The 111,165-nt window shown below is 40.6% G+C and overlaps 1 protein-coding gene and 1 pseudogene across 1 annotated transcript; both read right to left on the bottom strand.

Annotated features, from left to right (window-relative positions):
- LOC141264889 (scinderin-like) overlaps positions 1-11,606 on the bottom strand; it is a 113,089-nt pseudogene extending 101,483 nt beyond the window's left edge.
- Positions 11,607-16,445: 4,839 nt separating this feature from the next.
- On the bottom strand, positions 16,446-90,948 carry LOC141264888 (scinderin-like). Its single transcript, XM_073677282.1, has 16 exons — positions 90,676-90,948; positions 89,142-89,296; positions 87,020-87,181; positions 75,289-75,438; positions 65,743-65,835; positions 53,614-53,740; positions 53,432-53,520; positions 51,802-52,017; positions 25,382-25,503; positions 22,588-22,678; positions 21,293-21,463; positions 21,002-21,179; positions 20,251-20,372; positions 19,401-19,478; positions 18,099-18,159; positions 16,446-16,978 (listed from the first exon to the last, which is right to left on the bottom strand). Exons 1-16 carry the CDS (start codon positions 90,866-90,868, stop codon positions 16,845-16,847), a joined length of 2,142 nt encoding a protein of 713 aa, XP_073533383.1. The 5' UTR covers positions 90,869-90,948; the 3' UTR covers positions 16,446-16,844.
- Between the last annotated feature and the right edge of the window lie 20,217 nt (positions 90,949-111,165).

Here is a 111,165-nt window from a genome sequence, read left to right as displayed (position 1 = left end):
ATTTAGTCCTTTTACTCACAGCTCCAACATCAATGATGAAACAGTCTCCGTTGTTCAAACTTGACCAGCTGAAGGGAACTTCTGAAGCCCTGATGACCCTCCTTCCTTTTATGTGTAGAAGTCGTTGTGCAGTGAGGTCATTGGTAACAACATGTGTAAAACCAGAAGACAATCCACCAGCCTGAGGGAGAAATATGGGATCATGTGTTACACAGAAACTCATTGTGGTACATAGGGGCAGTATTATAGTAGTTATATTCTTGTATGTAGGGGCAGTATTATAGTAGTTATATTCTTGTACATAGGGGGCAGTATTATAGCAGTTATATTCTTGTACATAGGGGGCAGTATTATAGTAGTTATATTCTTGTACATAGATACAGTATTATAGTAGTTATATTCTTGTATGTAGGGGCAGTATTATAGTAGTTATATTCTTGTAAATAGGGGGCAGTATTATAGTAGATATATTCTTGTACATAGGGGGCAGTATTATAGTAGTTATATTCTTGTACATAGGAGCAGTATTATATTGTTTATATTCTTGTACATAGGAGCAGTATTATAGCAGTTATATTCTTGTACATAGGGACAGTATTATATTAGTTATATTCTTGTACATAGATACAGTATTATAGTAGTTATATTCTTGTACATAGAGGCAGTATTATAGTAGTTATATTCTTGTACATAGGGGGAGTATAATAGTAGTTATATTCTTGTACATAGGAGGCAGTATTATAGTAGTTATATTCCTGTACAAAGGGGCAGTATTATAGTAGTTATATTCCTGTACATAGGAGCAGTATTATAGTAGTTATATTCTTGTACATAGGGGACAGTATTATAGTAGTTATATTCTTGTACATAGGAGCAGTATTATAGTAGTTATATTCCTGTACATAGGGGCAGTATTATAGTAGTTATATTCTTGTACATAGGTGGCAGTATTATAGTAGTTATATTCTTGTACATAGGGGGAGTATAATAGTAGTTATACTCTTGTACATAGGAGGCAGTATTATAGTAGTTATATTCTTGTACATAGGGAGCAGTATTATAGTAGTTATATTCTTGTACATAGGGGGCAGTATTATAGTAGTTATATTCTTGTACATAGGGGGCAGTATTATAGTAGTTATATTCTTGTACATAGGGGGCAGTATTATAGTAGTTATATTCCTGTACATAGGGGCAGTATTATAGTAGTTATATTCTTGTACATAGGGGGCAGTATTATAGTAGTTATATTCTTGTACATAGGGAGCAGTATTATAGTAGTTATATTCTTGTACATAGGGGGCAGTATTATAGTAGTTATATTCTTGTACATAGGGGGCAGTATTATAGTAGTTATATTCTTGTACATAGGGGGAGTATAATAGTAGTTATACTCTTGTACATAGGGGCAGTATTATAGTAGTTATATTCTTGTACATAGGTGGCAGTATTATAGTAGTTATATTCTTGTACATAGGGGGAGTATAATAGTAGTTATACTCTTGTACATAGGAGGCAGTATTATAGTAGTTATATTCTTGTACATAGGGGGCAGTATTATAGTAGTTATATTCTTGTACATAGGGAGCAGTATTATAGTAGTTATATTCTTGTACATAGGGGGCAGTATTATAGTAGTTATATTCTTGTACATAGGGAGCAGTATTATAGTAGTTATATTCTTGTACATAGGGGCAGTATTATAGTAGTTATATTCTTGTACATAGGTGGCAGTATTATAGTAGTTATATTCTTGTACATAGGGGGAGTATAATAGTAGTTATACTCTTGTACATAGGAGGCAGTATTATAGTAGTTATATTCTTGTACATAGGGGGCAGTATTATAGTAGTTATATTCTTGTACATAGGGAGCAGTATTATAGTAGTTATATTCTTGTACATAGGGGGCAGTATTATAGTAGTTATATTCTTGTACATAGGGGGCAGTATTATAGTAGTTATATTCTTGTACATAGGGGGCAGTATTATAGTAGTTATATTCCTGTACATAGGGGCAGTATTATAGTAGTTATATTCTTGTACATAGGGGGCAGTATTATAGTAGTTATATTCTTGTACATAGGGAGCAGTATTATAGTAGTTATATTCTTGTACATAGGGGGCAGTATTATAGTAGTTATATTCTTGTACATAGGGGGCAGTATTATAGTAGTTATATTCTTGTACATAGGGGGCAGTATTATAGTAGTTATATTCTTGTACATAGGGAGCAGTATTATAGTAGTTATATTCTTGAACATAGGAGAAATATTATAGTAGTTATATTCCTGTACATAGGGGCAGTATTATAGTAGTTATATTCTTGTACATAGGGGCAGTATTATAGTAGTTATATTCTTGTACATAGGGGCAGTATTATAGTAGTTATATTCTCGTACATAGGAGGCAGTATTATAGTAGTTATATTCCTGTACATAGGGGCAGTATTATAGTAGTTATATTCTTGTACATAGGGGGCAGTATTATAGTAGTTATATTCTTGTACATAGGGGGAGTATAATAGTAGTTATATTCTTGTACATAGGAGGCAGTATTATAGTAGTTATATTCCTGTACATAGGGGCAGTATTATAGTAGTTATATTCCTGTACATAGGAGCAGTATTATAGTAGTTATATTCTTGTACATAGGGGACAGTATTATAGTAGTTATATTCTTGTACATAGGGGGCAGTATTATAGTAGTTATATTCTTGTAAATAGGAGCAGCATTATAGTAGTTATATTCTTGTACATAGGGGCAGTATTATAGTAGATATATTCTTGTACATAGGGGCAATATTATAGTAGTTATATTCTTGTACATAGGAGGCAGTATTATAGTAGTTATATTCCTGTACATAGGGGCAGTATTATCTATATATATAATCGTCTTATCCCGTCTGTCTGTGTGTCTGTGTGTCCAGGAAATCCCGCGTCGCTCATTGGTCCGGCAGCAGCCAATCAGCGCCGGGGGATTTCTAAAAAAAGAAGGCGGCCGTTAGCGGCTCATCTGCGGGACGGAGCTGAGCGGCAATGTAGCCGGGAGATGACCGGCGCGAGGCGCTCATCTCCCAGCCGGTAGCAGCGGAAGGACCGCCGGCGCCGCTGACCTCCATGCGGAAGGGAGGACCGGGGAGCGGCGCTGCGGGTCGGGATACTTCTGCTGCGAGTGCCCGCTATGTCCCGGGTTCTCACAGCGGAAGTATCCGCACAGGCAGCGCCTCTCCCCGGTCCTCACCAAGACGATTCGATGATTGGTCGCGGTCTTCGGACCTGACCAATCACTGATCTTAGCGCAAAACTTAAACACTATTGTGCTGATTGGTCGCCGACGCTGCCCGCGACCAATCACCGATTTGGGCGCCAAATTTAAATATCGGCCGCGACCAATCACCACAGCAGTGGTTAAATGTGGAGCCAAGATCGGTGATTGGTCGCGGCCGATATTTAAATTTGGCGCCCAAATCGGTGACTGGTCGCGGCCGATATTTAAATTTGGCGCCCAAATCGGTGATTGGTCGCGGCCGATATTTAAATTTGGTGCCCAAATCGGTGATTGGTCGCGGTCAGCGTCCGCGACCAATCAGCACAATAGTGTTTAACTTTGGCGCCAAGATCAGTCATTGGTCGCGGGCCAAAACAGCGACCAATCACCGATTTGTGCGGCAATTTTAAATAGCGTCCGCGACCAATTGGATGTCAGCGCCGCTGCCTGTCCAGATACTTCCGCTGCAAGAACCAGGGACATGAGCGGGCGCTCGCAGCAGAAGTATCCCGACCCGCAGCGCCGCTCCCCGGTCCTCCCTTCACACCCTAGCCGCTGATGTCCCCACAGTATCCGCATGGTGTTACAAAGGTCCGGAAATTTGTGTTAAAAATCGCTGATTGGTCGCTGGCGCTGCCCGCGACCAATCACCTATTCGGGCGCCAAATTTAAATATCGGCCGCGACCAATCAGCACAGCGGTGTTTAAATGTGGAGCCAAGATCGGTGATTGTTCGCGGCCGATATTTAAATTTGGCGCCCAAATCGGTGTTGGGCGCGGGCAGCGTCCGCGACCAATCAGCACAGTAGTGTTTAACTTTGGCCGCAAGATCAGTGATCGGTCGCGGGCCAAGTCCGCGACCAATCAACGATTTGTGCGGCACATTTAAATAGCGGCCGCGACCAATTGGACCCGCAGCGCCGCTCCCCGGTCCTCCCTTCACGCCCTAGCCGCATGGATGTCAGCGGCGCTGCCTGTGCGGATACTTCCGCTCCGAGAACCCGGGACATGAGCGGGCGCTCGGAGCAGAAGTATCCGGACCCGCAGCGCCGCTCCCCGGTCCTCCCTTCACACCCTAGCCGCTGATGTCCCCACAGTATCTGCATGGTGTTACAAAGGTCCGGACGTTTGTGTTAAAAAACGCTGATTGGTCGCTGGCGCTGCCCGCGACCAATCACCGATTTCAGCGCCAAATTTAAATATCGGCCGCGACCAATCACCGATCTTGGCTCCACATTTAAACACCGCTGTACTGATTGGTCGCGGACGCTATTTAAATGTGCCGCCCAAATCGGTGATTGGTCACGCACAGCGTCGGCGACCAATCAGCACAGCGGTGTTTAACTTTAGCGCCAGATCACTGATTGGTCGCGTGCGGAGAGCGCGACCAATCAGCGAATCGTATTGGTGCGCGGGGAGCGGAATCGTATTAGTGAGGACCGGGGAGCGCCGCTGCCTGTGCGGCCACTTCCACTCCGAGAAGCCGGGAGATGAGCGACTGCTCGCAGCAGAAGTATCCGAACTCGCAGCGCCGCTCCCCGGTCCTCCCTTCACACCCTAGCCTCTGATGTCCCCACAGTATCCGCATGGTGTTACAAAGGTCCGGACATTTGTGTTAAAAATGGCTGATTGGTCGCTGGCGCTGCCCGCGACCAATCACCGATTTGGGCGCCAAATTCAAATATCGGCCGCGACCAATCAGCACAGCGGTGTTTAAATGTGGAGCCAAGATCGGTGATTGGTCGCGGCCGATATTTAAATTTGGCGCCCAAATCGGTGATTGGTCGAGGGCAGCGCCAGCGACCAGTCAGCGATTTTTCACACAAATGTCCGGACCTTTGTAACACCATGCGGATACTGTGGGGACATCAGCGGCTAGGGTGTGAAGGGAGGACCGGGGAGCGGCGCTGCGGGTCGGGATACTTCTGCTGCGAGCAGTCGCTCATCTCCCGGCTTCTCGGAGTGGAAGTATCCGCACAGGCAGCGGCACTCCCCGTTCCTCACTAATACGATTCCGCTCCCCGCTCCTCACCAATACGATTCGCTGATTGGTCGCGCTCTCCGCACGAGACCAATCAGTGATCTTGGCGCTAAAGTTAAACACCGCTCTGCTGATTGGTTGCGGCCGCTGCCCGCGACCAATCACCGATTTGGGCGCCACATTTAAATAGCGGCCGCGACCAATCACCGATCTTGCCGCGACATTTAAACACTGCTGTGCTAATTGGTCGCGGCCGTCAGCTGCCAACAATCAGCGAGATTGGCGGCAAATTTAAACAACGCTCTGCTGATTGGTCGCCGGCCGCGACTAATCAGCGATTTTGGTGCCAAATTTAAACATGCTCTCCATTCCTCACTAACACGGTTCGCTGATTGGTCACGGCCGCCGCCCGTGACCAATCAGCGATTTTGGCGCCAAATTTAAACACCGCTCAGCTGATTGGTCGCGGCCGCCATCCGCGACCAATCAGCCAGATTGGCGCCAAATTTAAACAACGCTCTGCTGATTGGTCGAGGCCAGCGACCGCGACCAATTAGCAGAGCGATGCAGAGCGGGGTTTAAATTTGGCCCCAAAGTCGCTGATTAGTCGCGGCTGACGGCCGCGACCAATCAGCAGAGCGTTGTTTAAATTTTGCGCCAAAATCGCTGATTGGTCGCGGCCGGCGGCCTCGACCAATCAGCAGTATTGGCGCCAAATTTAAACACCGCTCTGCTGGTTGGTCGTGACTAATTAGCGATTTTGGTGCCAAATTTAAACACGCTCTCCAGTCCTCACTAACACGGTTAGCTGATTGGTCGCGGCCGCCGCCCGCGACCAATCACCAATATTGGCGCCAAATTTAAACACCGCTTTGCTGATTGGTCGCGGTTGCCGAACGCGACCAATCAGCGATTTTGGCGCAAAATTTAAACAACGTTCTGCTGATTGCGCCCCGTCGGCCGCATACCTATTCTAGAATACCCGATGCATTAGAATCGGGCCACCATCTAGTAGTAGTTATATTCCTGTACATAGGAACAGTATTATAGTAGTTATATTACTGTACATAGGGGCAGTATTATAGTAGCTATATTCTTGTACATAGGGGCAGTATTATAGTAGTTATATTACTGTACATAGGGGCAGTATTATAGTAGTTATATTACTGTACATAGGAGCAGTATTATAGTAGTTATATTCCTGTACATAGGAGCAGTATTACAGTAGTTATATTCTTGTACATAGGGGACAGTATTATAGTAGTTATATTCTTGTACATAGGGGCAGTATTATAGTAGTTATATTCTTGTACATAGGGAGCAGTATTATAGTAGTTATATTCTTGTATGTAGGGGCAGTATTATAGTAGTTATATTCTTGTACATAGGGGGAGTGTTATAGTAGTTATATTCTTGTACATAGGGGCCGTATTATAGTAGTTATATTCTTGTACATAGGGGGCAGTATTATAGTAGTTATATTCTTGTACATAGGGGAGTATTATAGTAGTAATATTCTTGTACATAGGGGCAGTATTATAGTAGTTATATTCTTGCACATAGGGGGCAGTATTATAGTAGTTATATTCTTGTACGTAGGGGCAGTATTATAGTAGCTATATTCTTGTCTATAGAGGCAGTATTATAGTAGTTATATTCTTGTACATAGGGGGCAGTATTATAGTAGTTACATTTTTGTATATAGAGGCAGTATTATAGTAGTTATATTCTTGTACATAGAGGCAGTATTATAGTAGTTATATTCTTGTACATAGGGGCAGTATTATAGTAGTTATATTCTTGTACATAGGAGCAGTATTATAGTAGTTATATTCTTGTATGTAGGGGCAGTATTATAGTAGTTATATTCTTGTACATAGGGGGCAGTATTATAGTAGTTATATTCTTGTACATAGGGGAGTATTATAGTAGTTATATTCTTGTACATAGGGGCAGTATTATAGTAGTTATATTCTTGCACATAGGGGGCAGTATTATAGTAGTTATATTCTTGTACATAGGAGCAGTATTATAGTAGTTATATTCTTGTACATAGGGGCAGTATTATAGTAGTTATATTCTTGTACATAGGGGCAGTATTATAGTAGTTATATTCTTGTACGTAGGGGCAGTACTATAGTAGTTATATTCTTGTATATAGAGGCAGTATTATACTAGTTATATTCTTGTACATGGGATCAGTATTATAGTAGTTACATTCTTGTACATAGGGGGCAGAATTATAGTAGTTATATTCTTGTACGTAGGGGCAGTATTATAGTAGCTATATTCTTGTCTATAGAGGCAGTATTATAGTAGTTATATTCTTGTACATAGGGGGCAGTATTATAGTAGTTACATTTTTGTATATAGAGGCAGTATTATAGTAGTTATATTCTTGTACATAGAGGCAGTATTATAGTAGTTATATTCTTGTACATAGGGGCAGTATTATAGTAGTTATATTCTTGTACATAGGAGCAGTATTATAGTAGTTATATTCTTGTATGTAGGGGCAGTATTATAGTAGTTATATTCTTGTACATAGGGGGCAGTATTATAGTAGTTATATTCTTGTACATAGGGGAGTATTATAGTAGTTATATTCTTGTACATAGGGGCAGTATTATAGTAGTTATATTCTTGCACATAGGGGGCAGTATTATAGTAGTTATATTCTTGTACATAGGAGCAGTATTATAGTAGTTATATTCTTGTACATAGGGGCAGTATTATAGTAGTTATATTCTTGTACATAGGGGCAGTATTATAGTAGTTATATTCTTGTACGTAGGGGCAGTACTATAGTAGTTATATTCTTGTATATAGAGGCAGTATTATACTAGTTATATTCTTGTACATGGGATCAGTATTATAGTAGTTACATTCTTGTACATAGGGGGCAGAATTATAGTAGTTATATTCTTGTACATAGGAGCAGTATTATAGTAGTTATATTCTTGTACATAGGGGCAGTATTATAGCAGTTATATTCTTGTACATAGGGGCAGTATTATAGTAGTTATACTCTTGTACATAGGGGCAGTATTATAGTAGTTATATTCTTGTACGTAGGGGCAGTACTATAGTAGTTATATTCTTGTATATAGAGGCAGTATTATACTAGTTATATTCTTGTACATGGGATCAGTATTATAGTAGTTACATTCTTGCACATAGGAGGCAGTATTATACTAGTTATATTCTTGTACATAGGAGCAGTATTATCGTAGTTATATTCTTGTACATAGGAGCAGTATTATAGTAGTTATATTCTTGTACATAGGGGGCAGTATTATAGTAGTTATATTCTTGTACTTAGGGGCAGTATTATAGTAGTTATATTCTTGTACATAGAGGCAGTATTATACTAGTTATATTCTTGTACATAGGAGCAGTATTATAGTAGTTATATTCTTGTACATAGGGGCAGTATTATAGTAGTTATATTCTTGTACATAGTAGCAGTATTATAGTAGTTATATTCTTGTACATAGGGGGCAGTATTATAGTAGTTATATTCTTGTACATAGGGGCAGTATTATAGTAGTTATATTCTTGTACATAGGGGAGTATTATAGTAGTTATATTCTTGTACATAGGGGCAGTATTATAGTAGTTATATTCTTGCACATAGGGGGCAGTATTATAGTAGTTATATTCTTGTACATAGGAGCAGTATTATAGTAGTTATATTCTTGTACATAGGGGCAGTATTATAGTAGTTATATTCTTGTACATAGGGGCAGTATTATAGTAGTTATATTCTTGTATGTAGGGGCAGTACTATAGTAGTTATATTCTTGTATATAGAGGCAGTATTATACTAGTTATATTCTTGTACATGGGATCAGTATTATAGTAGTTACATTCTTGCACATAGGAGGCAGTATTATACTAGTTATATTCTTGTACATAGAAGCAGTATTATCGTAGTTATATTCTTGTACATAGGAGCAGTATTATAGTAGTTATATTCTTGTACATAGGGGGCAGTATTATAGTAGTTATATTCTTGTACTTAGGGGCAGTATTATAGTAGTTATATTCTTGTACATAGAGGCAGTATTATACTAGTTATATTCTTGTACATAGGAGCAGTATTATAGTAGTTATATTCTTGTACATAGGGGCAGTATTATAGTAGCTATATTCTTGTACATAGTAGCAGTATTATAGTAGTTATATTCTTGTACATAGGGGCAGTATTATAGTAGTTATATTCTTGTACATAGTAGCAGTATTATAGTAGTTATATTCTTGTACATAGGGGGCAGTATTATAGTAGTTATATTCTTGTACATAGTAGCAGTATTATAGTAGTTATATTCTTGTACATAGGGGGCAGTATTATAGTAGTTATATTCTTGTACATAGGAGCAGTATTATAGTAGTTATATTCTTGTACATAGGAGGCGGTATTATAGTAGTTATATTCTTGTATATAGGAGCAGTATTATAGTAGTTATATTCTTGTACATAGGGGGCAGTATTATAGCTGTTATATTGTTGTACATAGGGGGCAGTATTATAGTAGTTATATTCTTGTACATAGGAGCAGTATTATAGTAGTTATATTCTTGTACATAGGAGGCAGTATTATAGTAGTTATATTCTTGTATATAGGAGCAGTATTATAGTAGTTATATTCTTGTATATAGGGGGCAGTATTATAGTAGTCATATTCTTGTACATAGGAGCAGTATTATAGTAGTTATATTCTTGTACATAGGAGGCAGTATTATAGTAGTTATATTCTTGTACATAGGAGGCAGTATTATAGTAGTTATATTCTTGTATATAGGAGCAGTATTATAGTAGTTATATTCTTGTACATAGGAGCAGTATTATAGTAGTTATATTCTTGTACATAGGAGGCAGTATTATAGTAGTTATATTCTTGTATATAGGAGCAGTATTATAGGAGTTATATTCTTGTACATAGGGGGCAGTATTATAGCTGTTATATTGTTGTACATAGGGGGCAGTATTACAGTAGCTAAATTCTTGTACTTAGGAGCAGTATTAAAGTTTTTTTTTTAATGTCATGTCCATAGGAGGAAGTATCATATAGCAGTTTATATATACTGTATACTTATCATTTTTACATGTTTTAATTCTGTAATTACATTTGAGGTAGGGTAAGTGCATTTGATAATTATAATATTCTACAATGAATCCACTTTTCAGGTCTAATACTCCTAAAACAAAGGTTTGTTTTACCTGATATTTAATGCCAGCTTTAAAATAACCCACGAAGGCGTTGCTCTCACAGTTATGGAGCTCCCGGTACTGCACAGCTTTTCCACCCAGGTGGTCGTCCATCTGTACAGTGAATATGGCTGCGGCTGTGCTCTCATCCTGGCTGCATTCACTTCCTATGGGGGTTATAATGTGCTATTACATAGATGCATCATATGGACATTACATAAGTATTAGGTTTTTTTTTTTTCTTTTACAAAACTTTTCAGGAAATCTTACAAACTTCTATCCCGTTATCGTACAGTGATCAATATGCAAATAACATGTTCTGCTGTCGGCAATATGTGGACTTTGTGTGCCTCGCTTATTTCCTTGCCATGTTCTTACTGTAGCACTCAATACCTTCCCCACTTAGTATGAGCGATACTATTATTCAGGAGCAGTATTCAGTTATGTGCCATGGAGCTGCCTACAAACTAATCTACACTTCATATCAGTCCTTTTCTGAGCCCTCTTGACACTTCAAACATTTTTCAATGTCATTTATAAGGAGCCTCATTAGAACATATTGCAAGTTTTAACGCCTCCTTCCATCAGTTTTCCAGGGTGGAGATAAGTGGCAGCAGATATACATGTTGGCTGCTTATCTCCACAGCTAAATGTGCAACAATGTCCAGTTGGGCCATGATTAATGTCCATATTATATGAAGGCGGAGGAACAAGTCAATGGTCATTGTAGTAACTGTTGTGTCATGAGACCATTTTTGGATTTCCTACTCTGAGCGTCTCCTCTGTTCAAACCTCAACTAATTTAATGTGTTCTCGTATTTGTTACGTATATAGTAAACTCAATGCAAGTTCTCATCAAATGTAAGACCCATTAACACTTACCGAGCCAGTAGTGCAGACTATAAATCATATACCGCGGCATCTCCACCGTGTTGAGCAGCAGATAGGCATCTCCTACATAGAAGTTCCCATACTGTTCCTTGGGGACCTCCGCCAGCTTCAACTTCTCAATCCTCCAGATCTGAAGCCCACTTTTCTTACCAGCCTTCTCAAACTCCTTGTGTTTCACATCCATGACTGGTCGATCGCTGGGATCTGCGGTGTCCTGAATCCGGCTTTACTACAGAAGCAACAATATCAGGATGCAGAGTGCACAGATAATAAACTGGATTATATAGGGAGGAGATTGCACTCCAGGCCAATCGGAGCATAATAATGCCATAAAACGAGAGGCGCACGTTCACACTTACTAGAAAAATAACCACTAAGAAATAATCTAATATCCAGCAAGCACTGCAATAGAACAGGCATAAAACAGTGGAATTAAAGGGAATGTCCACCCCTGAATCTAAATAAGTCACATTTTCTGTGCTGATGGATTTCATAATACATTCCTTAGCTTTGGGACTGTTGATTTCTCAGTCCACTTTTAATTATAGGACTATAGTGACCTTGTTTCCCTAGCCTTAGTCCTTTTCCTGTGGGCATATTTATTATAGACTTTTTCTATTATCCTATATCATTTCCTCCAGTATCTATTATGGCATTGGGCTTGTCCCACCACAGCTTACCTAGTAGCCCCCACACAACTGTTACTTTACTCTGTGTAACTTTATATCATGCACCTTGTGATCCACTTCTGCACACACGCCCTTCCCTATGTGGTTCGGAGTGTTTTTAACTAATTGTACATCCAAATGTGAAATGTATACTTTTTTACTTCTGTTTTTATGAAGTGTGGGCACCCGTTTCTCCAGTGCCACAGTCTTACCAATTGTCTGTTAATAAAGGTTTTTTTACTTCCATGACCCTCACTTCTTCTGACTCTTTATGACCATATGTTCAGTGTTTTCATTTTGGTTTCCCCTGCACACGACAGCATATACTGAAAAGTCACCTAAATCGACAGGTACGCTGTAGACTCCGTACACAGTGGACTCCTGAGCTCCCTCTAGTGGCAGCTCATTGTCTTATATTTGTTCAGACTTATTTCTCACTCATCTCTTGATTACTCTCTTCTTCCAATCTTTTTATTTTCATCTATTTGCTCTGTCTCTCTTCTTCTTCATCTCTTCATCTTCTTTTACTTACTCTTCTCTTCACTCTTTCTGATTCCTGTATTCTTGGTCTCTGCCTTCCTTTATTTCTTCTTTTACAGTAAAATTTTCTCTTTCTTTTCTGCTTCTCCTTCACATAATCTTTCTATTTTCTCTGTCTCCTTTCTCTCATATCTACATCTTTTATTCTTGTAATTATTTATTTTTCATTTGATACTTTCTTCTCTTACTCCTTTTTTCTTCTCTTTCTGTCTATTTTTTTACACTCTTATATTCTACATTCAGATACATTTCCATAAATCTGTATATAAATATCTTGGTTAGAACAGTGGATATTGACTAGATTGTTGGCACCTCCCTGGGGCCCATGACCCAACAGCCCTCACCACAGCTATGCCACAGTGTCTTTCTCTTTTAACTCTTTGCTTCTTTTATCAATTCATCTTCTTAGAATTCTCTTCTTTCTTGGTACAAAGGTTAGTGGATTGCCATGTATCTGGGTTTAGAAAGTCTGATTAATTGCTATCACAAGAGGAATCTGCCTTTAACTAGCGCCCACTGCAGGGGGAAATGTATTATGGCATGCAGGGAATAAATCCTATGTCACACTATCTATCATCTATCTATCTATCTATCTATCTATCTATCTATCTATCTATCATCTATCTATCTATATCTATCTATCTTTCTGTCATATATCTATTATCTATCTATTATCTATCATCTATCTATTATCTATCTATCATCTATCTATTTATCTATTATCTATCTATCATCTATCTATCATCTATCTATCATCTATCTATTATCTAGCTATTATCTATATCTAGCTATTATCTCTATTTATATCTATCTATTATCTATCTATCAATCTATCAATCATCTATCAATCATCTATGTATCTATCTATCTATCTACCTCTATCTATCCATTATCTATCTATCTATCTATCTATATATTTATCTATTATCTATCTATCTATTATCTATCATCTATCTATGATCTATCATCTATCTATTATCTATCTATCATATATCTATTTATCTATCTATTATCTATCTATCATCTATCTATTATCTATCTATTATCTATCTATCATCTATCTATTATCTAGCTATTATCTATCTATTATCTATCTATTATCTATCTATTATCTAGCTATTATCTCTATCTATATCTATCTATTATCGATTATCTATCTATGTATTATCTATCTATCAATCAATCTATCAATCATCTATCTATCTATCTATCTATCTATATCTATCCATTATCTATCTATCTATTATCTATCTATTATCTATCATCTATCTATCTATCTATCTATCTATCTATCTATGTATCTATCTATCTATCTATCTATTATCTATCATCTATCTATCTATTAGCATTTCTAAAGTCAGAGATTTTCCTGCTGGGTGCCCCAGATTTCCAACGACAGCCACTTTGAACTGCATTGGTACAAACATGACTATCTACCACTATACGGTCACTGTATGGGGGTAATATTGGTCACTAATTCAGTTTATCTCCTGGTGCACTCCAAAACATGAAATATAGTGCCATTATTGATCGATGTACAGAAACATTTCACCTTAATGTGTCCAAGCTGAATCGTTTCTGCACATTCACTGTTAAAGAAAATGTTAAATATTTATCAAATAAATATGTGACCTTCACTTTTTGCTTTAAAAATATTTTTATTTGCATTTTTATTTCTCATGTTCTTTGACTTTGTCTTGACAACTCCGCTCATTTGCATTACACAGGATGGAGAGGCGAAGGACGTCTCCTTGAACTCTACAATAAAGGGAAGTTCCAACTCCTATAATGCACATAGCAAGATTTGCCTTCACTGTAATCTCCTGTATACACCAGATATATAGTATTTTTGATTCTGGTAATTATTAGCATGGATGTTTAAGAATGAATGAATGAATTATTACAGGTGGTTATTCCTTTATTACTCTGTGACTGTCATTTATATCACAGAGCTGTGAGATATACAGATCACACGTACACAACCTGTTGGTAAAAGCAAGGACGTATCTATAGGGGATGCAGAGGTTGTTGTCAAACAGGCCCCGTCACACTTAGCGACGCTACGATACGACCTGTCAGGGATCTTTGCTACGTTGCTATGTGGTCGCTGGTGAGCTGTCAAACAGGCAGGCTCACCAACGATCAGGGGAGCAGCGACATCGTGGAAAGAATCTTTCCACGATGTCCTGCTCCTGGTTACCAGCCTGCTGAAGCAGGAGCAGGCTGGTAACCATGATAAACAGCGGGTTACTAGGGGCACACGCGCACCTAGTAACCTGCTGTTTATCATGGTTACCACTCTGCTACGGTGAGCGGTAACCTCCCGCTCACCGTAGCAGGCTCGTAACCATGATAAACAGCGGGTTACTAGGGGCACACGCGCACTTAGTAACCCGCTGTTTATCATGGTTACCACTCTGCTACGGTGAGCGGTAACCTCCAGCTCACCCTAGCAGGCTCGTAACCATGATAAACAGCGGGTTACTAGGTGCGCATGTGCCCCTAGTAACCCGCTGTTTATCATGGTTACCAGCCTGATCGCTGCTCCCGCTGGTCACACACAGTGATGTGTGCTGACCAGCGGGAGGGCAACGACCAAAAATTGGTCCAGGACATTCTGCAGCGATCAGCGAGCTCACAGCAGGGGCCTGATCGCTGCAAAGTGTCACACATAGCGACATCGCTGGTGAGGTCGCTGTTGCGTCACCAAAACCTTGACTCAGCAGCGATCTCGCTATGTGAGACGGGGGCTTTACTCTCGAGCCTGATAGGACCCAAGGTCTCTACTCCCCATAGGAAGACACCAGTGTTGTAAGCGGCACATGGAGGCTGGGGACTGTTTGGAATTGGCATGTTACGTCAGTTTGGATAAATTAGTGGTAGATGTAGCAAATCAGTAGTGCAATAGATGAAATTTTATGTTTTATAAGGGGAAAGGGACGGCTTTCTCGCCACAGTATGATCTTTTTATTCCTGCAGCCTTTCCATAAATGAGGAGAGGATATGAGGGGGATGCAGCTGCGTGGAGATATGCAATTCATGCTGTGAGAGGGAAAAGAGGGGGATCATGTTACAATCACTGTGTACCCCCCTGATTACTGATCACAATCACTGTCTAAATGCTAAAGAAGAGGAGATATCTGATTGGCTCAGAAGACATAGCTTTGACATCAAACCAGGAAGGTCCCGTCCACCATAACATCAGAAAGTCTATTCCTAATGTCTCAATGTGGATCCAATCATATTGACAAACGTTACATTCTCCAATGAACCACAGTTTTAGGGGGCTTTAGGGAACCATGAGTCCATTGTCATCCCCCTTCATTGAAGAAGACTTAGAAAGATTCAAAAATGTAAACCCTTCCCCGTCCCATAGTCCTCCCCAAATTATTGACTAAAGCAATTTATAGGCAGGAAACCGACTTCATTACAATAAAGTCCAAAACTGATATAATACTTGTTTGCCTCTGCAAAGCACCACGTTAAGAGTTGTAGTCCCCAGATGGGAGTTGTAGTTTCCCATTAACTGGACAGTCCTAGGTTGTTGCATATTTTGATGTTTTTCATTCTACAGATATCCAGTTGGAGTGAGCACCATGATAGACCCAACTTAGTGTCATAGGAAGGTATCATGTTGGGTTGTATAATTAATAGGGTTTTATTGCAGCCAAAAGAATTTATTACCCATCTACTGGTTAGGATATAAATGTTTTATTGGTATTGGTTTATTTGCAGTGGTGATGGTGGGGTATGATCCCTAGGAATACCACAATTGCTAGAAAGAAATACACTAGTCCCCCAAACCAACTGTAAAGAAGAGTGTGGATGATGTGGTGGTCCAGCATGTGCCCTTCCTCTCCATTCAAAGTCTATGATGGAAACAGCTTGAACAAAGTAAATCTTTATAAATGAGCCCTAAGTTTAATGACAGATCCTTATCTTACTCTCATTTTCAAGTTAAACAGCAAAGATCATGGATGGCATTTAGAAAGATACAGGTAACCACTGATCATTATGATTGGTGAAGATCCTAGCCGTCGGACCCCCACCAAACTAATAATTATCACCAATAGGTGATAAGTGCTTTTGTCTGGATGCTTCTTTTAAATGATTACAATAAACCTGTTGCTTAGCAACTGCTTAGAATGTTACAATTCAAACATTCCATCATCAGGAGGAATGAGCCGGAGGCACCAGGGATGATCCCAACCTTCATCTAGTATAGCACAAGATCTTGATGGATGAGGTATATGATTTGTTTAAACTGTCCAGGTAAATTGTCCCTTACTGTTGCCATTTTTTGGAATCCCAAGCCAAAAACCAGCCGGTGAAGGTAGGCGGCTCGTGTCCTTGCTTGACCACGGTGATGGGGATGTTTTTGTCTCTTCCTGATGGATCACTCTCCAGATATCGTTTGGCTATAACCAAAATATGTCAGTCAGATGAATCAAGAAAAAAGTTCAAAGTGATGCAATAAACAAGTGGTGAACAGACCGGGAGTTGAGTTGTAAACTGACCATTAAAGGAGTTCTCCACTTTGGACAGCCCCTAATTCTCCCTAAAAATAATCTGTTCACAAAAAAATGTATTCTCTATTTGAACTCTGAGAGCAATCAGCAGTTTTCTGGGAGGAAATCTGGTAGTAAGTGTTCAAATTCCCTGCAGTGCCTCCACAGGAGGAAATGGGTATTACACAATGTCCATTCAAGTCAATGGTATGTCTGTTCAATGCAGGGTAGTGCGAAAGGCAATCTTATACTCTAACCATTCACCAATCTGGCCAAGAGATGAAGATCCTGAACAAAGGGTCCCCTATATTGACTCCAAATTCCAAAATATTGTATTAGAAAAGTACTAGCTAATCTGGAGAAACCCTTTAATTAAGTTTGCAGTGGTTGAGAGTAACCGTCAACTTTTTCTGGTTGTGTCCTACATAAAAATCTGTATCCTCATACGGAACATATTGGCAAGACAATGTTGGATTTCAAAATCAAAGGTGGAGCAATGTGAGTTGCCCCCCCTATGTACCGGGCAATCTGTGATCTCCAACCTGTGCTTCTCCTAGCATGCCCTAACTGACGTTGGCTTCATGTTGGAGATGATCAGCTTTAGGCAAATGGTTGAGTTCCTAAAATGTAGCTCCACCAGGAGAGTATATACCTAGGCACCCCACTAAAGAGAGGTTGTCGAGCCTGAGACCCTGGATAGACGTGGTCTCAATGACTTTTATCAAACATGTTCCCAATGTTTGCCCAGTGACTTCAATAAATAATATCAATCCATAGAGAAAATCTATAGACTGCAGCTTCTCCCAGGGATGAGAAGGAGATTAGTTCTTGGTGGGGGTAGCTGCCTTACTAGTGGTCTATCAAGATTAGACCAACCCATTAACCTTTAGCTATGTTTATGGGATCAAACCAGGAAATAAACAGAGTAGATCTTCATCCAAGGTTAAAGCCTCTGATAAGTATGGCTACTGAACGGTGGAGTCAGAGAAGACAACTGCTGGCCAAAGGAACAGACCAGATATGGACTCACCTGCCACCTGTGATTCCTTCTTCTCTACTTCATTGGAATCTATTCCAATCCACAAAAATATCTATAAAACATTACAAAAATAATGAGTATAAGCTAATCAGGACTGGTGGACCTTTTCTAATGAGCAACTACAGACAGGTCAGAAGACTGAGAGAACAGGGAAGCGGTCCATGGACTCAATCACCAGAAGATCCTCAAGATGGTCCTGCATCTTAATAGATAATGAAGCCCATGAGGTTTAGGGAAGGACATCTCTATCTGAAAGAGCCAATGAAACTGATCTTTTAGTGGGTTCCTTACTTTTTTTGATTTAGGAGATAAGGGAGCCACAAAAAATCATGTCATCTTTATTGATGGTGTGAAATACGGATTAAGACGTTACTATAATGGAAGTAACTACTGCATCTAAGAGCAGGATGCAACTATAAGGGGCGAAGAGTCTGCAGCTGCCCCCCGGGCCCTGGTGACTGAGGGGCCCAAAGGAACTAGCAGTATAAATGATGTATATGTTGTAGGTGGGGGTTTCTGTTACACATTGGAAGCGTCATTTCTGCATGGGTCCCATTGAACTAAGGAAACACAGAACCCTTCAGAGTTGTTATACCCCATCGGCAACATTGGAAATCAGCATTAGTATTGTGATCATTTCCATAGAAATTTTTGAGACAGAGGAATACACAGGATTCATCAGGTCCTTTATCAAAACTCAGAAGGGGTTACATCACGCAACATTGAACTCAATGGCCCCGATTTCATTAAAGATAAGTGCACTGGAGTAGGAAGCGCAAAATTAATTAAAAAATCTGCTCCAGTTAGGGGACTGGAGGACTTTTGTGGAGTGATGAATACTGAACAACGTCCCCTCTCGGTTAAGTTTCACCCACTTTGTAAAGAGTAGGTGGAGCTGGTGTAAAAACGCCAAAAGATGCAAAAGTTTGTATGTTACTTTTCAAGTAGTTTTCTGGAGAAAACTGATGAATTATGGCCAAAGTGGTTTATATGATTCTGTATGGCATGAGCCCCCTCTAGTGGCGGCTGCAGGTAGCTGTGTGTCTCATAGTGGAAGGAGTTCAGCGCTGCGCCTCTTAGTGGCCTTGTTAGACACTGTTCTACAAATTCATCAGGCATCTGATAATCCAGAGATTCTGACACCCTCGCTCTTATTTACAGCACTAAACATGATGCCTCCTTGAATATCTCAGTCTTTACAAGTAAGGCTCTTATCACATTGTGTTCAATAATCCAGAATATCCAATAATCCGGTAGCCATTCCCATTTCAGACAGATGATCGGTGCGGTTACCTGCTCCCAGGTGTCCAGCATCATGACATCATCCTCGGCCAGGTCTTCTTGCGTGAACTCCCCGGGAACTTCTTCAACCTACCAGGCACCATGGAGGAGAATGATAATCACAGGGTTATTATAGACATTGCCAGAAAGAAGCCAGATGCATCCACTCCCCTTACACAATCCCATTCCTGAAATACTCTGTACAGCAAGTATAGTACATTGTATGCTAATAATATTAGTTGCCATAGTTTTTGGTCATCTATACATCCTCGGCTGGTTAGTTTACATTGAGGCAAAAATTTGCACTAAAATTTGGGAGCAATTTTGGCTCATGGTGCCACATTTTAAGGCACGCCGCTTGACTCTAAGTCACACCCCTCCTCTTTATTTCATGTCCCCTTTTCATTGGTAAGTTTTCCCATTACTGTTAAAACAATGTGCCAACTATCTATAAAATGTAACGCACCTACAATAGTGAATCTGCCCCTTTTGAGTTTCAATTCCTCAACATTTTCCAGTCTCTGCTACTAGTCAGTGAATGTACGCGGCAGCGAACCCTCCCTATAGGACCCTCCCTATAGGACCCTCCCTATAGGACCCTCCCTATAGACCGGTCCTGAACACAGCTGCTACATTTGTATCCAGTCTATAGAATCCTGTGTGATGTGTCCGTCAGGGCTCCAGATTGTCACAATGTATCCGAGTGCAGCCCAGTCATTCACATGTGATACATGGATGATCCGGGTCCTGGAACTGGGTAACAGAGAGGGGTCTTACATGTAGGACCGCTTTCTATCACATCCTATTAAAAGTTAGGAAAACTTTTTATTTATATGAAACCTATGAAGAGTCGGGTTATTACCAGAAACCTCCCGGTTCTATTGGAGCATCCGTACAGTTTTGGTGGGTGATCTTCCAATTGGGTTTCAAGGAGAGGTGACGTCTGATATTCCTTCTTACCGCCCAGAGTTGTCCAGAAAATATCTGATAAAAGGACGATGTTTAAAAGATTATAATCTGTGCAGTCAGATCATAGAGATCCAAAATGATCATGAGTTCATATCAGAACTGAACTTTTATTTATTTCCTAAATTGTCCCGGACATCTCACAGACTCCAAACCAGCAGGCAAGTCTCCTGTAATGCTGCTGACAACCACCACTAGGGGGCGTGTGCTGCATCAGTGGGAGATGCTGGAGTATATGTGCTGGGAGCTCCCCCTAGTGGTGGCAGCAGGCAGCCAGAACTGTTTTTATGTAAGGTTATGACTATGTGAGAATATGTAGGGGGTCTGGAGCTTTGCATCAGTAAGATATCTTAAATCATATCTGCGGGAGCCAATGTATATTGATATCTGAAGAAGGCATTGCATCGGGCATTTGTGACAAGAAATACCCGAATTGCTGGCATTTGTGTCAGACAATGTATAAGAGCTTCTAGTATGGTGGCATCTGTGGCTAGTATTATATGGAAGCATATATGATCAGCAGTGTATGGTGGCAAGCAATATTTGGGGGGCGTCTGTGATAGTATGGGGAGGAAGGCAATGTATGTTGGCATTTGTGGCAAGGACATAATGACCTTAGATTGAGGATCTGCTGATTGATCTCGTACCTGGCTCTTTGCCTTCTTCCACTTTCGTTCCTTTCCACTTCATAGTTGCCACCAGATATTCCGCGCCTTTGATTTCCTCCACATTTGCTCCTTTTCCAATCCACATAATGGCGGTGTTATTTTGGAATTTCAGAACAAAAGCATCATTGGCGTTGAGCGAGCGCGCATCAGCATCAACCTGGACATAAACAAGGGATCACTTATTCCGGAGTCTGATCTGTGGAATCCCCAGTATAGGAGAATTCATGTACTTTTCTGCTGAGATGTTCCCGCATGTAATGTCTTCTGTACCTCATTTATCCTCGTGATTGATCCGATGTTCTTTCTGACTTGGAAGAGCCGGACGGCGCGCGGAGGAGCTTGGCCGCCCTTCCTGGATGTGCCGTCCTTGAAGACAATTAGCGGCTTGTCTTTGAATATGGCCAGAAGATGTGGAGGCTCCTTCCCCTGAGAGATGCGAGTCTAGAAAAACAAAAAAAAGTTATGACCCTTGGAAGAAGGGGAGGAAAAAACAAAGACGCAAAAATGAAAATTGTCCAGTTGGACCAAAAAAGAGAACGGATGTAAACCTATGACAATACATTTGCATCCGCCTTCCATAGACTGCAATGTTATATATATATATAAAAAAAAAAAGATCAGTTTTTCATCAAACTTTTTGAAAGGATGAAAAGGCGCAGCAGAGTTTTTTGTATCCTGTAAAAAAATGGATCAAAACTGAAGTGTACGCTAATTGATGCAGTTGAGGTTTTTCCTGTTACATGTTATGTAAATACAAATGTAACAACTGAAATACTTTTTTTTATAGAACAAACGGATAAGTCAAATATGAAAAAGGAGCAATCGGCTCACCTGTCCCGGGTGCACGGCAAAATGCTCCAGTAACAGCAACAGTCCAAACGATAGCCGGCACTCCTCACATCTTCTAAAAAGATTTGCTTTATTGCTCCAGCAGTATAAAAGGCACAAAAAATGGTTGAACACAAGAGAACTAAAATTAAAAAGGCAGAAATGAGATCTCCACTGAGCTCCCAGGCAACATGTTTCAGACCTACAACTGATACTTGACAAAGGACCATGCAGGTCTGAAACATGTTGCCTGCGAGCGCAGCGGAGATTTCATTTTTGTGCTGTCGTGTTCAATCATTTTTTGTATCTTTTATACCACCGGACCAATAAAGCAATTCTTTTAAGAAGATGTGAATGCCGGCTATCGTTTGGACTGTGGATAAGCCAAATGTGCGGGGTGATGCCGACCTTAGACATTTATCACATCCTGTAGATTCAACCCCTGTAATAAGTTTGTGCAAAAATGCTGCTGACTCCAGAGCTAAAAGTGACCAAAAGTGAATCTAAAGGACGTCTGTGTGCATCGATATTAGGGGGAAACAATGTAATAAAGTACTGAAAACGAGCAGAAAACTAAGAGAGGATTATTAATTATTCATCCTGATGTTATTATAAGTCGGAGATAAAGCAAACGGATGATACAAGAGCAAAAACAGAAAGAAGTTGTAACGAAGCCGGAGACGTAATAGATGAAAGGCTGCGGTGATATAACCCCCCGGTATCAGTACTGTACTGACGTGAGTGGCTCCGGCCTTGATGGAGCGATCCAGCTGCACTGTGAGGAAGGCGGACGACGTGATCTCGTCCTTTGTGGAATGATTCCCCTGCCTGAAAGGATCAAACATATCAGATCTATAATAACAGAGAAAATCCAGTAATCCGGATGTAACCAAATAAATGCCGGATTACAGGGAAAATAACTTGGTGTTTAGCGGACGCCCCCCCCCCCTTCCTGCCTAAGAGACAGAACTTTCTTTACTTCTTCCATCTCCATCGCCGAACGAGGGCTTGCATTTTGCAGAACAAGGTGAAGTTATGAATGACAATGATCTTTTTACCATTCAATGTGCTGGAAAACAGGGAAAAAATTCCCAAATGCGATGAAATTGTTAAAAACCCACAATTCTGCAATTGTTTTATCTTTTTTATGGTATTTATTATGCAGTAAAAACGACTAGGCAGTATGATTGTCCAAGTCAGCACAATTATGGCAATACCAAACTTGTGTAGTGGTTGTTTTTTTTTTTTGTTTGTTTGTTTGTTTTTAAATAGTGAAAAAAAAAAGTGAAAATTTTGAAAAAAATAAAAATAAAAAATATCCCTTTCTGTTCCCAATTTCTGAGCCCCGTAACTGTTTTTATTTTTCTGTCCACAGATCTGTTTTGAGGGCTTGTTTTTTTTTTGTTTTGCCTGGTGGGATGATGATGATTTTACTAATACCATTTTGGGATACATTCGATGTTTTGATCGCTTTTTATTATGGTGTGCAAAAAAAAAAAAAAATCCGTTCTATATTTCTTCTCTCTTCAGGGCATGTACCGTTTTCATACTTTTCACAGATATGCTCTTTTACAGATTCGGTGATACCAAACATGTTTATTTTATTATTATTTTTATTTAATAATTTTTAATAGGAGAAAAGGGGGTGGAGGTGAATTGAATTTTTTATATTTCTTAAATTATTTTTCATATTATTTGAAGTTGTTTTTTTTACATTTTTTTTTTTTACTCCTTTTAGAGGACTTCAACTATAGGGTCTATATATTGCAATACAACTGCATTGCATTATATAGATATTCTCCTATGATGCCCAGCCACTGCATAGAACGGGGTATATCCAAGATCCTATCCCAATATGTAGTAGATGAAATAATAATAATATTAGCAAATACCTCCAATTAGAAATGTAGTATATTTCTTCTGATTAGCTATGTCCTTACCCTATGTGCAGGGCTTAGGTATTCATGGTTATGACCACTCATATAGTGACAGTTAGTTAGTTACCTGTTAGTGGTCGTAACCATGGACACCTAAGCTACTGCAATGCCCTGCACATGAGTTAAGTGACATGGCTAATCAGAAGAACTATACTACATTTCTAATTGGAGCTATTTGCTAATATTATTATTATTACACCTACTACATATTGGGATAGGATCTTGGAGATGGGAATACCTCTTTAAGTTCCCACAATGAGCATTTGGTGCATTTTTTTGATGCTGCATATTTTTTGTGCTCAAAAAAACCCTGAGCGTTTTAAAGTTTCATGCAAAGTGGATGGAATTTATAGAAATTTCATGCCTACATGTTTTTTTTTTTTTTTTACACCGCGTAAATTGACCTGCGGTGCTTTTTTTTTTAAAAAATCAGCAACATGTTAATTCTTCTTGCAGTAAATATGCGTTTTATTTTCCCCATAGATCCGAATGAGATGAGGAAAATCTACAAGTAAAAAATGCACATGCAGAAGAAGCGCATTGAAAATGCTTGTAAAAAAAAAACCACACTCAAAAACACTTGGAAAAACGGCAAGTAAATAATTTAGCTAATTATTGCAGAATTGCTGCAGAAAATCTGTAGCATCAAAAACGCCCCAAATACTCATCTTTGGTACTTAGCTTAAGGGTACGTTCACACGTTGCGTTTTTGCAGGAGAAATTGCTGCGTACAGTACTGTGTGCGTTTTTGCAGCATTTTTCTATTTATTTGAATGTGTGAAAACCGTTTGCAAAAAAAGCTGAAAGAATGAACTTGCTGCAGATTTGAAAAAAAATCACATGGAAAAAAAAAACCCGCAACGTGAGAATGAGATTTTGGAACTCTCGTTTAGTTTAGAAAAGGAAATCTCACTAAATGAACTCTGTTAGTTTTACTGGGGAAAAAAAAAAACCCTCAAAACTTGCAAATAATGATGGAATTTCTAATACTATTTACGTACCCCACCCCCTTTGAAATAATTAAAGGGGTTCTATCAAATGATACATTGTTAAAGGAGTTGTCATTTTTCAAAAAATCCTGGTCCTTGGGCACAGGTTGTTAAAAAAAAAGAAAAAAGATAAATAAACATGTGCCTTACTCACCCTCTCCAGGTCCAGAACCGAGTCTCTACCACTGCTCCTGGTGTGTGGTATTGTCTGCAGTGCTGACATCACAACAGCAGTCAGTGATGTCAACAGCTCTGCACCTATAGAGAGAACACCCAGCGTAGAGCCTCTGCACTGAGTGATTGGCTGCAGCTCTGTCGGTGAGAAATCAGCGCTGCAGCTAATACCAAATACGGGGAGCAGTGGCAAATAATCACCAGTGGACAGTGGGTGAGTAAAGAGCGGTGTGGTTTTTTTTTATTACACTCATTGGGATTTTCTGAAAGGGGAAAAATCCAACTCATTCTGCTGAAAACAAGTCCTGATCCAGCAGCATCAGAAATAAGAAAGGCACGACGACAACAACTGGAAGAACTGCTGGGTCTTAAAATGTTATTATATTTTCCTGGAGGGAGACAACAATTACGTTTTCGACTTTTCTACTCACCAGGTATAGATCACTGTTCCTTTAGCTGAAGTGTATAAAATGATGTAACAATCCCCACCATAGAATTGTCCATAAGTGTCTGGATCTACTGCGACTCTACCAGTGGATTCAACTCTCCAAATCTTAGAGAAGAAAAGCACATTCATCGCTAAGTGGTATTATAGTAGTTATATTCTTGTACATAGGAGCACTATTATAGTAGTTATATTCTTGTACATAGGGGCAGTATTATAGTAGTTATATTCTTATACATAGGGGCAGTATTATAGTAGTTATATTCTTGCACATAGGGGCAGTATTATAGTAGTTATATTCTTGTACATAGGAGCAGTATTATAGTAGTTATATTCTTATACATAGGGGCAGTATTATAGTAGTGATATTCTTGTACATAGGGGCAGTATTATAGTAGTTATATTCTTGTACATAGCGGCAGTATTATAGTAGTTATATTCTTGTACATAGGGGCAGTATTATAGTAGTTATATTCTTGTACATAGGGGCAGTATTATAGTAGTTATATTCTTGTACATAGCGGCAGTATTATAGTAGTGATATTCTTGTACATAGGGGCAGTATTACAGTAGTTATATTCTTGTACATAGTGACAGTATTATAGTAGTTATATTCTTGTACATAGAGGCAGTATTATAGTAGTTATATTCTTGTACATAGGGGCAGTATTATAGTAGTTATATTCTTGTACATAGAGGCAGTATTATAGTAGTTATATTCTTGTACATAGAGGCAGTATTATAGTAGTTATATTCTTGTACATAGGAGCAGTATTATCGTAGTTATATTCTTGTACATAGGGGCAGTATTATAGTAGTTATATTCTTGTACATAGAGGCAGTATTATAGTAGTTATATTCTTGTACATAGGAGCAGTATTATAGTAGTTATATTCTTGTACATAGGGGCAGTATTATAGTAGTTATATTCTTGTACATAGTGACAGTATTATAGTAGTTATATTCTTGTACATAGAGGCAGTATTATAGTAGTTATATTCTTGTACATAGAGGCAGTATTATAGTAGTTATATTCTTGTACATAGAGACAGTATTATAGTAGTTATATTCTTGTACATAGAGGCAGTATTATAGTAGTTATATTCTTGTACATAGGGGCAGTATTATAGTAGTTATATTCTTGTACATAGGGGCAGTATTATAGTAGTTATATTCTTGTACATATGGCGCAGTATTATAGTAGTTATATTCCTGTACATAGGAGCAGTATTATAGTAGTTATATTCTTGTACATAGGAGCAGTATTATAGTAGTTATATTCTTGTACACAGAGGCAGTATTATAGTAGTTATATTCTTGTACATAGGGGCAGTATTATAGTAGTTATATTCTTGTACATAGGGGCAGTATTATAGTAGTTATATTCTTGTACATATGGCGCAGTATTATAGTAGTTATATTCCTGTACATAGGAGCAGTATTATAGTAGTTATATTCTTGTACATAGACGCAGTATTATAGTAGTTATATTCTTGTACATAGAGGCAGTATTATAGTAGTTATATTCTTGTACATAGGGGCAGTATTATAGTAGTTATATTCTTGTACATATGGCGCAGTATTATAGTAGTTATATTCTTGTACATAGGAGCTGTATTATAGCAGTTATATTCTTGTACATAGGGGCAGTATTATAGTAGTTATATTCTTGTACATAGGGGCAGTATTATAGTAGTTATATTCTTGTACATAGGGGCAGTATTATAGTAGTTATATTCTTGTATATAGGAGCAGTATTATAGTAGTTATATTCTTGTACATATGGCGCAGTATTATAGTAGTTATATTCTTGTACATAGAGGCAGTATTATAGTAGTTATATTCTTGTACATAGAGACAGTATTATAGTAGTTATATTCTTGTACATAGAGGCAGTATTATAGTAGTTATATTCTTGTACATAGGGGCAGTATTATAGTAGTTATATTCTTGTACATAGGGGCAGTATTATAGTAGTTATATTCTTGTACATATGGCGCAGTATTATAGTAGTTATATTCCTGTACATAGGAGCAGTATTATAGTAGTTATATTCTTGTACATAGAGGCAGTATTATAGTAGTTATATTCTTGTACATAGGAGCAGTATTATAGTAGTTATATTCTTGTACATAGGGGCAGTATTATAGTAGTTATATTCTTGTACATAGTGACAGTATTATAGTAGTTATATTCTTGTACATAGAGGCAGTATTATAGTAGTTATATTCTTGTACATAGAGGCAGTATTATAGTAGTTATATTCTTGTACATAGAGACAGTATTATAGTAGTTATATTCTTGTACATAGAGGCAGTATTATAGTAGTTATATTCTTGTACATAGGGGCAGTATTATAGTAGTTATATTCTTGTACATAGGGGCAGTATTATAGTAGTTATATTCTTGTACATATGGCGCAGTATTATAGTAGTTATATTCCTGTACATAGGAGCAGTATTATAGTAGTTATATTCTTGTACATAGGAGCAGTATTATAGTAGTTATATTCTTCTACATAGAGGCAGTATTATAGTAGTTATATTCTTGTACATAGGGGCAGTATTATAGTAGTTATATTCTTGTACATAGGGGCAGTATTATAGTAGTTATATTCTTGTACATATGGCGCAGTATTATAGTAGTTATATTCCTGTACATAGGAGCAGTATTATAGTAGTTATATTCTTGTACATAGGAGCAGTATTATAGTAGTTATATTCTTCTACATAGAGGCAGTATTATAGTAGTTATATTCTTGTACATAGTAGCAGTATTATAGTAGTTATATTCTTGTACATAGGGGGCAGTATTATAGTAGTTATATTCTTGTACATAGAGGCAGTATTATAGTAGTTATATTCTTGTACATAGAGGCAGTATTATAGTAGTTATATTCTTGTACATAGGGGCAGTATTATAGTAGTTATATTCTTGTACATATGGCGCAGTATTATAGTAGTTATATTCTTGTACATAGGAGCTGTATTATAGCAGTTATATTCTTGTACATAGGGGCAGTATTATAGTAGTTATATTCTTGTACATAGGGGCAGTATTATAGTAGTTATATTCTTGTACATAGGGGCAGTATTATAGTAGTTATATTCTTGTATATAGGAGCAGTATTATAGTAGTTATATTCTTGTACATATGGCGCAGTATTATAGTAGTTATATTCTTGTACATAGAGGCAGTATTATAGTAGTTATATTCTTGTACATAGAGACAGTATTATAGTAGTTATATTCTTGTACATAGAGGCAGTATTATAGTAGTTATATTCTTGTACATAGGGGCAGTATTATAGTAGTTATATTCTTGAACATAGGGGCAGTATTATAGTAGTTATATTCTTGTACATATGGCGCAGTACTATAGTAGTTATATTCTTGTACATAGGAGCAGTATTATAGTAGTTATATTCTTGTACATAGGAGCAGTATTATAGTAGTTATATTCTTGTACATAGGAGCAGTATTATAGTAGTTATATTCTTGTACATAGGAGCAGTATTATAGTAGTTATATTCTTGTACATAGGGGGCAGTATTATAGTAGCTATATTCTTGTACATATGGCGCAGTATTGTAGTAGTTATATTCTTGTACATAGGAGCAGTATTATAGTAGTTATATTCTTGTACATAGGAGCAGTATTATAGTAGTTATATTCTTGTACATATGAGCAGTATTATAGTAGTTATATTCTTATACATAGGGGCAGTATTATAGTAGTTATATTCTTGTACAAAGGAGCAGTATTATAGTAGTTATATTCTTGTACATAGGGGGCAGTATTATAGTAGTTATATTCTTGTATATAGGAGCAGTATTATAGTAGTTATATTCTTGTACATATGGCGCAGTATTATAGTAGTTATATTCTTGTACATAGAGGCAGTATTATAGTAGTTATATTCTTGTACATAGAGGCAGTATTATAGTAGTTATATTCTTGTACATAGAGGCAGTATTATAGTAGTTATATTCTTGAACATAGGGGCAGTATTATAGTAGTTATATTCTTGTACATAGGGGCAGTATTATAGTAGTTATATTCTTGTACATATGGCGCAGTATTATAGTAGTTATATTCTTGTACATAGGAGCAGTATTATAGTAGTTATATTCTTGTACATAGGAGCAGTATTATAGTATTATAGTAGTTATATTCTTGTACATAGGGGGCAGTATTATAGTAGTTATATTCTTGTACATATGGCGCAGTATTGTAGTAGTTATATTCTTGTACATAGGAGCAGTATTATAGTAGTTATATTCTTGTACATAGGAGCAGTATTATAGTAGTTATATTCTTGTACATAGGAGCAGTATTATAGTAGTTATATTCTTGTACATAGGGGACAGTATTATAGTAGTTATATTCTTGTACATAGGAGCAGTATTATAGTAGTTATATTCTTGTACATAGGGGGCAGTATTATAGTAGTTATATTCTTGTACATAGGGGGCAGTATTATAGTAGTTATATTCTTGTACATAGGGGGCAGTATTATAGTAGTTATATTCTTGTATATAGGGGCAGTATTATAGTAGTTATATTCTTGTACACAGAAGCAGTATTATAGTAGTTATATTCTTGTACATAGGGGGCAGAATTATAGTAGTTATATTCTTGTACATAGGGACAGTATTATAGTAGTTATATTCTTGTACATATGGCGCAGTATTATAGTAGTTATATTCTTGTACATAGGAGCAGTATTATAGTAGTTATATTCTTGTACATATGGGCAGTATTATAGTAGTTATATTCTTGTACATAGGAGCAGTATTATAGTAGTTATATTCTTGTACATAGGGGGCAGTATTATAGTAGCTATATTCTTGTACATATGGCGCAGTATTGTAGTAGTTATATTCTTGTACATAGGAGCAGTATTATAGTAGTTATATTCTTGTACATAGGAGCAGTATTATAGTAGTTATATTCTTGTACATATGAGCAGTATTATAGTAGTTATATTCTTATACATAGGGGCAGTATTATAGTAGTTATATTCTTGTACAAAGGAGCAGTATTATAGTAGTTATATTCTTGTACATAGGGGGCAGTATTATAGTAGTTATATTCTTGTATATAGGAGCAGTATTATAGTAGTTATATTCTTGTACATATGGCGCAGTATTATAGTAGTTATATTCTTGTACATAGAGGCAGTATTATAGTAGTTATATTCTTGTACATAGAGGCAGTATTATAGTAGTTATATTCTTGTACATAGAGGCAGTATTATAGTAGTTATATTCTTGAACATAGGGGCAGTATTATAGTAGTTATATTCTTGTACATAGGGGCAGTATTATAGTAGTTATATTCTTGTACATATGGCGCAGTATTATAGTAGTTATATTCTTGTACATAGGAGCAGTATTATAGTAGTTATATTCTTGTACATAGGAGCAGTATTATAGTATTATAGTAGTTATATTCTTGTACATAGGGGGCAGTATTATAGTAGTTATATTCTTGTACATATGGCGCAGTATTGTAGTAGTTATATTCTTGTACATAGGAGCAGTATTATAGTAGTTATATTCTTGTACATAGGAGCAGTATTATAGTAGTTATATTCTTGTACATAGGAGCAGTATTATAGTAGTTATATTCTTGTACATAGGGGACAGTATTATAGTAGTTATATTCTTGTACATAGGAGCAGTATTATAGTAGTTATATTCTTGTACATAGGGGGCAGTATTATAGTAGTTATATTCTTGTACATAGGGGGCAGTATTATAGTAGTTATATTCTTGTACATAGGGGGCAGTATTATAGTAGTTATATTCTTGTATATAGGGGCAGTATTATAGTAGTTATATTCTTGTACACAGAAGCAGTATTATAGTAGTTATATTCTTGTACATAGGGGGCAGAATTATAGTAGTTATATTCTTGTACATAGGGACAGTATTATAGTAGTTATATTCTTGTACATATGGCGCAGTATTATAGTAGTTATATTCTTGTACATAGGAGCAGTATTATAGTAGTTATATTCTTGTACATATGGGCAGTATTATAGTAGTTATATTCTTGTACATAGGAGCAGTATTATAGTAGTTATATTCTTGTACATAGGAGCAGTATTATAGTAGTTATATTCTTGTACATAGGGGCAGTATTATAGTAGTTATATTCTTGTACATAAGAGCAGTATTATAGTAGTTATATTCTTGTACATAGGGGCAGTATTATAGTAGTTATATTCTTGTACATAGGGGGCAGTATTATAGTAGTGATATTCTTGTACATAGGAGCAGTATTATAGTAGTTATATTCTTGTACATAGGAGCAGTATTATAGTAGTTATATTCTTGTACATAGGGGGCAGTATTATAGAAGTTATATTCTTGTACATAGGGGGCAGTATTATAGTAGTAATATTCTTGTACATAGGAGCAGTATTATAGTAGTTATATTCTTGTACATAGAGGCAGTATTATAGTAGTTATATTCTTGTACATAGGAGCAGTATTATAGTAGTTATATTTTTGTACATAGGAGCAGTATTATAGTAGTTATATTCTTGTACATAGGAGCAGTATTATAGTAGTTATATTCTTGTACATAGGAGCAGTATTATAGTAGCTATATTGTTGTACATAGGAGCAGTATTATAGTAGTTATATTCTTGTACATAGAGGCAGTATTATAGTAGTTATATTCTTGTACATAGGAGCAGTATTATAGTAGATATATTCTTGTACATAGGAGCAGTATTATAGTAGTTATATTCTTGTACATAGGAGCAGTATTATAGTAGTTATATTCTTGTACATAGGAGCAGTATTAAAGTAGATATATTCTTGTACATAGGAGCAGTATTATAGTAGTTATATTCTTGTACATAGCGGAAGTATTATAGTAGTTATATTCTTGTACATAGGAGCAGTATTATAGTAGTTATATTCTTGTACATAGGGGACAGTATTATAGTAATTATATTCTTGTACATAGGGGGCAGTATTATAGTAGTTATATTCTTATACATAGGGGCAGTATTATAGTAGTTATATTCTTGTACATAGCGGCAGTATTATAGTAGTGATATTCTTGTACATAGGGGCAGTATTATAGTAGTTATATTCTTGTACATAGTGACAGTATTATAGTAGTTATATTCTTGTACATAGAGGCAGTATTATAGTAGTTATATTCTTGTACATAGGGGCAGTATTATAGTAGTTATATTCTTGTACATAGAGGCAGTATTATAGTAGTTATATTCTTGTACATAGAGGCAGTATTATAGTAGTTATATTCTTGTACATAGGAGCAGTATTATCGTAGTTATATTCTTGTACATAGGGGCAGTATTATAGTAGTTATATTCTTGTACATAGAGGCAGTATTATAGTAGTTATATTCTTGTACATAGGGGCAGTATTATAGTAGTTATATTCTTGTACATAGGGGCAGTATTATAGTAGTTATATTCTTGTACATAGTGACAGTATTATAGTAGTTATATTCTTGTACATAGAGGCAGTATTATAGTAGTTATATTCTTGTACATAGAGGCAGTATTATAGTAGTTATATTCTTGTACATAGAGACAGTATTATAGTAGTTATATTCTTATACATAGAGGCAGTATTATAGTAGTTATATTCTTGTACATAGGGGCAGAATTATAGTAGTTATATTCTTGTACATAGGGGCAGTATTATAGTAGTTATATTCTTGTACATATGGCGCAGTATTATAGTAGTTATATTCCTGTACATAGGAGCAGTATTATAGTAGTTATATTCTTGTACATAGGAGCAGTATTATAGTAGTTATATTCTTGTACATAGAGGCAGTATTATAGTAGTTATATTCTTGTACATAGGGGCAGTATTATAGTAGTTATATTCTTGTACATAGGGGCAGTATTATAGTAGTTATATTCTTGTACATATGGCGCAGTATTATAGTAGTTATATTCCTGTACATAGGAGCAGTATTATAGTAGTTATATTCTTGTACATAGAGGCAGTATTATAGTAGTTATATTCTTGTACATAGAGGCAGTATTATAGTAGTTATATTCTTGTACATAGGGGCAGTATTATAGTAGTTATATTCTTGTACATATGGCGCAGTATTATAGTAGTTATATTCTTGTACATAGGAGCTGTATTATAGCAGTTATATTCTTGTACATAGGGGCAGTATTATAGTAGTTATATTCTTGTACATAGGGGCAGTATTATAGTAGTTATATTCTTGTACATAGGGGCAGTATTATAGTAGTTATATTCTTGTATATAGGGGCAGTATTATAGTAGTTATATTCTTGTACATATGGCGCAGTATTATAGTAGTTATATTCTTGTACATAGAGGCAGTATTATAGTAGTTATATTCTTGTACATAGAGACAGTATTATAGTAGTTATATTCTTGTACATAGAGGCAGTATTATAGTAGTTATATTCTTGTACATAGGGGCAGTATTATAGTAGTTATATTCTTGAACATAGGGGCAGTATTATAGTAGTTATATTCTTGTACATATGGCGCAGTACTATAGTAGTTATATTCTTGTACATAGGAGCAGTATTATAGTAGTTATATTCTTGTACATAGGAGCAGTATTATAGTAGTTATATTCTTGTACATAGGAGCAGTATTATAGTAGTTATATTCTTGTACATAGGGGGCAGTATTATAGTAGTTATATTCTTGTACATATGGCGCAGTATTGTAGTAGTTATATTGTTGTACATAGGAGCAGTATTATAGTAGTTATATTCTTGTACATAGGAGCAGTATTATAGTTGTTATATTCTTGTACATATGAGCAGTATTATAGTAGTTATATTCTTATACATAGGGGCAGTATTATAGTAGTTATATTCTTGTACAAAGGAGCAGTATTATAGTAGTTATATTCTTGTACATAGGGGGCAGTATTATAGTAGTTATATTCTTGTATATAGGAGCAGTATTATAGTAGTTATATTCTTGTACATATGGCGCAGTATTATAGTAGTTATATTCTTGTACATAGAGGCAGTATTATAGTAGTTATATTCTTGTACATAGAGGCAGTATTATACTAGTTATATTCTTGTACATAGAGGCAGTATTATAGTAGTTATATTCTTGTACATAGGGGCAGTATTATAGTAGTTATATTCTTGTACATAGGGGCAGTATTATAGTAGTTATATTCTTGTACATATGGCGCAGTATTATAGTAGTTATATTCTTGTACATAGGATCAGTATTATAGTAGTTATATTCTTGTACATAGGAGCAGTATTATAGTATTATAGTAGTTATATTCTTGTACATAGGGGGCAGTATTATAGTAGTTATATTCTTGTACATATGGCGCAGTATTGTAGTAGTTATATTCTTGTACATAGGAGCAGTATTATAGTAGTTATATTCTTGTACATAGGAGCAGTATTATAGTAGTTATATTCTTGTACATAGGAGCAGTATTATAGTAGTTATATTCTTGTACATAGGGGACAGTATTATAGTAGTTATATTCTTGTACATAGGAGCAGTATTATAGTAGTTATATTCTTGTACATAGGGGCAGTATTATAGTAGTTATATTCTTGTACATAGGGGGCAGTATTATAGTAGTTATATTCTTGTACATAGGGGGCAGTATTATAGTAGTTATATTCTTGTATATAGGGGCAGTATTATAGTAGTTATATTCTTGTACACAGAAGCAGTATTATAGTAGTTATATTCTTGTACATAGGGGGCAGAATTATAGTAGTTATATTCTTGTACATAGGGACAGTATTATAGTAGTTATATTCTTGTACATATGGCGCAGTATTATAGTAGTTATATTCTTGTACATAGGAGCAGTATTATAGTAGTTATATTCTTGTACATATGGGCAGTATTATAGTAGTTATATTCTTGTACATAGGAGCAGTATTATAGTAGTTATATTCTTGTACATAGGAGCAGTATTATAGTAGTTATATTCTTGTACATAGGGGCAGTATTATAGTAGTTATATTCTTGTACATAAGAGCAGTATTATAGTAGTTATATTCTTGTACATAGGGGCAGTATTATAGTAGTTATATTCTTGTACATATGGAGCAGTATTATAGTAGTTATATTCTTCTACATAGGGGGCAGTATTATAGTAGTGATATTCTTGTACATAGGAGCAGTATTATAGTAGTTATATTCTTGTACATAGGAGCAGTATTATAGTAGTTATATTCTTGTACATAGGGGGCAGTATTATAGAAGTTATATTCTTGTACATAGGGGGCAGTATTATAGTAGTAATATTCTTGTACATAGGAGCAGTATTATAGTAGTTATATTCTTGTACATAGAGGCAGTAATATAGTAGTTATATTCTTGTACATAGGAGCAGTATTATAGTAGTTATATTTTTGTACATAGGAGCAGTATTATAGTAGTTATATTCTTGTACATAGGAGCAGTATTATAGTAGTTATATTCTTGTACATAGGAGCAGTATTATAGTAGCTATATTGTTGTACATAGGAGCAGTATTATAGTAGTTATATTCTTGTACATAGAGGCAGTATTATAGTAGTTATATTCTTGTACATAGGAGCAGTATTATAGTAGATATATTCTTGTACATAGGAGCAGTATTATAGTAGTTATATTCTTGTACATAGGAGCAGTATTATAGTAGTTATATTCTTGTACATAGGAGCAGTATTATAGTAGATATATTCTTGTACATAGGAGCAGTATTATAGTAGTTATATTCTTGTACATAGCGGAAGTATTATAGTACTTATATTCTTGTACATAGGAGCAGTATTATAGTAGTTATATTCTTGTACATAGGGGACAGTATTATAGTAATTATATTCTTGTACATAGGGGGCAGTATTATAGTAGTTATATTCTTATACATAGGGGCAGTATTATAGTAGTTATATTCTTATACATAGGGGCAGTATTATAGTAGTGATATTCTTGTACATAGGGGCAGTATTATAGTAGTTATATTCTTGTACATAGCGGCAGTATTATAGTAGTTATATTCTTGTACATAGGGGCAGTATTATAGTAGTTATATTCTTGTACATAGGGGCAGTATTATAGTAGTTATATTCTTGTACATAGCGGCAGTATTATAGTAGTGATATTCTTGTACATAGGGGCAGTATTATAGTAGTTATATTCTTGTACATAGTGACAGTATTATAGTAGTTATATTCTTGTACATAGAGGCAGTATTATAGTAGTTATATTCTTGTACATAGGGGCAGTATTATAGTAGTTATATTCTTGTACATAGAGGCAGTATTATAGTAGTTATATTCTTGTACATAGAGGCAGTATTATAGTAGTTATATTCTTGTACATAGGAGCAGTATTATCGTAGTTATATTCTTGTACATAGGGGCAGTATTATAGTAGTTATATTCTTGTACATAGAGGCAGTATTATAGTAGTTATATTCTTGTACATAGGGGCAGTATTATAGTAGTTATATTCTTGTACATAGTGACAGTATTATAGTAGTTATATTCTTGTACATAGAGGCAGTATTATAGTAGTTATATTCTTGTACATAGAGGCAGTATTATAGTAGTTATATTCTTGTACATAGAGACAGTATTATAGTAGTTATATTCTTATACATAGAGGCAGTATTATAGTAGTTATATTCTTGTACATAGGGGCAGTATTATAGTAGTTATATTCTTGTACATAGGGGCAGTATTATAGTAGTTATATTCTTGTACATATGGCGCAGTATTATAGTAGTTATATTCCTGTACATAGGAGCAGTATTATAGTAGTTATATTCTTGTACATAGGAGCAGTATTATAGTAGTTATATTCTTGTACATAGAGGCAGTATTATAGTAGTTATATTCTTGTACATAGGGGCAGTATTATAGTAGTTATATTCTTGTACATAGGGGCAGTATTATAGTAGTTATATTCTTGTACATATGGCGCAGTATTATAGTAGTTATATTCCTGTACATAGGAGCAGTATTATAGTAGTTATATTCTTGTACATAGAGGCAGAATAATAGTAGTTATATTCTTGTACATAGAGGCAGTATTATAGTAGTTATATTCTTGTACATAGGGGCAGTATTATAGTAGTTATATTCTTGTACATATGGCGCAGTATTATAGTAGTTATATTCTTGTACATAGGAGCTGTATTATAGCAGTTATATTCTTGTACATAGGGGCAGTATTATAGTAGTTATATTCTTGTACATAGGGGCAGTATTATAGTAGTTATATTCTTGTACATAGGGGCAGTATTATAGTAGTTATATTCTTGTACATAGGGGCAGTATTATAGTAGTTATATTCTTGTACATATGGCGCAGTATTATAGTAGTTATATTCTTGTACATAGAGGCAGTATTATAGTAGTTATATTCTTGTACATAGAGACAGTATTATAGTAGTTATATTCTTGTACATAGAGGCAGTATTATAGTAGTTATATTCTTGTACATAGGGGCAGTATTATAGTAGTTATATTCTTGAACATAGGGGCAGTATTATAGTAGTTATATTCTTGTACATATGGCGCAGTACTATAGTAGTTATATTCTTGTACATAGGAGCAGTATTATAGTAGTTATATTCTTGTACATAGGAGCAGTATTATAGTAGTTATATTCTTGTACATAGGAGCAGTATTATAGTAGTTATATTCTTGTACATAGGGGGCAGTATTATAGTAGTTATATTCTTGTACATATGGCGCAGTATTGTAGTAGTTATATTCTTGTACATAGGAGCAGTATTATAGTAGTTATATTCTTGTACATAGGAGCAGTATTATAGTTGTTATATTCTTGTACATATGAGCAGTATTATAGTAGTTATATTCTTATACATAGGGGCAGTATTATAGTAGTTATATTCTTGTACAAAGGAGCAGTATTATAGTAGTTATATTCTTGTACATAGGGGGCAGTATTATAGTAGTTATATTCTTGTATATAGGAGCAGTATTATAGTAGTTATATTCTTGTACATATGGCGCAGTATTATAGTAGTTATATTCTTGTACATAGAGGCAGTATTATAGTAGTTATATTCTTGTACATAGAGGCAGTATTATAGTAGTTATATTCTTGTACATAGAGGCAGTATTATAGTAGTTATATTCTTGTACATAGGGGCAGTATTATAGTAGTTATATTCTTGTACATAGGGGCAGTATTATAGTAGTTATATTCTTGTACATATGGCGCAGTATTATAGTAGTTATATTCTTGTACATAGGAGCAGTATTATAGTAGTTATATTCTTGTACATAGGAGCAGTATTATAGTATTATAGTAGTTATATTCTTGTACATAGGGGGCAGTATTATAGTAGTTATATTCTTGTACATATGGCGCAGTATTGTAGTAGTTATATTCTTGTACATAGGAGCAGTATTATAGTAGTTATATTCTTGTACATAGGAGCAGTATTATAGTAGTTATATTCTTGTACATAGGAGCAGTATTATAGTAGTTATATTCTTGTACATAGGGGACAGTATTATAGTAGTTATATTCTTGTACATAGGGGGCAGTATTATAGTAGTTATATTCTTGTACATAGGGGGCAGTATTATAGTAGTTATATTCTTGTACATAGGGGGCAGTATTATAGTAGTTATATTCTTGTATATAGGGGCAGTATTATAGTAGTTATATTCTTGTACACAGAAGCAGTATTATAGTAGTTATATTCTTGTACATAGGGGGCAGAATTATAGTAGTTATATTCTTGTACATAGGGACAGTATTATAGTAGTTATATTCTTGTACATATGGCGCAGTATTATAGTAGTTATATTCTTGTACATAGGAGCAGTATTATAGTAGTTATATTCTTGTACATATGGGCAGTATTATAGTAGTTATATTCTTCTACATAGGAGCAGTATTATAGTAGTTATATTCTTGTACATAGGAGCAGTATTATAGTAGTTATATTCTTGTACATAGGGGCAGTATTATAGTAGTTATATTCTTGTACATAAGAGCAGTATTATAGTAGTTATATTCTTGTACATAGGGGCAGTATTATAGTAGTTATAATCTTGTACATATGGAGCAGTATTATAGTAGTTATATTCTTCTACATAGGGGGCAGTATTATAGTAGTGATATTCTTGTACATAGGAGCAGTATTATAGTAGTTATATTCTTGTACATAGGAGCAGTATTATAGTAGTTATATTCTTGTACATAGGGGGCAGTATTATAGAAGTTATATTCTTGTACATAGGGGGCAGTATTATAGTAGTAATATTCTTGTACATAGGAGCAGTATTATAGTAGTTATATTCTTGTACATAGAGGCAGTATTATAGTAGTTATCTTCTTGTACATAGGAGCAGTATTATAGTAGTTATATTTTTGAACATAGGAGCAGTATTATAGTAGTTATATTCTTGTACATAGGAGCAGTATTATAGTAGTTATATTCTTGTACATAGGAGCAGTATTATAGTAGCTATATTGTTGTACATAGGAGCAGTATTATAGTAGTTATATTCTTGTACATAGAGGCAGTATTATAGTAGTTATATTCTTGTACATAGGAGCAGTATTATAGTAGATATATTCTTGTACATAGGAGCAGTATTATAGTAGTTATATTCTTGTACATAGGAGCAGTATTATAGTAGTTATATTCTTGTACATAGGAGCAGTATTATATTAGATATATTCTTGTACATAGGAGCAGTATTATAGTAGTTATATTCTTGTACATAGCGGAAGTATTATAGTAGTTATATTCTTGTACATAGGAGCAGTATTATAGTAGTTATATTCTTGTACATAGGAGCAGTATTATAGTAATTATATTCTTGTATATAGGGGCAGTATTATAGTAGTTATATTCTTGTACATAGGGAGCAGTATTATAGTAGTTATATTCTTGCACATAGGGGCAGTATTATAGTAGTTATATTCTTGTACATAGGGGCAGTATTATAGTAGTTATATTCTTGTACATAGGGAGCAGTATTATAGTAGTTATATTCTTGTACATAGGAGCAGAATTATAGTAGTTATATTCTTGTACATAGGAGCAGTATTATAGTAGTGATATTCTTGTACATAGGAGCAGTATTATAGTAGATATATTCTTGTACATAGGACCAGTATTATAGTAGTTATATTCTTGTACATAGCGGCAGTATTATAGTAGTTATATTCTTGTACATAGGAGCAGTATTATAGTAGTTTTATTCTTGTACATAGGAGCAGTATTATAGTAGTTATATTCTTGTATATAGGGGCAGTATTATAGTAGTTATATTCTTGTACATAGGGAGCAGTATTATAGTAGTTATATTCTTGCATATAGGGGCAGTATTATAGTAGTTATATTCTTGTACATAGGGGCAGTATTATAGTAGTTATATTCTTGTACATAGGGAGCAGTATTATAGTAGTTATATTCTTGTACATAGGAGCAGTATTATAGTAGTGATATTCTTGTACATAGGAGCAGTATTATAGTAGTTATATTCTTGTACATAGGAGCAGTATTATAGTAGTTATATTCTTGTACATAGGAGCAGTATTATAGTAGTTATATTCTTGTACATAGGGGCAGTATTATAGTAGTGATATTCTTGTACATAGGAGCAGTATTATAGTAGTTATATTTTTGTACATAGGAGCAGTATTATGATAGCTATATTCTTGTACATAGGAGCAGTATTATGGTAGTTATATTCTTGTACATGGGAGCAGTATTATAATAGTTATATTCTTGTACATAGGAGCAGAATTATAGTAGTTATATTCTTGTACATAGGAGCAGTATTATAGTAGCTATATTCTTGTACATAGGGGGCAGTATTATAGTAGTTATATTCTTGTATATAGGAGCAGTATTATAGTAGTTATATTCTTGTACATATGGCGCAGTATTATAGTCGTTATATTCTTGTACATAGAGGCAGTATTATAGTAGTTATGTTCTTGTACATAGAGGCAGTATTATAGTAGTTATATTCTTGTACATAGGGGCAATATTATAGTAGTTATATTCTTGTACATATGGCGCAGTATTATAGTAGTTATATTCTTGTACATAGGAGCTGTATTATAGCAGTTATATTCTTGTACATAGGGGCAGTATTATAGTAGTTATATTTTGTACATAGGGGCAGTATTATAGTAGTTATATTCTTGTACATAGGGGCAGTATTATAGTAGTTATATTCTTGTATATAGGAGCAGTATTATAGTAGTTATATTCTTGTACATATGGCGCAGTATTATAGTAGTTATATTCTTGTACATAGAGGCAGTATTATAGTAGTTATATTCTTGTACATAGAGACAGTATTATAGTAGTTATATTCTTGTACATAGAGGCAGTATTATAGTAGTTATATTCTTGTACATAGGGGCAGTATTATAGTAGTTATATTCTTGTACATAGGGGCAGTATTATAGTAGTTATATTCTTGTACATATGGCGCAGTATTATAGTAGTTATATTCTTGTACATAGGAGCAGTATTATAGTAGTTATATTCTTGTACATAGGAGCAGTATTATAGTAGTTATATTCTTGTACATAGGAGCAGTATTATAGTAGTTATATTCTTGTACATAGGAGCAGTATTATAGTAGTTATATTCTTGTACCTAGGGGGCAGTATTATAGTAGTTATATTCTTGTACATAGGAGCAGTATTATAGTAGTTATATTCTTGTACATATGAGCAGTATTATAGTAGTTATATTCTTGTACATAGGAGCAGTATTATAGTAGTTATATTCTTGTACATATGAGCAGTATTATAGTAGTTATATTCTTATACATAGGGGCAGTATTATAGTAGTTATATTCTTGTACATAGGAGCAGTATTATAGTAGTTATATTCTTGTACATAGGGGGCAGTATTATAGTAGTTATATTCTTGTACATAGGAGCAGTATTATAGTAGTTATATTCTTGTACATATGAGCAGTATTATAGTAGTTATATTCTTATACATAGGGGCAGTATTATAGTAGTTATATTCTTGTACATAGGAGCAGTATTATAGTAGTTATATTCTTGTACATAGGGGGCAGTATTATAGTAGTTATATTCTTGTATATAGGAGCAGTATTATAGTAGTTATATTCTTGTACATATGGCGCAGTATAATAGTAGTTATATTCTTGTACATAGAGGCAGTATTATAGTAGTTATATTCTTGTACATAGAGGCAGTATTATAGTAGTTATATTCTTGTACATAGAGGCAGTATTATAGTAGTTATATTCTTGTACATAGGGGCAGTATTATAGTAGTTATATTCTTGTACATAGGGGCAGTATTATAGTAGTTATATTCTTGTACATATGGCGCAGTATTATAGTAGTTATATTCTTGTACATAGGAGCAGTATTATAGTAGTTATATTCTTGTACATAGGAGCAGTATTATAGTATTATAGTAGTTATATTCTTGTACATAGGGGGCAGTGTTATAGTAGTTATATTCTTGTACATATGGCGCAGTATAGTAGTAGTTATATTCTTGTACATAGGAGCAGTATTATAGTAGTTATATTCTTGTACATAGGAGCAGTATTATAGTAGTTATATTCTTGTACATAGGAGCAGTATTATAGTAGTTATATTCTTGTACATAGGGGACAGTATTATAGTAGTTATATTCTTGTACATAGGAGCAGTATTATAGTAGTTATATTCTTGTACATAGGGGGCAGTATTATAGTAGTTATATTCTTGTACATAGGGGGCAGTATTATAGTAGTTATATTCTTGTACATAGGGGGAAGTATTATAGTAGTTATATTCTTGTATATAGGGGCAGTATTATAGTAGTTATATTCTTGTACACAGAAGCAGTATTATAGTAGTTATATTCTTGTACATCGGGGGCAGAATTATAGTAGTTATATTCTTGTACATAGGGACAGTATTATAGTAGTTATATTCTTGTACATATGGCGCAGTATTATAGTAGTTATATTCTTGTACATAGGAGCAGTATTATAGTAGTTATATTCTTGTACATATGGGCAGTATTATAGTAGTTATATTCTTGTACATAGGAGCAGTATTATAGTAGTTATATTCTTGTACATAGGAGCAGTATTATAGTAGTTATATTCTTGTACATAGGGGCAGTATTATAGTAGTTATATTCTTGTACATAAGAGCAGTATTATAGTAGTTATATTCTTGTACATAGGGGCAGTATTATAGTAGTTATATTCTTGTACATATGGAGCAGTATTATAGTAGTTATATTCTTCTACATAGGGGGCAGTATTATAGTAGTGATATTCTTGTACATAGGAGCAGTATTATAGTAGTTATATTCTTGTACATAGGAGCAGTATTATAGTAGTTATATTCTTGTACATAGGGGGCAGTATTATAGAAGTTATATTCTTGTACATAGGGGGCAGTATTATAGTAGTAATATTCTTGTACATAGGAGCAGTATTATAGTAGTTATATTCTTGTACATAGAGGCAGTATTATAGTAGTTATATTCTTGTACATAGGAGCAGTATTATAGTAGTTATATTTTTGTACATAGGAGCAGTATTATAGTAGTTATATTCTTGTACATAGGAGCAGTATTATAGTAGTTATATTCTTGTACATAGGAGCAGTATTATAGTAGCTATATTGTTGTACATAGGAGCAGTATTATAGTAGTTATATTCTTGTACATAGAGGCAGTATTATAGTAGTTATATTCTTGTACATAGGAGCAGTATTATAGTAGATATATTCTTGTACATAGGAGCAGTATTATAGTAGTTATATTCTTGTACATAGGAGCAGTATTATAGTAGTTATATTCTTGTACATAGGAGCAGTATTATAGTAGATATATTCTTGTACATAGGAGCAGTATTATAGTAGTTATATTCTTGTACATAGCGGCAGTATTATAGTAGTTATATTCTTGTACATAGGAGCAGTATTATAGTAGTTATATTCTTGTACATAGGAGCAGTATTATAGTAATTATATTCTTGTATATAAGGGCAGTATTATAGTAGTTATATTCTTGTACATAGGGAGCAGTATTATAGTAGTTATATTCTTGCACATAGGGGCAGTATTATAGTAGTTATATTCTTGTACATAGGGGCAGTATTATAGTAGTTATATTTTTGTACATAGGGAGCAGTATTATAGTAGTTATATTCTTGTACATAGGAGCAGAATTATAGTAGTTATATTCTTGTACATAGGAGCAGTATTATAGTAGTGATATTCTTGTACATAGGAGCAGTATTATAGTAGATATATTCTTGTACATAGGAGCAGTATTATAGTAGTTATATTCTTGTACATAGCGGCAGTATTATAGTAGTTATATTCTTGTACATAGGAGCAGTATTATAGTAGTTTTATTCTTGTACATAGGAGCAGTATTATAGTAGTTATATTCTTGTATATAGGGGCAGTATTATAGTAGTTATATTCTTGTACATAGGGAGCAGTATTATAGTAGTTATATTCTTGCATATAGGGGCAGTATTATAGTAGTTATATTCTTGTACATAGGGGCAGTATTATAGTAGTTATATTCTTGTACATAGGGAGCAGTATTATAGTAGTTATATTCTTGTACATAGGAGCAGTATTATAGTAGTGATATTCTTGTACATAGGAGCAGTATTATAGTAGTTATATTCTTGTACATAGGAGCAGTATTATAGTAGTTATATTCTTGTACATAGGAGCAGTATTATAGTAGTTATATTCTTGTACATAGGGGCAGTATTATAGTAGTGATATTCTTGTACATAGGAGCAGTATTATAGTAGTTATATTTTTGTACATAGGAGCAGTATTATGGTAGCTATATTCTTGTACATAGGAGCAGTATTATGGTAGTTATATTCTTGTACATAGGAGCAGTATTATAATAGTTATATTCTTGTACATAGGAGCAGAATTATAGTAGTTATATTCTTGTACATAGGAGCAGTATTATAGTAGCTATATTCTTGTACATAGGGGCAGTATTATAGTAGTGATATTCTTGTACATAGGAGCAGTATTATAGTAGTTATATTCTTGTACATAAGAGCAGTATTATAGTAATCATATTCTTGTACATAGGGGCAGTATTGTAGTAGTTATATTCTAGTACATAGGAGCTGTATTATAGTAGTTATATTCCTGTACATAGGAGCAGTATTATAGTAGTTATATTCTTGTACATAGGATCAGTATTATAGTAGTTATATTCTTGTACATAGGAGCTGTATTATTGTAGTTATATTCTTGTACATAGGAGCAGTATTATAGTAGTTATATTCTTGTACATAAGAGCAGTATTATAGTAATTATATTCTTGTACATAGGGGCAGTATTGTAGTAGTTATATTCTAGTACATAGGAGCTGTATTATAGTAGTTATATTCCTGTACATAGGAGCAGTATTATAGTAGTTATATTCTTGTACATAGGAGCAGTATTATAGTAGTTATATTTTTGTACATAGGAGCAGTATTATAGTAGTTATATTCTTGTACATAGGAGCAGTATTATAGTAGTTATATTCTTGTACATAGGAGCAGTATTATAGTAGCTATATTGTTGTACATAGGAGCAGTATTATAGTAGTTATATTCTTGTACATAGAGGCAGTATTATAGTAGTTATATTCTTGTACATAGGAGCAGTATTATAATAGATATATTCTTGTACATAGGAGCAGTATTATAGTAGTTATATTCTTGTACATAGGAGCAGTATTATAGTAGTTATATTCTTGTACATAGGAGCAGTATTATAGTAGATATATTCTTGTACATAGGAGCAGAATTATAGTAGTTATATTCTTGTACATAGCGGCAGTATTATAGTAGTTATATTCTTGTACATAGGAGCAGTATTATAGTAGTTATATTCTTGTACATAGGAGCAGTATTATAGTAATTATATTCTTGTATATAAGGGCAGTATTATAGTAGTTATATTCTTGTACATAGGGAGCAGTATTATAGTAGTTATATTCTTGCACATAGGGGCAGTATTATAGTAGTTATATTCTTGTACATAGGGGCAGTATTATAGTAGTTATATTTTTGTACATAGGGAGCAGTATTATAGTAGTTATATTCTTGTACATAGGAGCAGAATTATAGTAGTTATATTCTTGTACATAGGAGCAGTATTATAGTAGTGATATTCTTGTACATAGGAGCAGTATTATAGTAGATATATTCTTGTACATAGGAGCAGTATTATAGTAGTTATATTCTTGTACATAGCGGCAGTATTATAGTAGTTATATTCTTGTACATAGGAGCAGTATTATAGTAGTTTTATTCTTGTACATAGGAGCAGTATTATAGTAGTTATATTCTTGTATATAGGGGCAGTATTATAGTAGTTATATTCTTGTACATAGGGAGCAGTATTATAGTAGTTATATTCTTGCATATAGGGGCAGTATTATAGTAGTTATATTCTTGTACATAGGGGCAGTATTATAGTAGTTATATTCTTGTACATAGGGAGCAGTATTATAGTAGTTATATTCTTGTACATAGGAGCAGTATTATAGTAGTGATATTCTTGTACATAGGAGCAGTATTATAGTAGTTATATTCTTGTACATAGGAGCAGTATTATAGTAGTTATATTCTTGTACATAGGAGCAGTATTATAGTAGTTATATTCTTGTACATAGGGGCAGTATTATAGTAGTGATATTCTTGTACATAGGAGCAGTATTATAGTAGTTATATTTTTGTACATAGGAGCAGTATTATGGTAGCTATATTCTTGTACATAGGAGCAGTATTATGGTAGTTATATTCTTGTACATAGGAGCAGTATTATAATAGTTATATTCTTGTACATAGGAGCAGAATTATAGTAGTTATATTCTTGTACATAGGAGCAGTATTATAGTAGCTATATTCTTGTACATAGGGGCAGTATTATAGTAGTGATATTCTTGTACATAGGAGCAGTATTATAGTAGTTATATTCTTGTACATAAGAGCAGTATTATAGTAATCATATTCTTGTACATAGGGGCAGTATTGTAGTAGTTATATTCTAGTATATAGGACCTGTATTATAGTAGTTATATTCCTGTACATAGGAGCAGTATTATAGTAGTTATATTCTTGTACATAGGATCAGTATTATAGTAGTTATATTCTTGTACATAGGAGCTGTATTATTGTAGTTATATTCTTGTACATAGGAGCAGTATTATAGTAGTTATATTCTTGTACATAAGAGCAGTATTATAGTAATTATATTCTTGTACATAGGGGCAGTATTGTAGTAGTTATATTCTAGTACATAGGAGCTGTATTATAGTAGTTATATTCCTGTACATAGGAGCAGTATTATAGTAGTTATATTCTTGTACATAGGAGCAGTATTATAGTAGTTATATTCTTGTACATAGGAGCTGTATTATTGTAGTTATATTCTTGTACATAGGGGGCAGTATTATTGTAGTTATATTCTTGTACATAGGAGCAGTATTATAGTAATTATATTCTTGTACATAGGGGCAGTATTATAGTAGCTATATTCTTGTACATAGGAGCTGTATTATTGTAGTTATATTCTTGTACATAGGGGGCAGTATTATTGTAGTTATATTCTTGTACATAGGGGCAGTATTATTGTAATTATATTCTTGTACATAGGGGGCAGTATTATTGTAGTTATATTCTTGTACATAGGAGCAGTATTATAGTAGCTATATTCTTGTACATAGGAGCTGTATTATAGTAGTTATATTCTTGAACATAGGGGGCAGTATTATTGTAGTTATATTCTTGTACATAGGAGCAGTATTATAGTAATTATATTCTTGTACATAGGGGCAGTATTATAGTAGTTATATTCTTGTACATTGGAGCAGTATTGTAGTAGTTATATTCTAGTACATAGGAGCTGTATTATAGTAATTATATTCTTGTACATATGGGCGGTATTATTGTAGTTATATTCTTGTACATAGGGGGCAGTATTATTGTAGCTATATTCTAGTACATAGGAGCAGTATTATTGTAGTTATATTCTTGTACATAGGAGCAGTATTATAGTAGTTATATTCTTGTACATAGGAGCAGTATTATAGTAGTTATATTCTTTTAAATAGGAGCAGTATTATAGTAGTTATATTCTTGTACTTAGGGGGCAGTGTTATAGTAGTTATATTCTTGTACATAGGAGCAGTATTATAGTAGTTATATTCTTGTACATAGGAGCAGTATTATAGTAGCTATATTCTTGTACATAGGAGCAGTATTATAGTAGCTATATTCTTGTACATAGGGGCAATATTATAGTAGTTATATTCTTGTACATTGGAGCAGTATTATAGTAGTTATATTCTAGTACATAGGAGCTGTATTATTGTAGTTATATTCTTGTACATAGGGGCAGTATTATAGTAATTATATTCTTGTACATAGGGGCAGTATTATAGTAGTTCTATTCTTGTACATATGAGCAGTATTATAGTAGTTATATTCCTGTACATAGGAGCAGTATTATAGCAGTTATATTCTTGTACATATGGCGCAGTATTATTGTAGTTATATTCTTGTACATAGGAGCAGTATTATAGTAATTATATTCTTGTACATAGGGGCAGTATTATAGTAGTTATATTCTTGTACATATGAGCAGTATTATAGTAGTTATATTCCTGTACATAGGAGCAGTATTATAGTAGTTATATTCTTGTACATAGGAGCAGTATTATAGTAGTTATATTCTTGTACATAGGAGCAGTATTCTAGTAATTATATTCTTGTACATAGGGGCAGTATTATAGTAGTTATATTATTGCACATTGGAGCAGTATTGTAGTAGTTATATTCTAGTACATAGGAGCTGTATTATAGTAATTATATTCTTGTACATAGGGGCAGTATTATTGTAGTTATATTCTTGTACATAGGGGGCAGTATTATTGTAGTTATATTCTTGTACATAGGAGCAGTATTATTGTAGTTATATTCTTGTACATAGGAGCAGTATTATAGTAGTTATATTCTTGTACATAGGAGCAGTATTATAGTAGTTATATTCTTGTATATAGGAGCAGTATTATAGTAGTTATACTCTTGTACATAGGGGCAGTATTATAGTAGTTATATTCCTGTACATAGGAGCAGTATTATAGCAGTTATATTCTTGTACATATGGCGCAGTATTATTGTAGTTATATTCTTGTACATAGGAGCAGTATTATAGTAATTATATTCTTGTACATAGGGGCAGTATTATAGTAGTTATATTCTTGTACATATGAGCAGTATTATAGTAGTTATATTCCTGTACATAGGAGCAGTATTATAGTAGTTATATTCTTGTACATAGGAGCAGTATTATAGTAGTTATATTCTTGTACATAGGAGCAGTATTCTAGTAATTATATTCTTGTACATAGGGGCAGTATTATAGTAGTTATATTATTGCACATTGGAGCAGTATTGTAGTAGTTATATTCTAGTACATAGGAGCTGTATTATAGTAATTATATTCTTGTACATAGGGGCAGTATTATTGTAGTTATATTCTTGTACATAGGGGGCAGTATTATTGTAGTTATATTCTTGTACATAGGAGCAATATTATTGTAGTTATATTCTTGTACATAGGAGCAGTATTATAGTAGTTATATTCTTGTACATATGAGCAGTATTATAGTAGTTATATTCTTGTATATAGGAGCAGTATTATAGAAGTTATACTCTTGTACATAGGGGCAGTATTATAGTAGTTATATTCTTGTACATAGGAGCAGTATTATTGTAGTTATATTCTTGTACATAGGAGCAGTATTATAGTAGTTATATTCTTGTACATATGAGCAGTATTATAGTCGTTATATTCTTGTATATAGGAGCAGTATTATAGTAGTTATACTCTTGTACATAGGGGCAGTATTATAGTAGTTATATTCTTGTACATAGGGGGCAGTATTATAGTAGTTATATTCTTGTACTTAGGGGGCAGTGTTATAGTAATTATATTCTTGTACATAGTAGCAGTATTATAGTAGTTATATTCTTGTACATAGGGGCAGTATTATAGTAGCTATATTCTTGTATATAGGAGCAGTATTATAGTAGTTATACTCTTGTACATAGGGGCAGTATTATAGTAGTTATATTCTTGTACATAGGGGGCAGTATTATAGTAGTTATATTCTTGTACATAGTAGCAGTATTATAGCAGTTATATTCTTGTACATAGGGGCAGTATTATAGTAGCTATATTCTTGTACATAGGAGCAGTATTATAGTAGTTATATTCTTGTACATAGAAGCAGTATTATAGTAGTTATATTCTTATATATAGGGGCAGTATTATAGTAGTTATATTCTTGTACATAGGAGCAGTATTATAGTAGTTATATTCTTGTACATAGGAGCAGTATTATAGTAGTTATATTCTTGTATATAGGGGGCAGTATTATAGTAGTTATATTCTTATACATAGAGGCAGTATTATAGTAGTTATATTCTTGTACATAGGAGGCAGTATTATAGTAGTTATATTCTTATACATAGGGACTGTATTATAGTAGGTATATTCTTGTACATAGGGGCAGTATTATAGTAGTTATATTCTTGTATATAGGGACGGTATTATAGTAGTTATATTCTTATACATAGGGGGCAGTATTATAGTAGGTATATTCTTGTACATAGGGGCATTTATTATAGCAGTTTTATTCTTGTACATAGGGGCAGTATTATAGTAGTTATATTCTTGTACATAGGAGCAGTATTATAGTAGTTATATTCTTGTACATAGGGGCAGTATTATAGTAGTTATATTATTGTACATAGGGGGCAGTATTATAGTAGTTATATTCTTGTACATAGGGGCAGTATTATAGTCGTTATATTCTTGTACATAGGAGCAGTATTATAGTAGTTATATTCTTGTACATAGGAGTAGTATTATAGTAGTTATATTCTTGTACATAGGGGCAGTATTATAGTAGTTATATTCTTGTACATAGGAGCTGTATTATAGCAGTTATATTCTTGTACATAGGGGCAGTATTATAGTAGTTATATTCTTGTACATAGGAGCTGTATTATAGCAGTTATATTCTTGTACATAGGAGCAGTATTATAGTAGTTATATTCTTGTATATAGGGGCAGTATTATAGTAGTTATATTCCTGTACATAGGGACAGTATTATAGTAGTTATATTCTTGCACATAGGGAGCAGTATTATATTAGTTATATTCTTGTACATAGGAGCAGTATTATAGTAGTTATATTCTTGTACATAGGAGCAGTATTATAGTAGTTATATTCTTGTACATAGGAGCAGTATTATAGTAGGTATATTCTTGTACATAGGGGCAGTATTACATTAACTTTAATAAAATTTGATATCATATGTAAATTTACCTCAGCTTGTCCTGACCCGTCATCGATCATGTTGTACTGAGCAGCCATTTTTGGAGAGTTGTGAAGTAATTTGGCATCAAATGGAGTTTTCTTAATATTTGCAATTCTTCCTTTAGTGACCACATTTCCAAAGCCTTGACTTTGCTCTTTATCTCTCCAGTCTTTGAAATACTGTTTGAACATTGGGGTCTCCCCTTCCTCTGGCAGAACTATGATCTATAAAACAAGCATATAACAATGAGAATGGAAATAATACACGCAGCAGGAAAAAAAAAATTAATCTAGTAAAGTCTTGTTTCACTTATGGGATGTTAGAATATGCACTTACAGCAATTGTGGAAATGATGAGAACTGTAATTGTTTATCCTCTACCTGTTTACAAATATCCAAATATTTGTGTCTGAGAGACGCCTGTCTCATAGATAAGACCCTATCTACCTAACAAACCAATGTTAGGCTCAGTGTGACTACAGTGACAATTGTATGAGATGATTGTCATCTGTGATGTAATTCTGGAATATTGCTCTAGTCACGTAAGCACTAAGAGGATTGTTTGGGGCATCCGGGCCCAGGTTTTACGGGCAACCTTAGAGACGGTCGGGTCTGGTTACCCACATACCTCCCCTCTGAGTGTGGTTAAGAAGTTAAAATCGAGTCCTTTGTATGACACATGGTCTGTGTATGGAGGGAGAAGGCCTCCTGTGTGTTGTTACCTCCAGACTGAGCCGGTATACTGGACGCTATCCAGCCTGTGTGACTACAGGACTGGCTAACCTTTGCCAAAAGGACTGTTTTCTTTGTTTTGCCTGCACCAAAGGCTGTTTATTTTCCCTTTTGCTTGTGAACAGTTTTTGAGGTAATAAACTGACATGGACATTTAAAACAGAAATGCTTCCTGTTTGCCTCCAGACCCACCCAAGTGAGTAGAAACCCCACTATATATGTGTGTGTGTGTGTGTGTGTGTGTGTGTGTGTGTGTGTGTGTGTGTGTGTGTGTTTGTTGTATATTATGCAGCCAAAGACTTGCTTTACTTTGGTGCTGGTTACTTTTTTTTGTTTTGTACAAAGATTATATATATCTTTGTACAAAACAAAAAAAATATATATATAATCTTTGTACAAAACAAAAAAAAAGTAACCAGCACCAAAGTAAAGCAAGTCTTTGGCTGCATAATATACAACAAAAGAATACAGCCGCCTCTGTAAGATTTGCAAAAGTAGAAAGGTGGCATGGCGCTAGGGTGTGTAAATATGGGCCCGCTGCAAATAGGACAAGAACCACAAGGTTTGCAGAATAAATAATCAATGTTTACATAACTATCCGCACTACGACCAATAGAGAGGCAGGAGCAGACCGCTAATATATTTGGTGACTCCAAATCCAGTCCTCCATTGGTTAATAAATTTGATTTCCATTGATGATTTTTGTGTGATTTTGTTGTCAGCACGTTCAACTTTGTACAGAACAAAGTATTCAATGAGAATATTTCTTTCATTCAGATCTAGGATGTGTTATTTCAGTGTTCCCTTTATTTTTTTTGAGCAGTGTGTATATATATACACTGCTCACATCCACATGTATTTCATGTGGATGATAGGTCACTCTCTGGCCATATATTTAATTTAATACCTGAGTGCTGGCAGCGTAGTTCATCTTCTTCAGATAGTCTTCTGCAGTCTTCAGAGACATCTTTTTCTCCTCCTTATTAGACTTTTTGCCTAAAAATATACATATATAAATTTACTTTAAAGCTTAATCACTGTGAGCAGAATGTGTTGTTATTATTATGATTATTGTTATCATTATTTTACCTTTCCAAACAAATATCTTGTCCCCTCCATACAGGATGAAACATTCCTCAGTCAGCAGCATGGACATGGAGAACGGACTCTCTTCAGAGACTGTGGTTATTTGCATGGATCCAGTTTCATCTGAAACCTGTAATAATATCATTATTTATTATTATAGCACCATTTATTCCATGGAGCTTTACATGTGAAAAAGGGATATACAAAAACAATTACAATAATCTTGAACAAAACGTGACGGAAACTGGTACAGGAGGAGAGAGGACCCTGCCCGCGAGGGCTCACAGTCTACAATAAGAGACTTATCACTCAAAAAATGAAAGGGTAACTATATTTTTAAGCAACTTTTCAGACAAAGGTGTTTTGTTTGTACATGAGTAAGCATTATTTCTGGCCATTATATGATTTGTACCTGCATTCCTCATCCCTCTGAGGCTCAATCTCTAATTTGCAGTTGACTCTGAGCTAGTAGGTGGAGACTATCTGCTACAATGTCTCCCACAGAAAAAGAGGGATTCCTTCTCCTTTTAACATCTGGAAGCACGAAAAAAGAAACAATGGAAGCAGGAGGTGCTTGTACATAAATACTGAGAAGTGTAGCTATGAATCCAGTACTAGAAGAAGCTGTCTATAATCTGCACTAGAAGCTTCTCTGCCTCTCACTCTGCTGCTTTCTCCTTCTCCCCCTCTCTCCCTCTCTGTTCTCCATAGAGTAAACTATGTTGTGTAACCTACCCTTTCTGTGATAGTGATCTATCTTGCTTTGACAAAAGAGGTGTCACCATACTATAGCAGGATTTTTCAGGGCAAGCTAGGAGGACCCCAGGCTATCTCTGTACCCCAGATTACCCCTGATGGTAGAGATGCTGGGGTCTCGTACCTTGCTATGCTCCTATATACACGCTGATCTGTTTCCTCTCCCACCCAGGGAAGTATTGGACAGAAGTGTATAGGTTAACACAAACCTGACAGACAAGGGAAACAGATAGGGATAAAAGAAAACTACAATCATACAAATACACTCACAAAACAACAGAGTGGAAAACAAGGGAACAATAGGAGGGACAAACCAAATGGGAAGAGCGTTAGGATAACACACAATACCAAATCCACACAGATATCTCCTGTAAACAACACCAACCGACTGCTACTAATTCATTATTCTCCTTCAATACTATGCCAGTAAGTTGTAAACTATCACCAGCAAATTCCTAGTGTGAGTGGTGATCATATATACCTGAGAGGAGTGACCAACACTGAACAGCTGAGACAATTCAGGACAGAGAGCTCCAGGAGATAGACAGTACGGATTAATACGGTATAGCTATTGGGCTTAGTTATGAAATGATGCAATATATAATAACTAAATTAGCTGTTTATCAGTTAAAATTTAACTTTTAATTAGAATAATAAAATAAGGTGCAGGTGCTCACAGACTGACATATACACAATAAAAGAGTGATCCACTCGTACACTCCTTTTCTCCAATTATCACACCCAATAACATCAGGTGTTCACATCACCTTTAACATGTATGAATGATTACCCCACCTATATTCAAGGCAGGAAAACATTTTTGCTCAGATACAATAATGGTCATGCAACAAAACAGCATCTAATGGTACCCTTTAGTGATTATCTTATTTTCATACTAACTAGATAAGGGTCAATATAAAAAATGCTTGTTAGATAGGAGAAAATATAAAGGTAACATATTTATTTACCCATAAAGCAGCAATTTGTAATGTTAGAGTCTTCCCAAAATAAATAACCCTCTTTCATGGTTATGATACTTAAATTGTACACATACACCAAGGGCCAGGACCGGACTCACTTAGTTTCTAACCCTATACCACATCTCCCCAGCTTAAATAGACCTGAAAGAGAAAGGGAATATAAATGGAGTGATCTCACCCATAAATCTTAGAGACTTCTATTATTCACTCTCATAGAGGTGAGCATCATCATAACACGAACCACCCCGACGCGTTTCTTCAAATTGAGTCTTCAGGGGGAACAGAGGTTCAAAAGTTTCCATTCAGGGGTTAAACATCCTTAGTTTGCGCTGCTACAGCACATGGGAAGGTCCCTCTTTTAAATATATGGATTGGTTGCAGCCTGTCACATGCTGCCATTCCAAACCTATGCTAAAACCACTTCCTCCTCCGTGGAACGCGGCCTGACACGCACGCGTCATTTCCGGGGGTGTGGCTATGACGCACCTCCGGGTTTTCTATGACGCACTTCCGGGTTTGCGTGGAACGCATATTCAATGCGCTCCAAAGAGTGCTTGTCATACCCAGGTGTGCGGCAATGGACCCAAATAAGGCTCTCAGGTCCATAGCCATAGAGCACCCCTATTGCCAGGGAGATAGGCAGTCCGTGCGGACATCTGCATTCCCCCGTAGCTTATGCGGGGCATCTTGTGGGACCCTTATGTAAACTCTATAAAAGAGCTCCACATGCCCTTACTCAGCATGTACAGAATCAAAAATTACGTTAATCTTTTGCTTTTATACTTGACTGAAAGGGACAATACTAGCAGGGGCAAAATCTCTGATTAGACAATAAATCTATATTCCCTTTCTCTTTCTCAGGTCTATTTAAGCTGGGGAGATGTGGTATAGGGTTAGAAACTAAGTGAGTCCGGTCCTGGCCCTTGGTGTATGTGTACAATTTAAGTATCATAACCATGAAAGAGGGTTATTTATTTTGGGAAGACTCTAACATTACAAATTGCTGCTTTATGGGTAAATAAATATGTTACCTTTATATTTTCTCCTATCTAACAAGCATTTTTTATATTGACCCTTATCTAGTTAGTATGAAAATAAGATAATCACTAAAGGGTACCATTAGATGCTGTTTTGTTGCATGACCATTATTGTATCTGAGCAAAAAAAATTTCCTGCCTTGAATATAGGTGGGGTAATCATTCATACATGTTAAAGGTGATGTGAACACCTGATGTTATTGGGTGTGATAATTGGAGAAAAGGAGTGTACGAGTGGATCACTCTTTTATTGAGTATATGTCAGTCTGTGAGCACCTGCACCTTATTTTATTATTCTGATTAAAAGTTAAATTTTAATTGATACACAGTACGGATTAACCCTAGCAATAAGAGACCAAGAAAGGCCTGCACTGCTAAAAGAAAGGTGAAGAAGATCTAATACATGCAGGGGTTTGTGTAACCAGGCGCTGCGATCTTCTGACCCCTCTCTGTCGCGGTATCCTCAGGACAGGAGGATTAAATCTGCTTCTTAGAGTGAATGATTAGTTTAGGAGGAGAAGAAGTGGCTCATAAGTGGAGAAAGAAGCAGAATTCTCTGATAACATTAATCATTTTCTTATTAGAATAGGAGCTGATCTGCAGTGATCTTTTATAGCCAAGCCAGCCTCCTTCTCTGTCTATGGATCAGCTGTGAGAAGGGTGCTGGCTTATCTACTTCATAAAGTACATGGATTGTTCATGTATTACACAGTCATCTACGAGTTGCAATATGATCAAAACAGCTGCATCCCCAGTGATCAGCTCACAGTTGGGGCGTGGAAGCATTAAGATTAGTGTTGAGCGAACATGCTCGACACTGCTCGACACTCGCCCGAGCATCTCACTACTCGGGATGTTCGGCGAGCACCGAGCATTTCCGGGTTACTCGGGCGGGAGCTCGGGTCTCCGCCCTGCATGTTTGGCGCTCTTTACAGAGCCAATGAACATGCAGGGATTGCCAGCCAGTCACTGTAATGCCGCAGCCATGTTGGTTGTGGGCATTACAGTGATTGGCTGGCCGCACAGCGTCACCTCGAGTATTTAAAACCGGGCGCCGCCATCTTGAACACAGTCGCTCCGGATCAGACAGTGTAGGGAGAGTGCTGCTGAGCTAGGGAGAGATTTATACTGTAAAATAGTTAGTGTAGGGTCTCTAAAGCCTGCAAAATCAAACAAACAGTCCTTCTCAGGACTAATATCCATCCCAGATATCAGGCAGCCAGGCTGTATAGGAGACGCAGTGGTTATACCAACAAACGCTGCATTACGGTCCTGTGTGCTGCTGCTGCTGCTCAAATTGCTAGACTTAGCCCCAGGTCTCAGGGGCCAGGAAAAATCCTTTTTTTTAATCTAAATCCTCTTTTTTTTTTTTTCCTCAGTCAGGCTGTACAAATACCCGTCTTATTAACCTGTTGGTATTGTCCCCCCCCCAAAAAAAAATTGAGTGTGTCTGTGAGTGTTCAGACACAAATATATCTGTTTAAAATAGTCTGGTTTCGGCCAGATAACTAGAACTGTGGTTTTGCAGTTCCACAGTTCAAATCTCAGTATTATCCACTTTTTTGCCTTTTTTCCATAAAAAAAAACAGTTTGAGTGTCTCGCTGATTGTTCAGACACAAATATATCTGTTTAAAAGATTCTGGTGTAGGCCAGAGAACTAGAACTGTGATTTTCCTCTTCCACGGTTCAAATCTGGGTGTTATCCACCTTTTTGCCTTTTTTACATAAAAAAAAACAGTTTGAGTGTCTCGCTGACTGATCAGACACAATTACAGTGCCGGCAAAAAAAATCTTTACAAATTCAACGAAACCACAAAATCTTAACGTTCAAGTGTTTTATTGTGGATATTTCGTTACAATTAGTATTTTAATTAATTAGTATTGATATTTACATTTTACTAAGCCAGCTTTGCTATTATATAGTTTTTGATTATCTCCTTCATTGTGTGCACTTTTAAGAAGTGAAATCATGATGCGGATTTTACACGTAAAGTTTTTTTTTTACTGCACAAATGTAAAGATTTTTTTTGCTGGCACTGTATATCTGTTTAAAAGATTGTGGTGTAGGCCAGAGAAATAAAACTGTGGTTTTCCTCTTCCACGGTTCTAATCTCCTTTTTATTACCATTTTTCCATTGATAGTGCGAGTGTAAGCTATTTTACTTAATTTACAATGGGCAAGGCGTGTGGCAAGGGACGTGGAACTGGACATTCTGGTGATGGTGCGTGCAGAGGACGGGGCCGTGGCCAAGGTGAAAATGTGCCACAACCAACAGCCACATCTTCTCGCTTCCAGTTCTTGACCGAATTACTAGGGAAGCACACAACAACACCACTATTGCCAACTGATCAGTGTGAACAGGTTATTAATTGGAAAGCAGATAATACTTCCAGACACCTGGGCACCACCACCTCCGGTCAGTCTTCCACACGGTCAAGTCTTAGTAGCCGTGAGTCTCGACCGCATACTCCTCCTCACCCTGATGCTCCTTCCTCCCACCATACCGAGTGTCGTCAGACAGAAACTGATCCCACACATGGACACTCTGAAGAGCTGTTCACTGGTCCATTTCCATATTTGGGCCCCTCGCCTGCTCCGCTTGAAGTGGTGGAAGAGGAGATCCCATGTAGCGATGGCCAAATATTTGAACAGCCACGGCCACAGGAAGGAGACGCTGGCAATTTGTCACAAGAGGTGGACGATGACGAGACACAATTGGGGAGGAGGACAGTGGTGCAGAAGTGGAAGAGGAGGCGGTGGTGGATGATCTAGTAACTGACCCAACGTGGCAGGAGGACATGCAGAGTGAGGCCAGCAGCACACAGGGGGAGGGAGGCAGAATACCCCAACAGGCAGGAAGAAGCAGTGTGGTGGCCGCACACAGAAGGCGGGCAACCGTTCCCCGTAACACCAACACGAGGGACGTTGCCAGTACAACCGGTAGGTCTTCCAGAATCTGGAATTATTTTAAAGACTCTGCTGATAACCCCAAAAAGGCCATTTGTACCACCTGCCAGGCCAGCATCAGCAGGGGTGATAATACTACCAGCCTGACCACCACCAGCATGATCAGGAAAATGTCAGCAAAGCACCCAGCCTTGTGGGGCGAACCCCAGGGTCCACGACCAGTGTCAGCGGGTGTCACCACTGCTTCTTCCGCTGTTGTGCGTGTAAGAGAACCCCCTGTTGTGCATGCAAGGCAATCCCCTGTCCATACTGCATGCAAAGATGCCCCCTCCTCTCAGTCTTCACTTGTTATGGCAGTTTCTCAAGAAACAGCCTCAATGTCCACGTCCACGTCCCACCGCAGCGTTCAATTGTCCATAGCCCAGACCTTTGAACGAAAGCGCAAATTCTCAGCCAACGCCCCACAGGCCACAGTCCTAAATTCGCACATTTCACGACTGCTTGCGTTGGAAATGCTGCCTTTTAGGCTGGTGGAGACGGAATCCTTACGCAACCTTATGGCGGTGGCCGTCCCTCGGTACTCGGTCCCCAGCCGACACTATTTTGCCCGGTGTTCCATCCCCGCACTACACAAGCACGTGTCCCAAAACATCTGCTGTGCCCTCAACAACGCAGTTACTGGGAGAGTCCACCTGACAACGGACACGTGGACAAGTGCTTGTGGCCAGGGACGGTACATCTCCCTGATGGCACAGTGGGTAAACATAGTGGAAGCCGGGACCCAGTCAGACCTTGGGACGGAACAAGTCCTCCCCACACCGAGGATTGCGGGCCCTATGTCAGTCAGAGTTGCCCCCACAGTGTACAGCTCCAGTGAATCATCCTCCTCCTCCTCATGTTCAGCCTCCATCTCAGATATCACCACATCAGTTACAAGCTGGAAGCACTGCAGTACTGCCTCAGCCAAGCGGCAACAGGCTGTGCTGAAACTCATAAGCTTAGGTGATAAACCTCACACTGCTTGTGAGTTGTGGACAGCTGTGAAAGAGCAGGCAGATCTGTGGCTGAGACCGCTGAACCTACATCCAGGCATGGTCGTGTGTGACAATGGCCGTAACCTGGTGGCGGCTCTGAGGCGAGGCGAGATCACACACGTACCATGCCTGGCTCATGTGCTTAACCTCGTGGTTCAGCGGTTTCTTAAATCGTACCCCGAGTTGCCAGATCTGCTCGTCAAAGTACGCCGCCTGTCAGCTCATTTTCGGAAGTCGGCTACAGCTTCTGCCGCCCTTGCTGTGTTGCAGCAGCGTTTGCAGCTTCCGGCACACCGACTGGTGTGTGATGTCCCCACATGTTGGAACTCTACCCTCCAGATGTTGCAAAGGATTTGTGAGCAGAAGAGAGCAGTTGTGGAGTACCAGCTGCAACAAGGCCATCGATATTCAGGTCAGACTCCACACATAAGACCTCAGGAGTGGACCTGGATGTCTGACATATGTACCATCCTGACAAACTTTGAGGAGTCCACCAAGATGGTGAGTGGCGATGACGCCATCATTAGCATCAGCATGCCACTTGTCTGTCTTTTGCAACGCTCTCTGAAGAGAATTAAAGAGTAGGCATTGCAGCCAGAGTATGATGAGATGGATCAAGAAGCCGTAGCGGGCGATTACACACAGCACAGCCTTATCTCATCCCAACGTGCATTGGGGGACAATGAGGGAGAGGAGGAGGAGGAGGAAGAACAGGAGCTGGCATCATGCGCTGTACAACTGTCATACTGTTGGTTCAGCGTGGGTGGCCTGAGGACAGGGAGGAGGAGGATGAGGAGGAGGAGGAGAGCATGGTCAGTCGTCATCTTGGTGAGGACACGGAAGTCTTGCCCGTTACCAGTCTGGCACACATGGCTGACTTTATGCTACGCTGCCTTAGCCATGACCCTCGCGTTGTCAAAATGTTGGGTGACAGTCATTTCTGGTTGGTGACACTTTTAGACCCCCACTACAAGGAGAACTTTCACTCTCTTATTCCTGAGGTGGATAGGTCTACAAAAATGGGGCAGTACCAGAAGGCCCTTGCTGCAGAACTGTTAAAAAAATTCCCATCTGAACACGCTAGAAGCAGAGGTCACAGTTCGTTGCCCAACCAAGGTGTACAGGCGAGAGAGACGCAACTCCAATCCAGCAGAGGCAGGGGAACACTGTCAACGTTCTGGGACAGTTTTCTGAGACCCGCCAGCTAACAGGCCCTGAGGCGCGGGGTACTCTCACAAGGAGTGGAAAGTTTCAAAAGATGGTGAGGGAGTACCTTGCCGACCGTACCAGCATCCTCCGTGATTCCTCTGTGCCTTTTAATTATTGGGTATCCAAGCTGGACACTTGGAATGAACTCGCTCTGTACGCCTTGGAGGTCCTGACCTGCCCTGCCGCTAGCGTGTTATCGGAGCGTGTTTTAGTGCCGCTGGGGGAATTATAACTGATAAGCGCACTCGCCTGTCAACTGAAAATGCTGACAAGCTGACCCTTATCAAAATGAACAAGGGCTGGATTGGGCCAGATTTCTCATCACCACCAAATGACAGCAGAGTAACATAAAGTCAAATCCACTGTGTTATTTCGGGAGGTGTATTCCCATGCACCGCTTCACACCCATACATGGGTATACGCTTCCTCATTTCGGCTGTTTTTTGCTCTTCTCCTTATCCTCAGCCTCCACCACCACTATACCACCAGGGTGACAGTGGTCCGTGTTGCCAGCATTGCAAGTTCCTCCGTCCTAATTTTTGGTAGCTTTTGCTTGGAAGGCATAGGCAAAGACTATGGGAGACCCACTCCCCAATAATGGGAATAATGTTTTTAATATGCTGTACTGCATGGCTCTTGTAAGGGGTATTGCAAGTTCCTCCGTCCTAATTTTTGGCAGCTTTTGCTTGGAAGGCATAGGCAAAGACTATGGGAGACCCACTCCCCAATAATGGGTATAATGTTTTTAATATGCAGTACTACAATGGCTCTTGTAAGGGGCATTAAAATCGTCTTGTTAAGCTACTGTGACCTCCATGTCTCTTCCAAGGGACATTAAAACCGTCTTGTTAAACCACTCTGAACTCCACGTCTCTTCCAAGGGGCATTAAAACCGTCTTGTTAAGCTACTGTGTCCTCCATGTCTCTTCCAAGGGGCATTAAAACCGTCTTTTTTAATCACTCTGAACTCCACAGCTCTTCCAAGGGGCATTAAAATAGTCTTGTTAAGCTACTGTGACCTCCACGTCTCTTCCAAGGGTCATTGATATTGTCTTTTTATTCCACTGGGACCTCCACCGCTCTTCCAAGGGGCATTGATATTGTCTTTTTATTCCACTGGGACCTCCACGTCTCTTCCAAGGGGCATTAAAACAGTCTTGTTAAACCACTTTGAACTCCACGTCTCTTCCAAGGGGCATTAAAACTGTCTTGTTAAGCTACTGTGACCTCCACGCCTCTTCTAAAGGGCATTAAAACCGTCTTGTTAAACCACTCTGAACTCCACAGCTCTTCCAAGGGGCATTAAAATAGTCTTGTTAAGCTACTGTGACCTCCACTTCTCTTCCAAGCGTCATTGACATTGTCTTTTTATTCCACTGGGACCTCCACCACTCTTCCAAGGGGCATTGATATTGTCTTTTTATTCCAATGCGACCTCCACCACTCTTCCAAGGGGCATTGATATTGTCTTTTTATTCCACTGCGACCTCCACCACTCTTCCAAGGGGCATTGATATTGTCTTTTTATTCCACTGTAACCTCCACCACTCTTCCAAGGGGCATTGATATTGTCTTTTATTCCACTGGGACCTCCATGTCTCTTCTAAGGGGCATTAAAACCGTCTTGTTAAACCACTCTAAACTCCACGTCTCTTCCAAGGGGCATTAAAACCGTCTTGTTAAACCACCCTGAACTCCACAGCTCTTCCAAGGGGCATTGAAATGTTGTTTTTAATTACGTCTAACCTCCACGACTCTTCCAACGGGCATTGCATTTCCTCCTAATTTTAGTCAGCTTTTGCTTTTCAATGCATAGGCGAATACTAGACCCACTCCCCAATAATGGGTAGAAGGTTTTTAGCACGCTGTAATCCACGTCTGTTTCAAGGGGCATTGCAGTTCCTCATAATTTTTGGAATGCCTTCCGTTCACTGCTTAGGCCAACAGTGTACAGGAGACCCAGTTGCTATAAATGGAAAAAAAAGTTTAGTTAAGGCCCTCTGACCTCCATGTCACTTCCAAGGGGCATTGGAGCGCCTCGAAATTTTTGGTAGGCATTGCACTCACTGTATGCCCTATAACTGTGTAGCCGAACCGCTCCTTTTGGTACAGAAACATATCCTACAAGACATGTGTGGTTGACTGGCCTGATATTGATGTGAATGGTCCCTGTTCCTCCTGCTCTTTCTCTTTTGGCACCACCTCATCCATCATTCATCACCTGAAGCTTTGTTTTAACGGGATTCATAGAACTGGGATAGTAGCAGGAAAACATCCAGCAATCCTCGGAGGAGGTAGGATATGCGCCAAAACGCTGACCACCTCAGGCCTAGCCGCTACTACATACATGCGCTTGCATTCCAAGGAACAGAAAGCTAAGGAGATGGATGGCCTGATGATCATGAATAATTTACTCGTTGTATAGGAGGCCGACCACTGCTGCTGTCTACCTTCTGAACGTTGTGTTGAAGCCTGATTGACCCAGGACCCGCAATCCTCTATGTCTGGAGGACGTGTTGTATCCCAGTGTCCAACTGCGTCCCGGCTTCCACAATATTAACCCAGTGTGAAGGCATCAGTGAGATGGACCATCTCTGGCCACATTCACTTGTCCACGTGTTTGTGGTTAGGCTGTCCTTCCCACTAAATGCACTGGGGAGGGCACAGGTAATGTTTTGGTATGCGCGCTTGTGTATAAGGCACACCGGGACAAATAGGGGCGGCTGGGGACCGAGTATGGACTCCCGGATGCCCCCTGGTGGCTGGGGACCAAGCGTGGACACCCGGCCGCCAGGCGGCTGGGGACTGAGTATGGATACCAGGCCGCTGACGCAGCCATGACATGGTGGCCAGATTCCGCCTCCACATGCCTAAAAGACCCAATTTCAAGTGCAAGCAAGCAAGCAGTATGGTATTGCAGCCTGGGGGTGGGTGGCAAGCTGCATACTTGCGCTTGCATTGCAAGGAATGGGGGAGGTACAATTGAACACTGCCCTGGGACAAGGACTTGAACGGGGACAGTTGCAAGTCTGCAACGACAGGTGCAGGGCAGGAGGCATCTTCGCATGTGCCATGAACAGGGGGTTGGCATGCACACACTACAGCGGAATAGGCTGTCCTTCCCACTAAATGCACTGGGGAGGGCACAGGTAATGTTTTGGTATGCGCGCTTGTGTATAAGGCGCACCGGAACAAATAGGGACAGCTGGGGACCGAGTATGGACACCCGGCCGCCCCCTGGCGGCTGGGGACCGAGTGTGGACACCCGGCCGCCGGGCGGCTGGGGACTGAGTATGGATACCAGGCCGCCGACGCAGCCATGACATGGTGACCGGTGTCTGCCTCCACAAGCCTAAAAGGCCCAATTTCAAGTGCAAGCAAGCTAGCAGTATGGTATTGCAGCCTGGGGGTGGGTGGGTGGCAGGCTGCACACTTACGCTTGCATTCCAAGAAAACAAAGCAGATGCTAACTTCTATCATCATCATCATCATCATGCTCCTCACCTTGGCACTCTCAACTCCCCTGATGGAGAAGCCAGGGTCCACCGGAGGAGTCTGGTTGTCTGGTGGGCTCGTCCAATGCTGCCCTAAAGCAGACCAGGCTAAGAAAAGTGTGGGAAAGGTTACCGGGACAAATAGTGATAGCTGGGGACAGAGTATGGAGACCTCGCTGCCGAAGCAGCCATGAGGTAGTGACCAGCTTCGGCCTCCTCCAAACTAAAAGGCCCCATTTCAAGTGCAAGCTAGCAGTATGGTATTGCAGCCTGCGGGTGGGTGGCAGGCTGCATATTTGCGCTTGCATTGCAAGGAATGGGGGAGGTACACTTGAACACTGCCCTGGGACAAGGACTTGCACGGGGATAGTTGGAAGTCTGCATCTTCTGATGCGGCAAGGATCACTTCTGATAGGCACACTTTTAGGCAGTGACCTGGGTGTCAGAGATGCTTCCTGGGGCGATGCCCATGCTGTCCCCATGTCTTTTCAGCACTGTCACTATCGTTTTGGGCACTTTTTAGGCTTTCTACAGACTGCCGGGGGTGCCGCCGCAAAAATGCTCGGGTCTCCCATAGATTAACATTGGGCTCGTTGCTCAGGTCGAGCACCCGAGTATCAAGGTCGAGCACCCGAGCATTTTAGTGCTCGCTCAACACTAATTAAGATGTGAAATATTGGGATCTAACAGTTAATGATTTCCTTCCATCTCACCATGTGCAGCTTTGCCTTCGCCCTGTTGGTAACATCTGCGACCTGGTCTGTGTCCTCATCTCCTTCCGGTAACTTCGGCTTCGGACCTAAAATCTTTAAGAAATAAAAATAATGTGTTATAATAGTGTATTATAAATTACAACTCTCAGTCATCACATCATCTATTAATAGAGAACGGTTGTTAAAATGTAAAAGAAGCTGAATTAGAGGATAGTGTATAATGCCACAAGGTGCAAATCAACTCGAATACTGAGAATGAGTGAGCCATTATGGTAAGCTTGCCGTCTGACTACCTATATGGACAACCCCTAGGTGAGCAGAGTGCTAGTCCTTTATTATATAGTGCCAGGTAATAATGATGGAAAGAGGAACCTTGCTCCAGAGTTAACAGTGTATAATCCACTTACTGTGGAAGAATCACCAGCATCTGATTCTCTGACTGCAGCCAAGAGTTCAATCCAAGGTAGAAAAATATATTGATGGCAAAAATATATTAGCGGTCTGCTCCTGCCTCTCTATTGGTCGTAGTGCGGATAGTTATGTAAACATTGATTATTTATTCTGTAAACCTTGTGGTTCTTGTCCTATTTGCAGCGGGCCCATATTTACACACCCTAGCGCCATGCCACCTTTCTACTTTTACAAATCTTACAGAGGCGGCTGTATTCTTTTGTTGTATATTATGCAGCAACAGCAGACTTGCTTTACTTTGGTGCTGGTTACTTTTTTTGTTTTGTTTTGTATAAAGATTATATATATATATATATATATATATATATATATATATATATACAGTACAAAGTTGAATGTGCTGACAACAAAATCACACAAAAATCATCAATGGAAATCAAATTTATTAACCAATGGAGGCCTGGATTTGGAGTCACCCCCAAAATTAAAGTGGAAAAACACACTACAGGCTGATCCAACTTTGATGTAATGTCCTTAAAACAAGTCACAATGAGGCTCAGTATTGTGTGTGGCCTCCACGTGCCCGTATGACCTCCCTACAACGCCTGGGCATGCTCCTGATGAGGCTGAGTATTGTGTGTGGCCTCCACGTGCCTGTATGACCTCCCTACAACGCCTGGGCATGCTCCTGATGAGGCTCAGTATTGTGTGTGGCCTCCACGTGCCTGTATGACCTCCCTACAACGCCTGGGCATGCTCCTGATGAGGCTCAGTATTGTGTGTGGCCTCCACGTGCCTGTATGACCTCCCTACAACGCCTGGGCATGCTCCTGATGAGGCTGAGTATTGTGTGTGGCCTCCACGTGCCTGTATGACCTCCCTACAACGCCTGGGCATGCTCCTGATGAGGTTGCGGATGGTCTCCTGTGGGATCTCCTCCCAGACCTGGACTAAAGCATCCACCAACTCCTGGACAGTCTGCGGTGCAACGTGACGTTGGTGGATGGAGCGAGACAAGATGTCCCAGATGTGCTCAATCGGATTCAGGTCTGGGGAACGGGCGGGCCAGTCCATAGCTTCAATGCCTTCATCTTGCAGGAACTGCTGACACACTCCAGCCACATGAGATCTGGCATTGTCCTGCATTAGGAGGAACCCAGGGCCAACCGCACCAGCATATGGTCTCACAAGGGGTCTGAGGATCTCATCTCGGTACCTAATGGCAGTCAGGCTGCCTCTGGGGAGCACATGGAGGGCTGTGCGGCCCACCAAAGAAATGCCACCCCACACCATTACTGACCCACTGCCAAACCGGTCATGCTGAAGGATGTTGCAGGCAGCAGATCGCTCTCCACGGCGTCTCCAGACTCTGTCACGTCTGTCACATGTGCTCAGTGTGAACCTGCATTCATCTGTGAAGAGCACAGGACGCCAGTGGCAACTTTGCCAATCCTGGTGTTCTGTGGCAAATGCCAAACGTCCTGCACTGTGTTGGGCAGTGAGCACAACCCCCATCTGTATACGTCGGGCCCTCATACCACCCTCATGGAGTCGGTTTCTAACTGTTTGTGCAGACAAATGCACATTTGTGGCCTGCTGGAGGTCATTTTGCAAGGCTCTGGCAGTGCTCCTCCTGTTCCTCCTTGCACAAAGGCGGATGTAACAGTCCTGCTGATGGGTTGTTGCCCTCCTGCGACCCCCTCCACGTCTCCTGGTGTACTGGCCTGTCTCCTGGTAGCTCCTTCAGCCTCCGGACACTACGCTGACAGACATAGCAAACCTTCTTGCCACAGCTCGCACTGATGTGCCATCCTGGATGAGCTGCACTACCTGAGCAACTTCTGTGGGTTGTAGAGTCCATCTCATGCTACCACGAGTGTGAGAGCACAACCAACATTCAAAAGTGACCAAAACAACAGCCAGAAAGCATTGGTACTGAGATGTGGTCTGTGGTCCCCACCTGCAGAACCACTCCTTTATTGAGTGGGTCTTGATAATTGCCAATAATTTCCATCTATTGTCTATTCCATTTGCACAACAACATGTGACATTGATTGTCAATCAGTGTTGCCTCCTAAGTGGACAGTTTGATTTCACAGAAGTTTGATTTACTTGGAGTTATATTCTGTTGTTTAAGTGTTCCCTTTATTTTTTGAGCAGTGTATATCTATAATAAAACGGGAGATGCGTGTCTCTGTCTGAAGCCTCGATAGACTGCGCATGCGTGACGCGCAGTCTGGCTCCAGACAGAAGACCGCAACCAGCCGTTGGAGGTAAGAGGAGTGTGTATGGCGCCGGAGATCACGGTATGTGTAGTCACTGACAGCATACCGCGATCTCTGGCGCCATACTTACATACTTACCTGACTGGGAGGAGCGTTGCCGCGGCGCCTCTCTTCGCCGGAGACCGGGGCAGTAGTGAGACGTCGGATCGGCGCATGCGCATTGCGCTATCCGGCGCCATTTTACTGAAGACACATTTGCAGTGTGTCTTCAGCAAAATGGCGCCAGACAGCGCGGTATGGGCACGTACGTACTCTGGCGCCGCACTCCTCCCCCGGCCTCTGGCAGAACAGGACACAGCAGCGCTGGAGCACAGGGAACAAAGGTGAGTATAAGTGTTTATTTTTTGGTATGTGTGTACAGCGTAAAAGGGATGAGGGGTGCCATACATACCAGGATTGGGGGTGAGGGGGCCACACATACCAGGATTGGGGGGTGAGGAGTCCACATATACCATGATTTGGGGGATGAGGGGTACCAAGCATACCAGGATTGTGGGGTGAGGAGACCATACATACCAGGATTGGGGGGTGAGGGGACCATGTATACCAGGATGGAGGGGTACCACACATACCAGGATTGTGGGGTGAGGGGACCTTGCATACCAGGATTGGGGGGTGAGGGGAACATGCATACCAGGATTGTGGGGTGAGGGGATCATGCATACCAGGATGAGGTGTACCCCACATACTAGGATTGGGGGGTGTGGGGACCATGCATACCAGGATTGGGGAGTGAGGGGACCATGCATACCAGGATTGCAGGGTGAGGGGACCATGCATACCAGGATTGGGGGGTGAGGGGTACCACACATACCAGGATTGGGGGGTGAGGGGACCATGCATACCAGGATGAGGGGTACCACACATACCATTATTGGGGGATGAGGGGATCATACATACCAGGATTGGGGGGTGAGGGGACCATGTATACCAGGATGGAGGGGTACCACACATACCAGGATTGTGGGGTGAGGGGACCTTGCATACCAGGATTGGGGGGTGAGGTGACCATGCATACCAGGATTGTGGGGTGAGGGGATCATGCATACCAGGATGAGGTGTGCCACACATACTAGGATTGGGGGTGAGGGGACCATGCATACCAGGATTGGGGAGTGAGGGGACCATGCATACCAGGATTGCGGGGTGAGGGGACCATGCATACCAGGATTGGGGAGTGAGGGGACCATGCATACCAGGATTGCGGGGTGAGGGGACCATGCATACCAGGATTGGGGGGTGAGGGGTACCACACATACCAGGATTGGGGGGTGAGGGGACCATGCATACCAGGATGAGGGGTACCACACATACCATTATTGGGGGATGAGGGAACCATGCATACCAGGATTGGGGGGTGAGGGGTACCACACATACCAGGATTGGGGGGTGAGGGGACCATGCATACCAGGATGAGGGGTACCACACATACCATTATTGGGGGATGAGGGAACCATGCATACCAGGATTGGGGGGTGAGGGGACCATGTATACCAGGATTGGGGGGTGAGGGCACCATGCATACCAGGATTGGGGGGTGAGGGGACCATGTATACCAGGATTGGGGGGTGAGGGGACCATGCATACCAGGATTGTGGGGAGAGGGGACTATGCATAAAATGATTGGGTGGTGAGGGGTACCACACATACCAGGATTGTGGGGTAAGTGGACCATACATACCAGGATTGGGGGGTGAGGGGACCATGTATACCAGGATGGAGGGGTACCACACATACCAGGATTGTGGGGTGAGGGGACCTTGCATAAAAGGATTGGGGGGGATGAGGAGACCATGCATACCAGGATTGTGGGGTGAGGGGATCATGCATACCACAATAGGGATGAGGGGTACCATGCGTACCAGGATAAGGATTAGGGGTGCCACGCATACTAGGATGAGGGATTGGGTGCCATGCATACCAGGTTTCTGGGATGAGGAGGCCATACATACCAGAATTGGGATGAGGGGTGCCATGCATACCAGGATGAGGGGTACCATATATACCAGAATAGGGATGAGGGGTACCATGCATACCAGGATGAGGGGTGGGGTGCCATGCATACCAGGATGAGGGGTACCATACATACCAGGATAGGGATGAGGGATGGGGTACCATGCATACCAGGATGAGGGGTACCATACATACCAGAATAGGGATGAGGGGTACCATGCATACCAGGATGAGGGGTGGGGTGCCATGCATACCAGGATGAGGGGTACCATACATACCAGGATAGGGATGAGGGGTACCATGTATACCAGGATTGGGGATGAGGGGCCCATGCATACCAGGATAGGGATGAGGAGTGCCATGAATACCAGGATTTGGTATGACGGAGCCATGCATACCAGGATTGGGGATAAGGGGTGCCATACATACCAGGATTAGGGATGAGGGGCCATGCATACCAGGATGAGGGGTGGGGTGCCATGCATACCAGGATGAGGGGTACCATACTACCAGGATAGGGATGAGGGGTACCATGTATACCAGGATTGGGGATGAGGGGTGCCATTCATACCAGGATTGGGGATGAAGGGTGCCATGCATACCAGGATTGGGGATGAGGGGTGCCATGCATACCAGGATTGGGGATAAGGGGTGCCATACATACCAGGATTAGGGATGAGGGGCCATGCATACCAGGATTGGGGATGAGGGAGCCATGCATACCAGGATTGGGGATGAGGGGTGCCATGCATACTAGGATTGGGGATGAGGGGTGCCATGCATACTAAGATTGGGGATGAGGGGTGCCATGTATACCAGGATTGGGGATGAGCGAGCCATGCATACCAGGATTGAGGGGTGAGGGGTGCCATGCATACCAGGATTGGGGATGAGGACTGCCATGCATATCAGGATTGGGGATGAGGGGTGCCATGCATACCAGGATTGGGAATGAGGGAGCCATGCATACCAGGACTGGGGATGAGGGAGCCATGCATACCAGGATTCGGATGAGGGGCCATGCATACCAGGATAGGGATGAGGGATGGGGTACCATGCATACCAGGATAGGGTTGAGGAGTACCACACATACTAGGATTGGGGATGAGGGGTGCCATGCATACCAGGATTTGAGGTGAGGGGTGCCATGCATTCCAGGATTGGGGGTGAGGGGTGTCATGCATTATAGGATAGGGATGAGGGGTGCCATGCATACCAGGATAGGGATGAGGGGTGCCATGCATACCAGGATAGGATGGTGGGGACAGGATGGGGGCAGCACAAATACCAGGAGGGGGGCAGCACATACCAGCATGGGAGACCATATGCCAATAAAAATGCTCACCACCCGGGTGTAGAAAGGGTTCAATAGCTAGTATTTATATATACATATATATATATACAGTTATATGAAAAAGTTTGGGCACCCCTATTAATCTTAAGCTTAATGTTTTATAAAAATTGGTGTTTTTGCAACAGCTATTTCAGTTTGATATATGTAATAACTGTTGGACACAGTAATGTTTCTGAAATTAGGTTTATTGTACTAACAGAAAATGTGCAATCTGCATTCAAACAAAATTTGACAGGTGCATAAGTATGGGCACCCTTATCATTTTCTTGTTTTAAATACTCCTACCTACTTTTTACTGACTTACCTAAGCACTTTTTTGGTTTTGTAACCTCATTGAGCTTTGAACTTCATAGCCAGGTGTATGAATCATGAGGAAAGCTACTTAAAGTGGCCACTTGCAAGTTGTTCTCCTGTTTGAATCTCCTCTGAAGGGTGGCATCATGGGCTCCTCAAAACAACTGTCAAATGATCTGAAAACAAAGATTATTCAACATAGTTGTTCAGGGGAAGGATACAAAAATCTGTCTCAGAGATTTAACCTGTCAGTTTCCACTGTGAGGAACATAATAAGGAAATGGAAGAACACAGGGACAGTTCTTGTTAAGTCCAGAAGTGGCAGGCCAAGAAAAATATCAGAAAGGCAGAGAAGAAGAATGGTGAGATCAGTCAAGGACAATCCTCAGACCACCTCCAGAGAGCTGCAGCATCAACTTGCTGCAGATGGTGTCACTGTGCATCGGTCAACTATACAACGCACTTTGCACAAGGAGAAGCTGTATGGGAGAGTGATGCAAAAGAAGCCGTTTCTGCAAGCACGCCACAAACAGAGTCGGCTGAGGTATGCAAAAGCACATTTGGAGAAGCCAATTTCTTTTTGGAAGAAGGTCCTGTGGACTGATGAAGCCAAGATTGAGTTGTTTGGTCATACAAAAAGGCGTTATGCATGGCTGCAAAAAACACAGCATTCCAAGAAAAACACTTGCTACCCACAGTAAAATTTGGTGGAGGTTCCATCATGCTTTGGGGCTGTGTGGCCAATGCCGGCACCGGGAATCTTGTTAAAGTTGAGGGACGCATGGATTCCACTCAGTATCAGCAGATTCTTGACAATAATGTTCAAGAATCAGTGATAAAGTTGAAGTTACGCAGGGGATGGATCTTTCAGCAAGACAATGATCAAAAACACCGCTCCAAATCTACTCAGGCATTCATGCAGAGGAACAATTACAATGTTCTGGAATGGCCATCCCAGTCCCCAGACCTGAATATCATTGAACATCTGTGGGATCATTTGAAGAGGGCTGTCCATGCTCGGCGACCATCAAACTTAACTGAACTGGAATTGTTTTGTAAAGAGGAATGGTCAAAAATACCTTCATCCAGGATCCAGGAAATCATTAAAAGCTACAGGAAGTGACTAGAGGCTGTTATTTTTGCAAAAGGAGGTTCTACTAAATATTAATGTCACTTTTCTGGTGAGGTGCCCATACTTATGCACCTGTCAAATTTTGTTTGAATGCAGATTGCACATTTTCTGTTAGTACAATAAACCTCATTTCAAGGCAGAAACATTACTGTGTCCAACAGTTATTACATATATCAAACTGAAATAGCTGCTGCAAAAACACCAATTTTTATAAAACATTAAGCTTAAGATTAATAGGGGTGCCCAAACTTTTTCATATAACTGTATATACATATATATATATATATATATATGAGAGAGAGAGAGAGAGATGCATACAGTAGATAGACATTAGATAATATACATAGATAAGATAAACATGAGACACTATACACACATATATATTTATATATTGCACTAGATAGATATGAGAGCAATATAGGTGTAGAATAGTGAGTGCAGCTCTGGAGTATAATACAGGATGTAACTCAGGATCAGTACAGGATCAGTAATGTAATGTATGTACACAGTGACTGCACCAGCAGAATAGTGAGTGCAGCTCTGGAGTATAATACAGGATGTAACTCAGGATCAGTACAGGATCAGTAATGTAATGTATGTACACAGTGACTGCACCAGCAGAATAGTGAGTGCAGCTCTGGAGTATAATACAGGATGTAACTCAGGATCAGTAATGTATGTACTTAGTGACTGCACCAGCAGAATAGTGAGTGCAGCTCTGGAGTATAATACAGGAGGTAACTCAGGATCAGTAATGTAATGTATGTACACAGTGACTGCACCAGCAGAATAGTGAGTGCAGCTCTGGAGTATAATACAGGATGTAACACAGGATCAGTAATGTAATGTATGTACACAGTGACTGCACCAGCAGAAAAGTGAGTGCAGCTCTGGAGTATAATACAGGATGTAACTCAGGATCAGTACTGTAATGTATGTACACAGTGACTGTACCAGCAGAATAGTGAGTACAGCTCTGGAGTATAATACAGGATGTAACTCAGGATCAGTACAGGATCAGTAATGTAATGTATGTACACAGTGACTGCACCAGCAGAATAGTGAGTGCAGCTCTGGAGTATAATACAGGATGTAACTCAGGATCAGTAATGTATGTACTTAGTGACTGCACCAGCAGAATAGTGAGTGCAGCTCTGGAGTATAATACAGGATGTAACTCAGGATCAGTAATGTAATGTATGTACACAGTGACTGCACCAGCAGAATAGTGAGTGCAGCTCTGGAGTAAAATACAGGATGTAACTCAGGATCAGTACAGGATCAGTAATGTAATGTATGTACACAGTGACTGCACCAGCAGAATAGTGAGTGCAGCTCTGGAGTATAATACAGGATGTAACTCAGGATCAGTAATGTATGTACTTAGTGACTGCACCAGCAGAATAGTGAGTGCAGCTCTGGAGTATAATACAGGATGTAACTCAGGATCAGTAATGTAATGTATGTACACAGTGACTGCACCAGCAGAATAGTGAGTGCAGCTCTGGAGTATAATACAGGATGTAACTCAGGATCAGTAATGTAATGTATGTACACAGTGACTGCACCAGCAGAATAGTGAGTGCAGCTCTGGAGTATAATACAGGATGTAACTCAGGATCAGTAATGTAATGTATGTACACAGTGACTGCACCAGCAGAATAGTGAGTGCAGCTCTGGAGTATAATACAGGATGTAACTCAGGATCAGTAATGTAATGTATGTACACAGTGACTGCACCAGCAGAATAGTGAGTGCAGCTCTGGAGTATAATACAGGATGTAACTCAGGATCAGTACAGGATCAGTAATGTAATGTATGTACACAGTGACTGCACCAGCAGAATAGTGAGTGCAGCTCTGGAGTATAATACAGGATGTAACTCAGGATCAGTAATGTAATGTATGTACACAGTGACTGCACCAGCAGAATAGTGAGTGCAGCTCTGGAGTATAATACAGGATGTAACTCAGGATCAGTAATGTAATGTATGTACACAGTGACTGCACCAGCAGAATAGTGAGTGCAGCTCTGGAGTATAATACAGGATGTAACTCAGGATCAGTAATGTAATGTATGTACACAGTGACTGACTGGTGCTCACATTATTCTGTTACCTTTATGAGATCACTAGACTCACTCCCATCTTCTACCACGATTAGCTTCGCTCTGCCTTTCCTTTCATTGTTGCGGATGCCGTTGGCGAGCTGCGCTGCTTTGATGCGCTCATACTTGTTGCATTTCTTCCCGCACCACTGGTAAATTTCCTGTGCAAAACGGCCAAACATGATGATATATTTATATTTTCATATTCAGCATCACTTTGACCATGCAGCCATGTCTGTTATTGCAGCACTGATTGCAGTCGTCACTCTTATCTAATCCTTTAAATAACTTTATAGTTTATCACACAGATGATTCTGTGATTCATTTTCTTGTTACTTGACTCCATTAGACACGTCTGGAAGCAACTCAGGAATCAACGTTAAATAAAAAACATCTCCAGTTTCCCATAAAATATACAGTACAAACCAAAAGTTTGGACACACCTTTTCATTTAAAGATTTCTCTGTATTTTCATGACTATGACAATTGTACATTCACACTGAAGGCATCAAAACTATGAATTAACACATGTGGAATTATATACTGAACAAAAAAGTGTGAAACAACTGAAAATATGTCTTATATTCTAGGTTCTTCAAAGTAGCCACCTTTTGCTTTGAAGACTGCTTTGCACACTCTTGGCATTCTCTTGATGAGAATCCGCATGTACAATCCGCATGTACAATCTGCATGCGTTTTTTCTGCCAGGGAGATGCAGAAATGCTGCAGAAATTTTCTGCTTCATTTCTGCATCGTGGGCACATAGCCTTAGAATTCGCTTTGTAAACTTGAATGTTTCTTAATAGGAAAAAAACACACAAAAGTATCTTATTTTGAAACAAGTTCCACCCAATAACTATCAGTTGCATTTAACTCTATTTATTTATGATGAAAGACCCATCAGTTCACTACAAATTGCACACATGAAAGAATGGGTAGTTGCATTCTTGAACACTTGAGACTATACTTTAAATTCCACATTTCAATGTCCCGTGCATCAAGCAAAATCTTCATTTTTTTCTTCTTGTGCAAATAAAAAGTACATACATATTATTAAATATTGAAATACACTTTCAAAACAGAGTAATAACTAAGATAATATAATTGAAATAATTCCCATACGGTCCACTAAGAATGCGTGCCCACGTAGCGTTTTTCAAGCGTTTATGCTGCGGAATTTCCGCAGCGTAAACGCTTGTTAAACGCTAGGTAATCCGCACCCCATGGTCCCCAAGGGGATTCCGCATGTTCTATGCACATGCTGCGGATTTTTCCGCAGCGTTTATGCTGCGTACAAAAATCCGCAGCATGTCATTTAATTTTGCGGAAGCGCAGCGGAACTCCCGCCATTGACTTGCATTGAAACGCATAGAAACCGCGACTGTACATTTCTACAAGCGGCTTCTATGCGTCTCTATGTGCGGATGGTACCCAGTTCTGGAGGAGAGGAGACTCTCATCCAGACCTGGGCACCATTGTACCTGTAAAAAAAGAATAAAATAACAAATAAAGTTATATTCACCTGTCCGGCGGCTTCTCTCTGAATGCCGGCATCGCTTGAGGACCTGCGGTGACGTCACAGTCATGTGACCGCAGGCCCTTCACCGCTCTGTCTCGCGATATGCCGGCAGCCAGGAACCAGACAGGAACGAGCGCTGCTGCACACGCCGGGGCCTCGGGGGTGAGTATAGCTTTATTTGTTTTAATTTTTACGGTTCACACTGTATAAATCCATGCTGTTTGCATGGATTTATACAGTGTGACCTAGTTGTCAAGCACTTTCCAAGTGATGCTATCGCCTGGAAAGCGCTTGTCAATCTGCATGCGGAAACGCACGTGAATCCGCATGTGGATCCGCATGAATTCTGCAGGAAAAACGCATCCACAATCTGCATGTACAATCTGCATGCGTTTTTTCTGCCAGGGAGATGCAGAAATGCTGCAGAAATTTTCTGCTTCATTTCTGCATCGTGGGCACATAGCCTGAGAAACAAAAAAACAATATATCATGTGTCCCGTGCATCACGGCTCAAAGCACATTATCTTCAGACTTGTCCTGTCCTCTTGAGTTCACCAGGACTGGAGTTGTTGTTTTCTTTAGAATTTGTCCTACTGAGTAAAGTAACTTATCATCCTTCCTTGGCCATTTCCAGTAGGTAGTTTTACCTGCTTGTACCATGATGGATATCTCATATTCATTCTCTACTCTTCCCGTTATTTCACCAGGATAGAGTTTCCCATCATACTTGACTATGACCCAGTCACCTGTTGTATAGCCGGCTGAACTAGCTGCATTCATTTCTACTCCAGGGCTAAGAGCATTCTTAAAAGCAAGCAACCATTTATTTGGAGAAGCTTTAAGTATATGCATGGACTTAATCCCTGGAATTGGGACACTTTTCCAATTTCTGTCTCTGGAAATGTCTTGGTCAACTGTATTTTGATTTTCCTTTTCTAGTTTACGTTTTTCTCGCATTTGAAGTTTATTGCTCTCTCGCACTTTATCTGCATTTCTTAGCCCTTTCTTTGTCACTGACATTATTTATTTTCCCCATGCTCTGAAAAATACAAACCAATTAAAACTACTTTTATATTATCTTAAAAAAAATTAGAATATTACAGAATGCCTTTGGGTTCCCTTACACGCGTCAACCATCGGCAGAAATTGGTGCTGCCGGCGATTGATGCGTTATCTGCCTGTTAGTGTGCGCTCACACACCTGGCACTGAGCGATAAGTCGCTCAATCTACTTGTGCTGCTGCTAATCAGTTGTTCTTCAGGGGGTGTTGCTATGTTTGCTAAGAGCCAAAAAGCCATAGGACCTTTGGTGATGTCATGGGTCATGTGAGCGATTTGATTGGCTCAAAAGGGTCATGTGCCGCTTTTAGCCAATGAAATCGCTCATGTGACCCGTGACATCGCCAGGTCCTCCAGCCTCTTAAGAGCTAAAAGCACGGAGAGTTCTGCTGTCGATTATATCTTCTAAAAAAAATATCGCCCAACAACCCATCCCATTCATAATGAGATAAGACACACTTCTGATTTTTTTGGCTCTGCGTCAATGGAGAGAAAAAAAAATCATCGGCATGTCCTATCTTTCGGCTAGAATCGCTGCCCCTGTAGCTAACACAATTTGAACAATTTACTGAAAAATCACCAGAAAATTGTCAAAACCCAGAGATCGCATGCGATAAAGCGGTGTGAAAATCGCAATCACCTGTGTGCATTAACCCTTAGAGCGTGAGTACCTGATATCTTAATTCCACAACTCTGTAACATCGAGACTGCTGCTTGTTGCAGCCTGTAAGGGCTAAAACACACATGTATTTTCGGTTCGTCCGAAAATCGGGAGCATGTCCGAATTTAATTAATTCGTCCGAAAATACATTTTGAACTCTGTTTAACCCCATTCAAACACATGGGTTTGAATGGGGAGCTATTCTTCACAGAAATTCGCATGCATTGTTAATTAATGATGCAAAATTCTGACACACAGGGCAGTGTACAGAATTCGTTTTAGCCCGCCCCTAACCCCCTTGAAACCCATAGGTTTCAATGGTGTCCGATAGCGCGCCAGTCCGATAGCTTCGCCAGTGTGTTTTAGCCCTAAGGGTGCCATTAGTTACTTATCCACCTGAAACTTTCCTCTTTGTTCAGATTTCCTCCAAAAAAAAATATTTAATCAGCTGCAATATGGAAAATAAAATAACAATATAACCATATAGGCAGACGACAACTGATGAAGATAAAATTTCTCATCCATCATACATGAAATGTCTCATGTACGTAGTGTGACAACTGAAAGGGAAAAAATGTCCCGTGCATCACACACAAAATGTCCCGTGCATCACACACAAAATGTCCTGTGCATCACACACAAAACGTCCCGTGCATCACACACAAAAACGTCCCGTGCATCACACACAAAATGTCCCGTGCATCACACACAAAATGTCCCGTGCATCACACACAAAATGTCCCGTGCATCACACACAAAACATCCCGTGCATCACACACAAAATGTCCCGTGCATCACACACAAAACGTCCCGTGCATCACACACAAAAACGTCCCGTGCATCACACACAAAATGTCCCGTGCATCACACACAAAACGTCCCGTGCATCACACACAAAAACGTCCCGTGCATCACACACAAAATGTCCCGTGCATCACACACAAAATGTCCCGTGCATCACACACAAAATGTCCCGTGCATCACACACAAAACGTCCCGTGCATCACACACAAAAACGTCCCGTGCATCACACACAAAATGTCCCGTGCATCACACACAAAATGTCCTGTGCATCACACACAAAATGTCCTGTGCATCACACACAAAATGTCCCGTGCATCACACACAAAATGTCCCGTGCATCACACACAAAATGTCCCGTGCATCACACACAAAATGTCCCGTGCATCACACACAAAATGTCCCGTGCATCACACACAAAATGTCCTGTGCATCACACACAAAACGTTCCGTGCATCACACACAAAATGTTCCGTGCATCACGCATAAAACGTCCCGTGCATCACACACAAAATGTCCCGTGCATCACACACAAAATGTCCCGTGCATCACACACAAAATGTCCCGTGCATCACACACAAAACGTCCCGTGCATCACACACAAAATGTCCCGTGCATCACACACAAAATGTCCCGTGCATCACACACAAAATGTCCCGTGCATCACACACAAAACGTCCCGTGCATCACACACAAAACGTCCCGTGCATCACACACAAAACGTCCCGTGCATCACACACAAAACGTCCCGTGCATCACACACAAAGCGTCCCGTGCATCACACACAAAACGTCCCGTGCATCACACACAAAATGTCCCGTGCATCACACACAAAACGTCCCGTGCATCACACACAAAACGTCCCGTGCATCACACACAAAATGTCCCGTGCATCACACACAAAACGTCCCGTGCATCACACACAAAACGTCCCGTGCATCACACACAAAACGTCCCGTGCATCACACACAAAACGTCCCGTGCATCACACACAAAACATCCCGTGCATCACACACAAAACGTCCCGTGCATCACACACAAAACGTCCCGTGCATCACATTCACAATTAGTCATTTTTTAAGTGTATATTTAGGAATTTTTTAACCCCTTAACAACATTAGACGTACTAATACGCGTCTGTGCCCTGGGACTTAAGAGCCAGACCCGTATTAGTACGTCATCGCGATCGCGCGCACACAGGCTGTCCGGGCGCGATCGCCGCTGGGTGTCAGCTGATTGTCACAGCTGACACCCGGTACTATGTGCAGGGAACGGTCACGCACCGCTCCCAGCACATTAACCCCCGCAAAGCTGCGATCGAAGTCGATCGCAGCATTGCGGAGGCAAGGGGAGGTGATCGGTATACTCACCTCCTCTTCCGGCCTCCAGCGCTGTCTGCCGCGGCTTCCAGGATGTTGCCATGATGACCCGATGTCATCATGACAACATCCGGGTCACCAGACAAAAGGAAGATTGTTTGGACATGCGCAGTGCATCTCCAAACTATCTTCTCCCTGTCCAGCGCTGACAGCCTGCATGGCACAGGGATGGTGCTGCATTCCTGTGCCATGCAGGCGATCAGAATAAAAAAAGTGAAAGTCCCAGAGTGGGACAGAGTAAAAAAAGTGTAAAAACTGTCAGAAAGTGAAAAAAAAATAAAAAAAAAATTGTAAAAATATTTTTTAAAAAATTGTAAAAATATTAAAAAAAAATAAAAAAAATAATCCACCAAAAATAAAAATATAATGTACCCATCAATAAATATTATTATAAAAAAAACAAAAACAATAAAAGTACACATATTTGGTATCGCCGCATCCGGAACAACCTGACCTATAAAACTGTCCCACTAGTTAACCCCTTCAGTGAACACGGTAAAAAAAAAAAAAAAACGAAGCAAAAAACAATGCTTTATCATCATACCGCCAAACAAAAAATGGAATAACACGCAATCAAAAAGACGAATATAAATAAAAATGGTACCGCTGAAAACGTCATCTCATCCCGCAAAAAACAAGCTGCAATACAGCTTCATCAGCCAAAAACTAAAAAAGTTATAGCTCTCAGAATAAAGCTATGCTAAAAAATATTTTTTTCTATAAAATTGCTTTTATTATGTAAAAGTGCAAAACATAGAAAAACGATATAAATGTGGTACCGCTGTAAACGTACTGACCCGAAGAATAAAGCTGCCTTATCAATTTTACCACACGCGGAACAGAATAAAAAAAAACAATTCCTGAATTGTTGTTTTTTGTTTATTCTGCCTCCCAAAAATCGGAATAGAAAGCGATAAAAAAATGTCACGTGCCTGAAAATGGCACCAATAACAACGTCAACTCATCCCGCAAAAAACAAGCTGTCACATGACTGTCTGCCAAAATCTGGAAAAATTATAGCTCTCAAAATATGGCGATGCAAAAACTAGATTTTACAAAAAATGCGTCTTTTATTGTGTGACAGCTGTCAGTCATAAAAACCCCATATGATTCTGGTATCACTGTAATCGCACCGAACCGAAGAATAAAGTCGTCTAATCACTTATGCCGCACGAGGAACGGCGTAAAAAATAAACTCTCGGGTTAGGGTTGGGCTACGGTTAGGGCTGGGTTTGGGGTTAGGGTTGTGATGGGGTTGGGATTTTTTTCAAAAGTAAGAAAAAAAGATGACGATATGGCGACTAGTGTTGAGCGCAAGTGCTCGCTACTTGAGTTTGCATCGGGTGCTCTGGTATGCATTGAGTATCGTGGGTATTTTAGTGACATGCTCGAGTCTCCGCCCCATATGCTTCGCGGCCAAAAAATCTTTACGGGGATTGCCTGCCATGCACGAGCAATCCCCGCATGTTTTTTTTGGGGTGTCTAATAACCGTGAAACATCTGGGACAGGGACTCGAGCATATCACTCGAGCACACGCAGTACATGGTGCATACCTGAGTACACGATGCAAACTCAAGTAGCGAGCACTTGCGCTCAAGACTAATGACAACTTATTCAATATGATGACCTAATGTTATCAAATTCTGTGTCGTACCTCTGGGTTCAAAATGTTCACTATACACCTTAATAAAATCCTTGAGGGGTATAGTTTCCAAAATGGGGTCACTTGTGGGGGCGCTCCACTGTTTAGGCACATCAGGGGCTCTCCAAACGCGACATGGTGTCCGCTAACAAATTGAATGGAAAATCGTCTCAAATTGTTAGCAGACACCATGTTGCGTTTGGAGAGCCCCTGTGTGCCCAAACATTGGAGCTCCCCCATAAGTGACCCCATTTTGGAAACTGGACCCCCCAAGGCACCTATCTAGATGCATAGTGAGCACTTGGAACCCCCAGGTACTTCACAAATTGATTCGTAAAAATGAAAAAGTGAAAAAAAAATTTTTTTTCATTTTTACGAATCAATTTGTAAGGGTTCCAAGTGCTCACTATGCATCTAGATAGGTGCCTTGGGGGGTCTAGTTTCCAAAATGGGGTCACTTGTGGGGGAACTCCAATGTTTGGGCACACAGGGGCTCTCCAAACGCGACATGGTGTCCGCTAACAATTTGAGCCGATTTTCCATTCAATTTGTTAGCGGACACCATGTTGCATTTGGAGAGTCCCTGTGTGCCCAAACATTGGAGCTCCCCCACAAGTGACTCCATTTTGGAAACTAGACCCCCCAAGGCACCTATCTAGATGCATAGTGAGCACTTGGAACCCCCAGGTGCTTCACAAATTGATTCGTAAAAATGAAAAAGTGTTTTTTTTTTCACTTTTTCATTTTTACGAATCAATTTGTTAAGCACCTGGGGGTTCCAAGTGCTCACTATGCATCTAGATAGGTGCCTTGGGGGGTCTAGTTTCCAAAATGGGGTCACTTGTGGGGGAGCTCCAATGTTTGGGCACACAGGGGCTCTCCAAACGCAACATGGTGTCCGCTAACAATTTGAGCCGTTCAATTTGTTAGCGGACACCATGTTGCATTTGGAGAGTCCCTGTGTGCCCAAACATTGGAGCTCCCACACAAGTGACCCCATTTTGGAAACTAGACCCCCCAAGGCACCTATCTAGATGCATAGTGAACACTTGGAACCCCCAGGTGCTTCACAAATTGATTCGTAAAAATGAAAAAGTGATCTCTTGTACAGCTTGCGATGGTCTAAAAGGACCTTTCATGATGTCATTTAGTCATGTGACAGGTCACACGACCGCCGACGTCAGCGGTCACGTGACCTGTCACATGACTAAATTACGTCATGGAAGGTCTTTTTAGACCACCGTGAGCGTACAAGAGACCGGACGCATCGTACAGGAGACCGGGGGCCATCGGAAGGTGAGTATAATGTATATTTTTTATTTTAAATTATTTTTTTTAACAGGTACCATGGTACCCGGGTCTGGTGGAGAGTCTCCTCTTCTCCAGACCCGGGTACCATCCGCACATTGAATCGCTTAATATCCGCATGTGCACATGTAGTCATGCTGATATTAAGCGATTCAATGCAAGTCAATGGCGGTAATTACGCTGCGTGTCCGCAAAATTAATGGACATGCTGCGGATTTTTCCGCAATGATAATCCGCAGCGGAAATTTCCGCAGCATGTGCACAGCACATGCGGATTATCATTGGGGACTATGGGGCACGTATTACCAAGCATTTTTAAGCATTTTCACTGCGGAAATTCAGCGGAAAAACGCTTGAAAAACGCATAGTGGGCACGCAGCCTTAGGGTCGTCATGCTGAAAGGTGAAATTCACATATGAAGAATATGGGAGATTGCTGTCACATGCAGGGCACAACCAGTACTTATAAGAAATTTCTACAGCTCCTTTAATGTTGCTGTTGGCCTCTTGGCTGCAACTGGACCAATGTTATTCTTGTTTTTTTATCAATTTTTGAGGGATGTCCAGTTCTAGGTAATGTCACAATTATGTAAAATTTAAGCGACTTCTTGATGACGTCTTCACAGTGCTCCATGGTAGATCTAATACTTTGGAAATGTTTTTGTCCCTTTTTCCTGACCGATAACTTTTAACAATGAAATCCCTTTGCTGTGTTGTCAGCTGTTTATGAACCATGGATTTTTCTGTAATTTTCCTAGAACAGCAAAACGTTTTATGGGATTAATCAGAATCGCTGTAAGTGATGGCGAGCGTGTATTGACTACTGTATAACATGAGAGCAAATGTGATTGTCTAATTCTGAACACAAACACATTACCGATTACAAGAGGGTGTTCACACTTATGCAACCACATTATTTGTTATTTTTATCCCCCCCCCCCTCAAAATGAGTTCAGTTTGTTTCTCAATGTATCTGTACAGATTATGGGGGGGGGGGGATTAAAGATGGAGAAAGTTCTGAAATGATTCGTCTAGGTAAAAAAAAAAAAATTATATGACAAAAAATCTGACAATTTAACAGGGGTGTGTAGACTTTTTATGTCCACTGTACATGCATTTAAGTAAAAAAAATGTCCTCAGATGTGAACTGTTCCTTAATAATCTCTTTAGGACTGTAAATTACATGTAGTAAAAACTCAAGAAGTCGCCCCTCTCCTAGAGGATCATGGCCAATCAACATGAGTCTGGGGGGCAAAATTGCAATAAAAATAGAGTGAAGAATTTCCTCATTTGCATTACTGTGGCTTGACCCTTTCTTTATAGATTTTTCTTTTTATTCTAGAAGAAATATTTTTGTAAAAATGTATCAGTCATTTACCTATTTATTTGCATGTGGTAAGTAATAATATAATTCTTTCTTCAAGCAATAAGGAAATAATTCCTAACAGGATTATCTCTAACTTTTTGAGCCTCATGTGAGTTATTTATTGCTAAGAGTAATTTTTATAATATCTTTTATCAGGGTCATTGTCTGCAATCAAATATCTTTGCCCCCCAATAAAACAGTACAATGGCCAAATGATACAAATATGTGAAACTAAAGTCTAATTTTAAGAATTTTGTTTAATATGCAACTAAGAGAAGCCTCACAGACATGGATCTTTTCCTGCAACTAACCCATTTGTTGTGTGATTAACAAGGAAGAAAATGAGGAAAAGTTACCAAAAAGGTTCAGTTACCCAAGCCAAAGCCACAACTAGACTTTACTTCTTCACCTGGGACAAGGTTTTAGTTTGCTCCCTTAATTCTATATCTATGTGCCCCAGTAGCACCTTCCTTTCCTACACCACCAACCAAGTTGTGGTCAAGAAGATATCTTTATATTTTAGTGTTAATGGAGACTCATGTCGATGGAAAGGTAATGAGCAAGAAAATTCCTGAGGAAGGATCATTGGAGTTTGATCCAACGATCAAACTGAGAAGATCAAGCTCAACGTAGAAGACAAGTTTATCTAAACAGTTGAACTGAGAAGATGATGACAACCAAGGTAGAAGGATGGAGAAACTTATGGAAAATTAGACATTGAGAAGATCCTACCAGGAGACAAGACATTGTGAAGAAATATTATACAGAAGTCGACCAGGAGCCAAAATTGAGCAAGGAATCAATTTATGGATCTCAGAAGAGTTTGGAGACCCCTCCCCCCCCTCAAAAAAAAAAAGGATAACCTAACTTAACATAACCTAAGGAAACACTGTTTATATGAGACAGCTTGATGGCTTCACAATTCTTGCATAAAACATTGACTGCTTTTATGTTTAATGAGTTTGTCAAGTTTAGAAATCTGTTTTCATGCATCTAACTGAGGAATTCTCTACAGAGACTCTCGGCCAAAATAGGTCATAGGTGGTGACTAGTGATGGGCGAACCTGTCACTGTTCGGAACCGCATTTTAAAAGTTTGGGTTCGGGTACCAGAACAGTACCCGAATCCCGAACCTGAACACGGACCCCATTCATTTGAATGGGATACCCGAATACACCTCGTTTCCTGTGCTGTCATTTGAGTGACAGCGCAGGAAACACAGGCTCTGATCAGCGGTAATAGCATTACCGCGAATATAGCGCTGTGGCATCATTCTGACAGGTGTCAGCATGATACCACAGCAATGACAGTGTCTCGTGCTAAAACGCTTACCGGGGGTCATAGGTGCCAGTTGATGGTACTACTACCACCATCAGCCGGTGCCTCCTGCGATTGAAAGCAGTGAGCACAGGCACCGCTGGATGGGAGCAGTAGTCTCCCATCCGCCGGCGCCTGTGCTGTGCTGAATGTTAAAAAAAAAGTTACAATTAATAAAAAAATGTAATAAAAGTAAAATAATAAACCAACCTCATCCTCACCTTTCCGACGCAGTCCAAATAACGAGGGTCCCACGAAGATCCCATGAACAGAGCGGCCACATTGTATGTGACCGCTCTGTTCATTTGCTGGCAATACACTGACTCGGCAAATGAGGTCTGCGCATGCGCAGTGAGTATTTTCCCACGGTTGCAATGAGTTGAATATGGCACAGATATATGGATGAGAGCGCTGCATCCGGTGCTGCTCTATCATATCTCACGGTTATTAATCCTTGCTATATCTTTACAGTACAAAAAGTCAGATTCAGCTATTTCCACCTCGATGGTCTATCACTGAAAGAACATTTTGCTTAAATCCGTGGTTATCACTCCTTCTTATATCACAAGGATAACATGGCCGCCCATCATGTTCTGTGAATGTATAGTCTAGTAGAGTGACCCTGAAAATAGCAATAAATGAAAATCGTTTTAAATTTATTTTTGAAAACTGTAGTAGACTCTTTACTCACAGCTCCAACATCAACGATGAAACAGTCTCCAGTATTGAAACTGGACCAACTGAAGGGAACTTCTGAAGCCCTGACCATTCTTCTGCCTTTGATATGAAGAAGTCGACGAGCAGTGAGGTCATTGGTAATCGCATGTGTGAAGCCAGAAGCCACTCCACCAGCCTGAGGGAGAAATATGGGATCATGTGTTACATACATACTCAATGTTATACACAGGTGGCAGTATTATAGTAGTTATATTCTTGTACGTAGGAGCAGTATTATAGTAGTTATATTCTTGTACATAGGAGCAGTATTATAGTAGTTATATTCTTGTACATAGGAGCAGTATTATAGAAGTTATATTCCTGTACATAGGGGCAGTATTATAGTAGTTATATTCCTGTACATAGGGGCAGTATTATAGTAGTTCTATTCTTGTACATAGGGGCAGTATTATAGAAGTTATATTCTTGTACATAGGGGGCAGTATTATGGTAGTTATATTCTTGTACATAGGAGCAGTATTATAGTAGTTATATTCTTGTACATAGGAGCAGTATTATAGTAGTTATATTCTTGCACATAGGAGCAGTATTATAGTAGTTATATTCTTGTACATAGGCAGCAGTATTATAGTAGTTATATTCTTGTACATAGGGGGCAGTATTAGAGTAGTTATATTCTTGTACATAGGGGCAGTATTATAGTAGTTATATTCTTGTACATAGGGGGCAGTATTATAGTAGTTATATTCTTGTACATAGGCGGCAGTATTATAGTAGTTATATTCTTGTACATTGGAGCAGTATTATAGTAGTTATATTCTTGTACATAGGGGCAGTATTATAGTAGTTATATTCTTGCACATAGGGGCAGTATTATAGTAGTTATATTCTTGTATATTGGAGCAGTATTATAGTAGTTATATTCTTGTACATAGGGAGCAGTATTATAGTAGTTATATTCTTGTACATAGGAGCAGTATTATAGTAGTTATATTCTTGTACATAGGAGCAGTATTATAGTAGTTATATTCTTCTACATAGGAGCAGTATTATAGTAGTTATATTCTTGTACATAGGAGCAGTATTATAGTAGTTATATTCTTGTATATAGGAGCAGTATTATAGTAGTTATATTCTTGTACATAGGGGCAGTATTATAGAAGTTATATTCTTGTACATAGGGGGCAGTATTATGGTAGTTATATTCTTGTACATAGGAGCAGTATTATAGTAGTTATATTCTTGTACATAGGAGCAGTATTATAGTAGTTAGATTCTTGTACATAGGAGCAGTATTATAGTAGTTATATTCTTCTACATAGGAGCAGTATTATAGTAGTTATATTCTTGTACATAGGAGCAGTATTATAGTAGTTATATTCTTGTATATAAGAGCAGTATTATAGTAGTTATATTCTTGTACATAGGGGCAGCATTATAGTAGTTATATTCTAGTACATAGGGGCAGTATTATAGTAGTTATATTCTTGTACATAGGAGCAGTATTATAGTAGTTATATTCTTGTACATTGGAGCAGTATTATAGTAGTTATATTCTTGTACATAGGGGCAGTATTATAGAAGTTATATTCTTGTACTTAGGAGCAGTATTATAGTAGTTATATTCTTGTACATAGGGGCAGTATTATAGTAGTTATATTCTTGTACATAGGGGCAGTATTATAGCAGTTATATTCTTGTACATAGGGGGCAGTATTATAGTAGTTATATTCTTGTACATAGGAGCAGTATTATAGTAGTTATATTCTTGTACATAAGGGGCAGTATTATAGTAGTTATATTCTTGTACATAGGAGCAGTATTATAGCAGTTATATTCTTGTACATAGGGGGCAGTATTATAGTAGTTATATTCTTGTACATAGGAGGCAGTATTTTAGTAGTTATATTCTTGTACATAGGGGCAGTATTATAGTAGTTATATATTTATACATAGGGGCAGTATTATAGTAGTTATCTCTTATCAATGAAAAAGTTGATATATCTTTTAATATATTTTTAATTCTGTAATTATATTTTAGAAAGGGTCAGCATATATGTTATCTCTTGTCTTCTATAACAATCCACTTTTCTGGTCTTGTACTGCTAAATTATAAATTACAAGGTTTGTTTTACCTGATACTTAATTCCGGCCTTGAAATAACCTAGAAACGCGTTGCTCTCACAGTTATGGAGCTCCCGGTACTGCACAGCTTTTCCACCCAGGTGGTCGTCCATCTGTACAGTGAATATGGCTGCAGCTGTGCTCTCATCCTGGCTGCATTCACTTCCTATGGGGGTCACATTGTGTGATAATTAGTGATGAGCGAGCATGTTCTGTTAATCCTTTCAGCGAGCATGCTCGGGTGTTTTCCGAGTATCTTCAGCGTGCTCGGTGATATGTTTGAGTCACTCCGTGCTCATGATTTGCGACTGTTTGACAGCTTTAATACATGTGAGGAATGCCTAAGAAACAGGCATTCCTCACATGTATTAAAGCTGTCAAACAGTTGCAAATCATGCACAGGGGAGTGATTCAAGCATATCACCGAGCACGCTGAAGATATTCGGAAAACACCCGAACATGCTCGTAAATCTCGAGTAACGTAGTGATAATACATTATGTAGAGATTATATATGTTTTAGATTTAATTTACAAAATGCAACATTAACATTTCACACTGATTCTTATTATTATTTTGATCATTCTTCCAAAATTGAGGGTAGTTTGTACAGAGTCGTAGCCAGAATTCGCTTCATGTGTGGCCGTGGCAGGGTGACAAAGACGAAGGGCAATTGAAGAATGTAAGATGAGGTTTGTTCTGGGTGGAGAAAAGTACAACTATGACGGCTAGTGAGTGTGTTAGGGAACCGCAGGTCATGCACTTTTCCAGTATTTTACCTATGACGCCTCCACACTATGAGCCTGATTCATTATTGTTTTTGTGCCTATTTTTCGTCTAGTTTTTGGTGTTTTTATCTGTTCTTTATTTGTGTCAATTCTTCTTTTTATTTTTGCCTTTTTTAAGTCTATTTTATTTGTGTTTGCTTGTTTTTTTTTATATATATATATATATATATATATATTTATATATATATATATGTATATATATATATATATATATTTGCCATTCGGGGTTAATTTTTGTGGCAGATTCATCCATTTTTGCAAAAGTGTTTGCAAATATATACACCATTAATTTTTTATTTTTTTTTGCCCCAGTTAGAAAGCTTGGGTCCATATATTAAATGCAAATACCCCTATTGCCTAGATGGCCATGTATAATAGATATTTACTGATCAGTCCCACGAATTGTAACAGTATAAAAAAAACGTGTGTTTTTAGTTCTCCTCCAAAATCTCCCATAATGGAAACAAGTATCTATGGGTTTACTAGGACCGTGATTTTTCCAATTAGAGATAAGTGGCGCCATATATGCATGGTAACCACTGATCTCCATTTCCCAACATATGTAACAATATGCAGTTGGCTGAGTTAGTTGGTCATGTTTTATGGAGTTGGCCATTTGAATCAATGCTATTGTATAAGGTCATTTTGTGTTTTATTTCAGTGTGATGTAGAGAAAGATTAACTAATAAATGAGTTGTCATATTGGTTCTCTATAAAATGCAAATTATCAACAAATGCAAAACCCGCAATAACACTTACCGAGCCAGTAGTGCAGACTATAAATCATATACAGCGGCATCTCCACCGTGTTGAGCAGCAGATAGGCATCTCCTACATAGAAGTTCCCATACTGTTCCTTGGGGACCTCCGCCAGCTTCAACTTCTCAATCCTCCAGATCTGAAGCCCACTTTTCTTACCAGCCTTCTCAAACTCCTTGTGTTTCACATCCATGACTGGTCGATCGCTGGGATCTGCGGTGTCCTGAATCCGGCTTTACTACAGAAGCAACAATATCAGGATGCAGAGTGCACAGATAATAAACTGGATTATATAGGGAGGAGATTGCACTCCAGGCCAATCGGAGCATAATAATGCCATAAAACGAGAGGCGCACGTTCACACTTACTAGAAAAATAACCAAGAAATAATATAATCCAGCAACACTGCAAAAGAATTGGCATATAATGACTTAAAGAGGAAGTCCATCCTTGATTTCTTAACATATCTTAAAAGGGAAGAGATGTCTGTTTTTTGATTGATAGCTCTAAATGGATAAACATAAAATTAGATCATAAGTTCTATTTATCTGCAGTCACCACAATAGAGTTCAGACCTTAGGTGGTAAATATGTGTGTGACTCACGCGCGTCCTTCTGTAAACCCTACCCTGGGAGATGGGGGACTCTGAGTCGGGTCCTGTGATGTAGATGGGGGTGCAGCCGTGGCCCGGACCCGACCCGTGCCCAGGGTCGTCACAGTAAAACAAAAGAGATAGTACGGGCTTATCCGGGTTGAGTGGCTGATTTCGACTACGCCACCTGTGGCACCTGGTGAAGGCCACCAGCGCCGCTGCAGTCCGCCGAGGCCTGGTGTTATGGCAGCCGTCGTTGTTACTACTCCCCACAGGCAGAGCAGGGCCTCAGGGCAGAGGGACAGGATGGAGGGGGTAGTAGTCCAGGAGATCTGGTGCTGCGTAGTGCGGTGTAATGCAGAATAAAGAGTCCGGAGGCCATAGGGGCTAACTTCCAGGGTTTTTACTCACGTTGTAAAGTACAGCTTCAAGGCTTCTCCCTGCTCCTCGCGGAGTTCTGCGGTCACCAGAGACGGGGGGGGTCCGACAACCTCCGAGTAAGTCCAGTGTTCAATCAGGACCCCGCACCAGAGTGTTCCTAGACTTCAGACCGGGTCCCTTTCCTGTCTGTGTGTGTGTAGATAGGCCGGGTCTCCCTCTGAACTCCTCTCAGAAAAAGGGTACGGGTGGCAGCTTCGCTCCTTCCGTTACCCGGTGGGATCCTCAGGGCCTACCGGGCTTTCCCGACCAGGACGTGGAGTAGCAAGGTCGGGTGTCGGGGGCCGGTACCCCTCTTGCAGCTGGAATCCCTCTGAATATATCAGGTTGGCGAGGACAGGTGGCGTATACCGCTCCGTCTGCATCCTCCCTGGGATCCATTTGCTGTGGAGCTACACTCTTAAGCTCCGGGCCTTCTTGGTCATGGTCCTTGACCGGGTTGAGACATTCATTATCTGCAACCTGCCCCTCGACCCAAGGCTAAGGTACGAGGGCTGTGTCTCCATCCGATCCTCGAGGCTGACCGGTCCTCTGAGGCTGAGCGCGAGGGGGCGTCGCTCCCGGACACCTTGTGGACATCCAGGGCGTACCACCCCCGCACCCCATGGTGGGGGGTGTAAGTAACTACGTCACCCGGGAAGAGGTTCCGGCCAGGGTGTCCCTTCTTCAGACGCGGCTCGACGTCCCGCCTGCTGACAAAGACGTTGTCCTGGTAATGGGGACTCCTTATGAACCCCCACCCCGCCTCATGGTGGAAGCGGACGGCTTGCCCTTCCACACGGGGACTTGGACGGGTTTCCTCTTCCTGTCGGGCCCGGGACTTGGCAGCCTTGGCCCGCACCTCGAGGCGCTCGCAGCAGATCTCCCTCTGGCGTTGCTCCTGAGTGAGTTGGAGAATCTGCTCACGGCACCGCTCGCTCCTCCTCTGCGCTTCAGCCTGGGTCTCCCGGGGGAAGCCCATCAGGTCCCCCCACTGGTTGTCCCAGGCCCACTCCTCAGCCTCCGGCCAGGTGACTGTCGGTGTGGGTAGCGGTGTCATAAGGGGTTGCTGCGGGTCCTCTGCAAGTGTGGACCAGTCCAGGTTGGGGTCGGTGGACACCCCTGCAGCCTCAGGCGCTTCCGATTCGGGAGTTGGGCGGCAGTGCAGGTCTCCGCCTATAGCTGATGCTTGCAGCTCCAGGGCAAAGACCTGCTCCCAGGTGACCGCGCCGGGCAGGAGATATTCGGCCATGAGGTCCAGTATGGGTACGGTAGGCTCAGCAGCCGGGCCAGGGGCAGTACACTCACCCGCCTCTGGGCCGCTCGCGACCTCTGTCACCGCTTCTCCCTGAGCTCCAGCTCCTTGGCGGCGGATCCGGATGCGCAGCAGCATGTCTTCCTGCCACGCAGCAGTCGCCGCCTTCTGGGCCTCATCCAGTCTCTGTGCAAGACCCGGGGCTTCCTGGTGGAGAAATGCTATATCTCCCGCCGTGAGTCTGGTGCCGCTTCGCTCCCTGCCGGGGGAAGGACCTGGGCCGGGTTCGGAAGGCTCCGTTTGTTGCGCTCCAGCAGCGTCCATGTCCGCTCCTGAAGGTCGCCAAACTCCAACTGCAATGGCCGCACCTTGTTGTTTTTCTTCTTCCTCCTCTTTCGGGGCGGTTCATGGGCGGTATGCTGACAGGCCCGCCTTCTTTCAGCCCATCCGGTTTGACGGGCATTACCCCACGGACAGTCTCTGATGGTAGGGGCGGTCCGCACGTTTGGCGCCATGCGGGAGCCCAGCCCACGATGGGAGGTATTAGCAGGCCATCTTTCCACAGCATTATGGCGCCTGTTCTTCTTGGGCGGGCGCCATTTTAAGTGAAAACGACAGTCCAAGGTGTAAGTCACACAGTACCCGGTAGCAATGGGTAATTGATTCCTTTGCTGCGGGCACGCGAGCCTGCCAACTACGCCAAGTTGTGTGACTCACGCGCGTCCTCTGTAAGCCCTACCATGGGAGATGGAGGACTCGGAGTCGGGTCCTGTGATGTAGAGATGGGGTGCAGCCGTGGCCCGGATCCGACCCGTGCCCAGGGTCGTCACACTAAAACTAAAGAGATAGTACGGGCTTATCCGGGTTGAGTGGCTGATCTCGACTATGCCACCTGTGGCACCTGGTGAAGGCCACCAGCGCTGCTGCAGTCTGCCGAGGCCCGGTGTTATGGCAGCAGTCGTTGTTGCTACTCCCCACAGGCGGAGTAGGGCCTCAGGGCAGAGGGACAGGATGGAGGGGGTAGTAGTCCAGGAGATCTGGTGCTGCGTAGTGCGGTGTAATGCAGAATAAAGAGTCCGGAGGCCATAGGGGTTAACTTCCAGGGTTTTTACTCACGTTGTAGAGTACAGCTGCAAGGCTTCTCCCTGCTCCTCGCGGAGTTCTGTGGTCACCAGAGACGGGGGGTCCGACAACCTCCGAGTAAGTCCAGTGTTCAATCAGGACCCCGCACCAGAGTGTTCCTGGACTTCCGACCGGGTCCCTTTCCTGTCTGTGTGTGTGTAGATAGGCCGGGTCTCCCTCTGAACCCCTCTCAGAAAAAGGGTACGGGTGGCAGCTTCGCTCCTTCCGTTACCCGGTGGGATCCTCAGGGCCTACCGGGCTTTCTCGACCAGGACGTGGTGTAGCAAGGTCGGGTGTCGGGGGCCGGTACCCCTCTTGCAGCCGGAATCCCTCTGAATATATCAGGTTGGCGAGGACAGGTGGCGTACACCGCTCCGTCTGCATCCTCCCTGGGATTCATTTGCTGTGGAGCTACACTCCTGAGCTCCGGGCCTTCTTGGTCATGGTCCATGACCGGGTTGAGACATCCATTATCTGCAACCTGCCCCTCGACCCAAGGCCAAGGTACGAGGGCTGTGTCTCAAACCGATGCAGGCCCACACAGGATCCGCATTCAGGGTAGGAGGTCACAGTAGAACAGTCAAAGAACCATCATGGGGCAGACTGAAGGACAGCCTGACGGGCTGACGGACAGAAAGGACCATGAACCAAGATGGCTGTGTATTAAATATTATATTTTAAGTGTCACTAAAATGTGAGTCCTCCACCCTCACCCACTAAATGGTTCCCCTATCTCTTGGTTCCCCAGTCTCCCGATAACCAGGAGGGCAGCACCTAGTGCATTCTAGCCCCCTCTGGTAGGAGAAGTGTGGTGTTGGATGTGAAGGAAGGGTCCTGACCATCGCACTGTTCTTACCTCAGAGGAGGAACACTACACTCCATTAGGGAAGTGCAGCATCCCTGTGGCGGTCGAACCCTCAGGGGCGCCACATATACAAGTATACATTAAACTCATAAGCAGCACTCTCCTGAGCTCCCTCTTGTGGCAGCTTATTACACCAGCTTTTTTCATCTTTTTCTCTTTCCCTCCTTGAAATCTGCCCTAGGTTTCCCCTCTGCAGTCTACCCTACTTTTTCTCTCTGTAGCTTGCTCTAACTTACTTCTCTGCAGCCTGCTCTAGCTTCCCTCTCTGCAGTCTGCTCTGACTTACCTCTCTGCAGCCTGTTCTACCTTCCCTCTCTGCAGCCTGCTCTAAGTTCCCTCTCTGCAGCCTGCTTTAGCTTCCCCCTCTGCAGCCTACTCTAGCTTCCCCCTCTGCAGCCTGCTCTAGCTTCCCCCTCTGTACCCTGCTCTAGCTTCCCTCCTCTGCACCCTGCTCTAGCTTCCCCCTCTGCACCCTGCTCTAGCTTCCCCCTCTGCACCCTGCTCTAGGTTCACTCTCTGCAGCCTGCTCTAGCTTCCCTCTGAGCAGCCTGCTCTTGCTTCCTTCTCTGCAGCCTGCTCTAGCTTCCGTCTTTGTAGCCTGCTCTAGCTTCCCTCTCTGCACCCTGCTCTAGCTTACCCCTCTGCACACTGCTCTAGCTTCCCCCTCTGCACCCTGCTCTAGCTTCCCCCTCTGCAGCCTGCTCTAGCTTCCCCCTCTGCAGCCTGCTCTAGCTTCCCCCTCTGCAGCCTGCTCTAGCTTCCCCCTCTGCAGCCTGCTCTAGCTTCCCTCTCTGCAGCCTGCTCTAGCTTCCCTCTCTGCAGCCTGCGCTAGCTTCCCTCTCGGCATCCTGCTCTAGCTTCCCTCTCTGCCGCCTGCTCTAGCTTCCCGTTCTGCCGCCTGCTCTAGCTTCCCTCTCTGCAGCCTGCTCTAGCTTCCCTCTCTGCAGCCTGCTCTAGCTTCCCTCTCTGCAGCCTGCTCTAGCTTCCCTCTCTGCAGCCTGCTCTAGCTTCCCCCTCTGCATCCTGCTCTAGCTTCCCCCTCTGCATCCTGCTCTAGCTTCCCTCTCTGCAGGCTTCTCTAGCTTCCCTCTCTGCAGCCTGCTCTAGCTTCCCTCTCTGCAGCCTGCTCTAGCTTCCCTCTCTACAACCTGCTCTAGCTTCCCTCTATGCACCCTGTTCTAGCTTCCCTCTCTGCACCCTGCTCTAGCTTCCCTCTCTGCAGCCTGCTCTAGCTTCCCTCTCTGCAGCCTGCTCTAGCTTCCCCCTCTGCAGCCTGCTCTAGCTTCCCCCTCTGCATCCTGCTCTAGCTTCCCTCTCTGCAGGCTTCTCTAGCTTCCCTCTCTGCAGCCTGCTCTAGCTTCCCTCTCTACAACCTGCTCTAGCTTCCCTCTATGCACCCTGTTCTAGCTTCCCTCTCTGCACCCTGCTCTAGCTTTCCTCTCTGCAGCCTGCTCTAGCTTCCCTCTCTGCACCCTGCTCTAACTTACCTCTCTGCACCCTGCTCTAACCTACCTCTCTGCACCCTGCTCTAGCTTCCCTCTCTGCCGCCTGCTCTAGCTTCCCGTTCTGCCGCCTGCTCTAGCTTCCCTCTCTGCAGCCTGCTCTAGCTTCCCTCTCTGTAGCCTGCTCTAGCTTCCCTCTCTGCAGCCTGCTCTAGCTTCCCTCTCTGCAGCCTGCTCTAGCTTCCCTCTCTGCAGCCTGCTCTAGCTTCCCCCTCTGCATCCTGCTCTAGCTTCCCCCTCTGCATCTTGCTCTAGCTTCCCTCTCTGCAGGCTTCTCTAGCTTCCCTCTCTGCAGGCTTCTCTAGCTTCCCTCTCTGCAGCCTGCTCTAGCTTCCCTCTCTGCAGCCTGCTCTAGCTTCCCTCTCTACCACCTGCTCTAGCTTCCCTCTATGCACCCTGTTCTAGCTTCCCTCTCTGTACCCTGCTCTAGCTTCCCTCTCTGCAGCCTGCTCTAGCTTCCCTCTCTGCACCCAGCTCTAACTTACCTCTCTGCACCCTGCTCTAGCTTCCCTCTCTGCAGCCTGCTCTAGCTTCCCTCTCTGCAGCCTGCTCTAGCTTCCCTCTCTGCAGCCTGCTCTAGCTTCCCTCTCTGCACCCTGCTCTAGCTTCCCTCTCTGCACCCTGCTCTAACTTATCTCTCTGCTCCCTGCTCTAATTTACCTCTCTGCACCCTGCTCTAGCTTCCCTCTCTGCATCCTGTTCTAGCTTCCCTCTCTGCAGCCTGCTCTAGCTTCCCTCTCTGCAGCTTGCATTAGCTTCCCTCTTTGCACCCTGTTCTAGCTTTCCTCTCTGCAGCTTGCTCTCGCTTCCCTCTCTGCACCCTGCTCTAGCTTTTCTCTCTTCAGCCTACTCTAGCTTCCCTCTCTGCACCCTGCTCTAGCTTCCCTCTATGCACCCTGCTCTAGCTTCCCTCTCTGCACCCTGCTCTAGCTTCCCTCTCTGCACCCTGCTCTAGCTTCCTTCTCTGCACCCTGCTCTAGCTTCAGTCTATGCACCCTGCTCTAGCTTCCATCTAAGCAGCCTGCTCTAGCTTCCCTCTCTGCAGTCTGCTCTAGCTTCCTTCTCTGCACCCTGCTCTAGCTTCCCTCTCTGCAGCCTGCTCTAGCTTCCCTCTCTGCAGTCTGCTCTAGCTTCCCTCTCTGCAGTCTGCTCTAGCTTCCCTCTCTGCAGTCTGCTCTAGCTTCCCTCTCTGCAGTCTGCTCTAGCTTCCCTCTCTGCAGTCTACTCTAGCTTCCCTCTCTGCACCCTGCTCTAGCTTCCCTCTCTGCACCCTGCTCTAGCTTCCCTCTCTGCACCCTGCTCTAGCTTCCCTCTCTGCACCCTGCTCTAGCTTCCATCTCTGCACCCTGCTCTAGCTTCCTTCTCTGCACCCTGCTCTAGCTTCAATCTGTGCAGCCTGCTCTAGCTTCCCACTCTGCAGTTTGCTATAGCTTCCCTCTTTGCAGTCTGCTCTAGCTTCCCATTCTACGGCCTGTTCTAGCTTCCCTCTCTGCACCTTGCTCTAGCTTCCCTCTCTGCAGCCTGCTCTAGCTTCCCTCTCTGCAGCCTGCTCAAGCTTCCCTCTCTGCAGTCTTCTCTACCTTCCCATTCTACGGCCTGTTCTAGCTTTCCCCTCTGCACCTTACTCTAGCTTCCCTCTCTGCAGTCTGCTCTAGCTTCCCTCTCTGCAGCCTGCTCTAGCTTCCCTCTCTGCTGCCTGCTCTAGCTTCCCTCTCTGCAGCCTGCTCTAGCTTCCTTCTCACCAGCCTGCTGTAGCTTCTCTCCATTTGGGCTGCTCTAGATTCCCACTCTACACCTGTTCTAGCTTCCCTCTCTGCATCCAGCTCTAGCTTCCCTCTCTGCACCCTGCTCTAGCTTCCCTCTCTGCAGCCTGCTCTAGCTTCCCTCTCTGCAGCCTGCTCTAGCTTCCCTCTCTGCACCCTTCCCTAGCTTCCATCTCTGCACCCTGCCCTAGCTTCCTTCTCTGCACCCTGCTCTAGCTTCCGTCTATGCAGCCTGCTCTAGCTTCCCTCTCTGCAGTTTTCTCTAGCTTCCCTCTTTGCAGTCTGCTCTAGCTTCCCATTCTGCGGCCTGTTCTAGCTTCCCTCTCTGCACCTTGCTCTAGCTTCCCTCTCTGCCGCCTGTTCTAGCTTCCCTCTCTGCAGCCTGCTCTAGCTTCCCTCTCTGCAGCCTGCTCTAGCTTTCCTCTCTGCAGCCTGCTCTAGCTTCCCATTCTACGGCCTGTTCTAGCTTTCCCCTCTGCACCTTGCTCTAGCTTCCCTCTCTGCAGCCTGCTCTAGCTTCCCTCTCAGCAGTCTGCTCTAGCTTCCCTCTCTGCACCCTGTTCTAGCTTCCCTCTCTGCAGCCTGCTCTAGCTTCTCTCCATTTGGGCTGCTCTAGATTCCCACTCTACGCCTGTTCTAGCTTCCCTCTCTGCATCCAGCTCTAGCTTCCCTCTCTGCACCCTGCTCTAGCTTCCCTCTCTGCAGCCTGCTCTAGCTTCCCTCTCTGCAGCCTGCTCTAGCTTCCCTCTCTGCACCCTTCTCTAGCTTCCATCTCTGCACCCTGCCCTAGCTTCCTTCTCTGCACCCTGCTCTAGCTTCCGTCTATGCATCCTGCTCTAGCTTCCCTCTCTGCAGTTTTCTCTAGCTTCCCTCTTTGCAGTCTGCTCTAGCTTCCCATTCTACGGCCTGTTCTAGCTTACCTCTCTGCACCTTGCTCTAGCTTCCCTCTCTGCAGCCTGCTCTAGCTTCCCTCTCTGCAGCCTGCTCTAGCTTTCCTCTCTGCAGCCTGCTCTAGCTTCCCTCTCTGTAGCCTGCTCTAGCTTCCCTCTCTGCACCTTGCTCTAGCTTCCCTCTCTGCAGTCTGCTCTAGCTTCCCTCTCTGCACCCTGTTCTAGCTTCCCTCTCTGCAGCCTGCTCTAGCTTCTCTCCATTTGGGCTGCTCTAGATTCCCACTCTACGCCTGTTCTAGCTTCCCTCTCTGCACCCTGCTCTAGCTTCCCTCTCTGCACCCTGCTCTAGCTTCCCTCTCTGCACCCTGCTCTAGCTTCCCTCTCTGCAGCCTGTTCTAGCATCTCTCCATTTGGGCTGCTCTAGCTTCCCACTCTATGCCTGTTCTAGCTTACATGCCTCCCTTCAGGTTGCAGGATTAGAAGAGAAAAAAAGAAACTAACCACAGAGGTCATACAGTACAATCTAACTGAACAGATAAAATCCGTGCTCTCTGCTGTCCCTCAAAAACAGCTACAACTGTTGCTGTTTTTTTTAACGCAGTCTGTATTGCTTCTTTGTTCTTTATCTCTTCTGTATGTTCCGTTTAACAACAAGTGTCTCCCTCTACTTTCACCTCTCATACTTTCTATACTCTTTCTTCTCTGTTCTTCCTTTTATTGTCTTTCCTCTCTCTTCTGCACTCTGAATTCCACTCTCCTCTTTGTTGTTGTCTCCTCTTGCCTGTTTTCTTCTGCTTTATCTCCCTTCTCCTTTCTGTTTTCTTCTCTGTTCTTATCTCCTCTTCATTATCAAATTTCTGTTCTCTTCGCCTTTCTTTTCCATCCATTTTTGTTTTCTCCTCTCTGTATTCTCTCCCCTCTGTTCTCTTCTCTCTCCTCTCTGTTCTATTCTCCTGTCTCCTCGCTCTGTCCTCTATCTTCTTTGTCCTCTCATCTTATTCTGTTCTTTTCTCCTCTCTCCTTTCCCATCTCTCTTCTCTGTTCTCTTTGACTTTCTCCTGTCTATTCTTTTCTACTCTCTCCTCTCTGTTCTCTTCTCTCTCCTCTTTGTTCTATTCTCTCTCCTCTTTGTTCTATTCTCTTCTCTGTTCTTTTATCTCCCCTCTATTCTCTTCTCCTCTGTCCTCTGAGCTCTCCTCTCTGTTCTCTTCTCTTCTCCCTGTTCTCATCTCCTTTGTTCTCTTTTCCTGTCTTGTCTCTTGTCTTCTCCTCTCTCCTCTGTTCTCTTTTCCTCTCTCCTTTCTGTTCTCTCTCCTGTGTGCCCTTCTCCCCTCTTCTCTCTATTCACTTCTCTCCACTGTCTGTTGTAATCTCTCCTCTCTATTCTCTTTTCCTTTCTGTTCTATTCCCTGCTCTTGTCTCCATTCTCTTCCCTCCCTTCTGTTCTCTTTTCTCTCCACACTTTGTTCTCTCCTCCATTCTCAGTTCCCTCAGTTTCATTCTCTTCTCCTCTCTCCTCTCTGTTCTATTTCCTTTCCTCATTACTCCATTAGGCTGTGTGCCCACTATGCGTTTTTTTAAGCGTTTCCGCAGCGGCAATTCCGCTATAGAAACTCTTAAAAAACGCTTGGTAGAAGGTCTGCCATGTTCCCCAATGATAATCCGCATGTGCTGTGCACATGCTGCGGAAATTTCCACTGCGGATTATCATTGCGGAAAAATCCGCAGCACTACCATTAATTTTGCGTAAATGTTTTCGTCGCCATTGAGTTGCATTGGAACGCATGGATTCCGCATCACTGCATCTGTACATGCGGAATCCAAGCGTTTCAATGTGCGAATGGTACCCGGGTCTGGAGAAGAGGAGACTCTCCTCCGGACCCGGGTACCATAGAAACTGTAAAAAAAAGAATAAAATAAAAAATAAATATTATACTCACCTTCTGATGGCCCCCAGTGTCCTTGTCTCTGCTTGCTGGCAACTTGCGGTCCTTAAATCTACCGCGAGCTGCCGGCAAGCAGAGACAAGGACTCCGGGGGACATCAGAAGGTAAGTATAAATTTATTTTTTTATTTTTTACCATTCTTTTACGGTCACACTATATAAATCCATGCCGGTTGCATGGATTTATACAGTGTGACCAAGTTGTCAAGCACTTTCCAAGTGATGCTAAAATCGCTTGTCAACCCGCATGCGGAAATGCAAGTGAAGAACGCTTCACATCCGCATGTCCCTGGCAGGAAAAACGCATGTAAAATCCGCATGTACAATCCGCATGTACAACCCGCATGAACAATCCGCATGCGTTTTTTCTGTCAGGGAGAGCAGAAACGCTCAGGAAAAATCCAGAGCATTTCTGCATGGTGGGCACATAGCCTTACTCGCTAATCTGTTTCTACAACAGTGCTTCTATTTCAGCCCCAATCACCAGTCATCATTGTCATGAGTTTTCCTTAAATGCAAACATTCTGTCACTGTAACCAATAATAATCCAAACAATAAACACAGAGTAAAGATATCATATCTAACTATCTCTATCTATCATCTATCTCTCTATTATCTATTATAATGATAGATAGATCATAGATACATAATAGATAGATAATTATTATTTATCTATTATCTATTATCAATCTATTATCTATTAACTATTATGTATCTATTAACGATTATAGATCTATCATCTATCTATTATCTATCTATCAATGATCTATTATCTATGATCTATTATCTATATATCGTATTTCTATTTACCTATCTCACTGAAATGATGAGGACCTTTACTATACATCTTATATGGATACAGACACCTTAGAGGGGGTTCTTCTCCTATTTCTTCTATATGCCTTGTTAGTGTCTGATATGTGAGCAGTGTGTGTGCTGTATGTGTCTGATATGTGAGCGGTGTGTGTATGTGCTCTATGTGTCTGATATATGAGCGGTGTGTGTGCTGTATATATCTGATATGTGTGCGATGTGTGTATGTGCTCTATGTGTCTGATATATGAGCGGTGTGTGTGCTGTATGTGTCTGATATGTGAGCAGTGTGTGTGTGCTGTATGTGTCCGATATGTGAGCGGTGTGTCCAATATGTGAGCGGTGTGTCCGATATGTGAGCGGTGTGTCCGATATGTGAGCGGTGTGTCCGATATGTGAGCGGTGTGTCCGATATGTGAGTGGTGTGTGTGCTGCATGTGTGATATGTGAGCATTGTGTGTGCTGTATGTGTGATATGTGAGCATTGTGTGTGCTGTATGTGTGATATGTGAGCAGTGTGTGCGCTCTATGTGTCTGATATGTGAGCAGTGTGTGTGCTGTATGTGTCTGATATGTGAGCAGTGTGTGTGCTGTATGTGTCTGATATGTGAGCAGTGTGTGTGCTGTATGTGTCTGACATGTGAGTACTGTGTGTGCTGTATGTGTGATATGTGAGCATTGTGTGTGCTCTATGTGTCTGATATCTGAGCAGTGTGTGCGCTCTATGTGTCTGATATGTGAGCAGTGTGTGTGCTGTATGTGTCTGATATGTGAGCAGTGTGTGTGCTGTATGTGTCTGACATGTGAGTAGTGTGTGTGCTGTATGTGTGATATGTGAGCAGTGTGTGTGCTGTATGTGTGATATGTGAGCAGTGTATGTGCTCTATGTGTCTGATATCTGAGCAGTGTGTGTGCTCTATGTGTCTGAAATGTGAGCAGTGTGTGTGCTCTGTGTCTGATATGTGAGCAGTGTGTGCTATATGTGTCTGATATGTGAGCGGTATGTGGGTGCGTTCTGTGTCTGATATGTGAGCAGTGTGTGTGCTCTATGTATCTGACATGTGAGCAGTGTGTGCTGTATGTATCTGATATGTGAGCAGTGTGTGCTGTATGTGTCTAATATGTGAGCGGTATGTGTGTGCGCTCTGTGTCTGATATGTGAGCGGTATGTGGGTGCGTTCTGTGTCTGATATGTGAGCAGTGTGTGTGCTGTATGTGTCTGATATGTGAGCGGTGTGTGTGTGTGCTGTATGTGTCCGATATGTGAGCGGTGTGTCAAATATGTGAGCGGTGTGTCAAATATGTGAGCGGTGTGTCTGATATGTGAGCGGTGTGTCTGATATGTGAGCGGTGTGTCCGATAAGTGAGCGATGTTTCCGATATGTGAGCGGTGTGTGCTGTATATGTGATATGTGAGCATTGTGTGTGCTGTATGTGTGATATGTGAGCATTGTGTGTGCTGTATGTGTGATATGTGAGCAGTGTGTGTGTGCTGTATGAGTCTGATATGTGAGCAGTGTGTGTGTGCCGTATGAGTCTGATATGTGAGCAGTGTGTGTGCTGTATGTGTCTGATATGTGAGCAGTGTGTGTGCTCTGTGTGTCTGATATGTGAGCAGTTTGTGCGCTCTATGTATCTGATATGTGAGCAGGGTGTGCTATATGTGTCTGATATGTGAGCGGTATCTGGGTGCGCTCTGTGTCTGATATGTCAGCGGTGTGTGTGTGCTGTATGTATCTGATATGTGAGCAGTGTGTGCTGTATGTGTCTGATATGTGAGCAGTGTGTGTGCTGTATGTGTCTGGTATGTGAGCAGTGTGTCCGATTTGTGAGCAGTGTGTGTGTGTTATATGTGTCTGATATGTGAGCAGTGTGTGTGTGCTGTATGAGTCTGATATGTGAGCAGTGTGTGTGCTGTATGTGTCTGATATGTGAGCAGTGTGTGTGTGCTGTATGTATCTGATATGTGAGCAGTGTGTGTGCTGTATGTGTCTGATATGTGAGCAGTGTGTGTGCTGTATGTATCTGATATGTGAGCAATGTGTGCTGTATGTGTCTAATATGTGAGCGGTATGTGTGTGCACTCTGTGTCTGATATGTGAGCAGTGTGTGTGCGCTGTATATGTCTGATATGTGAGCAGTGTGTGTGTGCTGTATGTGTCTGATATGTGAGCAGTGTGTGTGCACAGTATATGTCTGATATATGAGCAGTGTATGTGTCTGATATGTAAGCAGTATGTGTGCTTTATATATCTGATATGTGAGCAGTGTGTGTGCTGTATATGTCTGATATGTGAGCAGTGTGTGTGTGCTGTATATGTGATATGTGAGCAGTATGTGTGCTGTATGTATCTAATATGTGAGCGGTATGTGTGTGTGCTGTATGTGTTTGACATGTGAGCAGTTTGTGTGTGCGCTCTGTGTCTGATATGTGAGCAGTGTGTGTGCACTGTATATGTCTGATATGTGAGCAGTGTGTGTGCTGTATGTATCTAATATGTGAGCGGTATGTGTGTGTGCTGTATGTGTTTGACATGTGAGCGGTTTGTGTGTGCGCTCTGTGTCTGATATGTGAGCAGAGTGTGTGCGCTGTATGTGTCTGATATGTGAGCAGTGTGTGTGCTGTATGTGTCTGATATGTAAGCAGTGTGTGTGTGCTGTATGTGTCTGATATGTGAGCAGTGTGTGTGTGCTGTATGTGTGATATGTGAGCAATGTGTGCTGTATGTGTTTGACATGTGAGCGGTTTGTGTGTGCGCTCTGTGTCTGATATATGAGCAGTGTGTGTGCGCTGTATATGTCTGATATGTGAGCAGTGTGTGTGCTGTATGTCCGATATGTGAGCAATGTGTGCTGTATGTGTGCTGTATGTGTCTAATATGTGAGAGGTATGTGTGTGTGCTGTATGTGTTTGACATGTGAGCGGTTTGTGTGTGCGCTCTGTGTCTGATATGTGAGCAGTGTGTGTGCGCTGTATATGTCTGATATGTGAGCAGTGTGTGTGCTGTATGTCTGATATGTGAGCAATGTGTGCTGTATGTGTCTAATATGTGAGCGGTATGTGTGTGTGCTGTATGTGTTTGACATGTGAGCGGTATGTGTGTGTGTTGTATGTGTCTGATATGTGAGCAGTGTGTGTGTGCGGTATATGTCCGATATGTGAGCAGTGTGTGTGTGTGGTATATGTCCGATATGTGAGCAGTGTGTGTGTGTGTGCTGTATGTGTGATATGTGAGCAATGTGTGCTGTATGTGTCTGATATGTGAGTGGTATGTGTGTGTGCTGTATGTGTCTGATATGTGAGCAGTGTGTGTGTGTGTGCTGTATGTGTCTGATATGTGAGCAATGTGTGCTGTATGTGTGATATGTGAGCAATGTGTGCTGTATGTGTCTAATATGTGAGCGGTATGTGTGTGTGTTGTATGTGTCTGATATGTGAGCAGTGTGTGTGTGTGTGCTGTATGTGTCTGATATGTGAGCAGTGTGTGTGCTGTATGGGTCTGATATGTGAGCAGTGTGTGTGTGCTGTATGTGTCTGATATGTGAGCAGTGTGTGTGTGCTCTATGTGTCTGATATGTGAGCAGTGTGTGTGCTGTATGGGTCTGATATGTGAGCAGTGTGTGTGTGCTGTATGTGTCTGATATGTGAGCAGTGTGTGTGCTGTATGTGTCTGATATGTGAGCAGTGTGTGTGTGCTCTATGTGTCTGATATGTGAGCAGTGTGTGTGCTGTATGTGTCTGATATGTGAGCAGTGTGTGTGTTGTATGTATCTAATATGTGAGCGGTATGTGTGTGTGCTGTATGTGTTTGACATGTGAGCGGTTTGTGTGTGCGCTCTGTGTCTGATATGTGAGCAGTGTGTGTGCACTGTATATGTCTGATATGTGAGCAGTGTGTGTGCTGTATGTATCTAATATGTGAGCGGTATGTGTGTGTGCTGTATGTGTTTGACATGTGAGCGGTTTGTGTGTGCGCTCTGTGTCTGATATGTGAGCAGAGTGTGTGCGCTGTATGTGTCTGATATGTGAGCAGTGTGTGTGCTGTATGTGTCTGATCTGTGAGCAGTGTGTGTGTGCTGTATGTGTCTGATATGTGAGCAGTGTGTGTGTGCTGTATGTGTGATATGTGAGCAATGTGTGCTGTATGTGTTTGACATGTGAGCGGTTTGTGTGTGCGCTCTGTGTCTGATATGTGAGCAGTGTGTGTGCGCTGTATATGTCTGATATGTGAGCAGTGTGTGTGCTGTATGTCCGATATGTGAGCAATGTGTGCTGTATGTGTGCTGTATGTGTCTAATATGTGAGAGGTATGTGTGTGTGCTGTATGTGTTTGACATGTGAGCGGTTTGTGTGTGCGCTCTGTGTCTGATATGTGAGCAGTGTGTGTGCGCTGTATATGTCTGATATGTGAGCAGTGTGTGTGCTGTATGTCTGATATGTGAGCAATGTTTGCTGTATGTGTCTAATATGTGAGCGGTATGTGTGTGTGCTGTATGTGTTTGACATGTGAGCGGTATGTGTGTGTGTTGTATGTGTCTGATATGTGAGCAGCGTGTGTGTGCGGTATATGTCCGATATGTGAGCAGTGTGTGTGTGTGGTATATGTCCGATATGTGAGCAGTGTGTGTGTGTGTGCTGTATGTGTGATATGTGAGCAATGTGTGCTGTATGTGTCTGATATGTGAGTGGTATGTGTGTGTGCTGTATGTGTCTGATATGTGAGCAGTGTGTGTGTGTGTGCTGTATGTGTCTGATATGTGAGCAATGTGTGCTGTATGTGTGATATGTGAGCAATGTGTGCTGTATGTGTCTAATATGTGAGCGGTATGTATGTGTGTTGTATGTGTCTGATATGTGAGCAGTGTGTGTGTGTGTGCTGTATGTGTCTGATATGTGAGCAGTGTGTGTGCTGTATGGGTCTGATATGTGAGCAGTGTGTGTGTGCTGTATGTGTCTGATATGTGAGCAGTGTGTGTGCTGTATGTGTCTGATATGTGAGCAGTGTGTGTGCTGTATGGGTCTGATATGTGAGCAGTGTGTGTGTGCTGTATGTGTCTGATATGTGAGCAGTGTGTGTGTGCTCTATGTGTCTGATATGTGAGCAGTGTGTGTGCTGTATGGGTCTGATATGTGAGCAGTGTGTGTGTGCTGTATGTGTCTGATATGTGAGCAGTGTGTGTGCTGTATGTGTCTGATATGTGAGCAGTGTGTGTGTGCTCTATGTGTCTGATATGTGAGCAGTGTGTGTGCTGTATGTGTCTGATATGTGAGCAGTGTGTGTGTGCTCTATGTGTCTAACATGTGAGCAGTGTGTGTGCTGTATGGGTCTGATATGTGAGCAGTGTGTGTGTGCTGTATGTGTCTGATATGTGAGCAGTGTGTGTGCTGTATGTGTCTGATATGTGAGCAGTGTGTGTGTGCTCTATGTGTCTGATATGTGAGCAGTGTGTGTGCTGTATGTGTCTGATATGTGAGCAGTGTGTGTGCTGTATGGGTCTGATATGTGAGCAGTGTGTGTGTGCTGTATGTGTCTGATATGTGAGCAGTGTGTGTGTGCTCTATGTGTCTGATATGTGAGCAGTGTGTGTGCTGTATGGGTCTGATATGTGAGCAGTGTGTGTGTGCTGTATGTGTCTGATATGTGAGCAGTGTGTGTGCTGTATGTGTCTGATATGTGAGCAGTGTGTGTGTGCTCTATGTGTCTGATATGTGAGCAGTGTGTGTGCTGTATATGTCTGATATGTGAGCAGTGTGTGTGTGCTGTATGTGTCTGATATGTGAGCAGTGTGTGTGCTGTATGTGTCTGATATGTGAGCGGTGTGTGTGCTGTATGTGTCTGATATGTGAGCAGTGTGTGTGTACTGTATGTGTCTGATATGTGAGCAGTGTGTGTGTGCTGTATGTGTCTGATATGTGAGCAGTGTGTGTGTGCTGTATGTGTCTGATATGTGAGCAGTGTGTGTGCTGTATGTGTCTGATATGTGAGCAGTGTGTGTGTGCTGTATGTGTCTGATATGTGAGCAGTGTGTGTGCTGTATGTGTCTGATATGTGAGCAGTGTGTGTGTGCTGTATGTGTCTAATATGTGAGCGGTATGTGTGTGTGTTGTATGTGTCTGATATGTGAGCAGTGTGTGTGTGTGTGTGCTGTATGTGTCTGATATGTGAGCAATGTGTGCTGTATGTGTGATATGTGAGCAATGTGTGCTGTATGTGTCTAATATGTGAGCGGTATGTATGTGTGCTGTATGTGTCTGATATGTGAGCGGTATGTATGTGTGTTGTATGTGTCTGATATGTGAGCGGTATGTGTGTGTGCTGTATGTGTCTGATATGTGAGCGGTATGTGTGTGTGTTGTATGTGTCTGATATGTGAGCAGTGTGTGTGCTCTATGATGTTGCATATGTGAGTAGAATAAAAAATGCAGAATTATTGCAGAGTAAAATACTAGTGAATATGTTCCAGAAAACAATGTAAACAAAAAAGCCCCAAAACACCTTTTTTAATTTAATAAAGCTTTATGTCAAAAAATAAACAATAAACTTATTTGAATCTTATAAACAAAACAAGGCTTACCATGGCAGTTTCAATGAAAAACAAAGGTACGGACCCTCATCTCCTGGAGTCACCCCTTGCTGCATCTCCTCTACCTGTACAGACAGCGGTGCGCACCTCCCGGAAGCTGTAAGAATAATAGATAATAATAATTTTATTTCTGTAGTGCCAACATATTCCGCAGCACTTTACATTTTAGAGGGGAGTTGTACAGACAATAAAGACATTACAGAATAACAATAATCACATAAATCAACAGATACCAGGAGGAGAGAGGACCCTGCTGCTCGCAAGCTACAACCTATGAGGAAATAGGGGAGACACGAAAGGTGGATGGTAACAATTGCTTGTACTGTACGGTCCAGCCATCAATGTAATAAATAGGGTGTTCAAGCAATACAGCATGAACTGGTCACCAGCCAGTACGGGTATGGACAAAGAGGGCTATTAAGTGAATGTAGGGGGTGTGAACAGATGATACGAGGGTCCTGGTATTAAAGAAAATGTTGTAGGGGCAAAACAGGAATAGTTAGATAAGTATGTTGAGGTGATAGGCCAGTCTAATGAAATGCGTTTTTAGGGCATGCTTAAAACTGTGGGTATTGGAGATTAGTTGAAGTGTGCTGGGTAGTGCATTCCAAAGAACTGGCGCAGCTCGTGAGAAGTCTTGGAGACGGGAATGGGAGGTTCGGATTATTGAGGATATTAATCTTAGGTCATTAGCAGAATGGAGGGCACGTGTAGGGTGGTAGACTGAGACGAGAGAGGAGATGTAGAGCGGTGCTGAAGCATGGAGAGATTTGTGGGTGAGAGTGATAGTTTATGTTGAATTCTATATTGGATGGGCAACCAGTGCAACGACTGGCACAGGGTGGAGGCATCGGTGTAGTGGTTGGAGAAGAAGCTGTGCAGAGTTCTTACCAAGGCAGACATCTGTTTTATTGGATTTCTATGATGCAAATAAAATCCAATAAATAACATGGGCGTTCCCGCAGCCCATTGCTCCATATTCCGCTGCTGCCGCTCTAAATTCTGTGGGGGGGGGGGCACATAACGTCCTAATGCTGTTGTAGAGAACTCAGTAAATATATGCTGCAATCTGGTCTGGGGGTCTGAATTTATTGCAGAGGGTGTGGTCTGAAACTTGAATGAATTACTATTCTGAATACATTTTTTTGGTCTCATTCCGCCCATAACAATCAATTTCTGTTGCCTCCAGGGGTCCCAAACGCCTCAGCTGTATAGGGCCCTGAAATTCCTGATGACTACCTTGATTGATTGCATCCATGTATATAGACTGTCAGTCAGCACATTGTGAGGCATTGGGAGTCTTAGACAGTCAGGGGAGCGCTCCCCTCGGGACTCATAACTATAAACCTATTATATTCTTTCAGTCAAACTGAACACAATAGTTTGTCTTGACTTCTTTAGGGATTTTTTTGTCCATTTTCCATTCCTATCCAGATAAGCCTCCACCAGCACTAATGTCTTTCATATAGAATTTTTTTGGGCATTCGCTACACCTGGAGAATTCTAATAATTTGCAATTCAATTTATGTGAATCGCCAAAGATGTCCTTTACCATTTACACATTCAAAAAGATTGCATCAGCCAGAGAAGGCGAATGGACCTCGTGAACAGCAGCGTAGGCTTCTAGGCTTCATCATAATTTCTTGTAGCTATTCCATCACATGGCATAGAACAGCCAATCAGTAGGGACTATCAGAGCTTGTATAAAAGCAGAGACAGGGAATGCAGCAGACGCTTTGGGGTGAATCTGGATAGTGAGCAGACGTCACAGCTGACCAATAAAGATAGAGAAAGACAGAAAACTCTGAATAAATTGTACAGATAGTGCGTGACAGCACAGCAAGGAAGAACGGTTACCATCTGTTTACCTATATGTTGAGTTCACTTTGATATTACATAGGATGTACTTGCGTTAAAGTGCCTGGGAGGGGTTCATTACAGTCCTAGGAGACCTCAGAGTGTTATACACATCTTTTTCAAGGACTTGTAAATCAATTCACCCAAAATTTTACTTTTTTGAAAAATATGGCGAAGCTGGTGAATTAGCATTTCAGAAAATGTACTCATGGCTACATGTCTGCTAGCCATGGTAACACAATGTAGGGCAAGAACGTCAATGTGAACCTTTGACCCTAGTGAAGGAGAACCTGGTTACTGCTTTCATCTGGAGGATTCCTTGTAGCTTAAGTTTAGCGGATTGAACATTGGACTTTATAGTAAGTTTTTATTTTTTCCCTGGGTAACCACCAGCAGACCGGACAGAGACAGGAATTCTTTGACTGCGGTATCTCACATTTTTCTCCGCTGTTGCATTTTAACCTTAATCTTTTCACATATTTGTAGCATTTGACCCTTGAGTTGTTTTATTGGGGGCAAAGTTTTTAGACTGCAGATAATGACCCTGACGACAGATACACGAGACTCAAAAAGCTACAAGTATTTCCTTGTTACGAATCCTCTTAATTGTTACATGTAATAAATATGTAAATGACTGATATACAGTCATGGCCAAAAGTGTTGGAACCCTTGAAATTGTTCCAGAAAATGAAGTATTTCTCCCAGAAAATTATTGCAATTACACACGTTTTTTTATACACAGGTTTATTTCCTTTTTGTGTATTGGAACAACACAAAAAAACAGAGACAGAAAGGTAAATTGGACATAATTTCGCACAAAATCCCTAAAATGCATAGGAGAAAGATATTGGCACCTTTCTAAAATTGTGGGTAAACAATTTTGT

This window comes from Phyllobates terribilis, unplaced genomic scaffold (genome assembly GCF_046119375.1).
Source record: "Phyllobates terribilis strain yellow unplaced genomic scaffold, ASM4611937v1 Scaffold_4__5_contigs__length_816908805, whole genome shotgun sequence".
Taxonomy (NCBI): Eukaryota; Metazoa; Chordata; class Amphibia; order Anura; family Dendrobatidae; genus Phyllobates; species Phyllobates terribilis.
Note: the sequence above shows the minus strand (reverse complement) of the source record. Positions and strands in the feature narration are given on the sequence as shown.

Coding starts and splice junctions, on each gene's coding strand:
- LOC141264888 (XM_073677282.1), bottom strand. CDS start 90,868: ATGGATGTGAAACACAAGGAGTTTGAGAAGGCTGGTAAGAAAAGTGGG. Junction 75,439..87,019: donor TCATCGTTGATGTTGGAGCT/GTGAGTAAAGAG, acceptor CGTTTTGCACAG/GAAATTTACCAGTGGTGCGG. Junction 22,679..25,381: donor GGAACAGTGATCTATACCTG/GTGAGTAGAAAA, acceptor TGATCCTTTCAG/GCAGGGGAATCATTCCACAA.